The 143,459-nt window shown below is 40.9% G+C and overlaps 5 protein-coding genes and 1 long non-coding RNA gene across 7 annotated transcripts; 2 read left to right on the top strand and 4 right to left on the bottom strand.

Moving 5' to 3' along the window:
* Positions 1-20,341: 20,341 nt before the first annotated feature.
* On the bottom strand, positions 20,342-26,839 carry LOC117402160 (PDZ domain-containing protein GIPC1-like). Its single transcript, XM_059006937.1, has 6 exons — positions 26,492-26,839; positions 25,991-26,176; positions 25,251-25,431; positions 24,305-24,417; positions 23,589-23,670; positions 20,342-23,276 (listed from the first exon to the last, which is right to left on the bottom strand). Exons 1-6 carry the CDS (start codon positions 26,771-26,773, stop codon positions 23,125-23,127), a joined length of 996 nt encoding a protein of 331 aa, XP_058862920.1. The 5' UTR covers positions 26,774-26,839; the 3' UTR covers positions 20,342-23,124.
* Positions 26,840-26,930: 91 nt separating this feature from the next.
* Positions 26,931-27,205, top strand: LOC131705023 (uncharacterized). Its single transcript, XR_009310124.1, has 2 exons — positions 26,931-27,059; positions 27,092-27,205. It is a non-coding gene; the product is annotated as an uncharacterized LOC131705023 (long non-coding RNA).
* Positions 27,206-54,024: 26,819 nt separating this feature from the next.
* LOC117965618 (dnaJ homolog subfamily B member 1-like) lies at positions 54,025-64,084 on the bottom strand. The gene is made up of 4 exons (XM_059007140.1): positions 63,970-64,084; positions 63,459-63,697; positions 59,584-60,164; positions 54,025-58,555 (listed from the first exon to the last, which is right to left on the bottom strand). The coding sequence occupies exons 2-4, from the start codon at positions 63,667-63,669 to the stop codon at positions 58,325-58,327; spliced, it is 1,023 nt and encodes a 340-aa protein (XP_058863123.1). The 5' UTR covers positions 63,670-63,697; positions 63,970-64,084; the 3' UTR covers positions 54,025-58,324.
* Positions 64,085-64,528: 444 nt separating this feature from the next.
* On the top strand, positions 64,529-95,782 carry LOC117402162 (very-long-chain enoyl-CoA reductase). Of its 2 annotated transcripts, XM_034910484.2 has the most exons (12): positions 64,529-64,649; positions 74,281-74,331; positions 84,469-84,520; positions 85,752-85,796; positions 86,138-86,241; positions 86,734-86,849; positions 88,792-88,897; positions 89,390-89,462; positions 90,293-90,336; positions 90,719-90,776; positions 91,099-91,187; positions 92,887-95,782. In XM_034910484.2, exons 1-12 carry the CDS (start codon positions 64,635-64,637, stop codon positions 93,058-93,060), a joined length of 927 nt encoding a protein of 308 aa, XP_034766375.1. In that variant the 5' UTR covers positions 64,529-64,634; the 3' UTR covers positions 93,061-95,782. The 2 variants fall into 2 exon arrangements, with proteins under 2 accessions (XP_034766375.1, XP_034766374.1); XM_034910483.2 differs by lacking the exon at positions 64,529-64,649 and having other exon boundaries at positions 73,643-74,331.
* Positions 95,783-96,312: 530 nt separating this feature from the next.
* LOC131705052 (NADH dehydrogenase [ubiquinone] 1 beta subcomplex subunit 7-like) lies at positions 96,313-101,357 on the bottom strand. Its single transcript, XM_059007141.1, has 3 exons — positions 101,103-101,357; positions 98,149-98,317; positions 96,313-96,867 (listed from the first exon to the last, which is right to left on the bottom strand). The coding sequence occupies exons 1-3, from the start codon at positions 101,212-101,214 to the stop codon at positions 96,783-96,785; spliced, it is 366 nt and encodes a 121-aa protein (XP_058863124.1). The 5' UTR covers positions 101,215-101,357; the 3' UTR covers positions 96,313-96,782.
* Positions 101,358-102,908: 1,551 nt separating this feature from the next.
* Positions 102,909-130,377, bottom strand: LOC117965612 (transitional endoplasmic reticulum ATPase-like). Its single transcript, XM_059006938.1, has 18 exons — positions 129,783-130,377; positions 124,929-125,040; positions 124,282-124,454; positions 123,678-123,820; positions 123,103-123,233; positions 122,621-122,752; positions 122,406-122,508; positions 122,025-122,158; positions 120,985-121,120; positions 120,156-120,268; positions 118,165-118,329; positions 116,840-116,962; positions 115,293-115,505; positions 110,003-110,181; positions 108,376-108,505; positions 107,776-107,934; positions 106,022-106,173; positions 102,909-105,734 (listed from the first exon to the last, which is right to left on the bottom strand). The coding sequence occupies exons 1-18, from the start codon at positions 129,800-129,802 to the stop codon at positions 105,629-105,631; spliced, it is 2,424 nt and encodes an 807-aa protein (XP_058862921.1). The 5' UTR covers positions 129,803-130,377; the 3' UTR covers positions 102,909-105,628.
* Positions 130,378-143,459: the final 13,082 nt, after the last annotated feature.

Raw genomic sequence — 143,459 nt, 5'->3', positions numbered from 1 at the left:
CACGTGTTCAACTCTGCCACCATGGAGACAGATGCCACTCCTGTTTACTGGGTCCCTTCTGCAAAAACGTCCAGTCTACATGCCTCATAATAGAATCCCCCACTATGATTGTCTGCCTGACTACCCACTATTTTGATCAGCAGGCTTGCTAGTAGTACCAACACTATCCTCCACTGTATTACTGACCTGTTATGTATCCTGCTGCAACTCTCCACTTTCCAACTCCTGTTCTTGTGGCCCAAGAGCAAGAAACCTGTTTCCTCTACTCTAGTCCTGCATGCTGCTGAAATCTGTTCTACCCTATTCCCTCTACTGTCACCCACCTCACTCTGTATCTGGTGGGGCCATATGCAACTCACCAGGGATTTTACAAACTGCTCTAACTCCTTGAATGCCCTCTGCTAGTCTAGCTGCTCTGTCAGACTAGCTATCGCCCTTACAGAAATGAAATATATTACAATATATTAGAAAAATATGTGGGCATATCATTCAGTATAATGTAAATGTGACAGGATGGCACAAGTGATGAGGCCCAGAGACAGATTGCAGTTCAAACAAAATACTTTTATTAAACAGAAAACACAAAATAAACAGGCACGAGGGCCAAACAAAAAGATTCTTAAACACAAACAATAAACACAAAGTAAAAACTTACAGAAATAAGGTTTCCAGGCTGAGCTTTGCCTTCACTGGATTGCAAAATTAACACCAAAAAAAACCCAGCACACAAAGAAAAACCCACCCTTGCTTCCTCAGCTACCTCTCCTTACTGAGGAGCTGAGGCATCCTTTTATGTCAGGTGGCTGGGCACTAATTGATTGTTAATTACTCCCAACTGACACAATAAACCTGGGCAGGGAGGAGAATTTAACCCCATCCCTGCCAATAAGTACATTTTTCCTAAATGATGTCTGAAATATAATTAAGAATATATTTCCATTAATATATTTTACCAAATATATTTTCAATTTTTATAAGATATATTACATTTAATATTGCATTGTAGTGAAATGTCAGGGTGTCAAACTCCGTTCTTGAAGGGCTATATTGTCTTCCAGCTATTGTTCCACCATTCACTTATTTAGCCTAATTATGTGACTGGACAAAGTTAATACATTACCTCAAAATGTTTCATCATTTTAACTATCTTAAATCCTGTTTATTTTAAATTAACTGAATGCCTTAATGTTTAAATACATCCAATTAGGCCTTTAGAACAATGAACTGTGAGCTTTATTCAGAATGAAAACTATATAAACTATAAGCATGTTTGTTCAGTTAGTTTTTGTATTGTTTGCCAACTATTACTGTATCTAACTGTTATTGTCAGTGACAGTATGTAAACAAACACTGAATAGAATGCACTCAATCTTTGGGTTACATATGGAGTTTTAAACACTTACATAAATGTAACATAAACAAAACAATTGACAGTATAGTTTGTATTTTATTATATTCTGCAAATATACCAATACACTTACATACACTTTTCTGTTTATATTGTATAAATAGTTCATCTTCTTTGCACACATTTCTATATAACAGCTATGTGAAAAATGTCCTTTAGACTTCAAAGTCTGGAGAGTGCTGGAGAGTGCCCTTGCTGTGACTACATCCCTGCTTAGAATACAACCTGTTCAGAACATGCATCCACAGGTAGAACATCTGGTGTGTACACTCTTGATACATTTCCATTGTTTCATCATTACACAGTATGACTCGGTGTAGCTTTAGCTGATCCATTACATTTTTATAGCTGATATATATTCATCATTTTCTGTGTGCCTGTGTGGCAGAGTGTCCCGCCCCTATATATATTTGTGCACTGTTTTATTATTATTTGTATTATTGTTTGCGGCGCGGATAAAAACGCCGTGTATTTGTTATTGTTTTTGTATTTTTAAAAACCTCGTGAGGATGTGTGACTGATCAGCTAGTGATTTATTTAACTAGCTGACAGTCACGCATCCTTATTAAACTCAGACGGTGACCATCTCCCGAGTTAATTCATTGATTAATTGTTGCTAATCGGGAGATGGTCACTGTATATAAACCTGCAGCTCTCTACCCTCAGGGGAGAGCGTATTAGGCGTGAGAGCGAGCGGAAAAAGAGAACAATTGCTATATATAAAGTATACTTGTTTCGTTATTGTTTATTTGTTTGACCAACGTGCCCTTTTGTTTGTAGTGTTTCGTTTTGTTTAAATCTTTTGTTTGTTTTATCATTAAATAAATACGCTGAGCGCCAGAGCACTCAGTTTCACCACCATTATTCCTTGTTTTGGTTCCTGTTTCTGGTCCGTGACGTCACCACTCACATGCCACTCAACAGCACTCGGTCACAGCCTGTCAACAATGTTTTAAACCCCATTCAGGTGGAAAGTAGTTGCTGCCTGTTCTACACACTATTTTTAATTCATTCCTCAGCTTGAAAGTGTGATGGAGTGCCTATGTAAAGGCAGCTTTCAGAAGGCAAATCCATAACAACACATTTACCCTTTATCAGATTAACTTCTATTGCTACTTTTCGACCTTCAACATTTCTGTGAAAAGCTTGTATGTGTTTTCATTTAACTCCTGTAAGAGGATCTCGAGCTGACTGGGGAACATTTGCCTTTCTGTAAATTTTTGCCAAGGCATAGCAAGTAGTACTTCCATCAGGAAGCAGAAAATACTGTATACCTGCTACTTTTCCATTTTTCAGTAAGACAGTATAGCTGTTCCGCTTTGTTACTCTGCCATAGGCTACTGAACAGTATAGCTTTCCACCAGTAATCATTCTCACATATCTTTTCAACACTGCACCAGACACAGCATTGCATTTCTCTTTCAAACCCAACAAATCTCTTTCAACTTGCACTACTTTGTAACTACCAATACCTACATTTGATCCTATGTATTCCACAGTTTTTACTTTATTGATGCCAATCATTTGACCATAAAGTGTCTCGCAGAAAGGAGAAGGATTTGGCATGTACAATCTATTCAGTTTTGGCAATGCCCTCTGATATGTGAATGTCTTCATTATTTGAACTGGGACAGCCTGTGTACCATGAAACATTTTCAATATAAATCCATTGAAGGAATCAAATACAAAAGCAGAATGTGTCCACAATGGAACCCAGTTTTTTTACACTGGATACCAAATGTAAGCACAAGTGGACATTCATGGTTACATTCTCCTTGCCATAAAGCTATTCAAATTCGAAGTGCACAGGACCTTCCTCACAGTGCAGCAGATCGGCTACAGTAATTGATTCTTTCAAGTGAATGAATGGAAGCTCAACAAGCAGAAGCCAGTGCTGGTAAAAATGGTTTCCTCAGATGCCTTTAAGTACAACTGGACTGTAGAAGAGCACCCAGTTTTTCCATTCATTTGCTTTCCAAAACTTTCTGGCTGTGAGAGATCTTTGTAGCCTTGAAATTGTATCTGGAGGTGTAATTTTTAAAAGCCTGCTGTCCAGTTCATTAAATACGTAGCCCAACATACCATGGCCTATCAATTAACTCAAAATATGGTCCATTCATTAATGCACTTGGCCCATTCACACCAAACACAGGTTTCCCACATAGCATTCCTTCCTCTGCATGTTCAAATGTGGCATTACTGTTTCTCAATGGTGCATTCTCACATGGATAAATCCTAGCTGAGCCCCTGCCTTTCATAACTTGTTCACCTTCTTGCAAGCAGTACCCACTATCCATTAAATTGTGTAATGTTTTGTATGATTGGCCTGGCTTCACTATCACAAATGAACATGAGGGAAACTACAAGGGATTTCATTTGTGTGCCTGCATTTATCGACACAAAACCCTGCTCTGAAAGCACTATGCTCTCATTGACATATGGCTTAAGAAATACATTTGCCGAGGGTTTTTCTGCCCAAAACCATAAACCACATATCATCAAATTTTTAGTTCAACACTCAAATGGAAGTTCATTTACTAGTAGTTGTATGAGCCATATGCTGTAATTGGAAGATTTAAATACTGGTTTAGTGTCAAAGAAATAGCACTTCTACTACTTAAGAGGTCTCTCCTTCTTTAGATAATTGCTTGTACAATTCCCCATCACAAATATCCTTATATGTGGCAAAGTGGTGAGTGAATACAGGTGAGTGCAGTGCAGAGCGGAGCGGATACAAAACAGACAGACAATGATTTCCAGGTGCAAGGGTGTTTATTGACTTAATTAACAATGTCCAGAGCCTTATGGCGAACACCTGTAAATAATAATGATGGAGTGATACAGTGGCGTGTATCACTTGGTATTTGTAAATCCCCGGGTTTGCACCGTAACAAAAAGTCCAGTTTAACACACCAACACTAAACACAAAACATAGTTCTTAGTGATGGTGACTACGTGCAAGTGGTGTAATACAGTTCTCCATGAAATGCAGGGGTGAAAGTGATGTCCGGGTTTACGCTGGCTTTCACTACAGCTCCGGATCGTGCAACTGGTAGTCTATTAAAAACAGATGACAGTTAACAAACACTAACAAACACAAGACAAAACTCACAGTTCACGATACAGCACACAGACTCCTTGTAGGTTTTCAACACTAACCATTTACCAAGGAACAGATCACGTCAGCTAATACCCCTATTTATATCCTCGCTCATGACCCCTAGGTTAACGAGCGTTTCCGATCCTCCAATCCTCAGATGCCACACCGTTTACCGTCTGGGTCATTGAGTTTGGATACCGTAGCTGCGGCCCTTTCCTAAATGACCAACTTCCACCTACCCTACAGAATAAATTGTTGTGCCATTTAGTTAAGGGTACTCTGTTCCCGTTACACAGTGCCCTCACAGGTCGAGAGGGAGATCTAACACCAAGCACCATTCGATCTCTGTCACAGTGTCATATTTTCTCTCTTGTAAACCTGTAATTTAGTTTCTCACTCATATCTTCAGTTTCTAACATGTCTTTAAGCTGAGGGGCTATTGGTAAGTAAATGAAGTTCCCCTTCATTACATTTTCTTGTTCTGCCCACTCATGTCCACAAATTCCGCATTCACCTCCAGTATCTTTGCTATCTAAGTAATTATTGCAGGTTTCACAATAAAAATGAAACTCAATGCCTTCCTTCACAGTTTCTAATGCTCTCAGAAAAAGATACTTAGAGGATAGTACTGCTTGTACAGGGCAGTGTACATTAATTAGAGAAAGCAAATCAGATAAAGCAGCTCCAGTTAATTTATGTTTCAAAACATGTTATTTGGCTTCCATCAAACAATTCTTTATCACTATTAGGGATTTCTATTTCACTGGTAGATTCCACATTGCTATCATTCAGCCCATATTCCTCATTACAAGTGGTATTATCCACTATAATACATCCACCACATTCACTGCTGCTGTCCTGTAAAGTAACCTCTTTGTCACTATTATGACACAAAATATTAGAACAGTCCATGTCTTCTGCATTTCTGAAACCAACAGATTAACTTTTGTGAAAATAAAAAAACCTACCTGTGTGTTTTCCTGTCTCAGATTAGTCTCTATGCGTCTGAAAATATATATTTAAAATGAAGTAAAGATTAGTTTTAAACAGTCATGTGAAATTACAGCATGTGTATATGCATTTATTTCTATGAAGTAAAAATTAATAATAATAATAATAATAATAATAATAATAATAATAATAATAATAATAATAATAATATTTTGCTTGCAAGATTCTTTTTTCTTACTCAAAGGAATCATTATGCACTAGGTTAGTCATGTTAGCAAGCTTACTTGGCATGGTTTTTTGTTTTTTTTTCATTATTCATGATTTCTCTTTGGTGGGTAAACTACAACAGGTGTGAAAACAAAAAGAAGAAACTTACTTTTTTTTCACTCAATCTCTCTAAACCTTTTATATATTTTTTACATTTTTTAAATAAAATAAGATCATGCTTTCAATATAATAAACAAACCTCCATGATCTTCATGTTCTGGCTGGTATTTCTTTGGAAGCTCCAACGGAAACGTATGTCCTCCTTCTTTTTCTGCTATGAAAAGTTTCATAATACAACTTTAAACACATTGTTAAAAGTACGTAAATGTCAAGTTAAGATGCATATACGAATACACAAGCTGGATTCAAGATTTCGATCCGTCTAATTTTACGAAGGTGTATTTAACTGAATGGTGTGAACCTGGGAAAAAGAAACTGGACGAAGGATGGCCCCTGTATAAAGCTAAAATTCGACAGGCATCAGGTAAGAAGTGATTATTAATAATAATATTAATAATAATAATAATAATAATAATAATAATAATAATAAGCATTAGCGATTTATATTTTTATTTCTAAGTCAAAAATAAGAAATGCAGCTTTAAGTTGTTGCTAAAATGGCGTCCCTGAAAGCACTAGAAAAAAAGTTAATTAAAATGTGATTTTTTTGTATGCCATATTTTTTGGATGTAAAAGGTCACATCTGTCAAAAGTTAACAAATTTAACGTGAATATGTGGAAAAAGGAAAATAACTGCGAAGTCTAGAAATAAAAATGAGTAGGACAGAGTCACCACGTGCCACAAAAAAGAAGCTCAAACGGTGGAAGTGGCTTGAATCCAGTTCAGAGGACTCTAATGACAAACTCTGAGAAAAGGTAAAATTACTTTCACATTACATACTTTAAGTTAAAACGTTGTTGTATGATAATACATTTTTGAGTAATTTGGGCTATCTTTAGATGAATTATTAATGAAAGACTGTAGACTGGATAAAAATCTGCATTGTTCAATGATTTATCATTAGTTTCTTAAGATTTAATTACTGTTATTACAGAAAACCAAAGACAAATTTGTTGAAGAAACTAATAGAAAAGAGGCACAACAAATAATTTCAATAAAAAGGACGGTCCAAAACAAATCAGTGGAGAAGAGAGTCCAGTGTGAGGAAGAATCCAATGATGGCTTCTCTTTCAGTACTGAAATGGTGAACTATAATACATTGTTTTATTAAAGTTTAAATGTTGTAAGAATGATAATAGTGTATTCAAGTAATGTGGGTTATGTTTAGATGAAATGTAAATGACCAGACACAAACTGTAATTATATTTATGTAGTTGTGTACAATAACCTATCCTTTTTTCTGATATTTAAATATTTGTGTTACAGAAAACCAAATAAAAATTTGGAGAAGCTAAACACAAACTGACAAATAGCTCCAACAAAAAGGAAGGCCCAATACAAATTGGTACATAGACAGCAAAGTATTAATACATAATATTGATGTTATAAATATAATTATTAATAGTAAATATCAATGTTTGATTAATTTGTCATTTTAAATGAACAGTTAATAAAAGTGTTGACAACAAACAGCCATTAGTGTTAGACAGACTTGTACAACTTTTTTGTTAGTTCCAGTGATAGGATTTCTTAATTCATTTTTTTTTTTTTTTTATTGATGACGTTTGTTCTAGAAGTCCAAAGAAAAACAGCTGGAAGAAGATGAAAGAAATATTAGACAAAAAGCGTAAACTGTATTCAGTAATTTTAGTACATAATAAATCTACAGAAAAATAGCCTCGCCCTTATCTGCCTGCAAGCAGAGCGGTGCTAGGTATGGAATGTTATTTTTGGCAGTCAAAGCAAGATTTACTTGTCGTCCGCAGTTTTGAATCCAAGGCCTTTCTACAATAAGAAAACTTGGCAGTCGAAGCGAGCATTTAATAAAATAGATATGCTGCTCAGAGAGAATGTATTGTAGACCCAGGTTAATATAATCACACAGAAAGATGATGTTATATGTAAAACAACATCACTTTTACTACACATATAAACTTTTTAGAAAAAGGAGAAGTTGGAAAAAGAGAGCTATGAAATCATGTTCCAATATTTTTTGGCAAGAAGTCCAACCAGTTTTAAAATAGGAGTTTCCCGGATTCTTCTAGAACGGTGGTCCTCAATGTGGCAGCTGTTATTAAATTATGGGTCATGAACACATTTCTGGAGGGTCATAGCGTGGGAAAATAAATAAGCTTTCAACGCGTTTTCCAACAAAAGCATCACAGCAGTCTCTTGACAGTGCTGCTCACTTATGCTCTGCTTGTACGTACTCTACATTTTTTTTCCCAAAGGGCCTCTGCGATATGATCAACCAATTGAATATCTGCATTTTCTCTGCGGTAGCCCAATCATAAGTTAGCTGGGTGAGACATAAACTGTGTCTGTTTCAGATGCAGGTACTGACCATAAGTTTAACCAATAGGAAAGTGAAAGATCTGACAGCTGTCCAATCATTCGTGAGCAGAGGCGGGGTGTTAATATGCCGGGTAAGGATTGAATTTGGCTGACTGTTATTGAGGAAAATTATACATTTCAGTATTTAGAATTTAATTTTCTATATATATATTTTTTAATTTCACCAGACAAGGGAAACATCATAGTAGATTTAGTTACAAATCCACTTTCTCTGAATAATTGTACTGGAGATGAGCGATCTTTAAAACGGAGTAGTGTTGACAAATTTGGCAAATTGAAACAAAGCGAGATGCTATTTAAAAATATTTGAATTGCGTATTTTATATAAATTATTTAAAGAATAAGCGCAGCATGCACAATTACTGCCTGAGACTTGGCCTTATCAGAGTGAGCCAAGAATAACTCCCACTAAAACTATATATATATATAATTGTAACAGGGATCTTGCTTGTGGGTGCGTGCATTCGCTGCTTAGTGACATGCAGGAGACCAAGACAGGTTGAAGTTGACACGCCCCGCAAGCGTGCAGGATTTATTTACACACACACACACACACAGAACAGCTCATGTGACACTACCAACCATGGTAGCTCACCGAGTACATATGGCCAGCGTACGAAAAAACCCAAAATAAAACCCAATACAAAAAACTATAAAATAAAAGGTGCCGTAAAAACGGCGTGCGCTACTCCCTAATGCATGGAGATCCCGCTTGCTCACCTCGCTATACTTTAAGGGGATCTACCATCCCCGAACTAATCTTTATGTATCAACACAAACCCCGACTCCGGCCGTCGGCGGTTTTGGCAGCTTCTTTTGGCTCCGATCCTGGTTCACCATCACGGCGATCGGAGGGTTTCAGCAACTTATTTCTCTCACTATGCTCGGGTAGCGTGGACGATCTTCAGCCCGTTGTCCGTGGCTTTGCAGCAGCCCCGAGGTGAACAAACAGGACCTCTTTATACCTGACGCCGTGCTGGAACACACCTACCCGCTGATCATCCACAGCTGGCAATCACACACAGCAGGCAGGAGATCCCAGCAGTTTGTCACTAAATTAATGACAACAATTACACATATTTACACAATACTATTTACAATGTATACAGACAAACCCCCTCTTCATGTGCAGGGCTCCTGCCCTGCTACAATAATGTTATACTCTCTGTGATTTCAATTTGTATGTGTAACAGGGGAGGTCTGTGCTGACTGTCTGGCGCATGCAGGGTACTGCAGGAAGGGGGCAGCAGCCTCGTAGATCCACCTGTAGCCACAATAACCAAAAAACACAACAATGCCGCTGGTGTTAAAAATATCCCTTTTAAGTTTTACCTTTTTGCAGACACACTTTGCTGGTCCTTTTACAAACTGTATCCAACACTAAAGATAGACAAAGTTACTTTACAGAAATAATGATTTAAAAACCAAAAAAACTTCTATCCCTGAAGGATCACACTAAATACAGCCCTCTCTCTAACTCTAGCACATGCACAATGGTGCACAAGACAGTTGATTTAAGTACCAAGAAACAAAAGAAATTCAGTTTATTAAGAAAAAGAAAAATCTTATTTATATCACTATCAGTATTCATTCATATGTCTGACATTTGTATTTGCAGTACAAAGGAAATGTTTTTCTGGGAAAAGCTGCCTCAAATGCACAATGGGACAATATTGCTCCTGTAAGTAAGTAGTTCTCCTTTTGTCTCTTCCCACAGGCAGTGTGTTTAACAAAGAAGTAAAACTGCAATTGGGAAAAAAAAAAAAAGTTTGTTTTATCAACTGTGGTATTGTTGTTCCTGAAATCTGGTTCACTTTTGTGACTCATTGCTTGGGGTGTGGCAGCCTGTTTGGAAGGATTGATAAACAACCTATAGCTTAAAACCTTTTCAAATTTAAACCAAAAACAGAGCAAGAATCCATTTTCTAAATGTATTTTGAAAACCCAATTTCTTTTAAAGTATGTTGTAAAAAGAAAAGACACTAGACTCTTACCCAAAGAGACAGCTGCTGTATTTTTTTGTTTTCAGATACATTTTCACAGCATGTTTAATATTTATGATATTTTTATATTCAGTGGTTTATTTTATTACATAATACCACTATCTGTGACTGTTGAAATGATGCTGGATACAAATACAATATAAATATAATCGAGATTGTACTATTTATTTGTTCAGAAAAGGCTGTTGGCAAAAGATGCCTCTACATTTTTAATTTCATGAACTGTCCTGTCTGGCTACTGGCTTGCTGGCATGAGGGTGACTTTTGTGCCCACAGGGTCAGAATAGACTTTTTTTTTGGCAAAACAGATTCACTATTCAGAGGAATACAGCTGTCATCACAGAGTCCACACAGAGAGCAATTCAGTGCTTGGCAGACAGGGGGTAGCCATGTGCAGGGAGGCGCCGACCTCGCCACCGGCAATCTGGCCAATTTCTTTGCTTCTGGGTGGCCCGCCGGCCCGGCAACTAGCAGCCTAGATTGGAGTCTGCGAGGATGTAGCTCCATGCACTGAAGGCATTTTCTTTTAATGCTATGCCTTCGGACCATTTTGTTCAATTTTAATAGCATACATTCTACACAGTATAACATAAGCTGAACTCAGAAATATCATTCCCGTGTGTAACATACAAAATGCAGAGGCGCTGTGTTGCATTTATGGATGAACTGAAAAAACATGAACTTACCTTTATCATAATAGGGACAAATAATGATAATAAACACTGCAATACAATGTAGAAAAGTATTCCCTATCGTCTTGGTTTCATTGTGGTAAATAAAAGTAAATTAAAGTAAGGGGAGAATGGCAATTGAACCATATTGACTTACAGGAAATGTTTTTTTTGTTTTTTTTTAAACCGGAAAGAAACTTACTTACAAGTCATTATCATAAACCTTTGTAAACTACTGATCTGAAAAAAATAATTAATAAATAGGTTTTGCAGTGTACATTATTACGCATGGTAGAAATCCATGTGCTTGAAAGGGTAGTGTTAGTTGTTCGTTGTTTTTTTCCCGCCGATGTGACGTAACCACGCAAATCACCTAATCATGTTAATGTTTGGATCCAAACACTTCCTAATTTGGGATGTCTGTAGTTGCTGTAGCAAAAAGGGCACTGCGGCCATAATTGCCGTGAATAGACATACATTTTGATGGGCATTTGCGGCAATTGAGAAGGGCACCCACAGCAATTGCCACATGGCCAGCGTTAATTTTGAACCCTGGAGGTGGTATCAATTAAGCAAAGCGGTGGTTCTGGCAGGGAACTCACTTTAACTTTAGATCAAATCACATAAAAATCAAGAATATTTTAGGAGCTTCCAATACCAGATCAAATCGTCAATATATCCAATGATCGATCAGCAAAGGAAAATATTTATATGCTACCTCAATCCATTACGTCCCCGCTGTGTGCCAGAGTTCGTCTGTGCGTCAGAGTTCATCTGTGCGTCAGAGTTTGCTCTCGTTCAGCTGTTTCAGTGAGTCTATATCCACCATTATCATTACTCCTTCGAACCATCATGGATTTAGATATCGGCTCTAATCGCTTCAAAAAACACCTCCATCTACACCCTCACAGAACCAGCCATCTGCATCTCCTGATCCGTCATGGATGTCGCCCCGTCTACACCCTCACAACATCACTTCCTGCCCCTTCTACCGGGTTGTACTTCATCCCTCCTGCTGCTGCAGTTTTTACCTGTGTAAGGAGTCAAATCATTTCAGGAATTCCATTGCCTATGTCTGGATGCCAGCCCGGCGGGTCTAGCTTGCCCCAAGTTTAACACCTTGATCCTACACTAAACCCTACACTTTCTAAATCATTCAGCAAAATGATTTATGAGGCCTGCCTTGGACTCACTGAAGCAGCTGAACGAGAACAAACTCTACGCACAGAAGAACATTGCACTTGTTTCACGATAACTGTATTTGCACCACGAGCACTACAGCACTCACTGTGGACTTGTGATCGTGTTTGTGTTACGTGTGGGTGTTTAAAATATCGGGACTATTATTTCAAGACCAACCCGTGGATTAAACGGAGCAATACATAACGCTGTATTGTCTGTTATCATTATGGTTTACTGTTGTCATCAGACTTGGGATTACAAAATAAAACATCATTTCACCAGTACTTTGTTGTTTGTCATTGTCTTGAGCACTGCATCACCTCTACACCTGCGCACAGCAACCCACTTTGCCACAGTGAGTAACAACCGTACCATTGCCTCTCCTTCAATCCTCAGACCACTAAGGTGGCAGCCATGCTTTAGGATCATGCACAGTTTCCAGGGCCAGTGTTCACTCAGGGATCAACAATCGGCCTTGTTCTGCTCATTCGGTCCAGGGGGCAGCGCCGGCTGCTTGGGTGGATTGTATAAGCATGCAGTAAAATATAATCTTTTCTTTGGTATTGCATTTTTTAAAAATAGCTTAGTTATTTTGGGGAGTGGCATCTACCTGCCACTCAGTATGGCTACTAAAGGTGAGTTAATCTTATCTTATTGCAGTCAAGTGGTTTTGCGGTTAAAATGGCTTTGTCTTTCTGGGGAGGCCAGCTATCCTGTCCTCCTGGCTCCCTGCCCATGGCTTCTCTGCGGCCAGCCTCTCCACTTATCTGCAAGCTAATTTATGGGCAGGGATACTTTGAAAGATGAGGCCAAAGACCAAAGAATGTAATGTATAATGTAGTAGTGTTGTCTAGTCTGTGTTTTAATTTAATAAATAATCTATCGCAGGAGTTCCTGACTAAACTATTAGTACCTTGTTTACTGTAAGGTGTTTTATTATGTGCCCTTTTCTATGTGCTCCCTCTATATTGGGGGAGGTGTCACTTATTTTGCCAATTATTTTTATTATTTTCTCCCAATTTAGAATGACCAATTATTTTTTTTAAGCTCAGCTCACCGCTACCACCCCTGCGCTGACTCGGGAGGGCGAAGACAAACACACGCTGTCCTCCGAAGCATGTGCCGTCAGCCGACCGCTTTTTTTCACACTGCGGACTCACCATGCAGCCACCCAAGAGCTACAGCGTCGGAGGACAACGCAGCTCTCGGGCAGCTTACAGGCAAGCCCGCAGGCGCCCGGCCAGACTACAGGGGTCGCTGGTGCGTGGTGAGCCGAGGACACCCTGGCCGACCTAACCCTCTCTCCCCCCCCACCCCAGGCGATGCTCGGCCAATTGTGCGCCGCCTCCTGGGAGCTCCCATCCACGGTCGGCTGTGGATTAGCCTGGACTCGAACCGGCGACGTCAAGGCTATAGGGCGCATCCTGCACTCCACGTGGAGCGCCTTTACTGGATGCGCCACTTGGGAGCCCCTCACCTGGCAATTGTTTTAAATGTATTTTCTATAGGGACAGTTAAACACATTGGATAATGGTCAGATACATAAACAGTTTCAATGTTAGAGATGCACCTTACTGAAACAAGTAACCCTAAAGACACAAGTACTACTGTTATCAGGAAAGAGCTCCAAGCACAAATGCGGAGTCCTCAGAGGCTCACCTGCTAAAAAGCTGTTTGGCGAGTCATGCAAGTGTTATCCAATCCATCTGAGCCAAGTTGCTGCTGTTTAAACACTGTATAATTGTTCTGGGAAAACACCATATAAATGTGTTTTGTTATTGATAGATTCACCACAAAGCCATTATTGTTGAGAAGTAGTTCTGCTTTGCCTCTTAACAATATGGCAAAAAGGGTACTTGGCAGCACAAATAGATCAATTGTCCCTCCCAGGAAAACCCCATGTTAAAGTGTGTGTGGGTGAGGGGTGGGGGGGTATACATAGCCATGTGCTGCTACCTGTAATTTTCCTTTTCATTGTTAACATCCTGACAACTTTTTACACTTAAAACTTTAAAGTCTGTTTCAAAGCTCTTCAAAATAGCTGGGGTTTGAGATCGGTCCTCTAAATCACTGCAGGAAGAGCGATAAAAATAAAAAAGTGCTCTGGCTTTTCTGTTCCGAATCACATCATCGATTGTTATCGCTGTGTTACCTATTTGACAATGTGGGCTATAATCCTGACACTATCAGTGCACTAGAGCGGACATTTTGAGCAGACATTTTTAGAGCGAACAAGATAATTGCTTCTTTACACCCAGGAACTTGAGAGAGAGTGGATGTCAGCGAGCTACCGGCCTCTGGAGGACAAAGGCCAGCCCTGCACGTTTCTGCTTGAGCTCTCCAGACGCCTGGTCAGTAGAGCCTGCTGTAGCATGAAGATAAACAGACCCTGCTGGTTTTACCTCCTTAACCCGCGGGAGCTCCCTCTGCAACGGAGGCTGTGTGGTCCAGTGGTTAAAGAAAAGTCCTTGTAACCAGGAGGTCCCTGGTTCAAATCCCACGTCAGCCACTGACTCATTGTGTGTCCCTGAGCAAGTCACTTAACCTCCTTGTGCTCTGTCTTTTGGATGGGGCGTAATTGTAAGTGACTCTGCAGCTGATGCACACCCTAGTCTCTGTAAGTCGCCTTGGATAAAGGTGTCTGATAAATAAACAAATAAATAATAATTGCAGCAAATACCTGCGCACCCCTGACTCCATGACCCCCCCAGCACACCACAAGGACGTGCCTTTAACAGGTGAGCCACTTGGGACCCTAAGGAATGACATGTTTTCAACATACCTTCAAAATCTATTTTGACGACACAGGATATTATTTGTGGCAGCACCTGTTAACAGTAGAATCTGTGACTGACCTGGAAGAAATGAATGTGTGTTTTGAGTTATATTGGCAGTGAATTCTACCAAACTAGCCCTTGAATGCAGACTATTTGACCCTGCTGAAGTTTTTCATCAACCTGTTCAAACCTGGACAAAATCATTAACAAACTCACATCAAAATAGTGTCATCTTGACTACAGTGTCCAAAAGGCTTTGCAGTTTTTAAAAGAGAATTCCAGTCTGACAGGTGCACTGATGGAAAACTGGATGCACCTGTCTATAGATATATGTGGTCAGGCTGAACAACTGGGTAATTGACAGCCAATTAAATTTGGCCTGGCCGAATATACAGTGGCTCTCAAAAGTATTCACCCACCTTGGACTTTTCCACATTTTATTGTGTTACAACATGGAATCAAAATGGATTTAATTAGGAGTTTTTGCCACTGATCAACACAAAAAAGTCCATAATGTCAAAGTGAAAAATAAAATCTACAAATTGTTCTAAATTAATTACAAATATAAAACAGAAAATAATTGATTGCATAAGTATTCACCCCTACGACACACCTAAATAAGCTCTGGTGCAACCAATTGCCTTTAGAAGTCACATAATTAGTTGAATGGAGTCCACCTGTGTGCAATTAAGGTGTTTCAAATGATTTCAGGTTGAATACACCTGCCTGGGAGGTCCCACAGTTGGTTCGAACATTTCCTAACAATGAAGACGATGGAACATTCAAAGCAAATCCAGAATAAGGTTCTTCAAAAGCACCAATCAGGGGTAGGATATAAGAACATTTCCAATGCATTGAATATCCCTCGGAGCACAGTAAAGTCCATTATTAAGAAATGGAGAATAACTGTGAATCTGTTTAGAACAGGCCGTTCTCAAAAACTGAGTATCCGGGCGAGAAGGGCACTAGTCAGTGAGGCCACAAAGAGGCCTATGGCATCTCTAAATGAGTTACAGTCTTCCACGGCTGAGCTGGGAGACACTGTGCATACGGCAACTATAGCCCAGGTGCTTCACAAAACTGGCCTTTATGGGAGAGTGGCAAAAAAGAAAGCCATTGTTGAAAAAAACTCACATCAAATCTGAGCTAGAGTTTGCCAGAAGGCATGTGGGAGACTCTGAGACCAAGTGGAAGAAGATTCTATGGTCTGATGAGACCAAAATAGAGCTTTTTGGCCTCAACGCTAAGCGCTATGTTTGGCGCAAGCCTAACACCGCACATCATCCTGAGAACACCATCCCTACTGTGAAGCATGGTGGTGGCAGCATCATGCTATGGGGATGCTTCTCTGCATCAGGGCCTGGAAAGCTAGTGAAGATAGAGGGCAAAATGGATGCAGCAAAGTACAGAGAAATCCTGGAAGAAAACCTGCTGATGTCTGCAAGAGACCTGGGACTTGGGAGAAGATTCATCTTCCAGCAGGACATTGACCCCAAACATACAGCCAAAGCCACACTGGAGTGGCTTAAAAACAAAAAGGTCAATATCCTGGAGTGGCCCAGTCAAAGCCCGGACCTCAATCCAATTGAGAATATGTGGAAAGAGTTGAAAATTGCTGTTCACCAAAGGTCCCCATCCAACTTGTCAGAGCTTGAGCAATTTTGCAAAGAAGAATGGGCACAAATTGCAGTGTCCAGATGTGCAAAGCTGGTAGAGACTTATCCAAATAGACTCATGGCTGTAATTGCTGCCAAAGGTGCCTCTACCAAATATTGACTCAAGGGGGTGAATACTTATGAAATCAATTATTTTCTGTTTTGTATTTGTAATTAATTTAGAACATTTTGTAGATTTTATTTTTCACTTTGACATTATGGACTTTTTTGTGTTGATCAGTGGCAAAAACTCCTAATTAAATCCATTTTGATTCCATGTTGTAACACAATAAAATGTGGAAAAGTCCAAGGGGGGTGAATACTTTTGAGAGCCACTGTATAAACCCTGTCAGACACATTCAAATGCTCAGTGCCTAGCAGCACACTAATATGGGCTCCCTGCAAAGAATTATTGGGAAACAGGTAGTTAGGTATTATTATTATTAACCTGTCAAAACCCCAGCCCCTCACAGCCAATTTCCGCCTGGGGGGCTGTGCCCTTAAATAAATCACAATATCTTCCAAAGTATAGACAGCACAGGCATGGGCATCAAGACTAAAACCTCAGGTGTGATAAAAGTCTTACTCAGTACCACACTGGAAGGAGATATCCAGAAAAAATACAAAAAAAAACAAACGCTTTTCATTTTTTTATGTTCTATAGTCATTTTTTCAACTTGTAGCATATGAAAAGAGCCAGATTTTTTTCCAGTGCTTCACCAACATGTCTAATATACTGGGTAAAAATTTGGAACTGTTTGAACAAAGGGATCAAATTCTACAGGAGTTTTTACAAAGCTAAGCCCAAGGGTCCCCAAACCTCTCCAAAAATAAACATTGTGTAAATCTTTATGTCAGTTGATATACTAAGTTCTAAAAGGGATGTTATCTTCTGGCACCTCACAGGCTAGCCATTGCCACATGCATTTGCCTTTGAAAGGTTTTTTTTTTTTTTTTTCCCTTATCTCATTCAAGAGGTGGGCGTGTTTGTTTGCACATCGATTACTCTGTGATGGATTGGGTTACAAACAAAGTAAAGGTATGAATGGAAAGCTTGTGACCTCCCCTACAACGTGATCAGGGAGACTTTACTGTCATCAAGGTTGTAAGACCAGAGCAGCAAAACGCAAGCTAGTCGATTGCTTTTGTTTTGAATGCAAGGGGGTACTAGACACATTGTGAATGGGATATCTCAGCGGTGAAATGACGGATTCGAAAAATTCCTTCGCTGTTTGACGGTAGGAAAACAACGATTTTGATATCGAGTCAGCTTTTTTTCTCTTTTGCTTTTGTAATAATATTAAAAATGAGTTATGAAATATAATATTTACGTGCAGTTCCGTGTTCCGCCCGCGGGACTAGAGGGCATAAGAGGTTTTTAAACAACATTGCATAAGAAATAGTTTATGTGCCAGTTGCAGGACCCACATTAGGTGGGTAACACACTGGCCTTTACTTGCCACATTTTATTTATTTATTGCTTTTGCTTTTAATAAATACGCACTGCTTGAACCACACCTTTTGTTTTCTGTAATTTTACATTGCAGACCTGTTACATACAGCAATTGGGTATATACTGCAACATTTGTGCTAATTTACTGTGAGAAACTTGTTACATCTTTTAGTTTTACCTGTGTATTGTAGATTTGGACCTTATCAAGAAAAGGGAGATTTATTTACATGCAGCAGCTGGTTGGTTATTGACCAAGGAAGTGCAACACTATCACGGCTTGCAATCTATTCATTGCATCACAGCCTGATTTTATCAGACTCTAAAGTTTCTCTCTAAAGTTTCTACTGACGTCCAGAATCTAAGAATGAATCCTGACCCTGATAACTACAATATACTGCAAATGTACATTTCTACAATTGCTTTACAACTAGAAGTAGCCCTGGGAGTTCTGGTCCTTGTCGTTCAGTTTAATCTATTGCAATTCGCTTTAACTGAACGTTTACTGTATAGAGATTTAATTTCAGTTTTAAATAAAATAATTTCTACTTAGTAACTACCAATACATGAAACAAATGTGAACAGGTAGTAGTTTAAAAATCTTGTGCAGGAAAACCTTTTTAAAATTGATTTGGTATGTCTTAGATCCACTGGGGGGCAGTGTTACAGGGGGATGGGTTAATCTATATAATGATTATATTCAAAAGAACGATTGTGAGAGCAGCATCACACGTTTTAATACATGTTTAAAAAATAAACAGGGAAGCTGCAATCATTGTTCTTTCGGACTGAAAGAAAACTAATCACTTTCCCAAGCACGCTTTCTCGGTGCTGAAAGAATAACTCCCAAAACAGAATCAAAGAGTACAGTGCAGTATCACAGTACATACCGTCAGTGTGTAACATAGACCAAGCCGGCAGATACTAAACAACTACCTGTGTAATGCAGGAAAGCTTTACTTTAATAGACACATACAGCAGTATATCAACCCTAAATCGATCAAGCAACAGTTTGCACCTCCTTACCTTGCATTCACATAATTTCAATATCAAAGACACTGCTTATACAGTAGTAGGATAGGCTACGGAGTACTGTATTGGTGATTCTTGTCTGCGTTTTGAATGTAAAATGTGCTCCTTTCTTATTCCACTGCCTGTTCAGCCCGTTTTATGTAATTAATTGCCCCCCAGGTTTGTCAAGCTATAAAAAACAGGGAATATTAATATTATTAATTATTGTTGTTATAACAGATGCCCTTACCCAGTGCGACTTACAGTTCTTACAAAAAAACATTACAAAAATCAGATCAGTCCAGACACGGAGCAATAGCGGTTTGATAAACGGGATTACGGAATAGTGAGAAAAAAAAATGGATGGTACTGGAACAGAAAACAAGAAAGTCAAAAAATGTAAATGAATTAGAATAGGTAACATGTACTCATATTTGTGTGACACCTGTCCAAATTATGGAGACAGAAGTAGAGAAATCATAAACTCACTTTCCAGCAAACAGCACAGTATAGATACATGTTTGAATTCCATAGAATCCGTGATGGCCCTTTAAATATTTAGCTTATTAGCCATGCCAATGCCTGTGATAATGATAAACATTAGATTCAAATGTGAGCATGTGCGCAACTTTCATATGCTTAAGCACAAAAATATTTGAATTGCCCTGTAGGCCAAATTTGATTGAAAATGCCTAAGTTTTGCGATAAGCGTGACAGGCTTGCAATGCGCAGAAAGTTTCCATTACATTGTTGTGTAGTATTCCAATTCTGTGCGTTCACTCGTAGCTCTTGTGTATTTCCAAGCCACAAACACATTTGCGAATTGAGCAAAAAACTGCTATTTTCCAACTTCGCGCAACTCTTTTTTGCGAGGGGATTGCGCATCGCTTTGAATATCTGGGCACAGAAGTGTTAATATTCAGATGAGCCATTGCAGTGGCCTTGTGCAACCGTCTTCAAAACTCTGTTTAAGCCAATTTGCTAAGACATCTCACAAGAGCACAAGATCATAACAGGACCCACGTGTCCAGACGGCAGCAGCAGCAGCAGTGTGTAAAGAGACCACTCATTTCAAAATTTAAATCACCATTTCATTTCCAGTTCCTCAAGTCTCCATTTCTTTGCTTCTTGCTTTAAAGTTCTCAAAAGGCACATGCTATATTACTTTGTATGCATGTTTTCAGTCTTATTTGCAGTGAATACACATTTATTTTCTCAATGCATCGATTACTGCTGATTATTACCTGCCCGGTGTTTGAATAGGAAATTGGTTGCTGAAAGGTAATGCATTAATATTTTGGGTACTCCTCCAAAATAAACACCAAAAAAAGCCCTAAAACTTACCATAAAAGTAGTGCCACCAGTGACAAGTAAAAAACTGCAACAATACTGTTATTGAGCATTTATACTGTAAAAACAATCAAATGCAATGGGTTTACATTTACATTGGTAAAAACAACAGAAAAACCTACACATACAATACAAGAAAAACAAAGTTATCAATGGATAATAAATAAATACATTAGATTAGGGGGCGAGAGACTTAGTGTGTGACCAATAACCTGAACTAGCCAGACCTAGCAGTGCAGTAGTGATAGTGTTGAGTACACAGTATCAGAGTAGTGTTCCCCGACATGTAATAAAACAGGTAAGAAAAATATAACTATAATCTATTTAAAATTAGGAGTAAACTTTAAAAGGAGTCCCTTTTACCACAGTATTATCACAGCCCCCCCACACACACACACGAGAGAGAGTTCGAGCTATATAGAGATAGATAGATATTTAACACTTCATTCAAAACTTATGGAATGGTCACATAGCAGCTTACAAAGGCAACCTTACAAATCAAGCTGCAGTCACGACTTCTGATCCAGTACAGTAGACGTTGAGAGGGGTTTTAATACAGCTGATCAAATACATGAATTGCACAGGAGTTATAACGTGTGGGACAAGACAGCAAAGGTATTAGTCACAGAGAAAAGCAATTCAGTAGGCTGAGTTTACAATGAAAATGCATCACAATGCTGCACCTTGCACACACAGGACTGTGCTTCCCCAATTTACTTACAGTTGTATTAGCACCTGTGCTGTCTTAGTCCACAGGTTAGTCGTGTCGAGGACAGATCACATGCCGACAGATAAACCTTGCATACCTTTATTGTGCTGCAATCCAAGCCTTATCAATCATACAGTCTACTGTCAGACTTCTATTCTATGACAGTAAATGAAGCAGGAAAACCTTTGTGCCGACGAGGGCACTAGTTGTCTTATTGGCAAGAGAGACACGAGTTGTCTTACTGGTAATATTTTGGCATCAATAATTGTTTAATTGATATCCCTTTACCCAGTTCAGTGCCATGACTATAATAACAAATATGAAAATGACAAGAGATCAGTGTTATTCCAGAACTTCATAGCCATTGTTTTACACAGCTTTTCTTTTTATGTATTCAATATGTGTTTGTCCCGGAAACTGCCAATGGTGAATACACACACACACACACACACACAACAACTCCTATTGCATATCTGACTGGATATTAACAAGGAGCTTCAGTAAATGCACATCTGCATATCAATTAATTAATCATGTATTTCTACCATGCTAAATGTAGCATTACCATAAAGATTCACATGCCCAATGCCAATGAGAGAAGAAGAATAATTGAAGCAAATGGAAATCACATTGAACATGACGTGATGATGGGACACAGCTCCCCCTGTGGGCCATATGGCAGTTTTACTTGCCAAAGATTGAGTGGTAAGAATATCAGACGTGTGTGTTATTCATGGAGGAATAACCAATAGCAGCTCAAAGGTTTCCCATAGAATAGTAAAGCAATTTGTTTGCCATGTTTCAAGTACAATGCTTCTGAAGAATCTGAGTGAAACAAACAGCTTCAGTTGGTGCTGTTTTATTCCCAGAGTCCAGGTTTAAATCCATTTGAAATCCATTCTCACCGAGCCCCATTCTGCTTCCTCTACTCCAATGATGAGTTTATGTGGGTCTTTTAATCTTAGTTGTGACCCAGTAGCTTCATTCTAGAAGGGTTTGGATTAAAAAAAAAAAAACACACAACTGGAAACACCTGCCCAAGTGTTCTTTACAACAGCAACTCATTTGTTACACATGCATTCTGGAATACAGAGCAGCTGAACCTCCTTGTTGCCGTCACAATAGCACGACAGGGTTTAGAAGGTGCTTCCCAAATTCCTTACAATTTACAAGGAACAGTCTGAGAAGTTAGGAGTCTTTCTATAGCCATTCTGAATACCCCTCCCCCATTAAAACATCCCAGAAGGACTAAGAGGCTGGTAATCATGGAGGAATGGTCATGCATCCCTCCTGACCTTTTTAAACACCTGCAGCCATGGCCATGTTGAATCAGTGACACCCAGGCTGCCTGTGGGGACCCTACATCCTACTGTTTATTAAAGATTTTAAAATCTATATGTACATTATTAAGAATGGGGCTATTTTACGTGTTTTCTGTAATATTTATCATGATATGTTTAGACTCATTAGTTGCAAATGTAATTCTAGTTGCTTTATATATATATATATATATATATATATATATATATATATATATATATATATATATATATATATATATATAAAAATTTCCTTTTTGCAACCATGCAGTGATTCTGGATCATTTTTCTCCAGCTCTGCTTTGACCTGGCTTTGAGCTTGTCTGGAAAATCCATCGTGCCTGGACTGAACACCCTTCCTTATGCCATTCAAATCGTCTGACATTGAGACAACTCTGCCAGCCCTGCTCGCTGTCTAATGTGTGTGCTTTACGGGTATGTAAACAAACTGGACAACAAACAGGGTCTGGCTACTGACAATGCACGCAGGAGAGAACATTATAAAAGAATGTATTACCAGTCACTCGTAGAATGAAACGGAATACGATTGTGGGTTAGCTTAAAATACAGGGACTCAGTTCTGGCTGCCCACGGTGGTCCTATACTCTATTGACAGACATTTCTAATTTTACATCCAACTCCTGTAGGAAGTTATATATCACATGGATAGCAAACCTATTTGTGTCTTCTTTTGATTTTCACGGTCAGTATTCTTGTCCACAAGCCCTGCAAAGGGGGTACGGTACCATCCTCAATATGAAGCAGTGAGAAGGTCCGGTTCTCGAGCACTGTGAGCTACAGTCGCCCCGCCTTGGCATCGCCGATCGCCCCCCACACGTCAAATACAAACTCGTCGGGGAACGCGAAGTCTCCCAGCGTCTCGTCAAGAGCCTCTGCGAAGTCGTCCGGGTTCTTCTTGTCTTTCCCCAGCTCCACCATTGTGGCCGCTGTCAGGACACAGAAACATCACCAGAGCTAGAAATAACCAAACTAAAGAAACCAAGTCAATCAGATGTTTCGGCTAGTGTCTTCTTTACTGTACTTGGTGGTATTTTTATATCAGTTTGGATGACTAAGGCTGAGGGGATAGGACTGTCATTCCCAAACAACTTAGACAAACTTTTGCACCCTTTAATTAACACTAAAACGTTTATCTCTGCTTTACAAAAAATGGTGCCAACAGTACATTGGTGTAAAGTTCTTGATACCGCTACAGGACTGTGAATGTATTTCTTGAGAGAGACTGTGTGTGTTCTCACCCAGCTCACTGTCCCGGATGCCCATGTAGCTCTCCAGCAGGTCATCCACCTTCTCGATTGCTTTCTCTTCAAAGGCTGAGGGCTGAAACACAAATACAAACACTCATCACTAAACCAACAGGACCCCTGAAGACCTTTTTTGTGGCCAACAGCCGTCTTAAAGTACAATTTGCTTCCGGGCGTACAATTTACATATAAATAAATTACCTTTACCATTCTGTTAGCATTTTTCTATGATGGCGATACATATTAGGTAAGATTTACTGGAATAATTTGCTTCGCTCCGTGTGCTTTAAGCATTGGTGTCCTTGCAAAGTCATTACTTGCGAGATAACGCACTGCAGTGCCAATTCAGAGTCCTGAGCCCAAGGCACGGGCATTTAATGAAAGCCAAGGTCAATTATCTACTTCAGGGATAGAAATAAGACTCCTACTGTATTGCTGTTTCTCCCATTCCAGGTTTTATTACCTATCGGTGTATAGGTAACAAGCTCAGGTGTGTCTTATTAAACTCATAGTAAAACCAGGAATGGATCAAACTGCCATACAATGGCAACCTTATTCCCATCCCTGTACACGTAATGCTGCACTGGACATGACTGCTATTAGGAGTCAAATTAATTATACTTATACTTGCATGCGAAATATTACAGTTGGAAGTAAAGCAGCGTCTTGTTTATCCTGAGCCAGAACCCTGCGATTACAGTAACGCTCACCACTTCCTCCACTGTGGCCGGACCCTTAGCCCGGAGACGCAGTGTTCCTCGGCCAGTCCCCAGTGGTGTGGCCGAGCCGGACCTCGCCCCTCCAGACCGCTGACCAATCATGTCTGAAAAACAGGGGGCGCCGTTCATTCAAGACCAGTCTCGTTATATTTCCCTTTCACAATCCCCATTACTAATTAAAAACAAATAAATATCACATTCATTTTACAATATACGTTCCAAAAAAATGGTAGATACTTTATCAATTATTCGGCACTGCACCATAAAACATTCACCATTCAAAAGGTAGTCAAGATCCTGTTAAATGTTTAGGGTAAGCTTTGCATTTTTTTTCTTGCTGTCTCCTTATGTTAGTATGACAGTCATTGTGGATGGTTCTCGTTGCAATTTCTCAAACAATCAGCTGTGTTTAGGAGCTGTCACCAGGGTTCAGAAGCTGCTCTTCAGTCCTAGTTGCCTGCCATTATTTGTATGACAGATCAGCCAAAGTGCCTTTATACAAGCAAGCCCCAGCGCCCAGTGCCCTTTAGTGATCTGCCACTTTGAATTTCCTTTTGTTTTGCTGGCAGGACAGTGCTGTGCTGTAGTGCTGGGAATTACTAATGTCAACTTCGGCTGATCTAGCCTACTTTACATATTGTCAATGGCAGGCAACTGGAACTGAAGAGCAGCTCCTGAACTCAAAGCACCTCAACACAGAGTTATAGAAGGAAAAGATATTTATTTGAGAATCAACGATAAGCCCTCAGAATAATTGCAAGCATGATAAAAAGGTAAGGGGGCAGTGAATCAAACTAAGTAAGTAGAAACTACTTAATAATAAGGCTAAAGGCAGTGAAAATACTGTACTCTCAAATTGAGGTTGGCTATTATAGGTGGAAAGACTGTTAGGGTTAATGCACACTTCAATTACGTCTCCCCGCCTCAAGCCACTCACCGAAGGCTTTCATTGGCTCCACCAGTTTCAGACAGAAGTCCCGCCCCTTTGGTAGCTCCTTGAGCATCTTGGCGACCTCATAGTGTCGGCAGCCAATCAGGCCCTGGCCGTTAATGGATTCGATCATGTCGCCCACGTTGATCACCTGGATTCTGTCAATGATGCTCCCTTCTTTAATTCTCTGAAATAAATAAAGTGTACAGTTTAAATATCCTGGCATCAGGCACAACAGAACTCAGCCAGCGCAGCAGCAGCAAGGATTGTAACCTTTACTATTACATGCAAAGCTGTTTTGTGGGACTTCACGATTCACGATCAATTTGATGGAATATGAACTCTGTGCAAAATAAATCTTAAAATAATTTGCAAAAGTGAAACCTAGTCAATATTTTTGCGCAGCACAAAAAAAATAAAAATACAACGTTGTTTTCTTGTTTTGTAAGTTAGTACCTCAATGAAGGCACTAGCTGAAACATGCGTCTACTTTAGTTTCTTAATCTTTATTACTTCGAATAAGAATGCCCCTGCATCTTATTTTCAAGGGGCACAGAAGCACATATTCACGCCTGACCAGCGGGGTCTCTGAAATGGGGAGGGATCTCCTCCTTCCCTTCCCCAACCCAGCAGCAGTGAAAAGGCAGATCTCCCTGCGAGTCCCAGCTAGCATCGGAAGCTCTGTGTTAGACTCCCCTGCACTCCACAGGGCAGTGGGCTGGAAAACAGACTGAACAGTGCAGTACCTTGATGAAGGCATAGCCAGACCCGTTATCAGTGATGGTGAGCCCCAGGCCGTCCTCGTTCTTAAACACCTCCACTTCCTTGCGCTGGCCCTTGATGTGAGCAAAGATGAAATCCTCCAGACCTATCTGTCCCCCGAGCAGCTTCTCCATGTCAACCTTGTGAGTGTTGAGTGTGCAGAACATCACCTGAGCCAAGAGAGGAGGGAGGAAACTATCAATAAACACCATCTCATAGCTCACAGAACTGCATTGCGTAGATGCTCATATATTTCAACTTTCATCACAATTCGTCAAGCGGTTCTGTAGATTATGCTGCTAGGAGGTTTTGAAGCACTTGGACACACAGCTCTATAGATACTGTATATACAAAACTCTATAGCGTGATGTGCATTCTCCTTGCCCTGTAGATGATAATTCACATACTGCACAAGATGAAATCTCTACAAAAGGCGTATAATCGTATAAAAAGCCCTGTGTAACAGCCTGCTGAACAGCACTCACCTCTGCTGCTGGGATCTGAAAGGCCTCTCCTATTTTGCTGTAGAGCTCCCGGACGTTGCTGAACCCCTCAATCCGGCCTGTGGGGCTCCCGTGGGCCAGCTGGGTATGAAAGACAAGCCTGGGCCTCAAGCTGGAGGGAAATGGGGGGAGGCCTGGCTGGAGGCCTGGGCTTCCTTCAGCATTGCCCCCCAGGCCTGAGACACTCATCCCAGCTCGGACTGGCTCCCCTTCCTCATTCTCTACCAGAGGGGCTTTTTTCCTGCGCCCCAGACCAAGCGGCATCTCGACAGACGAGCCAAACGAACGACACGAGGTGGACGACTAAATTACACAAGGGGCGTCCAGGTTAAACTTGTCCACAGGTTAGTTTACTACTGTAAACGTTCAGCCATTTACCAAAGCGTTTGAAACTCAAGATATTAGACTATAAATTAACTTCGCACGTTACTCATTTGCTTTCTAGTAGCTTGGGTGTTTATTTTTGTGAAATTTTAGATTGTTTATTAAATACTGTTTCGCAATGAGCCCCTGTACTTTAACTTCTTTGTGAGTGTGTCACATACACCAAGTGTGTAAATATGAATGGTACGTTTTACTGAGGTGTTCAAATACTGAAGTGTGTCTGTCCTAGATATCACACAAACAAAAAGCCACTGGCGTTCATCCCAACCAGATACACTAGGGGGAGCCAAACTGTGCCCACTGGTGAATACCTGGAACGAAAACAAAACGATACATGCTATTAGTATCAAGGATATAATGATTAGTATATTACAGTAAACTCCAGAGTAGTGGGTTTGATTAACAGATGACTTTGGGGTTGTTTAAGTGTACGAGTAAGTAAGCCAGCTCCCAAGGGAGGGATCCAGTGGTTAGGACTTGAGGACAAGACTAAACTAGTAAGCCAGTTAGCACCAATTGCAACAAACCAAGAACTCCCAGACAGACAGTCTCCAAGTGCGGATTAAAAATGTTCCCAAATGCAACTAACTCCAGATGATGACTGCTGTCCCCTAGATGAACCTGATACACAGTACTAAATTAAACCATCAAACTCTAGACCAAGTAAAAGAGTTACCGTACTAACTCAAGTTAAAGCGAGAAACCTCATTCAAGGCACTTTTTCTGAAAAGAAACCATTAATAAAACCGATATCAAACACATAGACTACAGAACATTTTTTCTAAAACTTGGCAGAGTTTTCAATTTTTAATAAGGCATGAAATATATAATTAAATAAAACCTGATAATGATATGCTTGTATTAGTCACTCCAAGGTCGCTAAATTCAAATTATAGGAGGTGGATATTGTCTTTAGCCTACTGGATTGGATATTAAGCTGTCTCCTTTATAAGTGTGCGTCACTGTTCCCGTAATTTGAGAGGTGCAAAGATGTTAGGTGACTACGGTTAAGTTTTGTATGCTTTGATTTGGAAGCTTTCACCAGGGACATGATCCCTCAATCGCCTACAGTAAAGTGTAGAAAAATCTATAGAGAACTCAACCCAAATAATTTACTAAAAACATGACAGTATGTATTATTTACTGATGATTAGTGCACCGTACAAACGGTTGACGTTACCATTTGATCTGTTTAGAGGGTGCACGAAGCATCACTAAACAGTACTGCAAGGTCATTTGTATTATATTTGGGTTGTGCTCTTAATTATTATTTTGATAACCTGCCAGCATGCTCAATCTTCCACTATTGGACTGTTCTGTATTGAATAAATGTACAATCCTAATGAATGTAGATATGAGATGATTATGAAGATTTGGAATGATTCCATTGGAATTGTCACAGGGTATTTCCTCTTCACGTCGCGTGTCTCTCTGCACCTGTGAAGAATGGCCCAACAATGACCCAGGGAAGCAGTGTGGAGTAGTGGTGAGGGCGCTGGACTCTTGACCGGAGGGTCGTGGGTTCAATCCCAGGTGGGGGACACTGCTGCTGTACCCTTGAGCAAGGTACTTTACCTAGATTACTCTAGTAAAAACCCAACTGTATAAATGGGGAATTGTATGTAAAAATAATGTGATATCTTGTAACAATTGTAAGTCGCCCTGGATAAGGGCGTCTGCTAAGAAATAAATAATAATAATAATAATAATAATAATAATAATAATAATAATAATAATAATGCGACACTACTATTTGCATTTAATAATAGCCAATATGCTGACTAAACTGCAGTGAATCTTTACCTGGCGTTCCTGCGACAGATTCTTGTGTATCAACCTCAATGCTATCACTATCAAGCAAATTGGGCACAAACTATGTAATTAGGCTGTACATCATGGGGCAAACGATGGTCAGACGCTCCGCTCAATTGCTGCTGTTGGCATTGCTCGACAAAATAAAGTTTCTGCTCTGTCGCGTAATTCTGTGCACGACCGCCAGCCATGACTTCTTTGGTATGAATACAAATATTACACCTTTATATATAGTGCCTATAGAAAGTCTGCACCCCCTTTCAAAATTTTCACCTTTTGTTGCCTTATAGCCTGGAATTAAAATGCATTAAAATAGTTTTTTTTTCATTTATCTACACATCCTAACCCACAACCTCCAAGTAAAAAAACTATTCTAGAAATTTGTAGAAAATTAATTAAAAATAAAAACTGAAATAGCTTGGTTGGATAAGTGTCCACCCCCCTTGTAATAGCAATCCTAAATTAGCTCAGGTGTAACCAATCGCCTTCAAAATCACACACCAAGTTAAGCGGCCTCCACCTGTGTGAAATTGTAGTGATTCACAAGATTTCAGGATAAACTGAGCAGTTCCTGTAGTTTCCCTCTGCTGGGTAGTGAATTTCAAAGCAAAAACTCAACCATGAGCACCAAGGCGCTTGCAAAAGAACTCCAGGACAACGTTGTTGAAAGGCACAGATCAGGGGATGGGTATAAAAAAATAATATCAAAGGCCTTGGAGCACGGTCAAGACGATTATTAAGAAGTGGAAGGTGTATGACACCACCAAGACCCTGCCTAGCTCATGCCATCCCTCCAAACTGGATGACCGAACAAGAAGGAGACTCATCAGAGAGGCTACCAAGAGGCCAATGGCAACTTTGCAAGACCTACAGGCTTTTATGACCAAGACTGGTCAAAGTGTACTTGTGACAACAATGTCCCAAGCACTCCACAAATCTGGCCTCTATGGAAGGGTGGCAAGAAGGAAGCCATTGCTCAAGAAAGCCCACTTTGAAAAATGCAAAAAAACACTCAGGAGATTCTGTAGCCATGTGGCAAAAAAAGTTGGAAATTTTTGGCCTAAATGCAAAGCGTTATGTTTGGAGCAAACACAACAGAGCGCATCACCCAAAGAACACCATCCTTACTGTGAAGCATGGTGGTGGCGACATCATGTTATGGGTATATTTCTCATCGGCAGGGACTGGGGCACTGGTCAGGATAGAAGGGAAAATGAATGGAGCAAAGTACAGAGAAGTCCTTGAGGAAAACCTGCTGCCCTCTCCAAGAAAACTGAAACTGGGACGTAAGTTCACCTTTCAGCATGACAACGACCCAAAGCTACACTGGAGTGGCTAAGAAACAAAAAGGTAAATGTGCTTGAGTGGTCCAGTCAGAGCCCCGACCTAAAACCAATCGAAAATCTGTGGCATGACTTGAAGATTGCTGTCCATCAATGCTCCCCAAAGAACTTGAACAGTTTTGTAAAGAAGAATGGTCAAATATTGCCAAATCTAGGTGTGCAAAGTTGGTAGAGACCTATCCCAACAGACTCACAGCTGTAATTGCTGCCAAAGGTGCTTCCACCAAGTATTAACTCAGGGGGTGGAGACTTATCCAATTATGATCTTTCAGTTTTGAATTTTTAATATATAATTTCTCAATAAAACCTTTTTTCCCCTTAACAGTGTTAACTGTGTAGATAAGTGGAAAAAAGGCACTGTACTTGATGACTATTTCATATCTGATTACATTTACATCTTTGATAAATTCTTGCTGTTATTAATGGACTTTGTTTGTAAATGTGGATAAATACGTTTTGTATATACCACGCAAAACTATTAGGCTAAATAAAATTTATTATTAGCTTGTTTTACCAATATATGTTTTTATTATTATTTATTTTTTTGCAGAAAATGTGAATGCTTAATCACATTATAAATCCTTTGAACTATAACGAACTGGAATCAATTGGTTTTTGTGCGAGCTCCGCACTTGAGGTTTGGAGATAGTCTTGATCCTCTGCTGTGCACTAAACCAGCTGATCCCCAACTCGTTTGTTTGTTGCAATTGGAACTAACTTAATCCGCAGCTGGGGATGATCCTCAGGAAAGTACCGTACTAGCTAGTCCGCAACTTAGTACACTTGATGCGTACTAACTCTGAATGTTCGTTGCAATTGACCCAACCAGTCTTAAAGTGTTTTCACCATCATTTCAAAAAGTCTATTTTGTTCACATTGGTGAAATGAAAACAAAGTGTGCAATCTTTCCAATGTGTCTAGTAAATTGTTTCACTTAAAAATGTTGTCAGGATCTTTATTAAAAGCTACATTATATGTGGTAAAAATCGAAAACACGTCGTATTATTAATAACATGTTTTTCATATTATTATTTAATAACAGTTTAACTTCAGGCTACGTAGTTCACATTTAATCGCTGGCTACTTTATATTATAGGTTTTCTTCGTATATGTACTTGCAATATATTTGCAAATATTAGCGAAAGAGAAATCCATACAATGCATGCATTATTCTGTATATGGATTATGACATAAGCAGAAATAATGTATTTATTGTGCGATTTATTTTTATGTGCAATTATAATGTGTTTAAAATACAATAACAGTTTCTAATGACAGATTATCTATTATTTAATAATAGGTTTAATTCCCAGTTTACAAAGATGTGGCAAACTCTCACCAGAGAATTTCTCAGCTAGTTAAGCATGGAATTAAACCACACCTTCTGTAAATAGATCTTTCCCATACCCACCCTGATACCTGTTTTTATTGTATATATTGTTTTGTGTTGTATATTTTGAATTGTGTACATGTATTGTGTATATTGTTTTGTTTTCAATAAAAGTGTATTTTTTAAATAGCTTTGTTATTGAGAAATGTATATAGGACATGAGTATTACTATATGGTATGCAATGAATGCTGTATGATATCTTTATAGTATATTCATGACGTCTTTATATTTATCAGATCTGGTGTAAAACATAAGGAGCTAGGAGCAAGTTCTCACACGGAGCTTTACATAATAATCTACAAGTAAAAAAGTATAACCTGTGATAAGATGTTTTATCTTTCCTAAAATACAACGACTGGTGAGTGGGGACTTACTGTAGAAGTGAGGACCAGAGACTTGCACAGGGGACTGCATTAAACTGGAGCGCTGTCTGAATTATTAGTGCAGTATTTAGTGCTGTGTGAGTACATCCACCATGTCAACCAGGATTACAGATGTTCACATAAATAATTTAACTGCACTTTAGGACGGTATGTATAGGAAGCCAATCGTTTTGTGTGTTTCTCAAATTATATACACACCTTAAAAAACCATATTCCACTAAAAACATGTACGTTTTCTATATTAAAACAGGTTTAGCTATCCCACGTAGACTTCATTAAAACGTCAAACTGTATTCTCTACATGAAGAAAAGTGTTTGTACCCACTTTCCCACTCAATTTATTGAAAAGGTTCAAAGTCACTGAGCCATTTACAGTGAAAATAATATAACTTTGTTAAAGTGAGCCTACATAAACACGTATTTGCTTACCCCACAGAATATGACATGTCCACTAATGACATTTTTGAAAGGAAATACACATTTGGGAAGTAGTGATTTTAACTGGGGGCAGCAGTGTGGAGTAGTGGTTAGGGCTCTGGACTCTTGACCGGAGGGTCGTGGGTTCAAATCCCGGTGGGGACACTGCTGCTGTACCCTTGAGCAAGGTACTTTACCTAGATTGCTCCAGTAAAAATGGGTAATTGTATGTAAAAATAATGTGATATCTTGTAACAATTGTAAGTCGCCCTGGATAAGGGCGTCAGCTAAGAAATAAATAATAATAATAATAATAATAATAATAATAATAATAACAATAATAACTGTGCATAGACAAATTATACAGACAAAATAATGTTTAAAATATTTATGTTAAAAAAAACTAATACAGCAAGCAATTTCCTGAAGATAAAATGTATTTATAATAAAAATTAAAACGTAAATATACATTACGATGTCACCTTTTTATACAAAAGAAATACAATACACTGCAATACACTTCGATAAAGACGACAACATATTTAAACAAAAATTACTGTCTGCAGTGCAATACCTGTTTTCGTTTCTCAAAAAAATGCAAATGGCGTCCTGTAAATTCTCCACAGAGAACCTTGCCTTTAAGTTCTAATATTCGCGCCTACGTAGAAAGGCTCAAAAAGGCAAACGCTAACTTATTTCCCAGCTAACTTATTTCCTGTGACACCTGTCCAGCTTACAAACAGGATCAGTCTTTTTTATATTATTATTTTTATTTTGAAATGATAAAGACAGGGCAGGTCTGTGTCAGTTTCATGAAGACCCTCTGAAAGAACAGGCTGGTGCCAGTGTCACTCAGTGACTGCAGGCTGTGCTGAGGGTTAACAGGACACTGGGTTTATCACAGGGAAATCTGCATTGAGCTGGATATACCAGTTTGGACTCCCCATACACACATAGTACAGCTAGTAGGACATCAATTCCACTGTGAGATCCGCAGCTCATTATCTGAAGAGGGATGACTATCTACACCAAATTATTTAGTTTACAAGCTGGGTAAAACTGGCAACAAATATCCCAGCCCCAGCACCACAAACCAGGCAGGGGTGACTGAATACTTTTTTGGGTCAGTGTACAGAAAGAAAAACAGGAAAGGAGTTTTCAAGGGAGCTTGGCAGGGGTTCAAGCTGGCAGCCTCTGCCAGGAAGTTAGAGCCTGCATGTCATTGAGTAGCTCCCCGTGTGTCCTTGAGGCATTTAAACAGGGAGAGAACAGCGTGTTCTTTTCATTTTCAATCAGCAAACTCTTTTTCATTACTGGTGTCGTTTCTTTAAAAATCATTTTAAAAGCAAGACACTGTGAATAAGTGGATTTATGGAAATGGGCATGACATAGCTGCAACCACCACTTAATTATCTGGTTCAACATGTTTTGAAGGAACTTGAATGACACATTTGTCATCACGACCCTCTGCCTACCACTCAGCACGTGTGTGAAATATTAACACATGGCTGAACATCCCAAGAGACACCTTCCAGCCCCTTGTGGAGTCTGTGCTACACAGTATCAGGGTTGTGATCGGGGCAAATGGTGGTCTGAAGAACAGGTCCTACTGAAATAAAGTGGCCAAGTAAGCCTCTATGAATACACAGGCACCCCCCTGTATACATAGGGACAGTACCCCAGAACATTAGGTCAAGTGTGTGTTTCTCACAGCTTAACGGCTCTTGTACAATTCCTATTTTGTGAAGAAAGTTTGATTGTTTGGAAAATGTAACATTTTCCATTGCCCTGGGTGAAATGAAAGCATTCAGGAGAACTCAAACCTCTCCCTAAACCACAGAGCCATGCCTGGGCAGACCGGTTTCAAAGCTGTCTCACAATCATGGTCCATTTGAATTGCTCTGTGGCTGCTAATCTTCAGTTTACACCTGATGACTCAACAAAATAAATGCAAAACAATTTATGTAAATGTTTCAAAGAGCACTCTAGTAATACAGGAAAGAGAACTCCCCTCAACACTGCAGAGCGCTCTAGCAGTATAGGAAAGGGAACTCCCCTCAGCACTGCAGAGCGCTCTAGCAGTATAGGAAAGAGAACTCCCCTCAACACTGCAGAGTACTCTAGTAGTATAGGAAAGAGAACTCCACTCAACACTGCAGAGCGCTCTAGTAGTATAGGAAAGAGAACTCCACTCAACACTGCAGAGTGCTCTAGTAGTATAGGAAAGAGAACTCCCCTCAACACTGCAGAATGTTCTAGTAGTATAGGAATGAGAACTCCACTCTCAACACTGCAGAGCGCTCTAGTAGTATAGGAAAAAGAACTCCACTCAACACTGCAGAGCGCTCTAGCAGTATAGGAAAGAGAACTCCACTCAACACTGCAGAGCGCTCTAGCAGTATAGGAAAGAGAACTCCTCTCAACACTGCAGAGCGCTCTAGCAGTATAGGAAAGAGAACTCCTCTCTCAACACTGCAGAGCGCTCTAGCAGTATAGGAAAGAGAACTCCTCTCAACACTGCAGAGCGCTCTAGCAGTATAGGAAAGAGAACTCCTCTCAACACTGCAGAGCGCTCTAGCAGTATAGGAAAGAGAACTCCTCTCAACACTGCAGAGCGCTCTAGCAGTATAGGAAAGAGAACTCCTCTCAACACTGCAGAGCGCTCTAGCAGTATAGGAAAGAGAACTCCTCTCAACACTGCAGAGCGCTCTAGCAGTATAGGAAAGAGAACTCCTCTCAACACTGCAGAGCGCTCTAGCAGTATAGGAAAGAGAACTCCTCTCAACACTGCAGAGCGCTCTAGCAGTATAGGAAAGAGAACTCCTCTCAACACTGCAGAGCGCTCTAGCAGTATAGGAAAGAGAACTCCTCTCAACACTGCAGAGCGCTCTAGCAGTATAGGAAAGAGAACTCCTCTCAACACTGCAGAGCGCTCTAGCAGTATAGGAAAGAGAACTCCACTCAATACTGCAGAGCGCTCTAGTAGTATAGGAAAGAGAACTCCTCTCAACACTGCAGAGTGCTCAAGTAGTATAGGAAAGAGAACTCCTCTCAACACTGCAGAGTGCTCTAGTAGTATAGGAAAGAGAACTCCTCTCAACACTGCAGAGCGCTCTAGAAGTATAGGAAAGAGAACTCCACTCAACACTGCAGAGTGCTCTAGTAGTATAGGAAAGAGAACTCCACTCAACACTGCAGAGTGCTCTAGTAGTATAGGAAAGAGAACTCCACTCGCTCTAGTAGTGCAATCCGTCTATGTAACTATAAGACTTAATATCTCCAAGTTGTTTGAACACAATGAAATATAAATAATACCAGTCACACCCAGTCAAAGTACATTGGTAGCAAATGAATCAGCATTTCTGGGAAGGATAGCCTGCCAAGAAAATGTTCTGCATACGCTATGGAGACCATTACCTATTCAGGGATGGGGACTGAAGGAGTAAAACAGGCAACAGTTGCCCCAGCCAAAGTCACATTTGTTGGAGGAATTGAGGTCGCTGTAAATTAAAATGTCACAATATAAACGAAAACCTGTTCAGACAGATTTAAGGAGAAGCCAACTGGGGTGTTTTTTTTTTTTTTTTTTTTTTTTTTTTTAAAAAACTCCGGCAGCTGGTACTTCCAAATAAAGAGCTGTGTATCAAGTTCTAGGGCAGCGTTGTAAAGAAATTTTTACTGCACATTGTACACACAAAAACTGTATTCTCAAGCACTATTACTCAGGGTCGCAACTGAGTCAAGAAACCAGAAGCATCTCAATAGTCACCTCTGAATACAGTACAACAGCAGCGCAGTGTGTGACCTGACTGTTTTTGTGGCCAGTACAAATTCTTCTGCCAGTAAAAAACACAGACTGCTCCGATAGTTTAACATCACGACTGAGGAAAGACAAATATGTATATTTTATTAACATTAAGAAAGGTAAACGGGTATTTATACAATCTACCTTAGTGCCAGTAACAATCAAACATGTCGATAACGACGCGGTATACTGAAGTGGTGGTCTGTACACCGTAGACAGGAGTGGAGGTGCCCCAGGTAATTGTGTACAGTAGTGATAGTCAGGCAGTTTTTAGTTAGAGCTTCGACAGCACTAAGTCAATGGAAATGTACTGAAGTCGACGGACAAAGTGCTAAAACACTCACATATAAAACAGCTCGGATATCACAATTGCAGTTAGATCTGCTGCGGTTGTGCTTCTGTTTACACAGTATTAAACATGTCTGCAGCACACATTTGCAAATAGTGTCAAATATTTGCTCAAGACAAGCAGTAACACAGCACTGACTAAACACCACTTCCAGCCACACGGATATTCATTATATGCTCTATAAATCAGGCAAAATAATACCAGCTAAATGTAACCAAGAAGTGTTTTGCCGTTATAAAGTAACACAGCTAAACAAACCGATTCGGAATAGTAATTTTCTGTTTACACGTCACAAGATAAAGTAACCGTACTTTTTAAATTGATATTGTCTAGCTAAATGCTGTAACGTGTATTATTAGGCGCTGTTAAGAAGTCACTTTCTACAGTAAAACAATGCCACTCTCCTATTAATAAATTAACTTACCAAACAATCCAGCGATCACAACCAAGCACTGCAAACTATACTTCATTCAGCTCCCAGTGTAGCCCCCGGTCTTTCTGGTCGTGCTCTCCGGCTGAACTTCAATTTGTTACAAAACCTGAGACCCACCAGTTCGGGCCGTGACTCCTAATTCAACACGAAGCGGAGATGAAATAAATCGACAGCGCTCTCAAATGACAAACAACAGGATCCATCCGGCAGGTGGGACTACCACCCCTCTGAGCCAACCACAACATTCCGTTTGCAGCAAACAACCAATAGAAAACGAGGACGCGCAAATAGTTGCTGATTGAAAACTGTTGCGAACCAACCGCAATTATAAGATTTTCTGTCGGCGAATCACAAAGTGCAAATTCGGGTTAAAGGGTAACCAATTGTAGAAGCGTATCCAGGCAGACTTGTTGGCAATCCCTCCCGCGCTTCCATGAATGGAGCGCACAGGTTTGTGTATATTTTCTATCCCCGTTTGCAAAAACCTTATATAAATAAATGTATTGCACTTAACTATCAAATTATTAATTCCACGGTCTCAAATGCGTCGTTTTAAAATAAATCTACGTTTTAAACATAATATTAAAAGTGGTTGTAGCTGACAAACAGTTTCATAAATCTTACCTGTCGTGCATTTCCATTTTGCTGGATCGATCTCAGATGTGCAGTTTTGAGAGAAACACATTATTAACATGGTATCTGGTAGAACACATCTCTCTTTGCACATCTTGCTTTCCGATAGTCTTGCACTTCCTTGGTCATATCACCTGAGAGTGAAACTGCCCCACCCCTAAAGGGTTAGTAACCAACCAGCTGCTTCTCCTTATGATTGACATGCTTTACATGCATTAAGATGCTTAATCCAGAAGACACTGCTAAGGTGAAATGACCCAGGAATTGTGACAGACTTCCTGGAAAGCACCGGAAATAAACTTCTACTGAGTGCTGTAACAGATGTTTTAAAATGAAAATACAATGCATGTGTTTCTTTCGAAACTGCACATGTGAGACCTATTTAGAGAATGGACGCTCACGCCAGTTAAATCTGTTTTATTAGATTCAACCATTTTAAACATTAAGACCAAACCTGGCAATATATAAAAATACACCAAAGAGACTTTTTGCTGGAGACAGTCAAATGCCATTCTGTTATTAATTCAATCCTGCGGAATTTCAATCATTCTTTACATCAATTGAATAAACCCTATTATGCTCTATGTGTACCAGTATATTTGAAAATATCTTTTTTTTTTAGCTAGTTTCAGTGTTTTGTTACACTTTGAGGGCAGCCTATATTATGAGTAGAGCGACTACAATAGTTGAATACAGAGCACCCAGGTGACCCACGTTACGCAGGTCAGACCCGCAAATTGACATTAAAACCTGCAGACCCGTGACAGTCATTGTACAGCCTGCAAAATAAAACTGATATGTAAGATCACTGTTTGGGTGATGTAAAAAACTGCATACCATTGTATGTACACAGCATTGATTGATGGGTTCTTAATCGTCCAGAATGTTCTCGAGGAAGGGGGGTACCCCGATCCCCCCACCCTGAAATGTATTTCATAATGTAGTGCTTTGATTTAAAACATTTTTTTTTATTAATGTTCTAAAATGTATTTTACATGTTAACAGATTGCAACCGCAACTGCACTTCCGTCCGTGATTGGTCAGCTACCAGTTTCTGAGGTTGGCTATTTGGTGCTTCGCCTAGTCTACACAATATACAATAGAATATTTTTTGTATTTATTTTTTTATATAGCGCCTTTCATAACAGCTTATCACAAAGCACTGAATAAGACCAATAAAAAAGGAACGTTTTTAACATACTTTTAAAAATCGAAAGCGGGTCGGACAGGCGAATACTCACAGGAAGCGAATTCCAGAGCCTGGGAGGTTGATTAGAAAATGCTCTTCCACCCAGAAGGGACAGAGTAGAGCTCAATTAGAGGAACGAAGAGATGACCCGGAGTGAACAGCTTCATCAGCTCACAATGCAATCAGGGCCAAGTTCCTTACAAGTCAGAAGAACAACTAAACTCAATTCTCTGCTTATGTAGGAAATAAAGTATTGTTATGTTGAGATGTGGTTCAAAAGTTCATGCACTTTGGGTCAGACCATAATAGCCTAACCACGAAGCTAGCTGAAACCGGTTAAGATAAAAACAATAAAAGAGGAACAGTGAATAATGATCACAATGAGTACATAGCAACAGAATTACCTAATTATAAGAGAACACAGTTTGGGCTAGTATAGACAGACAATCAATTTAGAACACACACATTAGGTTTATGACTGTGGAGTTGTTTTCTGGGTCTAAAATAAGGTTCCATGGACAGCCAACTCGAGTCGACTCGACTGAGTGCCCTCGAATTGGCCTGCATTCTCCCAGAACTCGTGTTGGTGAAAAAGGTGACGTTTCCATGCTCTTCCGAGTTACCCACGTGAATTGGGCAGGAGGAAATACTACCACTTTTCCCAAGAAATACTTGCGAGTTAAAGGTCAATACGTGAATTCATTGCAGACGTTATTACAGTGAAATTGTCAACCTTTACAAAATAAATCCATCTCGATCGTCTTTCGTATTTGTTTCACGCAGTACATATGCCTCTGGCAGACTGTGCAGAACAGGGCGCGCGAGACATGGCAAATAATGAGTCACATGTCAAAGTGGATATGAGAATGGCAGTGATGAAGCCAATTAAAACATACAAATGAGACCAAACATTTCCATCAAAGGATTTACGAAAATCTGGAACTGATCTGTCACCCAAAGGCAATGTAAACTGCGCTTGTTACTGACAGGACTGTTCTGTTAAGCATTTTTTGTGTTACTTTATTTTACAAGGGTTTAATTAACAGCCAAAATAGTTGTTACAATGTCTGTCACAAAATGTTTGATTGTTACTGTCGATACGTTGTAGATACGATGACTGTTAGTTTATGTGAGAAGTTAAAAGGCTTAAAGGAAAGTGTTCATGCTTCGGGACGTCGAAAGCGCAGCGACTAGCCTGACAATGCAACGCTGTTGTATGAAACATTATCTTTTCTTTCTTGCCAAAAGCTGCAATGCTACTATGTTTTTAAATTGTTCTGTTATTGTGATCATTTTCATTTGTTGAAATTCAAAATTAATGATAACAGCTGTTGTGTATGTTCTGTTACAAAAGGCAAAAGAGAAAGGTACGTTTTACTGATAATCATGTTCAAGTGTTTAAGATGTGTTCTGGGAACTTGTTGGTAAAAGTGCTTACTTTATAAGATCTATCATGTCACAGCAAACTAAGCAAATAGCAAAATAACAGCCAGGGCCGGCGTCAGCACCATGGCAACCCGGGCAAGCGCCAGGGCCCCGACGCCAGAGTGGGGTCCACACACATACAGAAATAAAATTAGAAATACGAACGAGCCTACTCAAGCAGTCTTTACGACTAGAAACATTTTGTTTTGACTCAACTGAACTAAGCTGTATGCGTGCAGTGCAGTGAAACTTTGCCAATTAAAGACACCCTATAATTGGCACCTTTATACTTTCCACCAATCAAGACTTTAATTTGACAAGCATTTCTGTCGAGCCTCACTATCAACGCCTATTATAATTATACGGGTTTAAACCATCAACAATGAAACCTGCCGAACCTTCAAATAATTGGAGGTCCATGCCCAGGACCCATAAAAACCTGTCACCAGCTCTGATAATAGCCATTGCCATCTGAACTAATTAAAGAAGTTATTGAGTCGAAGAGGGGAATGAAAAGCTAAACTCGCACCACCGGTAGTTTTAATTCTCTTTTTGAGCTGGTACAACTGTAAAAGGATACTTGCTATTACTTATACTTATATATATATATATTACTAAAAATCATCAAGGTTGTCATCACTCTTCCAGTAACAACTGCAAGCATTGAGCGTCTGTTTTACTATTTTAAGTTTCGTTAAAACCAGTTTACGAACTTCCATGACCAATCCTCGTCTGAGTGATCTGCTTGTAATGGCAACTGAAAAATCACTGGCAGAAAAACTTGATTTTTATGTTATTATTATTATTATTTATTTCTTAGCAGACGCCCTTATCCAGGGCGACTTCAGTTGTTACAAGATATCACATTATTATTACATACAATTACCCATTTATACAGTTGGGTTCTTACTGGAGCAATCTAGGTAAAGTACCTTGCTCAAGGGTACAGCAGCAGTGTCCCCCACCTGGGATTGAACCCACGACCCTCCAGTCAAGAGTCCAGACCCCTAACCACTACTCCACACTGCTGCCCTTGATATCTTTGTGAAAATGAAGCCTAGACGATATCCACCGCTGCACTCGGTTTGTGCAGCAATGCCAGAAGTTTTTAATGTTTAAGTTTGTTGCAGAATTTTATTATTATGGAGAGGGGGCCACTAAATGCATTTTTTCTTGTTCACCACAATTACTACATAACTTATTCTCATGACTCCCAGCCCTTTATAAATGCTGATTTAATGCTGTGTGTCCTAACCTTAGTCTATTAATATTAGTTTCTTCCTCCCTGTTTTTCCCTTTCCCCATATATTTATAGTTCCCTACTTTTGAGTGATTTTTATAATATAATCTTGTTTCCACTGTTTTCCCATTGTTCTTGCCATACATCCATGATGTTTGATTAGCCACAGCATTCACCTCTGCAGGACTCAAAAGTATTGTTATATCAATTTGTTTATTTAGAGTTGTTTTTTTTGCTTCAAAATCCACAATTTAATTTCCTAAGATACTCAAGTGACTTGGAATCCTTGCCATTCTTACAGCCAGAATGTAATTTCTGGATAATTTTGTTTATAATATCTATCCAATTTCCTGTTCTTGATTCTAATGCCTGTATCGAGCTTAGAGAATCTGTAAAAATCACAATATACTTTTCTTTACATTCCTCTATTTTGCCTATGGCCACAAGAATTGCCACACACTCTGCAGTAAATCCCGATACATGATCTGATAATCTTCCTCTTTTACATATTTCAAATTTGTGTATATAGTAAGCACATTGCCCAGATTTAGGGTCTTTTGATCCATCTGTGTATATATGTAACATATCTTCCTTATTTTTAACATATTCCTGTCCTTTTATTTTAGTTTCTATTGTATTTCCTTTCTTGCTAATTATCATGGTTAACAGTTTACATATTTTTGGTTTCTTAAACATCCATTTTGGCATCAATATTTTATCTTGATTTTCCATTCTTTTGATTTCTTCAATCTTAATCTCCTTTGCCCAGTTTGTCATATGGAATGTGAATGTTCCACCAGCTTTTTCCCCCCTTTTTCCCATTTTTATATTCATGATACTAATTTGTCCCAATACTCCCCCTCACTGGATGTTCCTCACTAAAAGACTGAATCTTATTCCAATTCCTTATATTAAGTAATTTTCTCCTTAATCTTAGTGGCATCTCTCCTTTCATTACTTGCAAAGCCTCGATTGGGGTTGATCTCATTGTTCCTGTACATATTCTTAATGCCTGTGCCTGAATTGCTTCTAAACTCTTTAATTGACTCTTACTTGCTGCCTCTATAACTTGGCTTCCATAATCTATTACACTTACAAACATAAGAAAGTTTACAAATGAGAGGAGGCCATTCGGCCCATCTTGCTCGTTTGGTTGTTAGTAGCTTATTGAGGTGTTGTGGGCTAGTCGACGAAACACAGAGGATGGAAGGTGCCCACTTGAAGACCCCAGAGATGTACCCTATTTAGCTCAATCCAGACGGCTGTCATGCTGATGCGCTGGGGAGACTGCACTGTGGTTGATCCCCGGAGCCAGCATCGCAGACGTTGTGTGTGCTGATGCACTAGGGAGGCAAATAAGGTGATCCCTGGAGCCAGCATTACACTTCAGCCATCAACACCAGGCAGAAGGCTATCTACATCATCATATGGAAGGAAGCGCAAATGGATGGAGACACATATGGATCACATTAGTTTACTGTAAAGCTACGTCTTAGTTGGTGCTTATCTTGGCGAGAGCCGAGTTCAAATCAGCATGAAGTTTTAACATCTACTCTTGTGTAATGGAAATCATTAAGATCTGGATATGTCCAGTGACTGCTGTGAATAGTGCAGCTGGCAACAAGGGAAATACCTCGTGACAGCTTGGAGAGACAGCTGACAGGAGGAAAGAGACCCCATTGGGGCTGGCAAGGGTTAGCTACCCTTGTCGGTAGTATCCAGCTCTGTGTTTACAGGATGCTGGAGACACCCGCCCAAGGCTTCTAAGAAATTAAAGAGAAAAATACCCCTAGAGTCTGCCAGAGCGGGGGCGGAAGATGACTCAACGTTGGACAACACGGTTAACGACTTAGGAACGGAAACGGATATGAGTATGAAGAGTACTTCACAAAAGACTAGTTCAAGATCTGCAGTTAACAAAGACATGGAACTCCAGGTTTGTGTCTGCTGCTGGAGCAAGGCGACAACGGTCAGGGGTTTGAAGATTCATCAAGGGAGAATGAAATGCTTGAGGGAGAAAGGACAAGGGCCTCGCATTGATCAGTACTTCTTACGAGGTCAGTCAAGTCAGTCGAATGAAATCCAGCGACAGGAAGCAAACCACAGTTCGCAGGATATCAGCACCCCTGTCATAGACGTGAGGAGGACTTGCATGGACACAGTTAGTGATGAACCTAATGATCCTTGTGAACCCGGTCAGACAAATGAGCATAAGAGAGAAAAGAGCCTGGAGTTAAATGGCCAAGAGGTTGTAAGAAAACTGCGTGGGACACAGTAAACACAGATCTCTGCTTTGTGATGGAAAGGTAAAGTGGAACAGTTGAAAAGAAGCTGGATAAATTTGGGGATATCATCTCAGCATATGGAAGCGAGAGGTTTGGAGTTGAAAAAAGGAAGGAAGAAGTACAAACTATTCCTGGAAAGGCTAGACGGCAGCAGGAGATTGAACGCTTAGTTAGAGAAAGGAGACAGCTGAGGAAGCAATGGAGAAGAGCAGAACAAAGTCAGAAGGAGGGACTCAATCTTTTACAAAGGGTCTTAAAAGATAAGCTTGCAACATTGCACAGAGCTGAGTGCCTACGGAAACGCTACAAAAAGAAGGAGCGTGCGAGAACTAACTTTTATAAAGACCCATTCAAATTTGTAAAGAAGTTATTCACCAGTGAGAAGAATGGCACACTAAAAGCATCTAAGTTTGAGCTGGAGAGATATTTGGAGGAAACACATATAGATTTAAAAAGGCAGGAGCCTATGTCAATTCCTTCAGACATCCCACCTATCAATCCACCAGAATACCAAATGGAGGACTGTGCACCTAAGTGGAAAGAAGTAGAGCAAGCTGTGAAAAAAGCAAGGGCTTCATCATCTCCAGGGCCTAATGGAGTTCCGTACAGAGTGTACAAGAGTGCTTCAGGAGTTCTACGAATCCTGTGGAAATTGATGAAAGTGGCATGGGAAAACAAGTTGTACAAGAGCATGGTGCCGAGCAGGTGGAGTCTTTATACCTAAAGAAAAAGAGTCTACAAGCATCAGTCAGTTTCGCCCTATTTCTCTATTAAACGTAGAAGGCAAGATTTTCTTCAGCATTATTGCTCAGAGATTGTCAACTTACCTAATAAAGAACTGCTTCATTGACACTTCAGTACAAAAAGCAGGCATTCCAGGTTTCCCAGGATGCTTAGAACACATCAATGTGATCTGGCAACAAATTAAATCAGCTAAAAAGGAGAGGAAGGAGCTCCATGTGACATTCCTGGATTTGGCTAATGCATATGGTTCAGTGCCACATGAACTTCTTTGGGCAGAATTTGATTTTTTCAGTGTACCGATGACAATAACAAATTTAGTGAAAGCCTACTTTGGAGATTTGCAATTTAGTTTTTCAACTTCAGAATTCAGCACTACATGGCAATGCCTAGAAGTTGGAATAATGGCAGGATGCACCAATTCTCCACTGGCTTTTACCATGGCAATGGAAGTAATCATTAGGGCATCAAAATGGGTAGTAGGAGGAGAGCGCTTGGATTCTGGAATGCGACTACCACCATTTCGAGCATACATGGATGACATGACAACCATGACTACAACAGTAGCCTGCACTAATCGGTTATTGGGCAAATTAACCAATAACATTGAATGGGCATGAATGCAATTCAAGCCCACTAAATCACAGAGCATCTCTATAATTAAAGGTAAAGTAGTAGGTAAAATGTTCTACATTAATGGTAAGGAAATACCAACAGTGGCTGAGAAGCCAGTGAAAAGTCTTGGGAGATGTTTCGACAGGGATCTAAAAGACACAGTTCGGTAGAAGTTAGACAACAAGCAGTGGAAGGGTTGAAGAGCATAGACAGCAGTGCTTTACCAGGCAAACTAAAACTCTGGTGCTTTCAGTTTGGTCTACTGCCAAGGCTGCTGTGGCCACTGACTGTGTACGAGGTTTCTTTGAAGTATAGAAGCTGGAAGCTTTAATCAGTTCATACATCAGGAAATGGTTGGGAGTTCCACGCTGCCTCAGCAAAGTGGGACATTATGGTAAAGGAATACTGCAGCTACCAGTCTCTGCTCTAACCGAGGAGTTTAAGTGTGCCAAGGTCCGTCTGGAAATGACATTAGTAGAGTCACGCGACAAATGTGTAAGGGAGGCAGCACCTCTGTTGAAAACTGGAAGAAAGTGGGCGGCAAAGAAAGCTGTGGAAGATGCAAAGGCTGCCCTTCAAATTGGTGATATCATGGGGCAATTTCAGCATGGAAGAGGGGGTCTTTGTCTCAGTTCAGCTCCTCCTAAATGGCACAAGGTATCCCCAGCTCAACGGAGGAAGCTGGTAGTCAACGAGGTGCAAAAGCAGGAGGAGAGGATGAGGTGCGTAAAGGCCATTTCCCAGGCCAAGCAGGGAGAATGGATGAGATGGGAGAGTGTGGAACAACGCAAGATTGGCTGGCAAGACCTATGGTCAATGGAACAGAGCAGGATCAGTTTCCTCATCAGGTCAACATATGATGTTCTCCCATCACCACAGAACCTAAACCTCTGGGTAGGAGAGGATCCCTCATGTCCTTTGTGTTCATCACCTGCAACATTAAGGCACATTTTGACAAGATGTAAGGTGGCTCTTAGCCAAGGACGGTTTACTTGGCTCCATGACCAGGTGCTGTGATGTTTGGCCTTAGCATTGGAAGACAAGCGTAACATGACCAATAAGTTGCAACCAGTTCCATCAAAACATTACACACAAAAGACAACATTCCTCCGCCCAGGAAAGCAACCACCAAGAAAAGGTGTTAAAACCAAGCCTCGCCCAGGACAACTGGAAGCTGCTAGAGACTGGAAAATGCTGGCAGATGTTGGTCAACGGCTTATTTTTCCACCAGAGATTGCCACCACTAACCTTTGACCAGATATTATCTTGTGGTCTGGATCAGCACGCCTTGTTCACCTGGTAGAGTTAACAGTGCCATGGGAGGATGCTGTAGATGAGGCGTATGAGAGGAAGAAACTGCGGTATGCTCAACTAGCCTTTGAAGCAGAATAGCGAGGATAGAGAGTCCGGGTTTACCCAGTGGAGGTGGGTTGTCGAGGATTTGTGGCACACTCTACAACCCAGTTTCTCAGAGAAGTTGGATTCAGTGGCCAGGAGTTGCGTTGCACAGTGAAGAACTTATCTGAAGCAGCAGAGAGTAGCAGCAACTGGCTGTGGTTGAGACGGAAAGAGTCTGGTTGGGGAGCTCAAGCACAATAGAAAGAAAGCAATGCTGATGTACGGGTAAGTGAGCTGGGCTGAGTTGAGTGGGGGATGGAGTGGGGTGATGCTGGGACGCCAGAATCACCGTCGAGCCCTCTTGAGGTGTCGTGGGCTAGTCGACGAAAGGTTGGAAGGTGCCTACTTGAAGACCCCAGAGACTTACCCTACTTAGCTTAATCCAGACGGTTGACATGCTGATGCGCTGGGGAGACTGCACTGTGGTTGATCCCCGGAGCCAGCATCGCAGATGTTGTGTGTGCTGATGCACTAGGGAGGCAAATAAGCTGATCCCTGGAGCGAGCATTACACTTCAGCCATCAACACCAGGCAGAAGGATATCTACATCATCATATGGAAGGAAACGCAAATGGATGGAGACACAGATGGATCACATTTGTTTACTGTAAAGCTACGTCTTAGTTGGTGCTTATCTTGGCGAGAGCCGAGTTCAAATCAGCATGAAGTTTTAACATCTACTCTTGTGTAATGGAAATCATTCCAGAATCTCATCAAGCAGCTTCTTGAAGGATCCCAGGGTGTCAGCTTCAACAACATTACTGGGGAGTTGGTTCCAGACACCCACAATTCTCTGTGTAAAAAAGTGTCTCCTATTTTCTGTTCTGAATGCTCCTTTATCTAATCTCCACTTGTGACCGCTGGTCCTTGTTTCTTTTTTCAGGTCGAAAAAGTCCCTTAGTCAACTGAATAGATTCAATTCGTTTAGCCTGTCTGCATACGACATGCCTTTTAAACAAGGAATAATTCTGGTCACTCTTGTTTGCACTCTTTTTAGAGCAGCAATATCCTTTTTGTAGCGAGGTGACCAGAACTGAACACAGTATTCTAGAGGTCTTACTAATGCATTGTAAACTTTTAACATTACTTCCCTTGATTTAAATTCAACACTTTTCACTATATAACCGAGCATTTTATTAGCCTTTTTTATAGCTTCCCCACATGTCTAGATGAAGACATTTCTGAGTCAACATAAACTCCTTCTTCAATTTCAGTATCTCCCATATGGTATTTATAATGCACATTTCTATTGCCTGCGTGTAGTACCTTACACTTTTCTCTATTCAATGTCATTTGCCATGTGTCTGCCCAATTCTGAATGCTGTCTAGATCATTTTGAATGACCTTTGCTGCTAAATTTGTTAAATTTGTCGTTTGCAAATTTAACAAGTTTGCTTACTATACCAGAATCTAAATCATTAATGTAGATTAGAAATAGCAGAGGACCTAATACTGATCCCTGTTGTACACCACTGGTTACCTCGCTCCATTTCTAGGTTTCTCCTCTAATCAGTACTTTCTGTTTTCTACATGTTAACCACTCCCTAATCCATGTGCATGCATTTCCTTGAATCCCAACTGCATTCAGTTTGAGAATTAATCTTTTATGTGGGACTTTGTCAAAAGCTTTCTGGAAATCTAAATAAATGTGTTTATTTTAAGAGCTCCTAGTTCCGTTAACACCTCTGCCTCTGTTATGCTAAAGTTATTTAAAACTGGATAGGCACAGGACGACATGTGGGGCATGTTGTCCGTATCCTCCTTTGTAAAAACTTGCTATTTTTTTTCTTACTCTATGATTTTGCCATTTGTATCTCTTAGACATTTGACCTCCTCTTTGAATGTTGGAAAAACTTTTTGGAATTGGTTTTAGCCCCCTTAGCAATGTTCATTTCTCTCTCTCTCTCTTGGCCTTTTAACTTCCTTTTTGATTTGAGTTTGCAGTTCCAAGTACTCTTTCTGTACTTTGTTCTTGGTCCCTTTTAAATGCTCTGTAAAGTGTCTTTTTTCTCTGAATATTTTTTTTAAATTGATCTATTAAACCATTTTGGCAATTTTGTTTTAGATTTTGATTTTGTCTACTTTTCTACATTTAAAAAAAAAACAGCCATCCTTTTTCTGTGGATATTTCCTCTATTTTACTCCAATCTACTTCTGTTAGTACCTCAGTTGTTGCCCTTGTTCTGATGCAGTTTCCCATCTGTTTTTTTGTTGATTTCTCCCCCTTCCTTTCTAGTTTAAATGCTTCTGAACCTCCTCGAGGGTCCTTTCTCCGAGTAGATTGGTTCACTTTTTATTTAAGTGCAGTCCGTCCCGCCTATATAGATAGTCCTTGTTGTAGAATGTGGTCCAATGTTCAAGGAAGGTGAAGCCTTCCTGTGTGCACCACGATTTCAGCCATGCATTTAGATTATTTCCAGTTGTCCGTATGGTCCTTTGCAAAGTGCCGACTATCCCAGAAAATACCACAGTTTTGGTCTTGTCATGACCTCCCTTCTTTTTGCTGCCTGGCGGACTGTTTATAGGGTCCTGGATGTTGTTTCTTTTGTTTTCTTGATGTTGGTTTTGATCATCTAAGTTTTTAAGTGGCTCAGATATGTTTGATGTTTTGATTTCTGGTGGTTGTGTTTGACTAAGTTTCCTTTTTTTTCCCCTGTCTCTGCCTACCTGAACCCAGCTGTTTTCACCCAAGAATTGAGGGTGTGCCTGCTCCTCAAGCTCCTGTTGCTCTCTCATTTTGTGCAGCTCCATTTCTAGCATACTTACTAGTTTAAGCAAGTCCTGGATCGTGCAGCACTTTACACACACTTGGTTTAGCTCTGCTGGGTTTTGTCGGATTTCCCACATCATGCCGGTGTCACAGACTACTGGTTTGAAGGCCATGTTATTATTATTTTTTTTTTGTAAGTTTAAGTTTAGCTTCTGCAGCTGTCAACCTGCTTTCAAACTGCTTCTAACTGCTCTATACTTGTCCCACAGAGTACTTCTCACACGCTGTTGCTGTTAAAACTGCCTTGCTTTTTTCTGTGTTGGTTCTGCTGTTAGCTCCTCCCCTTGTCTCAGAACGGGTGCCAAATTTGAATCAGCTGCTCTGAGTTCAGCTTGTTATCAGATAAAGACAAGCAGCTGTTAGAATTTAAACTGCAGTAATTTCCCAATTAATGTATTTTTCTGATTAAAGCAATAAAGGTTTAATGTCTGGAACAACTCCCCAGTAAAGTTGTTGAAGCTGACACCCAACTTCAAGAAGCTGCTTGATGAGATTCTGGGATCGATAAGCTACTAACAACCAAACGAGCAAGATGGGCAGAATGGCCTCCTCTCGTTTGTAAACTTTCTTATGTTCTTTTGTTCTTATGTCTCCTTACTGCTTCTAACTGCTCTGTACTTGTCCCACTGAGTACTTCTGACACACTGTACCTTTATATATCATTAAAAGACTCTTTTGATCTTCTCACCATTTGGTACCTGCTATTGCTCTCTACAAATTTTATCTTCCTTTACCCTTATCTGATATCATTTTGATATGTTTATGCCACATATTTTTTTTTTAAATCTAAATAAACCCCCACATATCTGGCCTCATCCACTTCTTTAATTATATGTTGTCCATATTTTATATTTCATTTCTTTACTTTGATTTGTTTAGAAAAAAGCATGCTTTCAGTTTTCTCTAATGACATTTTAAATCCCCTCTTTTCAGCTTGTCCTATTATGTGCAGTTAAACAGGGTTGGGTAATAATAGAAGGTAGGTATGACAGCCAATCACAGACGAGTCACAAGCCAATCCCTGATATTACTCTTAAAGGTGTATTCACCAATTTCAAAACTTTTTATTATTATTGTATTATTTCTCCTTAGCAGAACATTAATTCCTTGTGCTGTTGATAATGTTGCTTGTAACATATATTTTATAGCAGATTCTGATATTGACGCGAGATAGCCACCTGAAATGTCTTTGTATCAGATTGAAATGACGTCATATTAAAATTAGCTATACTATTTAATTATTCTTATTTAACTATGTATTATCAAAACAAATATAGTGTGCTGTATGAGATTTCCACTAACTCAAGGTCAAAGCAGCCAGTAAACTCACTCCCAGGTAAGTGCTCTGACCTCTCATGGAAAGGATATTAGCTTGTATCACACAGCACTCTATACAATATCCTCTATGTATTATCTTTACAGAGTTCTACTTCTTTCCACACAATTCCAACACTGAAAACTGGACAAAACATTAGGTGTATTACATAATAATCCTGGAATAATTCTAATACCACATCCGATTTCCACTTTCACTGAAGTTCCAGTGCTATCCAGCAATGACAGCAGTACAGTTTCAATACACAGGCGTCACAAAGGCTCCCATTCACAGCACAGACAAGCCTACCAATGAGTTACTGATTCAGCTGGCACATAACTGACTTTAATTCAAATACAGTATTAGGTATAACTAGAGGACACATCAAGTAGAGGCATGCACTTATATTCAAGCATAGGCAGATGGTCAAATTGGATTTGAAATTATGATTAGAGTATAAAGTATGCATGCCCCCTTTATAACCAGGAGCTTGACAGCAGATATCAGCGACCTACAAGCTAATGGAGGACAAAGCAGGCAACCACTTGAGCTCAGTCATTGAGAACTGTGCCTCCCTTACCCACAGGAGCAGCAGAGCCAGAGTTCAAACCTGCGACCACCTGACTGTACAACCCACCCAGGACACCACACGCCCGTGCCTTTACCAGGCGAGTCATTCGGAGGCCCCAGTAATTGAAAATAATACCTAATGCACGACAATAATGTAAAACAAGGCAGGAACACACTCAAAAAAGTGACACTGGGAAAAGGAAATGGAGGTGCTGTCTTTACACATTTTACCAGGTTCTGTTATCCAAAATATGGAAATGGATAGACATGTGTTTCCTGGATACAAAACCTCCGTGGGGAGTAATGGATGGAAACAGAGAGTCTATAATAATTACCCAGCCCTCTTGGGTACTTACAGAATGTAAAGCAATGACATGATTTATTGACATGACAGTATTTATTTTAGGTGCCGAGTGGGCTATAAAATACTTTTTCCTGCTTGTTGCATGTAATTTGTGTCTCGTGAGAGCCAGTTTTGACATGCTTTACATACCTTTCAACTCTGGAGGCCTGGGGTCAAATCTGAACAGCTAATTGAGTTTGAGGTCAGTGGTCAACCTAGCTCCTTGTGGAGATTAGTGTTATACACGTCACTTAACAAACCACAAACTTCAGCAGAGATGTGATTGTCTGCTTGAGAGAGACCCAGGACTGAAGCTTCAGGTGTGCTCTGTAGTTTCCTGTTTATAGCCTGTCAGTCATCTTTTAGGAGTTTAAATTCAGCACTGAAAATTAAGAAAACAGAATGAATACATTGAAGTCTATTCAACTGATCTTAATGGGGGCAGAAAAACAACATCTCTGTCAGGGTGTGTGAGTCTCGGTACTTTTGAACTTTAAAAGTAAGTTAAATATCATGTGTGGTTCTATTTATATCGGTCATTGTGTAGATCAATTGAATACTCCATTGGAGTTATCGTGTTTGAACACTCCTACAATATTCAAATAGGCTGAAAAAAAAAAGTACATTTTGTACCATTTTACAGAAACAAAAAAAAAACACCTCTCAGGAGTAAAAGTCAGTGGCACTATGAAATGACCCATAGAAAGAAGAGGAATGCTCTTCTGTGCAGTAGTGTGTGTCATTTGTTTCTGTTACCATTTATGCATTGGCTTGCTTGCATGATATCTGTTTGATACAGTCACTTGTAGTCTGTTATGAGAGCGAGCAAGAAAATTGTCTTTTTTCAAAAATATTTCAAGACGTTTTCTGTATATTTGTGTTAGCATTAAATAAACTCCCTCTGTACCTATTCCAGGTGACTGTAGCCAACAAAACAGTTCACTGAATGGAATTATTTTGTTAGCTACAAGCACTTAAGGGCCATCTTTTCAAAGCATTTCCAACATTCTGTAATTCACTCCTATTTTTGGAAAGGAGAAAAAAATCACATTCATGGTACAAAATGAACCTGAAATATATAACATAGTTGTAGGTTTTAGTACAGTATAGTCTCTGCATATAGGAACACCTCCTAAGAGAACACTTTGGCTAAGAGAACACCCTTGTGGTGAAACAGATTTTTCCCATTGTAAATGCTCCGCCTAATGGAACAGGAACTTCGCTTAAAAGAACACCTTTTTGGCACTGTGACGGAAATATAATGAGTTCTGGTTGTAAATCTCCCTCTTGGCCTGTGAGGGTACGAAGTAGCGAAAGGGGAAGGCTTTGGACAGGTTGTCCTGACAGTTCATTCCCTGGGTCGGGAAGTCAGTCAGCCTGGAAAAAGACGAGACTCCAGTGCGGGAATGTATTGACCTGGAAGGTAAATGAGGTTGCAGCTGCAGGCAATAGAGTCAGCTGTAATTGTTTACCAAGGGGTCATGCATAATCGCATAAAAGGGGCTGGAGAATTGTAAATCTTTTCCTTCGCTTTTGGTTTGGAAATAGACCCGGAAGGACCCGTGCACTGTGTATTAAGAGTATCGTGAGTGTTTGTTTTGTTTGTCTTGTCTATAATTGTTACTTGTGTGTTTATAGACAGCTAACACGTTCCAGAGCTGTCGCCAAGAGCCAGCACTGAACCCGGAACAGCACTGCACTATTTGTCACTCTTTAAACTGTATCACCCACCACGAACACTACAGCACGCACCCAGGACTGGTGACCGTGGTTGTATATTGTGGGAGAGATACTGTGTTTATTGTTTAGGGCTGCAATCCCTGTTACTGTTCTCCGTGTTTTACGCATCGCTGTGTATAACCAGAGTTTATTATTTGGTCACCAGACCTGGATTATAACTAAAATAAAACTGATATTTTTCCCTACCGGATTACAAATCTCTGCCTGTTTATTCCTGCACTGCATCACCTCTGCACCTGTACATAATCAACAACCACTTTGCCACAGGCATTGATAGAAATTTGTTCACAACTGATACAGTACTGTTTTATAACAGGATAACTCATCATAAAACTTAAATTTAAATGGTTTATTCAATCTTTCCAGAACTGCCTCGTTTTGTATTCTGTTTTCCACGAGTGCACCTCATCGCTACAAAATGGCATGTAAACAAATGGCAAAACGCGCTGCTGTTTCTCTTGCTACAAAAAGTTGGAAATTGTTCAAGCTCTTGAAAAAAACCTGAATCACACACAAGTCGCAGAGCAGTTTGGTGTTTTCCGTTTCCATTTTGTGTGTCTTGAATATTTCTCCCGTAAAGGTATTCGTAATTAATCTAGAGTTGCTGCTGTATTTAACATGTGTAGGAGTGCTGTGTTAATTTAGTTTGACAGTTTAACATTCGTTTGTCTGCTACTTTATTATTATAGTTTATTACATACTTGCCTATTGCTTTTCTTTTACTCATTTGTTTATTTCATGTTGATGCATGTACATCACGACAAGTAATACATATTTGTTTACTGTATTGTAAAATTAAACAGGTGTTTTACCCTTCAACACACTGTTAAAGACTGGAGTAAAGACTTTGAAAATACAGTCCATAATGTTTTAACACAGTAAGTGTTACTTTCACGCTTTAGGTGTTTATGAAATACAGAAAACTAGAACACAGTGAGATAAACAAAAGTTTTATTTCAATACCCCTCTTTGAAAATAGCAAACAATAATACACCATAATACTTTCTTTCTTTTTTGGCACAGTTCAAAATAAATTTCAAAAATTCCAAGTGTTCTCTTGACATAGAATATCGAGACTCTAAAGTTCATTCCACATGTAACCAATTCAAAACAAGTGAGAAATTACATAGAAATTCAGTAAGATTTATTTATTTTTTTTATTGAGCATGTTCCAAGAGTTCCATATGAAAATGCTAATATACGACACATTTACAGTTCAAATATAGTTGGAATGTTTTTTTTTTTTTTGGTCCCATAAATGAAAAATACAATATATTGTGGAATATAAGTTTAAAGTTATTTTTACTAAAGCTGTTAATCTACACTTAATTACATTAGTCATTTAGCACAGCGTTTCCCAACCCTGTTCCTGGTGGAACACCGGGTCTGCTGGTTTTCAAACGCAGCGCTCAATTGCTTAATTGAACCATATCAACAATAACGTGAAAATGCCCAGTTAATCCCTTTTACTTCAATAAAGGGTTTAATTAAGCAATTGAGCGCCGCATTGGAACGAAAATCAGGAGACACAGTGTGCCGCCAGGAACAGGGTTGGGAAACACTGATTCAGCAGACGCTTTTAGACTAGGTGAACTACGCATCAACAACTGCTGGTGCAGAGTTAGAATAGGGTCTTGGCTTTACATCTCATCCGAAGGACAGAGCACAAGGAGGTTAAGTGACTTGCTCAGGGTCACACACAGTGAGCCAGGATTTAAACCTGGAACCTCCTGGTATTAAACCCTTTTCTTCAACCACGGTTGGTGTCCGATTTCAAAAGAACACAATTAGCACCAATCTTAAATTACTTTAGACTAGTGCTAATTGAGGTCTGTGAAACAAGTCATTTGACAATTTAAAAACAATGCTCACAATAGAATATATTTATTTTAAAATACAAGGGGTCAATTGCAGCATACCAAATTTAGTCCACTTGATGGATCAAGCAGGTTTAGTCCACTTGGTTGGACTAGTTAGGACACCTTCTAATCCCGATTGCAGCGTACCAGAAGTTAATCATCACAGGTAGATCCTCTGCTAAATCAGACTAAACAAGATCCCGATGGCAGCGTACCAAATCAGATTCATGATGGCCCTGTTCAAGTGAAGGATAAGACTGCCTTAGTGCGTTTGCTTGTCCTAAGCATTTACTGCTTACATTTTTTTTGCAGACAGCTGCATTTTTCCTCTAACATGCCAAGTACATCTGAAAACTTTATTCTGTACATTTCTTATGCTCGTCCCATTTGGGCAGTCAGATCCGTGAGAAGAAAGTCTTGCGCAATATATATAGGCCTTACATTTTAAATAAACTTTTTAATCATGTACCTTTGATACCGTTTTCAGTTTAACGCAATACAATTTCAGTTAATATGCTTTAACTATAAAACAACTAATGGTCCATTATCACACAATTAAAGTTTTCTCTGCCTATGCAGCAGTGTCGGCAGCTTAAATGCAATTACACTATGATCCACCAGTTTGAAAAGTGCCAGAAAAAGACAGGACATTTATTTTTACTTAAATATGCTTGATGTCATAAAAATGCATCTTTATACAGGGATCCCTTTATATTTATCCAACACTGAATTCTACATATCGGATTAGTAAAGAAGGATTTATACAGCTATAAATTTTAGGATTGAGAGGGGGGAAAAAAAAAAAAGCTATATGAACATAACTGATGTTATTTATCATATAGTGAAAGAAACTACAAAATGATATCGCAGAAGTCTACCGGAAGTCTGCAGTACAGTGTTTCATGTTAGATTTTGAAACGTCACATTTACCACTTTGTCAGTTTTTTTTTGTTAAGTATATGAAAAACTAAAGTGGTATGTAATTTAATATATTAACATAACATTATTTAAACAAGTTTCATTCTACTTTATGAAGCAAAATGTGTTAATTCTATAGGGGATGCAGAACTTTTGGCTACAGCTGTAGGTTAGTCCCCATTATCAGCCTAACTTGTTCCGATCAGTTAAACCAATTAGCGGGATCATGTGTTTGGTACGCTGCAATTAGGATGAAGTTAGTACAGCGATGCAGGATTTTCTGGTCCGCATTTTAGTCCACTTGATGCAGACTAAATAACTGGTACGCTGCAACTGACCCATTGGTATTGAAACTCAGGTTTAACAGTGTTTTGTTGGCACTGTTTTTCAGATATGTTTTCAACACAATGAATAGCCTTTCTTTTTCATATGGAAGCTCCCTAATTTTGGAATTAATATATTGTACACAGGCAGTAGGTATTTCTCTTTAAAAAGACAGTGAAAAGGTTTCAGATTCAAGTCTCAAAAGCTTAATCTAATACTGAACACAGTGGATTTAAAAAAAAAAAACACACACACACCACACACTAAAGTACTGAATTCCTATGTAAAACGCCAGTTATTTAACACTGCACATGTGAAAATATATATTTAAAAGTTACCAGATTTATATACACAACAGGCCTTATCACTCACTCAATCAGCCAGTCTCATTTAAGCCAACAACATTGTATGCCCAAATCACAAACAAACATTTTGAGGCCTCATACCATTTCGGATGGGCCTAATTTTTTAAGCCAAATAAAATACCAATCTTTAAAAACAATCTTTTGAATTTTTAGTGAAGTATTTTATGTTCATTAAACTAAACTTGCCTCACAAATCAGAAAGCAGAATTAAAAAAGAATTATAAATGAAAATAATAATAAAATAAAACGTTGAGGAGATGCCAACACAGAAGTATCCTTTTGTACTGAATTGATATCCCAGAACAAGTCTCTCTCATTATCAACTTCAGTATAGGATACACATAGAACCAGCCCAGGACTGAACAGCTCCCTATGCAACAGTAGAATTGCATAGAATTGAACAAAATATTAGAAGCCCTGGTCATCTTTAGAACATTAAGAGCAATGGGCTGAAACTCACCATACATTTGTTATGTACACAGATTCCCTAACGTGTTCTGGAAATATGGAAAAGTTGCATCTCCCTATCCAACTGTTGGAGGGCCGGAATCGAAAATCGGTTGGTGAGTGATTCCAAAACTAAGCCTGCCCAAATGACAGCTTTTGAAGGGACTCAAGCATGACTACACTGGGCTGAAGCTATCCAACCACTACAATATGAGAGGCTTTGTGAGGGATAATCCTGTATTCCTCCTGAACAATTCAAAGAACCTGAAGACTTGTCTTGCTGAATCAATGCTGTCTTGGTTGCCCATGGACCTCCTTTCCTCTCTGACAATGTTATGGCAGATGTTTCAAATTTTTTGTCCAGCAGATGCCTTACCTCATCACATGAATTCAATAAGCTTGTTTTTCATGTCAGTCTGTAAAAATGGGCTGTATTTAGGTTCCATACAGAACCAATATTCAAACTGGCTCTCAGGAGTACAAGAGCCAACTTGGTTAGCCCATTAAATTTTATTTATATTTTTATATTTATATATTTTAAACATACAATATATATATTTTAAACATACAATATATGTATTTACATTTTGTACTAAATGTTCATATTCTTCTTGTGCCATATGCAGTTCCAATAGTAATTGTGTACATGTGCCCCTTTTGAAACTGACAAATAGCTTCAACATGTGTTGATACCACTCTCTTCTTAATGATATGTGCGGTCATTCCGAGTGCTGTTGCTATTCAACCTTCTTGTTCCGCCATGTGGCTGTGGTTCCAATTCTATGATCTGAAAGTCTGAAAGTTCCAAGTGAGCAAGAATAATAATCTGGAGCAACTGAACCAGCGAGTATGAATGATCTTATTCAATACCAAGGGAAATATTTTTTTGCTCTTTACCCTTTTAAAAAGAAACTTCATATCATCTATTTTTGTTCTACTATTATTATTAATATCCTATTACACATGTTCTGTACAATTCAATATTATTTCTGCTTAGATCATTATTTGCCAGCAAAAATTGCTTCTGAAAAGACTTCTCGTGGTTGATTTGCTGGAATAGTTCGTAAGCATGGGGGGGGTTGACTGAGGTCTAAGCAAAAACAATAGAATGACAAAACATCAAATCTGACATTAAATTTATACTATGAAAGATAGATGATAAAAGCAGCACTTTCAATTACCTCCAATAAAAAAAATAAAAAAAAAAGACAAAAATAACACATCATTAAATCATCATTTACATGTTTCCTGTTCATTTTGGCCTTGTGTGCCTGCAAGTGTTTTGAAAGGAGTATCGATACAGTCTCTGAAGAACTCTGGTCTAAGCTGGCAGCACCTGTCCTAGTGTGTCCTTTGTGCTCTGCGGTAACCTGTCAGGAAATTTCACCTCAAAAACCAGCACCATGTCCCCCCGCTTGTCTGGGTTTTTGGGGTGGGGAAGCCCTTCGCCTGGGATTTTCCACTTCATCCCAGGCTTGATGACATCCTTAAAGGAGACTGGAATTACCCGGCTGTCCAGCATAGGTGCATTAACAGTGCATCCGCAGAGAGCCTGGGGAGAGGGTGGAGTGAAGTGTTAGCCATGGCTCATACTCCATACACTTGCACAGTGCAGGCTGTTAATGGGTTAAAGTTTAAATTCCAGCTAAGTGTAAAGAAGTTCTCTTAAACATTTAACCACTGTAAACAAATATGCAACTATAGAGGTTAGCCTTTGTGTTCCCATAGTGTACAGTATGGGTGTTACCCTTGGTGTCCCCAGTGTACAGTATGGGTGTTACCCTTAGGGTTCCCATAGTGTACAGTATGGGTGTTACCCTTGGTGTCCCCAGTGTACAGTATGGGTGTTACCCTTAGGGTTCCCATAGTGTACAGTATGGGTGTTACCCTTGGTGTCCCCAGTGTACAGTATGGGTGTTACCCTTAGGGTTCCCATAGTGTACAGTATGGGTGTTACCCTTGGTGTCCCCAGTGTACACTATGCACACCCCTAATAGTGCCCAAGACACAACTGTTTAAACAGGAAGTAGCTTTTACATTTGTTTCCTGTTCTCTTTTTATGATGTCTGCAATCATTGAGTCTAGTTTGACTAGGAGTTCAGGAGCTGCTCTTCAGCACTGTTTGCCAGCCATAAATATATGTAACACAGGCTAGATCAGCAAAAGTTTCTTAATAGCAGGAAGAGCCAGTAATAGCTACTGATCAACCACTTGGGATTTATTTTTGTGTTTCTGGCAGAACACTGCTGTGCACCAAGTTATGCGGATACTTACTAAAACAAAGACACCTTGACTGATCTAACCTACATTACATGTGTCTATGGCAGGCAACTTGAACTGAAGAGCAGCTCCTGAACTCAGGCTCTATTTAAATATACAGACTACTTAAAGCTGATCTAAGACTGCGGCCATAGACATAAGGAGCGAGAAGCACCCTAAAAAAAGAGACAGGTGCAAGGCCATCCATTTCCTTAAGCCATAATCAAAACCTGACCACTCTTTCTATGAAAACTGAGACTGCTTGGCAACTTTATTAGTACAGGTCTACCCGATTCAAGCACTTCCACCCTCCATCCCTACCTCTCGGAGCGTGACTTTAGCCGAGTACAGGAGATCAGAACCATCCCTTTTGAAAACTGGATGAGGCTTGTCCTTCACCACGAAGATTATATCAGCCGCGATATTACTGGGTGTCTCGTCTCCCTCTCTGGGGAAAGTGATTTTGGTCCCTTCCTTCCAGCCTCTCTTGATCTCGATAGTCAGAATCTTGTCTTCTGTCCTGGTGCTCCTGCCATCCGGGTTGAGTCTCTTGTGGGAGATCTTCATCTTTTTGGTGCATCCACTGTAGATCTCATCCAGGGATACCATGAGGTCATGAACCACTGCAGGGTCTTGCTTCTTCGCGAGTCCGTCGTGGTGCATCTGGCTTGAGTTTCTGGCAAACCCCCTTGGGAAGCCCCCCATGCCTCCCATGCCCCCCATCCCAAACCCTCCAAAGGGGTCTTCCATATCAACATCCTCCCCTCCATTGCTGCGTGAGAAGAAGGCATCAAACGGGTTTTGGCCCCCGAAGAATTCTGCAAACATGGCGTGAGGGTCTCCATGGAACGTGTAGCTGCTTGAGCCAGTGGGACCACCTCCTCCTGGGTTTCCTTTCAGACCTGCAAGAGACACACAATATCAGACCTTCACCCACAACTTCAAAACACAGAGACTCAGGTAGGAAATATTGTAATCTTCTTGTTGACTTTGTATCATTTTCTGGTTTGGTCATTACTGTACATCCTGGGGACTTTAAGCACCTGCCATCTTAGAAACGAAACTCTCAGGTACACCAGACTGTAGCCATTAACCTGCCCCTTGCAATATTCTGCCCCTAGTGGACATAAGAAATACCTTTGCTCTACAAGCTAGGTTTTACTCTTAGAGTAATTGTAAGACTTCTTACATCCCCTGGTGCAGTGTTGTTGGGGGAAAACGGTTGAGTTTAGATATGATTCTGAGAGCTCTGTTGAGGGTGCGTTCAGCTGCTGGGTTTCAAGTCACCAGGATATGCTGATTGAAACAAAGCGAATCTAAAAGACAATTGCTTTAGTTACCCACACCAAGTCGCTCTTTAATGTAAGACCAGAAACATACTAAACATTACAAATTTTATATAATACATAAGTCACTAGTATTTTCTAAATTGTTTGAATTTTGCTTTTTAAAAATATTTTTATGTCTGTAAACAAAGTACCAAAGAAATGCATTTAAGACTCAAGGCTTCTGCAGACTACACCACAGTATACTGTAGGACATGGACAAAATGGCACTTTTGAAAAGGTACAAGAAAACCATTGAGGACTTTTAATATCAAGTGTATAAAGCAGGAAAATAAACATTTCCCTCAGTGTGTAAACTGTTCCCTTTAACAGTCTGATACCCACAGGCTGGGCTTGTCAAGCTTGTTCTGGTGTCTCAGAGTGAAACTCACACTCTGTTGAGAACCCCTGTTGCATAATCCTGTTAGACTAACAATAAGCCTCTAACAACTATGCACAAGCCTGTTAGAAACGTCCAGCAAGCCGAGAGACTGCCCAGTCAGCTCCACCAATTAGCAGGCAAGACAGGCTCACAGATATATAAGGAGAAATAGATTGGAATGGAAACTAAATGTTTAACCCCAATACTGCTACCTTATTTACAGCTTGAATCTTTTATAACTCTGTGGCACAGAATACAAGGTTAACAGCTAAAAAGCCTGGTTTGTTTAGCTGAGGTGAGCAGTTACACAGAGTTCTAAGCCGCTATAATTCAAACTGCTGAGTTCTGTAACCATGGCTAGATATTGGATACTGAATGATCGTTCATGGTATACAGTTTTTATTCGTGGCGGAAGGATGAACCAGTAAATCACGAGCCTCGTGTCAATCTGCAGCCTCTCGTTTTCTACTGTTACTGGTGTTAACAAAGGGGCTAAAGGCTGTTTAGATAAATCAGATAGGTAACTAGCATTTCTTGACTATACTCGTTCAAGGAAATCGGAATCCAAATCCAAACAATAGAAATTTGAAATTATTTCAGAAATGTTAAAGTCGTTATAAAACACGTATCGTGGCAGTATTGTTTGAACTGCCGAAGCACACGTCCGTCCCGAATTTCAGCACCACACCACCCGATTAGAATGTAAACAAAGACACATTCAAAACGAGTCCTGGTAAGCATGCTATCCCCCTGAGATATACCCATGCTTGTGGTATAAACTCAATGAATCCAGCTGTACTAAGGTAGGTACACCCTCTCACCCAACGAGACTGCAGAATTTACAAGATCCTCCCTGGTATGCTGTTCATTTAATATTTGCAGAGCTTCCCCCCCTCCCTAATTTTTAAAGGGTCAAATTCCTTATTTCACTGTAGCTTTTTCATCCCTGGACTTCAGTTGCAGTTATCATGAGTTACCATGACTGTTCTAAAGCACAAGGAATTTCGGTATTCTGTCATTTGCATACGTGACTATGACCTCAGTACAAGGAAATACCTGTGGTGGTGTCTGTCACTTGTGCAATGCGGGTGCGTTAAGTGAGTGAGTCGCTCAGTGAAAGAACCCACTTAACGACATGCTCAGTTCCGCTCCATCTGAGCAGCTCAGAGCAGGTTTCATCAGTGATCTGAGCTGCTCAATTACTTAACTGTGTATTTTGTGGCTCCAGAGTTGCAGAATATTGATATCCTTCTAGTGCTTTATATTTTCCACAGTGTGTAGTTTGTTGTGGTAGTTTTTAAAATCTTAAAAGGGTGCTTTTGCTATAAGTTTTTTGGTGTGAAAGCTGATTAAGCCTTTGTCTGTACCCCTCCTAAGGGCGGCTGTAAATCCCAATGTGCACAGGCATGCTTTAACCTGCAAGTATTCTGGATTGAGTGAGTTTTTCAAGGCGTTTCAGGGCGTAGCACTGTTAAAAAACACACTTGTAATAGTACGGCTGTCCCATAATCATGATCAGTTTTATACTACAATTCCTGGCTGATGGCACAAAAGTATAAAATGTCCTTGACAGCCAGTCACTAATGCTACTTTTCTGCAACTAGTTCTAGTAGAAGTGCCGGTATGACCCACAGTAATTCATTAAGAATGTCAGAAAGAAACAAAGGAAAAAAAAAAAAAAAAAAGCCTACTGATAACATATCAAAGGCAAAGCTTACCAGACTAGTACTTTCGAGAACATGGGCCTATAAAAGGAACAACCATTAAGTTATAAAAAATAATTTATTATTTTTATACACATATATATATATATATATATATATATATATATATATATATATATATATATATATATATATATATTTTAAGCTCAAAGAGCCAGCTGCCCAACGTTTCGATATGTTGTACATATCTTTCTCAAGGGAGCCTGTGTTTGAATCCAAACATTGGAGGTATTTATAGGTTTTTGACGGCATGACAACTACTTGTTATTGATTACATTCAAATTCATGATTTATTCTTACATAATGTAATTGTGTTCTATATATTATATAACAAAGGTTGTTAACTTATTGTGTATTACTATTTAGGCATGGCAAGAGACTGGAAGTAATTAATATAAAACCATGCAACCCCAGTTTCACAAAATGAATTGATTTGAAATAAACATAAAACACTGAATTCCTACACTACAGTGAGCTATCATTTAGTTACAAATAACTTTCTATATTGATTTGAAAGCCTCCCCAAAATCGCTCTAATAAAAGATCAGTTCACCAAAGGTAGATGCGACCTTGAGAATTACATTTATCACATCAGCCAAACACCCATCAGATCGCAAATGACTGCACATGTACCAAAATCTGACAAAGTACCACTTTCTCACGAGTCATACTTGGGTACGCATACCACTTTCTAGTAACACTGCACCTGTGTACCCCGCGCTTGGGGGCGACAGCGACATTTAACAAACGTAATAAAGTATTTACCGTCCTCTCCGTATTTGTCGTACACCTCTCGTTTCTTGGGGTCGCTCAGGACGTCGTAGGCCTCGGCGATTTCTTTAAATTTATCCTCGGCATCTGCGGACTTGTTCTTATCCGGGTGGTATCGAAGAGCCTGCTTCCGATATGCTTTCTTAATCTCATCGTCCGAGGAACCTTTCGGTATCCCCAACACTTTATAATAATCCTTCCCCATTACAAAGCCAGGTCACTTCTCCCGGCCCCTTAAAATTGAAGTATAAACACGCCGACTGACTTTCCAATCAAATTCCAACAACAACAACAAAGCACAATTATTACTGACAACTGCTGACGCTGTTTTACTTTACGTTAGCCCTGTCCGCTATATGGATTTCTATACAGATATATATCTATATTATTAATATGTTCCGCTTGTATATTTTAAGACACAACAGCACATCAATAATCCCCACACGTACGCACTCCTCTGTTCCTCACAGTCTCCCTGAAGCACAAATCGCATCCTTTATCATACCAAACAGAAAGTTCCAGAATTTTCTACTGCCATCAAGATGCTTCCACACGCATCACTTCCGCACACGCCCACCGACGCAAAGCACGCGCATCGCGTTTTTATTGTTTTCACGCCCCATGACCGCCTTGTTATATTTAATTTAATTTAATTTAATTTAATTTAAATTCAACTGGTTTTCAAATGGGCTTTATCTCTTTCCATACCAAATGTAATTACATTAGCGGGGCTGTAGCTACGGCCACGGGGCACATACAGTACAAAATAAATAAATAAATAAATAAATAAATAAATAAATAAATAAACGCGACGTGACGTGACGCCATCTTACAATCTTACAATTTTCCAAAAAATGATGACTGTATTTTACAGTGGTTAAATATATCTGTCAACGATGTCATTAGCTTGAATAAAACGCATTTAATTGTTCCTGTTGTCCAATGAGATCAAGTCATACAAATCGAATGGGACTAGTTCGTGTTGATTGGTTGTCACGATGGTTCTATGTTTTCTCATTGGAACGTCACTACTTAACCCGATCGCCGATTGGCTTGAAAGTGATACCATTTCTGATCGCAGATTGGCTATTCCAGAGCCTCTTTCTTCTGATTGGCTTTCGGGGAGAGGTCAGGAAGACTGGTGTTTAAGTCCAAACTGTCACAGCAAGGATGAAGCACTACGAGGTGAGGGAAATAAAAACAGGTTTCATTTGAATATATTCGTGTTATATTTATCGTATTGTTACATTACATGGGTTCGTTAGCATTGCATGCGGTTGATTTAATTCATGCGGATGTAATAGCAGTTGGCTGCTATGTAAGTGTCAAGTGGTGAGAGGATTAAGATAAACCTCGCTAGGGCCGAACGGGGACAGTGCTAATATCAATTAAATAAATGCAAAAATTGTTAATACGTATTTTTATTGATGTGAAAATGTGGTCGAGAAGGCGAAAAATAAGATATGCATTCATGCATAGAAAAACAGACATAAATTGGTTCGTACCTACAGTACAGATACATACAGTACAGTAGTCTGCGGACTTTGTTTGATGTAGGCTGCAGTATAACTTTGTAAAGATTATACTGCTGCTGCTGGTCAGGCTTGTTAAGGTACCCGTTTTAAACTGCTGCAGAAACTTGGAAAATGACCCCTTTCTGACCCAGATTCATTTTGTACAGTAAAACCTGCCATCAAACTGGAGGGATTAATTGTGGGGTGGATATTGAGGGTCTGTTAACATGGGCAATGGATTTGGGATTGTGAACGTGTAGCCTTTGTACATAGGTGCCTTTTAGTTCAGTTTATTTGGCAGACGCCTTTATCCAAGGGTTTCACTTTAAATGGGATATCTACTCACGCACACACAGTGGCAGGGGTATAGTCTGTGCATCCGGGACAACTGCACAGAGGCCCACACACCAGACTATAAAGACCTACGCTTTAACACTGATATAAATATCTAACCCTCTGAAATCCACCTGTCAAACCCTGTCATCACAACAGTGTGTCGCTCGCTCTCAAAGAAATCCCTGTCTTAATAAGGAAACACGGCTTTGTTTGTAGTGGTGCGGGATTGAACAAAAAACAGAAACACCTGCCATAACAGCGTCGCTAGGCTGCCACAGATTCCACGTGGCTGCAAGGTGTTCAGTTTCTTCCCGCCTATAATAGCGATTAGGGATGTCAGGGGTAAAAATCTGCAGCACAATCTGTTTTATAGTCATTGTGAAATACCAGTAATTAGTGTTTGATACAGATGCATTTACCAAGACTATCAAAATCGATCAGATCTCCCATTTTGCCCTCAAACTATATATTACAGAATATATGTCTGGGATTTTCAATTTAATTTGCATTCTAAAAATAGCACCGTTAAAAAAACACATGTGCTGCATGTTAGAAGTGTTTCAAATAATTTCAAGTAAACAATAGTTTCGGCTCAGTGATGCAAACAACTGCTGTTATTAGTTTAACATGCAGCCTTTCATACAATAGCACTAATAAAGTAGGGGAACGGTCTTGCAATGCAGCCTGTCCCATGTAATGGTCTTGCACAATAAAGTGGAGTGATAGCCAAGGCTTTACAGTTCTCTTGGTTCTTGGAACACCCTGTGTTCTTTTCATTAATTTAATATCAGTGCATCAGTATGCATTCGTACAGTGCTGCAGATTCAAATGACTACCTGCAACATGTTTCAACATGTTTCTGCTCTAGCAGGGACCTTCTAGTTAAGTAGGGTAAAGCAGGTAGGTAATTAGGGACTGTGAATTGAGAAAAGGAACTCGAGAGCAGGTGGGGCTGGAAGAGTGAAAGGTTTCCTATTTAGGACATTGCCATTTATTGGTACTCACTTGTAAACGTGAGTGAAGGACAGCTTTTCTTGTTTTGAAATCAGCACGTTAATGAATGGATTTATTGAATACCTGCCAATACATTATAAGCAATTCTGAGTATGAGTAACAGCACACCCCTACTGTCAACTTGAATGGAGGTAGCCAGCGAACACTTACAAACATGCATAATAATAATATATATTTAAGGGGGGCTCCCGAGTGGCGCATCCAGTAAAGGCGCTCCACGTGCAGTGCAGGATGCGCTCTATAGTCTGGACGACGCAAGTTTGAGTCCAGGCTATTCCACAGCCGACCGTGGATGGGAGGTCGGCCAGGGTGTCCTCGGCTCACCGCACACCAGCGACCCCTGTAGTCTGGCCGGGCGCCTGCGGGCTTGCCTGTAAGCTGCCCGAGAGCTGCGTTGTCCTCCGACACTGTAGCTCTTGGTTGGCTGCATGGTGAGTCCGCAGTGTGATAAAAAGCGGTCGGCTGACGGCACACGCTTCGGAGGACAGTGTGTGTTCATCTTCGCCCTCCCGAGTCAACACGGGTGGTAGCGGTGAGCTGAGCTTCAAATAATAATTGGCCATTCCAAACTGGGAGAAAATAATAAAAATAATTGGCAAAGACTAAATTTATTAAAAAAAAAATAATGATAAATAAATAAATAAATAATATATATATATTTAAAGAACTTCTTATGCATCAACACTAGAGGGAGCTCCTTGCTTCTGTAATCTCTATTGCTGCACAGCTGGTTTTGTTTTTCAAATGTCCAAGGCTCTGTGACAGCACAGTAAGTAACAAGCTGGCTAAGGACATTCTTTAGCAGTTATTGAGAGTATCAGAATCTGGGTCTGTAAAATGGTGCTTCTTCGAGCTGTCTGTACAAACGCATGACACACTAACACTCCTACTAGAGAACCGCTTACACAATTGTGACGCCAGCAAAATGACAGAAACTTTTAAGAAAAGATCCAAAACCTACAATTTCCTTCATTCTAAGATATTAAAATGTTATAACAGCCATCTCCTCGTTTTGATGCCATGGAAATCAATGCAACAAAATAAATAAAACAACAAGTAACAACACACACCTCACCGTCGCTCTAAGTACAAAGTTAGAGCCTTCATCTGTGTAGTGCTAAAGTAAATCACATGACCTCAATCCACAACACAGAATACTGGAGCATGTCATGAGCAATGATTGAAACCGGTCACAAGATTCCCAAGAGTGAGACAATCGTTTTTTTTTTTTAAACGTTCACGTTCATCATATCCTTTTTGGTTGAAGTGCAATAGCATGGTTGAGTAAGCAAATAACGAGTTGGCAGCATTGGTTTTGTACTTTTTTTTTGTTTTGATAGATAAATAAGCAGGTTCTTCCAGTAACTTTAAACAGTAGTGCTCAATACAAGAATGACGGTCGTAGATATGAATGTGCTTAATCTGTACAGAACTCCCCCTGCTTATCAGGGCTGCTTCTCTTTCTGCACGAAACATTGACAGCTAGCACAAGGGTTTGATTACTTAAGGAAACATACATAGCAAAGCAGAAAAAAGACCTAAACTTGTTACAATTTTCTGAATCTTTTTGATTTTCTCATTTAAGAACATTACAGTGAATTGAGCCTGTTATGTTTTCACTGTAAGGGCGGAATGGGGAGAGGCTCCTGATCTGAGGGAGGATGCTGTGCTGGGGGAGGCTCCTGACCTGGGGGAGGGTACTGTCCTGAGGGAGGCTCTTGTCCTGGGGAGGATGCTGTCCTGAGGAAGGCTTCTGTCCTGGGGAGGGTGCTGTGCTGGGGGAGAGGCTCCTGACCTGGGGAGGGTGCTGTGCTGGGGGAGACTCCTGTCCTGGGGAGGTTGCTGTGCTGGGGGAGAGGCTCCTGACCTGGGGAGGGTGCTGTGTTGGGGGAGAGGCTCCTGACCTGGGGGAGGGTACTGTCCTGAGGGAGGCTCCTGTCCTGGGGAGGGTGCTATGCTGGCGGAGGATGCTGTCCTGAGGGAGGCTCCTGTCCTGGGGAGGGTGCTGTGCTGGGGGAGAGGCTCCTGACCTGGGGAGGCTCCTGTCCTGAGGGAGGCTCCTGTCCTGGGGGAGGGTCCTGTCCTGAGGGAGGCTCCTGTCCTGGGGAGGGTGCTGTGCTGGGGGAGAGGCTCCTGACCTGGGGGGAGGGTGCTGTGCTGGGGGAGGGGCTCCTGTCCTGGGGAGCGTGCTGTGCTGGCGGAGGATGCTGTCCTGATGGAGGCTCCTATCCTGGGGAGGGTGCTGTCCTGAGGGAGGCTCCTGTCCTGGGGAGGGTGCTGTCCTGAGGGAGGCTCCTGTCCTGGGGAGGGTGCTGTCCTGAGGGAGGCTCCTGTCCTGGGGAGGGTGCTGTGCTGGAGGGAGATGCTGTCCTGGGGAGGGGGAGGGGGAGGGGGGGGGGGGTGATTTGGTTACTGAGTTCCTGTCCTGGATTGTGTTTCACTCGCAGTCAGGTCCATCTGAACTGCCTGACACCCCTGACTGAAATAACAGAACAGCCGCTCAGCCCTGTAGAGTTCAGAACAAGCTCACTGCTTACTGCCTCCAGGGCCGAACCTTAGGGCTGGAACAATAATCGTGATATTATTGACGATTATTTATCGTACTGAAAAATGATTATCAATTGTCAATATCGGCAATAACCGAGACAACTGATTTGTCATTAAAGAGATGCTGGGTTGTGTTATGCGCCAGTTAAACTGGGCATCAGACATTACCTCAATTGTGGGAGAGGACAGTGGGACAGTTTTATTTTAAAAACAACAAGCAGAGAGAGAGACAAATCTACTTACTAGGGAGAAAACAGAAATGAATGGGAGATCAAACATGATCAAACATAATTGTGATTATCGTGCCAATTTGTAGCCGATTTATTTTCGATTATTGATTGTCATCAAACCCCACTGGACCTATCCCTGCATTATCTATCATCAGAAAAGCTTTGAGAAATGTCTGCTCAGCATGGTTATAAGGAGGCGCTGCCATTTGAATACACCTCAACAGAAGGACATGTTGAGTTCTTCCAGCCATATGTCTGTTGTGTTACGCACAGCAATCTGTTCAGTTTCGTTTCAATATTGATTATGGTACTTGGTGGAAATAATAACGATCACAGCAAACCGGGGGTGTTGACAGCATAAAGTAACGGCATTGCATTTTAAATTCTTGGGGAAATTCAGTGGTTTTGCAGCTGTCCAATTATTAGTAAGCAGAGGCGGGACATAACAATGCTAGGGTAAGGGTGTAAGAATAGCAGAATTTCACGCGATATTGCTTATTATAGAGTAGTGCTGGGACAAATATTCGAACGAATATTTTTGATGTGTAGTTGGATACAAAAATCAGATGTTTGTATTCTCTACAAATGACAAAAATACCTTGCACTTATTTACCGTCTCACCAGAATTTGCGCAAATGAAAAAGAGCTTTGTGTGATATGTGAGATTAATATATAATATATAAGCCTCTATTTAAAAGTACCAGATTATGCGTGTGCACACATAGTGATCTTTATGGAAAGCCATCTGGGACAAAAATGTGTTGTGCTGCTTTAGAGCAAGCCAGAATTTCATGGGACAGAAAAAAGGCAATTAAACAGTACCCAACTTCCTGAAAATGTTGTGTAGTGATTTTAGACTATATATTATATATATTTTTTTGAGGCTTTCTGTTATGTGGAATGTAACAAATGAGAACTAAAACTGTGAGTTTTTTTCCCCTTCACTTTACACCATTTCCACGTTTGTTTTGTTTTGAAGTGTTAAAAGTTAAATTTCAGTTTTCGTTTGCTTGTTCAGCTACAAAAAGGCACAAGTAAACCTCATGCTATTACTTTATGAAAACGTGTCTCTGGCCACTGTTTACTGTGAAGTAACGGCAATGGCAAGGAATGAAAGTTAAATAAAATGCGTTGTCAGCTTTATGTACTATTTATTTTGAGAATAAACAAAGCAACATTTAACTTGAACTGCTATTTGGCATCCTTTGCTTTATAGTTAATTCACTGGGGTAAAGTAAGTCCTACACAAGTTATTCTTTACTCCTGGGATATTTTCCTATTTTAATGTGTTACATATTGTAAGGTCTTGCTGTAAAATAAAGGCAAACACACAGGGACCACGTCCACACCCCCTGCCCCTGCAGTTATGCTGTCTTTGCCTGCGTTCGAGCAATATAATGGTTTGTATTGCTTTTTGAAAGACCAACGAATATCCGAACGAATAAAAAGGCTTTTAAAAAGACCAAATTCCTATTGGGCTTATTTTTCATTTTAGATTCTATTGATTTTTTTAATATTACTATGCAGGACAGCTGCTATAAGAGCGTTACCTTTATTAAAAATGTGCAGGGATGAACCTACCGATTAATCAACTAATGCCCATAAATTAACCGATCAAAAATTATAATCGATTGTCAGCCCTAGTAAAAACCCAATCCAATCACAGAAACCGGACTCTCGTCACATATACAGTGTAAAGTACGTCAGTGCTGACAGCCGTCAGGGGCAGAGCCCAGTTAGCATCTTTAAACAATTCCCTCGACCTTCTTCCTCTGAGCTATGACTTTTGACATGGCCTCCAGGCTGTACATTGTTTTATAGATTTGTTTTATTTAACAATACATTGAATAAGTAATGTTTGATTACTATATGCAGTTGGCTGTGTTAACCAGTGATTCTATTAATTGGTTATCACTGGAAGTCATTTATAAGGGAGTTCATCTTTAAAGGTAAAACTAAGAACACGTCTTTGGCTGCTGAATTTTTTCTACAGCATAAAAAATCAAGGCCCATTTTCAAGTAACAAGTTCTAGGCAACATTTTTCAACAAAATTGTTTTGTTGAAATTGCTTAAACGTTGCAATTAAAAAGTCGCTTCTACATTTGCCTGGAAGTTGCCTTGTGTTTAATTTTCTTTAAAGGAAACTTTTGGGCAACTGTTGAAATCGGATGCGATGTAAAACCGAGGTCCTATTGTAAGTGACTCTGCAGCAGTGGTGGCTGATGCATAGTTCACAGTCTCTGTAAGTCGCTTTGGATAAAAGCGTCTGCTAAATTACTAATTCAACTGTGATGTTATCAGGCAATTTCCACCAAAACTACTATAGACAAATGGGTTACCCTGTGCCTTCATCATTGTGATAAATAGCTTAGAAAATGGTCTGTGTGATGTATTGTAATATAGTGTTCATCGACAACTTTCAATACTCCAATCATAAATTAACTTTCAAACGTCAATTCCAATGAATTCAAACTATAAGAAACATGCATAATACTTTCAGTGTTATGTGAAGCCAATCTTGTAATCTCCTTGGCAATTCACAAAACTCAGTATTAAATTCATAGCCCAATCTAGAATCTCAAATACAGAAGACTTGTTATAGACATTTTGGCTAATATCTTCATTTAAGTTTTTCAAAGCTTCCAACACTCAATCATAAACACATATGTTAAATCTATAAGAACCAGAGGTAGCCAGGTTTTGGTTAAGTGCTTCGTTTGTGCTATTATATAGGATGAAAGAATTTGCCCAAAAGTTTGTACTTGAAGTTTCTTGTAGTTTTACCAGTTCAGAATGTCTGTAAGTTTATTGAGTTTCCTACCTCTCAATACGCTGTGTCAGTCTGTCTGTCCCCACACGCTGGTAAGCCTTCTTTCTCTCTCTCTGTCTCTCTCTCTCTCTCTCTCTCTCACACACTGTGTGCTGGGAGAGTTTAGTGGCTCTTCTGCTGTATATAGAAATAAAATGTTTCAGATCGGCCCAGCTGCTGCTTGTTGAATGTGTTCAGAGATGAAGGCAGTGAAAGAGTTGGGACCACAGCGATACCAGAATATCACCCTGCTGGAAGTGCTCCCACATTAAACTCACAAATCAAACAGACAAGCACTGCTCTCTATGGGGGAGGGTTGCTTCTTAAAGGAGAGATATTTATTACATCAGCTTGGCATTATCAACATGATCACTGGGGGAGTGCTAATCAGTGCTTTAAAAACATGCGTAGCATTATCACTGACTCCCTTTCAGGTTTTTCTTATTATATTATGAACAGTGGCCCATCTTTAATGAAGTGCTAACCATGGTGTTAAGATCAGTTTTTTTATATAGTTGATTGTAGGTCTAGCAGTAATACTTTCTCTTTCATTGTGAAGAAAATATTTAGCTTTATGGCATTAAGACAAGTGCAAATAAATTAAACAGCTTCTGTGTGGTACCTGTTTCTGATCACAATGGGACAGTAAGACAGCAGGTCCATAAGACTTTAATAGAGGCAGGATAGCTGGTGCTCAGTTGGCAGGAGCTTCCTTCCATATTACCCTTAAAGCTTACCGTGGCACATTTGCAGGTTTCCCATGCTTTTAAATTGTCCCATAGTTTACCCTCGTTTGATATGTTCTTCACATTATTTACCATACCTCTCTGCTTTACAGTGCTTGCCTATGCTTTACCATGCTTTCACTGTGCTTTAATACACGTTCCTATGCTTCCACTGTGGGAAACTTTTATAAGGGTACAGTTGGAACTGCATATCTCTGTAGATTTGCCCCAACTTCCCTAAAGGAACAATTGAAACACCTCTCAGACTCTCTGCCCGCCACGTTGAATCAGTGGCTGCCCTTTTGACAGTGTTATGGCCAGCGATGTTTTGTCCAACCCCTTTTATATTTCAGTGAAAATGATTTTTGGGACATATCCACTCAAATGATCTGTAGTAACCGGCATGTTTCCATTTCTGTAGAAGTTTAGCCTCTGTAATGTTTACAACAGTTAATAATAAAGTTTTAGATTGTTGCAGATACTTTTGCTACTTTGAAATTGATCTCAAGAAAACAAGTGACTCACGAAGAGACACACAGAGAGTCATGAAAGGGAAGCTGCATGAACAGCCACATGCAAAGCAAGTCCAGTCTAGTCCATACACATTAGTAATACCGTAGAATATCGAGCCAGCCTTGCTCTTTAACAGAAGTATAAAATGAAGTGATAATCCATGTTCACTGTATGCACAGGAACATCCTTACCCCTCAGATTCTGATACTCTCAATAACTTGTTCTAAACAGTGTCCTAATCAAGTTGTCTCACTGTTCCTTATATAAAGTCTGATGAAAGTAGGGGCACTACCAGTGGAGGTTAATAACAGGTTAAAAAAAAATGCATATTTTATCATTGATTTAAGAGAGTGAGGTTTATTAATATATTCAATACAGTGCTCCTTTATATATAGCAGAAAACCTTCCACGGCCTGAACGTTTCCCTTATACTGTCTCTACCAGCAGCTGTAGCAGCCTGTTTCCTTTTCTGAGAAGAGCAAAGGATACGACCAGCCCTTAAAATAAACCCTGCGCCACAGTGTTGAAGAAATGACAGCACAGAGCTTGGGCTAAGCCCTGAACATCTTCTGCTTTATCACTCAACAAGAAGGATATAAATTAAAAATATGTACATGTATTTTATCCGACTTTTAAGCGACTGAAAAACAAGTGGAAGAACTCCTTTACTTTTGGGAGGGGAGGGTGTTGGTGCGTAACTGCACATGCAGTTTATATATAGCTGAGTGTAACTGGTTCCCAGCACCGTCCTATCGAGTTACATCTTCAGTCAGCCCCCAAACTGCAAGGAATAGTTCTGTCTCTCTAGCCCTCCGTTCCTCCCTCTACTGCGCAGTGCAGTAACACAGCTCTGGGGGGGAAAGGTAGCCAGGATCTTCACTTTGGGGATTAAAATATCCACGACAACTTGCTGTTAAACTCGTGTGCTTGGATTAGGGGAAAAAGGAAGGAGGATTGCAAGCTTTGATTACAGGACTTTGCTCTTTCATTGTGTTGGGTTGATCATGGATATAAACTTGGTGGCTTTAGAGGCAAAACAGGCGCCGAAGAAAGCCAATGGGCCAAAACGCCCCGTGAAGCCGGCCAAACCTGCCAAAAAGACTAAAAAAGCTGTTGTTTTCTTTGAGGTGGAGATCTTGTGCGCCAAGACCAAGGACAAGCTATGCTTCCTGGACAAGGTAAGAGCACATTATTATTATTATTATTATTATTATTATTATTATTATTATTATTATTCAAGTTACTATTACATTGGTACCCTCAATTTTCTGTGTAATAATATGATGTAAATCAGGTCTCATTGAAGCCCTAGTTATGCATAGTGTTTATTTTCCTTCAAAACTGACTACAATTTCCCTATGGTATAATATAATTAAGGCAGTATATTTGTACAGACTTTTTCATTTCACAAAGTTTTTCATTTGAAGTTTTGCCCCAGAAAATGTATGACTTTACATGATCTGAAAGATATATTCTTGAGGCTGTGTGATTAATTAAAGACTGATACAGATTTATAGCTGTACACAGTCACCCTGATGCAGTGATGCTCAAACACTATTGATTAGTTCTACTTGTGTTTTAAATTTTTTTTTTTTTTTTAATTTTGGAATGACCACTCCAAGTTGACAGCAAATCCATTTCCGAAACTGATTTAAATAGGGTTCTGTAGCAAATTTCAGGTTGTTGTGTGAAAATGTAATGTATGCTATTGCGGTAACGAACTGGTGATTTATCACCCATTATGTATGAATGAAAATGTGACACAGACAATAGGGGATACAGCAAAGTATTGTGTTTCTTGTAAACACTGCAGAGGGTTTTATAACCTTTAAATTCCACACTGGTGTGGGGGGGGGTGACGTAAGGTGATGTAGTGTGATGTGATGCGTCATGTATGTGCAACTATTCAGCAACAATGATGTGATAGCAGAAGGATCTTGGTGACTTCACAAGGGGCATGTCAGTGGGAGCCCGTGCAGTCAGCTTGTCCCTTACATGGGCTGCATTGACCACTGTGCTCATAAGGACAGGCTCCCAGGTGTTACTGGAAGTGTAACGTTCACAGAAAACCCCACCAGGAAGCACAGCTCTGGTCACCCCGAGACGTGCGCAACTTGTTGGGACAAGCAAGAGACCCACAGAACCGTACCGTTGCCCTGACGTTGTAGCGGTCAGATGCAGCGTGTAAGTGAATATTCTGTAAACCTGACTGATGTGCTGCCACATTCGAGTTTCAAGTTTGTTTGTTTAACCAGGAACGGCACGTTGAAAGAGAATCTGATTATGCATAAGGGGCCCTGCAAGACACTAAAGCAGCCAGCAGAAACAACTGCTGTAACCTGGCTGCACACTCAGCCACACGCAACAGCACCGGGGCATGATATACAAAAATCCAGAGGGGTCAAAGCAAAGTTACACATTCAGGCAAGAGACGATATAACCCAGTCTTTAGAAGCTGAGAGCTTATTTTATTCTTTAGCAGTTGAAGGCATATAAACTGGATACTGGATATTTCCACTTCCCCTTATTAAGCTTTGTTGAAAACAGCCTTTCATTTACGTTATATAGTGCAGTGCAAAAGTCTTAGACATGTTGCATTTTTCTACTCTGGTGCATTATGAACAATTTACTCAAAGCCTCCACTAGTGTTTTCTACTATTATAACAACCTTGACTTGCATAAAGTAGGAAAAACAATAAGTGAAATAGCTCGCATCACTCGATTTTCAAGGTGTGGTATCCAAAATATTATAACAGCAAGAGAACATTCAAAGAGGAGGTTAAATGTCTAAGAGACACAAATGGCAAAATCATAGATCAAGAAAAAAAAATAGCAAATATATTAAATGATTACTTTTCACAGGTTTTTACAAAGGAGGACACGGACAACATGCCCCACATGTCGACCTGTTCCTATCCAGTTTTAAATAACTTTAGCATAACAGAGGCAGAAGTGTTAAAGGGACTAGGAGCTCTTAAAATAAACAAATCCCCTGGGCCGGATGAGATCCTCCCAATAGTACTCAAAGAAATGAAAGAAGTTATTTACAAGCCGCTAACCAAGATCATGCAACAGTCTCTTGACACAGGGGTTGTACCGACAGACTGGAAAATAGCAAACGTAATACCGATCCACAAAAAGGGAGACAAAACTGAACCAGGTAACTACAGACCAATAAGCCTGACTTCTATTATATGTAAACTTATGGAAACTATAATAAGATCCAAAATGGAAAATTACCTATATGGTAACATTATCCTGGGAGACAGCCAGCATGGTTTTAGGAAAGGGAGATCATGTCTAACTAACCTACTTGACTTTTTTGAGGATGCAACATTGAAAATGGACAACTGCAAAGCATACGACATGGTCTATTTAGATTTCCAGAAAGCTTTTGACAAAGTCCCGCATAAAAGATTAATTCTCAAACTGAACGCAGTAGGGATTCAAGGAAATGCATGCACATGGATTAGGGAGTGGTTAACATGTAGAAAACAGAAAGTACTGATTAGAGGAGAAACCTCGAAATGGAGTGAGGTAACCAGTGGTGTACCACAGGGATCAGTATTAGGTCCTCTGCTATTCCTAATCTACATTAATGATTTAGACTCTGATATAGTAAGCTCGTTAAATTTGCAGACGACACAAAAATAGGAGGAGTGGCAGACACTGTTGAAGCAGCAAAGGTCATTCAAAATGATCTAGACCGCATTCAAAATTGGGCAGACACATGGCAAATGAAATTTAATAGAGAAAAGTGTAAAGTATTGCTTGCGGGCAATAAAAATGTTCATTATAAATATCATATGGGAGATAGTGAAATTGAAGAAGGGAACTATGAAAAAGACCTAGGAGTTTATGTTGACTCAGAAATGTCTTCCTCCAGACAATGTGGGGAAGCTATAAAAAAGGCTAACAAGATGCTTGGATATATTGTGAGAAGTGTTGAATTTAAATCAAGGGAAGTAATGTTAAAACTCTACAATGCATTAGTAAGACCTCACCTAGAATATTGTGTTCAGTTCTGGTCACCTCGTTACAAAAAGGATATTGCTGCTCTAGAAAGAGTGCAAAGAAGAGCAACCAGAATTATCCTGGGTTTAAAAGGCATGTCGTATGCAGACAGGCTAAAAGAATTGAATCTATTCAGTCTTGAACAAAGAAGACTACGCGGCGATCTGATTCAAACATTCAAAATCCTAAAAGGTATAGACAATGTCAACCCGGGGGACTTCTTTGACTTGAAAAAAGAAAAAAGGACCAGGGGTCATAAATGGAGATTAGATAAAGGGGCATTCAGAACAGAAAATAGGAGGCACTTTTTTACACAGAGAATTGTGAGGGTCTGGAACCAACTCCCCAGTAATGTTGTTGAAGCTGACACCCTGGGATCCTTCAAGAAGCTGCTTGATGAGATTCTGGGATTAATAAGCTACTAACAACCAAACGAGCAAGATGGGCTGAATGGCCTCCTCTCGTTTGTAAACTTTCTTATGTTCTTATGTTCTTAAAGCATAATCAACAAGTACAGAAAAACATCATCTGTAATTGACAAACCCAGGACTGGAAGTCCCAAAAAGCTGTCTAACAAGGATGAGCAATACTTGAAGATAATATCCATAAGGAATAGAAAGAAGACAAGCGTTGAATTGACAACAGAACCTTTGACCATTGTTCCATATTCTAATTTCTGTGTTTTTGTGCATATTTTAGCCTTTTAGTCTTGTTCCCCTTTCTTAACAGAGGTATTCTTACTGCAACACATCCTTTAAGTGCTGATTTCAAGAGTGACCTTCGTACTGTTGATTTGACGGACAACGACACCTGTGCCTTCTGCAAGTTCTGTTGTCAATTCAACACTTGTCGTCTTTCTGGAATTGACAACAGAACTGGCAGAAGGCACAGGTGTCGTTGTCCGTCAGATCAACAGTACGAAGGTTGTAGCATCAGCTGCACCTGTGCAGCATAAGAAGCTTGCTGCCTGCTGCACTAAAGTGGGTGGCAGAACACCTGGCAGGTTATTATAAAGTCCAATTAAAAGCTTAATAAGCATTTAAATATTAAGGAAACAAATGTAACTTTCTTTCTGGGGTTTCTTGGTAAATTAAGAAAGTCTTCAGTCAATCCATTATTCCCACACAACACTTTTATAAGAAAGCTGTGCAGCAGTTCTCTTAGTTTTCTAGTTAATTATTTTAAGGGTCCTCCTTGCAAAGGCATTGTTCTATCTAATTGATAATTATAATCGGTAATTGCTGTCTCAGTAAGCCATTTGGCCATTCCTTTATTGTTTAGTGGGGGTGAGTTTTCCTGAAGATAGGAGATAGAAGGGGGGGAGGGGGGGGCAGGTTTATAGTGCTTGCTGGGTCAAAAAAGTCTCCATAAGGAGGGAAAGTCTGACAAAACCTACCTTATGAAGACACAGGCCAAGTCCTTGTAGTGTTTAAACAGTCATTATTGTTTTTTAAAACAAACTAAAAGTGCCCAAATATTGTGTTTGTTGTTGACTTTCATCCTGTGTGGAGTTTTGTTTGACTGGAGTTAGGAATAGTAAATAAAAATAAAGTGAGAGTCAATGCAGAGTCCTCATAAACACTGTAAACAAACATGTGTTTATTAGTGTTAGAAAAAGTATTTTCTAACCTACCGCTGTAAAAAACTCAGGAAAGAAATTTAATCAGTTCAGTTTTGCTAGAAACTTTATCTGAGTTTATATACACCATAGTGAATTATTCAAGTCCGTTATAGTCGGTCTTTGGATGCCTGGCTGCTGTCTCACCAATCGGTTCCTGTTCTTCCCTGGGATTTAAAAGAAAACCTACTTTCCAAGCTACATTACCATTGGGGAAATTGTCTGTTGGAAGTTTTCCATAGCCAGGGAGTTTCTGCCATACCGATTCCTGAACACTGGCTGAGATCAAGCCATTTTATTCATTTATTGTGCAGGATTCATTTTTGCTAACCTTGTACATCCATTTTTCGTCCTGCTTCATCAATTACTTGGATTTTTCAAATATCCTTTTTTGCCGGGACCAATAGGTATGGTTTATTTATTGGGGTTAAAGGAGCACCTCAGAACAGAAGGATCAGTTTGATTTTGGTTTTTTGTTATTGTTTATTTGTTGGTGTTAAACGAACGCCTAGGAACAGAAGGCTCGGTTTGATTTTGGTATTTGGTCAAACAAGGACTCAAAGTTGCCCGATAAGTTTATTTTGTGGAAACAACTGTCTCAGACATATTGTAAATATTGTGCATTATCTGTGTGTGAAGTCTTATAAGATAGGTCCTATTGTGACTTTAATTCTTTCTTTGTTCTAATTGTTTCTTATTCCCCCTTATCTTCCTTGTTGATTACTTTTACTCTTGTTCTCTGGTATTTCTATTCTGTCTTTGTGTTTTGTTTTTTTAAACTTACATAATACATTATAATTGAAATGAAGCCTGACTTACCCAGCGTTTATTTTCTTGGATCTGGCACTCCACTCATCTATCTCTAAAGCATGCTTTATTGCAGGTGGTTATCTTATTATTGTCAAATATTTAAAACTATTGACTTTCCCACTAGAGCTAAGCTTGTTACAAGGTCACTCTTGAAATCAGGACTTAAAAGGATGTGTTGCAGTAAGAATACGTCAGCTAAAAAAGGGGAACAAGACTAAAAGGCTAAAATATGCAAAAGAGCACAGAAATTGGACTATGGAACAATGGTCAAAGGTGCTTTGGACTGTTGATGGATGGACAACGACACCTGTGCCTTCTGCCAGTTCTGTTGTCAATTCAACGCTTGTCGTCTTTCTTTTCCTTAAGTATATTATCTTCAAGTATCGCTCATCCTTGTTAGTCAGATTTTTGGGTCTTCAAGTCTTGGGTTTGTCAATTACAGATGATATTTCTCTGTACTTGTTGATTATACTTTGGATACCACACCTTGAAAATCGAGTGATGCGAGCTATTTCACTCAATGTTTTTTCCTTCTTTATACAAGTCAAGGTTTTTATAATAGTAGAAAACTCTAGTGGAGGCTTTGAGTAAATTGCTGATGCTCATTAAGACTTTTTGCACAGCAGTGTATATCCTGGTTTAAGGGACGTAAAGAAAGTATAATTTTATAGCATCGTTTTGTGACCTAACTAAATGAATTTGGTCAGGTCTTACCATTGCTGCACATTGGAAAATGGGGCCTATTGTGACAACACTGAAACTGGAACAGTAAGATCAAACCCACCTGAAACAACTGGACAGGTGGACATGTAACCGAAGAAAACAAGCTGGAAATGAAATCCACGTTACCATTGCAGGGCTGTGCTTCAGTTTCATGTAATTACAACATTAATGTTGGTATTGTCATTATCAATGAGGATTAATAAAGTAAAATCAGGAGTCGAATTGAAACTTAACATGATTACCGTTACTTGATTCCAAAGCACACAGTTACAGGTTTTAAACTTCTGTTTGTAAGGCGGTCACTGCATCACACAGCAGATTTGTACAGTAATAGGAGGCTGTGTGGTCCAGTGGTTAAAGAAAGGGGCTTGTAACCAGGAGGTCCCCGGTTCAAATCCCGCCTCAGCCACTGACTCATTGTGTTACCCTGAGCAAGTCACTTAACCTCCTTGTGCTCCGTCTTTCGGGTGAAACGTAATTGTAAGTGACTCTGCAGCTGATGCATAGTTCACACACCCTAGTCTCTGTAAGTCGCCTTGGATAAAGGCGTCTGCTAAATAAACTAATAATAATAATAATAATAATGGCCAGGTGCCCCGTTTCTGAGGCGTGGGTATATGACTCCTTCATGGGGTGGATAGGAGATCTGGAGGTGTCTCATAACTACACTTGTATTTATACTGAAAACATGTCATTTAAAATAAAGTGGGGCCCCTTATTTTTGGGTGGGGGCACTTTTCCCTTTTTCTCTGTAAATCCTATTAAGACGTCTCTGCTAAATTGAATAAAACAAGCAAAACATTATTTATTTTTAATTAACACCCATGTACTGTATTACAATGCAAATGAGGATGGTTAGTGCAAAGCTCTCACTTTAAACTGCCTACAGCTGCATATCTGCAAGAAACAGATAAATGGGAGGCGCGTGTACCTTGCATTTATACACTCCCGAGGTGTGAGATGCCATGTAACCCCCAGGAGAGGTTTATTAATGCCACCCCACACCAAGGCTGTATTAAGTTATGCAAAGTGATACTGAAACAGTAACTTAATGATTGTACTCACTTGTGTGTTGCCTCATTCAGCTCAATGTCTTTTTAGCTTTCAGCTTTTGGTTCTTTTAAAATATGCATTTGCCAAGTTTAAAGCATTCCGTGAAAGGAAGTGTGATAAGTGTTTTTTTGTTTGTTTGTTTAATGAATTAGTAATTTCAATAATTTTAGTATTTCTCCATTTTTAGTAATCCTTCATTTTATAACTTGCATGATGTGCTGTGATATTAAGATTACCATGGTATTTTTTTGACCGTTATCATACCTTGAAAATGTTATACCACCCCACCCTTAATACGCACCACAATATGCTGGCTGCAATACAATCGATGTCGATTACATATCACAGTAAATGTGATGGTCTTGATGACTACTTTTATGATGCATAATAAGATCAAGAGATAATTTAATGAAGGACTGTTTTGTTAAAAGGCACATGTTAATGAAATAAAGTGTGTTTTCATACGAGCTATAAAACAGTTATTCATCATTCAACAACTCTGCAATGAGCTATGTTGTGTTTTTTGTGTCTTGTTTTACAACAAACGATTCACAGCTCTGTTTATCACACACATGATGCCTCTACTGTGTACAGTACTAAATCCTAGACTTCTAAATAGTTTCTTGTACAGCGGCACTATCCAGCTGGATGAATTATTTTGCACAGGCAGTCTGAATGATGCTGACAGACCAGTGTTTCCTGGGGGTCTTTGTAATGTTTCTGGTGTTACTGCAGCCCGCAGCGGAGTGCCATTGCCTAGCACAAAGCAGGTGCTAGGCTAACATTCAGCATTATTATTATTATTATTAGTTTATTTAGCAGACGCCTTTATCCAAGGCGACTTACAGAGACTAGTAAGCATGCAGCAGGCTAACAAAATACTGTTCAAAATACATTGCACCACCCCAGCAAGTGGGAGCCAAGTAAACTGGGAGAGGGATTAGTTTTCCTCACTAAATCTGGCTGTTTGTCACATCAGTCACTACTTTTGTAATGATGTATTTAACTTGGCCAGCATGATTCTTATTATCAGGAGAATGGTCCTTTAATACTCTGCCATCAATGTTGGAGCTGGGGAGAGATAGACAGCTAGTTATACTCTAGTTACAAAGGTGCTTTGTCAATACAAAATCGCACTAACAGACCACTCTCAATACAGATATTTAAGTAGGACATTAATATTGATCCTGCCCTGTATTAAGTCAAATATACTAAGGTGATACACCGTCTATATCTGTATATTTTTCCCCCTGTATATTACCCTGTGTTGCTCCAATTTTGAGTCCTCATTTTGTTTAAGTCTGCCTTTACCTGGTTTGAGCTTGTCTGGAGAAAGTCCTAGGACTAAACCGCATTCCTATTCCACTCATCCAACTCTGCCAGCGCCACCTACTCTACACACATACAGTATAGAGGAGTTAGTGAAAATCTTAACTCATTACTGGAGCAACAGAACCCAAAACCAATTATTGCAAAAAAACAATTAAGACATTAAGATACATAAACAGTTAAGACATTAAGATACTGATTATTTTAATATACATTTTTGTGTAATTATTATAAGTGCACTACAGAGCCTTTTGAAGGCAGACTGGAGAGAATGGGCAGATGCAGTAGATCTTGTTTGGACAGAATGCCAGGCTCTCAATCAAATCCCTTTGGATGATTTCCTGGGAATGCTACCTTCTGGCTCTGCTATTCCTTCTCGACACAGCCAGGGCCTATTAATACCCCAGAATCCCGTGCTAGCACAGTGATTGAAGCTGTCCTGTTGGATGAGCCCCGCACGTTTCTACAGCCTCCTATTGACAACCGCCGGTCCAACCTTCAGCCCAGCTATTGTGGCTTTGCTGTTAGTTTTCAAGTGAAATGTCACCAGCTTGTTTAGACCTCCACACTGATATTTTCAACATGGGCTTATAATGGTGCTTTAAGAGCAGGAAGCTGCCAGTTCCATTTTCGTAGATGTTTGCAATCATATGTGTGGGTGTTTGAATATCAGACTTTAAAAAGATACTTGGATATCCAGGGCTCTATAGTACGGTTTCATGTATTCAAATTGTATGGGAACTCATAGACCCTATTTCCTTGTTCATATATTCTCTAAGGACAGTATCTGCTTGTTCTGAAGTTGATGAACCTGTGTATGACCCATGGATGTAGAAAATAGTGAGCAAGTGTTTGCATGGTACTGGAGCCATCTATTGAAGACAATGGGTCACATGTATTAAGGTCTTTCTGTCTGTGTCCCATGCTGTGAATGTATGTTAGTGACCACATGCTGTGAATGTATGGTACAGTGACCTGCTTTTTCAGGTTCTACTGGCTCTTGGAATGTGTTATTTTAACCCTTGGGGTGTCTCTTACATACTGTAAACCCTTCAGTATCAGCTGCTTATTTGTTGTTCCTGATTCTCAAAGACCTCATTACCAGAAGCTGCATTCACAGCCCTGCCCAATATTACTGGTGCCCCTTTTGTTGTGCTGAGAACGGTTTGGTTCTTTACTTATGTGTATATGTACATATTTCAAATACAGTTCAATAGATAAACTGCTGGTACCTTTGCTGTAGGTTTACATGGTCTAAACCACTGGTGTGAGATATAGCAGACAAGGATGCAGAAGACTGCCGTTCAGAGCACTTTCATTTAATGAAAACAAAGTAAACTATTAAATAAACACAATGCACAAAACACAACAGCACCCAAGCTAAGGCTGTGTCGGTGCAGGAGAGTGAGCACAGCCTGCTGCTCTCGGTCCTTTCTCTAAACTAAACTAACCCCTGAACAAAGGGCCTGGCTCCTTGTGTATACCATGTAGCCAGGGCTGATTGATAATCAATCAACCAATCAGCACATGGCCACATTCTGCACATCCCAGCAAAACTTGCATTCAAAATAAAACAACTTTATTTTTAGCAAAAACACACACACACACACACACACAATATTTACAAGTGCAGGGGCTTAGCCCTGTCACACTTGGTTAAAGTAATAAAATAAAGCAAAGGAATGTCTGCATTACAAGAAAGTGGGGGTGTGGTATTACTAGTGCTAATAAGAGGGAACCCATTAATGGTGGTGTTTTGTGTTTGCAGGTGGATCCCAATTCTACTATCGGGGAGATAAAGGCAATGTTCCACAAGTCCCGTAAGTACAGAGGACAGTGGGAAACAAGTAACCAGAGTAAAGAGTAAAGGGGCGTGCACAGAAATCAGTGGCTGGTTTTCTCTTAAATGACCCACACAGCATGGAATTAAGAACACATTGCAAGACCAAGAACTACTCCAAGTGCCTAGCTTTGTCTGCTTTATTAGCACAATCCTGCCAGTTAGGAACCCAAATTAAGTTAACATGTTAAAAAAAAAAAGGGAAAATCCATATTTGATTGGGAGTATGTCAACCAAACCAAAACAATCTGACAATCTGGTTAATGGTATTCATAGTCGACTCTAATAACATGCAGGAATATAGAAATCACAGCACTAAGATCAGCCTCAGCAGAAGCAAATAAAAAAAAGTCACATCTTTCTTTAACTTCTAACTTTTTGCCCTCAGTTTTAATCTATTAAATTCATTTTCAGTGCCTGTCATTCTCATTATACAGTGAAAGTAGAAAGAGGAGATGGTCTTCCGCATTATAAGAAAGTAATTCCATTGGGTGATATTTAATTAAGAGAGAGAAGTATGAATAATAAAAACTCTACCTGATGTGGAGTGGTTGTTATCATACGTGAAACACCATCGGTGCTACTCGCTCTAGTGCCTGTTCTACATAAAACACGTTTTAGCTGCCATGTACTTCCTTTTTAAAACATGACATTTGGTACTAGGTGAAAGAAATCTCTGTTTGCAGAAACTTCCGACTGCCTTGCACTTGGGTCGTTTCACCTCCACTGATTAATTTCCTGTCGGTAACGATCCAGCTGCTTCCACTATTAAATGACATGAGTATTTGTCATGAGTATATTTAAACTGAGTATTTGTCTTAACCCTGTGTAGTACCAGATATCATGTTTTAAAATGAACATGCATGTTTGCAGTAACATGTGTTTCTTTAAAGACTGCACATCTGAGACCTGTGTAGCTCCTGCAAAATGAGTAAGATTCATGACATTATTTTATTAGCTACAGTTACTTTAACTAGACTGAATTTTTGATCATTAAAAGTTTACAACAATTTTTATACTTAACTGGGTAACCTTATGGTGCAGTTACTGAACATTTCTGCCAGCGTAAACGAGACGGCTCCACCTCTTGAAGTGCCAGTAGTTTGCAATGGTAAATCGGCACAGCCGTTTTGCAGTTTGCCGTGCTTCCCCCATGACGTCCCTTTACTGTACCAGTAAAATGAAGGCTCTAATCAGTCTCTTTGTTTCAGATCCACAGTGGTATCCAGCTCGGCAGTCCATCAGACTCGATGCCAGTAAGTGTTGCTCAGTCTCTGATCATCTGCTTCAAAATAATCAAATCCACCTGCTGGGGCTTATCCAGCCGATGTAGAGTGCTGAATTCCTGGGCTGGCAGAGAAGCAATAGGCTTCACTTTGACTCCATTTATCCTGCTACCACACTATGGGCTGGTTTCACAGACCCTGATTAGCACTAATCGTGGACTACCCAGTGTTATATAACCTAAGATTACTGCTGATCGGGGTATGTGAAACCAGCCCTATAAGTGTAGCAGGTATTAGGATGGAGTCCCATTGTAAGTGCCATGGCATTGCCATTATGGGCCCAGTTTGAAGTCTTCCAATTCCTCTTGCAGAGGGCAAGTCCCTGAAGGATGAAGATATCTTGCAGAACCTGCCTGTGGGCACCACTGCTACCCTGTACTTCAGGGACCTGGGGGCTCAGATCAGCTGGGTCACGGTGAGTACAGCTAGTGCGTGCCACAATCAGCAAGATGGCATTGTTAGCTTACCAGTTTTTATCTTTACCTGTATTAATATTGGGACACTAGAGCAGTCTATAGGTCCTTTATTGACCTATATTAATATTAGGACAGTAGAGCAATCTGTAGGTCAGTGTGTCACACTAGGATTTTTACATATATTGGGAGAACCGCTGTTGTGATGACATTGGTTACAGCATTGTTCATTACAAGTTATGTCTGGAGAACCACTAATGCAATGTGATGAAACCCAGATATGAGCATCTTTACGTCAAGCTTCAAAATCTGGGGATACGTGGAGAAACCTTGACTAATTCCTAAAGCCTGTACAATAGGAAGTGTAATTGACGTCCCTGCACTCTGAACTGAATAGTAATGTGCAGCGCGGCTCTACCTTTCTTATTCCACTGTGTGGTAAGCTCCCTTTCATTGGCCCCGTTTCAAGTCAAACTGCTGCGTGTGCGTTTCAGGTGTTCCTGACGGAGTATGGGGGTCCTCTCCTGCTCTACCTGATGTTCTACTTCAGAGTTCCCTTCATCTACAACACTAAGTACGACTTCACAACCAGCAAGCACTGGGTTGTACAGTAAGTAATGCTTTCCAGTTCTTTTCATTCAATCATATATTATTAACACACAAATGTAATTTCATGCAACGTTTACGTCACAAGCTCAGCTTTCTGCGTACTTTATCAGAAAAAAGACATCTTGTTGACAGTCCAGTTTGTTTACATTCCCGAAAGTGAGTTTTAGCTGTGAGGACACACATTTCCTCACTTCTTTAAAACATGGATGCCGCTAGCACCTGCTACTACTTGCAGCACAGCAGAAAGCAACATCGACATTAAAAGAGGCTTGCATTTCACGGGAAAGCCTACATCGGATGTTTTCAGTATTGGACTATGATTCTCAAACTTTTTATCAAAGGATCCTAGCCTTGAAATGTGGATATTATCCTTATAGACTGTTGGTTTAGCCCTTTGCAGTCAATTAATTTATTAAGCGCGCGTCAGGTCCAATTTATTTTCACACGCGCAGTTAATTTTAGACGTGCTGTTTAAAAGTATTTTTTTTCCCACAGTCAAACGGGTTTAAAAGGCCCTGCATAACAACAAAGCACTCACTGGGCATCTCCAGCCCCGCCCACCCTTTCGTTCGCTATAGCTTTCACATATGCTAAGAAATAAATAATAATAATAATAATAATAGTCGTACATACCGATCAATCATCTCCTGATCACTCGTTTTATCACCAAATGCCTCAATAATGTGATCCAAGTCATTATTTTATTACTATAACATCTCAAAAAAGCTCTGCAAATGTCCGTGATATTCTCTGAGCGCTGATGCACTCACAGACAGCTTGTTTCCTTATGGCCTCCATTATCAGATGCCAGGGGCAAGTATGACTATTCATGAGATACGCCCTTTTTTTCGGCTTGTCTCGGCTCCTGTCGCTCCCACTCGGCCATTGAATGGTTTTCTCGGCTTTTTCCGGAGAAAAAACGACTAAAAACCCGTTTTTTGCATCTTTTTGATGATGTCGGACAGGGTCCGACATTGGACCTGATAGGAATAATTGCAATGTCGGACCAGGTCCGACATAGGACCGCAAAAGGTTAATAACGTTCATCCCAACCCCGTATGGTGTCACTGTAGTCTGCAATAACAGTAAAATATTTTGAAGAACACAGAGGCTATAGATATCAGCGGGACTTTTAATGCATGCAAATAAGGGATGAAATGCATTTTATTTTTGACAAAGCAACATGTAAAAGAGCCTAAATAAATCATTATTAGTATGTTTTTAACTGAGACCCGTGCCTCGGGTGCCTCATAGCTGGCTACAGCCTTGTATCAGCTTCTCCAGGTCAGCGGTAGTAATGTGTGGATAGTGAACTTTGTCTGTGCCTCCTTTTCTGCATCTTCATTATCAACAGAAATACACGATTGGCATTTTTAAATGCTTGTTTACTAACAAAGCTAATATTGTGCGTTGTCAGCTTTGTTTACGAAGCGATTGAGACCGGCATGGAGGCTTCATTCATTAAATGCAAAGTTGAAAACCTCCAGTTTAATGTTTACAACAAATAGAACCTCGTTTAAGGGGCTTCGCTTTGTGCGTTCAACCCGACTACAGCAGTATGTTAATGCAACACAACACATGACCTGTCGTGCGTTATCCCTTACTTTACCAGCTGCTGTGTAGAGTGAGCCCAATACACGAAAACTCCCTAATAAAGAATACATTTTAGACACTCCAAAACTATATATGACGGAGAGTTTAGACCAGTTTTTAACTTGGAGATATTCTCCATGTATGCATTTTCTTCCTGCTTCTGTAGCTGAGTTTTTAAGGTCTTACATTTTGGGTTTGCTATGGTATCGATAAACTATGCTGCCGCTTCCTTTCTGTAATTATGTAACCTTTCTACGGACCCCTAGAAAGGAGCCGGTGGACCACCAGTGGTCCATGGACCACAGATTGAGAAACACTGTAATATTGTGTGATTGCTTCCTTGTCTCCAGCCTCGCCTGCATGTGTCACAGCTTCCACTATGTGAAGAGGCTGCTGGAGACGCTGTTTGTGCACAGATTCTCTCATGGCACCATGCCTCTGAGAAACATATTCAAGGTAAGGGCACATTAACTAGGCATTGCGGTTTTTGGGTTTCATATTTTTCTGTTTCCTATACTACTAGAGTGCTCTGCAGTGTTGAGTGGAGTTCTCTTTCCTATACTACTAGAGCGCTCTGCAGTGTGGAGAGTGGAGTTCTCTTTCCTATACTACTAGAGCGCTCTGCAGTGTTGAGAGTGGAGTTCTCTTTCCTATACTACTAGAGCACTCTGCAGTGTTGAGTGGAGCTCTCTTTCTTATACTACTAGAGCACTCTGCAGTGTTGCGAGTGGAGTTCTCTTTCCTATACTACTAGAGCGCTCCTGCAGTGTTGAGGGGAGTTCTCTTTCCTATACTACTAGAGCGCTATGCAGTGTTGAGAGTGGAGTTCTCTTTCCTATATTTATTCTGGGTGATGATTTCCAGTTCATTCTTGAGAAATCGAATTTAACCCTAATTTAAAAAATGAGTTTTGTGACAGGATTTGGCTAATAAGGGTTCCTCTTTCAGAACTGTACATACTACTGGGGGTTTTCAGCGTGGATGGCGTACTATATCAATCACCCACTCTACACACCACCAGGTAAGGGTCTTTATGGTCTGATCAGAATAATTAAACGAAGATTGGTTTGCTGTAACCTGCCCTAGTCATCCTGTTCATTTTTCAAGTATTTCTATTACACAGAAACAATAGAGTCTATTCAATTCATATAAACAGCGATAACAGTGGTGTGTTTAAATTAATTGAATAGGTCCCATTAGCTGTTCTTGCTGTCTGACTTACACGTAGAAAATATGGGGAGGCCAGTGAAATCATCACTGAAAAATATACTACATGTTCAATTTACTGGCAAACAGAAACACCCAATGCAGATGGCTAAAATGTAAATATTTATTTATTATTATATCTTACCTTCATTTATTAAATACTCTCTTGGTTACAAATGAACCGTGCTTTTAATATTTTATACTGTAACAGGAAATTGTTAAAGATCAACATAATTTTAAAGATGGAACAATTCCAGTTCCTGATTAGGGACAGGTACAGTAATGAGCAAATGATGAGTCGCTCTGCATGTTGTCTGTCTCGGTACGTTCTGGAGGGAGTGTGTAGTACAGAGGTCAGGGACATGCCAGTCTGTGTTGCTCAGTACGTTCTGGAGGGAGTGTGTAGTACAGAGGTCAGGGACATGCCAGTCTGTGTTGCTCAGTACGTTCTGGAGGGAGTGTGTAGTACAGAGGTCAGGGACATGCCAGTCTGTGTTGCTCAGTACGTTCTGGAGGGAGTGTGTAGTACAGAGGTCAGGGACATGCAGGTCTGTGTTGCTCAGTACGTTCTGGAGGGAGTGTGTAGTACAGAGGTCAGGGACATGCAGGTCTGTGTTGCTCAGTCTTGATACCCATGTCTTCCAGCTTACGGAGAGCAGCAAGTGCAGTTGGCGCTCATCATCTTCCTGGTAGGTAACTTACTTCAGTATGTGTTCATGATGCAACAAAATAATAGATTCTGGATGAGTTAAAGTTAAAAATCCACTGAGGGGCGTCATACAAACAGCAAAAATAGTGTCCACTGTCAAATAATGTTTCTGATACTGTATAGCAATTTAAATAACTCTTTTAAAGACAATGTCCAGATAAAGAGGTCCCAGAACAAGGGTCTTTACTGTTGCAATATCAAACAGCTTACTGCCTAGTTCAATCTGTACTTTACAATCTAATCTGCATGTGGACATAACACAAAGATGACCTGTATATCACATGTTTGTCTATTTCCCTAATTATAAACAGGCTGCATTCTGCCTTTTAACACACCTTTCCTTCTCTTTATGCTCCCTGTAGTTCTGCCAGATCGGAAACTTCTCGATTCACATCGCACTGAGAAACCTTCGGCCACCAGGTGAGTGCATTCACACAAGAAATTATGATTTTATATTTCCTTTAACAATACTCTTTTTAGCGGCTGCAGGAATTTCAGGTAAATCTTCCAATCTTCTTATATGTGAGTTGGTAGGTGTATGTGCCTGTGTGTGGTGCGTTTCCAAGCAGCCCAGCCGTCTGATAGCTGCTCCCCTGTTCATTCAGTCTGGATTGATTCTGGCATAGATTCTCTGCAATACTGAGCCAGCCTCAATGAGACATGTCATTTGCGCTTCAGGTAATGAACAGGTTTGGGAGCTGACTTTTCCAGAACTCACCCATCATTTCTCTTGTCTTTCCAGGCTCCAAGGCCAGAAAGATTCCTTACCCCACCAAGAATCCCTTCACATGGCTCTTCTTGCTGGTGTCCTGCCCTAATTATACCTATGAGGTGAGTTTGGGGAGAGCTCCCTTACACTTCTCCCGTACATACAGCAACTTACCCACTTCGGACACTGGGTGCTCCCTATCTTTGCTATATTTTAAAATGAAGATATGTTTCAAAAAAGGTCTTGGCAACGATAGTTAACATAAACAATTCAGAGGATATATAGTAATGCTCACTGAAATGGGAGCAATAATCAAACAATTCAAAAGAGTGCTCTGCTCCAAACAAGGAAGGGGTATTCTGAAATCTGGATTTGAAATGTTATATATCCCACAGTCCTCTAATAAAATAATGCATACCACCCCTCTAAAGTGTCAGATGATGGTAATAAGCAAATTTTACTAAAGAGATTCCCAATTGCCCACTTTCCATGCCAGCCCTATTTGTCCACCCTCCTCCATTCAGTGTCTACAGTATATGGGGTATGACACTCATACCAATACCTAGCATTGATTATTCATACTGGAAATGAGTACCTGTATACATGCGCCTAATATACTCTGAAAATCCATTCATTTGTAAATATTAATTAGTTCCAATAATATCTGAGAATCAAGAAACTTCTAAAAATTATTTTCAAACAATCCCCTTACCTTACTGCATATAAAACACAGTGCAACACTGTACTGCACAGGAGATGACTCGCTGGAACTTTCAACCCCGGTCCTCGGGGACCCCTGTGTCTTCTGCTTTTCATTCCAGCTGAGCTCTCTCTTATTTAACTAAACCCTTCATTGAACTAATAATTAGCTTAAATAGGCTTTGTTATCAGCTCCTAAACAGTTGGGAGATTTCAACATAACGATAAAATGTTATAAATAACATCATCTGCAAATTTGTAGGAGCTGAGAACATTTAAAAAGGCCTATTTAAGCTAATTATTAGTTCAATGAAGGGTTTAGTTAAGTCAGTGAGAGCTCGGTTGGAATGAAAACCCCGAAGACACGGGTCCCTGAGGACTGGGGTTGAGAACCACTGATCTAGTGTTTCAGGGCAGCACAAGATGGGATCCAGCACACTGCCAGTGTTTTAGTTTGAGGCTTTTCAGGGTTTAGCTTTACAGCAGGGCTATAAATCATCAAATCTTTAGTCATGTATCTTCCGTAAAGAGCTGTAGTGGCATTCAGATGTTTACGAAAGCTGAGAGGAATGGAGCTATCTCCTTTTCTGTTCTATCAACTGTACTCTACTGCTCTCTGCCAGTAATAGAAGCACTCACACCAGTGTGAGGTCACGAACCAGAATGCAAATGGAGTCACAGACTCATTTTCTGTAGTAAACAAACAAATACATACAAGCTGCGACTCCCTGTTGTAAGCCAGTAGATCTGACTGATTATGCGGTGCTCGGTGGGCAGGTGCTTCAGTATCCAACATTGCTATTAAACTTTCACAAGGAATAGATCGTCTCAATCTTGAACATTGCAACTTCTTAGAAGGAATTACAGAAAGTATCCGCTTGTTCTTGTTTGTTAACTTTAGAATTGTGTGGTAAGTTCTATGCACAGGATATCTGCACACTGACAAATTCTGACAAATCCTAAATGCCGATTGAATATAATCCACAACCAGATGCAGTCAACAAAGTCATGAAGTCCACTTGGAAGTCATGGCCAGACAGAGGCCAAGCTTGGTTTGACCAAGCCATTTTGTAAGGAGGACATGTTGCCGTGTTTGACCTGGCTGTGCATTGCCTCCTGCAGGTGGGCTCCTGGGTGGGCTTCACGCTGATGACGCAGTGCCTGCCCGTGGCGTTCTTCACCCTGGTGGGCTTCATTCAGATGATGATCTGGGCCAAGGGGAAGCACCGCAGCTACCTGAAGGAGTTCCGAGACTACCCTCGCCTCCGTTCCCCCATCCTGCCCTTCATGCTGTGAGCAGAGACTGCAGGAGTGTAATTCATTACTAAGAATCATGAGGATAACCATTATAATGCAACTCGGACGCTTTCAAAGGATTTTGTGGTGCCCCTGGTACACATGCTTACATACCTGTCGCACTCAATAGAACTCTGCTCCTCCCTTGCAGCCTTGATTGCAGCTCTACAGTTCAGTACGTTGAAAATACCCTGCTCCATAATTAATATAATCACAGATGTCTATGCTATAGCCTTACAAGCTCATTTTAATGTAAAACAGATAATTGGTGAGGTATTAGGAGATGGTACTGTGCAAATAACTAACTTTATACTAGTCATCCACCCTCCAGCCAGGACATCAATATGGCATGTGATCACCAGTAAGTGGGATTGATTACACATACTGCCGATGAGTGAGTGTGCTTTTCTACACATCCTTAATAGACACATCTCTGAATACCCATTCATTGGAGTTGTGTACATGGGTCTTTTCCCCCACATCTCTTAATAGTAGTATCTTCTGTACCATTTAAAAAGTGTATTATAGCCTGGAATCTCTTACACAATACATCAGGCTGTCATAAACTTTTTATAAAAAAAAAAAAAAAACTTACACTGTTGCAAACCCATGAAATCATGATTGATTACAAATACACACATTATATTGTAGTACCAATATTACTTCCTCTCGTCAGTGTCTTCTAAAGCAGAACCTTGCAGACTACTGCATATTGCTTTTAAACCTGCTGCTGGCTCACAGAATTACTGACACAATCCAATGAGATTCACTGGCTACTAGAGTACTTGACCAGATAATGTAGTTTTGTCCTGTGCTACTGCATTACATTACACACTGCTCCAGGCTAATGTATTGCAATTTGGCACACTGGGAAACAGTCAAATGGCACTGGAAAGGTTGAGGAGCTAAGAGGGGCACAGCACTGAATGTAATTCTGCTGTATGTGTATGTATTTGTTTGAAATAGACATTTTCGTTCATCAATCATAGCAACCTTTTTCAGTTTTCCATCTTATCAGGTCAAACCAGCATAGGTTATACCTAGTCCACACTTATGTATTCGTATATATTTTGTCTTCATTTTTTCCCCTCTGTCAGTAAACCAGATCATGTAACATAGCTGTCACTGGATGGCAATCTGGCTCCCTCTAGTGTTGGGGAATGGCACTATATGAGTTTGCCTTCATTAGATGGCAAATCAGCTGATGTAACCAGCAGTGAACAAGATACTGATCTGTAGATTGGCATTAGCCAAAACATTTATCTGCTATTTAAATTTAATGTTTCCCTCTTAGAATCAATATATGATGATAATAAGTAACCAGATGCTATTCAAAGTGCGTTTTCTGAGCCATTAATAGATTTACCTCAAATTAATCATCGGGGTGCAATTGTTCAACACCACGCTTTCAGAAATGTAGGCTGCAGTAAAAAATAAATAATTGAACAGGCCACCACTATCTGGAGGAGTTTAATCAATTTGATTGTATGAACCATTTTAAAGTGTAGTATTTTAAGACTAGTATAATCCTAATTAACCCAATCTCAAATTGTATTAAAGGTATGCTAGTTTAAAATGTCTTTTTAATTGCTTTACCATTCTACCATACCTGTTATGAGGTTCGCCAGCTGAATAGTTCTGTTGCTCCCAATATTGACATTCATTCATTCCTGTGTTCTCTGCAGCTGTCACTTGCTTAGAGATCAATACTGTTTTAACAGATATAACAGGACAGGTATTCCTAACAATTGGTAAACATGCCTAATCCAGGAGTGGCTGTAGAAAGTGATTGGAAGAATGGGAATGTGGCACGCTGGGAGTGCTTTCCGTCCCCCGAACGAGGAATGAAATGGTAATGGTACGGCTTTCAATACTGCAGCCTGGATAGAGGTCTAGGAAAGATGGGTATCCCAGACAAAACATTTTGTGTTTCTTTTTCAGTACAAGACACTGATGATATGTAGTTATCTTAGGGCACATCACAATGGGAAAATCTAAATTGATGCAGTAAACAGCAAATGTCAACCAATACATATTTCTTTTCTATTATATTTATTGCATGAATGTATATTTTTCCCAGTCTGGTGTGATTTTTTTAATGGAATTACCCACTTTTTTATTGAAATCATAATGTAAATGCTCTGAATATTTTAAAAAGCCATTCTTTTATTGTAGGAATGAAATCAGTTTTTTGTGAATCAGGGGTGATCTTGGCATATATTGACACATCACAACATTGTGATATTTCATATTTCATATTTCATCTGGATAAATCAATCATCTACTGAAATGTATCATAATATATATATTTGGTATATTTCAAATACTCTAAAATGTAAAAATCATGGAAAAATGGTCAGGAATATGTGGAGTATTCAATTGGCAGATCTAAATATAGTCACTGCTAAAAAGGCCTTTAGTGGGCCAATGCTATGAAAATCAAGTGCTAACAGCTTTTAAAAATGTCAAATGCAAGGGTGCACTCTTTTTAATGATTTAAATAAACACAAGGCTTAGATCTACCACTGTTTAGACCAACAGAAGAAACTTAACTATAATCAAACACGGTATATATGTAATTTCCATCAGGGTGAACAAAGTGTCATTTATAATACAGTGCAGTAAACTGTTGAATAACAGGTTAAGTCGTGGTGTTCTCTGCAATGCTTAACAAGCTCTTGGTCTTAAATTTGGAAATAAAATGTTAAAAAAAAAAAAAAAAGTGCACTACTGGAATTAACAGTCCTCTAAGAATCATGTCCTGCTGAAGATACAAATCATAGTGAATATTTCTTTAGCCTGTATTAGTGGACTAATCAATGTAGGTAACTAGTTCTGATTATTTTTTTTTTCTGTTAATCAGTAGTTTAGTTTTTCCTGGTTTACGAATAACATTGTTTACAGTGAGTACAAAGATTAAACTGATTAACAGTTGTTTTGTGTGTGTTTTCTTTTCATTACCTGAGAAAAGACCTCTGTGGAGTTAAATTTGTATATTTAAAACTTGAATAAAATGAATTTTAAGTCAGTAACATACATCTTCCTGCGAGACCGCAAGTTCAAAATCTGAGCTATCGGTACGTGGGCAAAGTTGACCATGACCTACAGTATATCAACAGCATGTACAGAAAAGGTTCCCGAAAAGTGATTCCCAAGCTGCGACACATCTTCATAGGTCCCCAGATGTTGTGACTCTCAATAACGTCTGGTAAAGAATGTGTACACCAAGATTAATCAAAATCAGGCACGTGGTTCTCATTTATAATTTATTTTTTAAAGTGTGACATACAGACAGACACCCATATAGAAGAGAATCTAATACTAAACTGTTAATATCAAGTTGCATCACAATTGGATAAATAGTTTTCCTGATACAAGAAAAAAAAAGTCCACCCTTTAGCCACCTGCAGGCTTTGACTGCGTAACAGAATGCAGCGTGATGGTGAAAACACAGAAAAAAAGTCACATTGCTGATTTTTTATTTCAATCACCCGATAAATACTAGGGTGGATTAACACCAGCACTGTGTTTTGTTGGGGCTTTAACATATTTAAAACATCAATCTGGCACGTGCTTGCCGCTCCCTTACAGTAAGAATGACACAAGTGCAGGTTTATGTTGGATCCATTTAGGTTTTATTTGTGTAAATAAGATTATGTACAGAAACAGATGCCTTTCTCCTGCCTGGACGTGCAGCTTGCTGGGGGTGATGGTCTCCAGTATCAGGCTGCCTGTGCTTCTTCTGTCCTCTTCTTTCTCATCAGAAGACGGCGCTCCCTCTCAAACTCCTTCATCCGCATCACATAGCTGCAGGGAAGAGGAAAAGGGATTGTACTCACAAATCGAGAACTGCTACAAGGTGATGCGTCAGGTACAGGGTATCTTATTGTTATGTCATCTTGTAGAGTTTGGACAAACGGACAGCAAAGCTCAAACTGCTAAACGGTTTCTGTTATAAGAGACACCCTACACAACACGTATTAACTTATCAAAAACCAAAAAAAAATAAAAATTACTCATGGACCACTATTAAACATAAAGAGTGTTGTTCCTTTAACTTTCAAATTGTGTTTTATGTTCTATAGGATGGCATCTGTACAAAACATGATGTACTGAAATCCTGGGAATTGACAAATAAAACAAAATGATGAATAAAAAGCATGTCTGTAATACACATCTGTGCTCTAGAAACCAATCGGAACCATCTGCATCATGAAATAGCAGTTCACCATGACTTGGCCAACATCAACAGAATGCACATGTCACAATAAAGTTCACAGACTCTGATCCTCTCAATGCACTGCAAAAATATGTAGCACGATTTTAGATAATCAGTTTTGTTAAATTTATATATATATATATATATATAAAACTGTCATCTTCAAACCCCTCCCAGTGGTTTGTAATGCAATTACTGAGTTCACAAGTCACACTTTCCCTCCATAGATACATGCAACATAAGTTAGATCAGCCAAATTGTCTTTACAGAAGTAACAGCCTGTGTAATTTAGTGATCTGCCAATGGCGTTTACTAACAAAGACACTTTAGCTGATCTAGCCTACGTTTCATATGTCTATGGCAGGCAACTAAAACAGAATAGCAGCTTCTGAACTCCTTGTCATTGCACCTTAAAGGATTAACAAAACAATAAAGAACGGTCTTCATTTTTGTGATTCACATGAACACATTAAGTACCAAATATTTTTTTCTTTGAAAAAAATCAGAACGCAACCTGTGTTTATGTAATTTGATAAATTACATTTAGACTTTTGCGGTTAATACAATTAGAGTAAGTTATCATAATACAGTTAGAGAAAATTAAAATGACAGGTCGCTGCCAGTTAAAAATGCTCAAACAAAAATGGAAGTAGCCGGTCCTCAAATGAGGACAACGGCACTTTAAGGGTTACGTTACAGCTTGTGTGTCAGGTGGGTGTCTAATAACAGAAATCATTTTGCACAGTCTGAGCTGCTCAGTTTCTCTTTGTGTTCCTCTCACCCCCAGATGCACAAAAAACACTGCATATTATCTTGTAATGTGAACCGTGGGCAGCCAGTCCCCCAGCCCGGTGTGCAGAGAGACTTACTCCTGGTGCTCGCAGTAATCCCAGTCATGGCGCTCATGCTTGCAGGCTAGGAAGTTGGGCCAGTTGTCTCTCTTGCACTTCATTAGTTTGAGGAGGTGGTGAGCGCAGTAATCTCGCTGCTCGACGGGCAACTGAGCCTCATTCATCTGCTCCTGTGTGGCTACCATCACTGCAACGAGACACACACACAGTGTTAACTGAGCCTCATTCATCTGCTCCTGCATGGGTACCATCACTGCAACGAGACACACACACACTCACAGTGTTAACTGAGCCTCATTCATCTGCTCCTGTGTGACTACCATCACTGCAACAAGACACACACACACACACAGTGTTAACTGAGCCTCATTCATCTGCTCCTGCATGGGTACCATCACTGCAACAAGACACACACACACACAGTGTTAACTGAGCCTCATTCATCTGCTTCTGCATGGGTACCATCACTGCAACGAGACACACACACACAGTGTTAACTGAGCCTCATTCATCTGCTCCTGCGTGGCTACCATCACTGCAACGAGACACACACACACAGTGTTAACTGAGCCTCATTCATCTGCTCCTGCGTGACTACCATCACTGCAACGAGACACACACACACAGTGTTAACTGAGCCTCATTCATCTGCTCCTGCGTGGCTACCATCACTGCAATGAGACACACACACACAGTGTTAACTGAGCCTCATTCATCTGCTTCTGCATGGGTACCATTACTGCAACGAGACACACACACACAGTGTTAACTGAGCCTCATTCATCTGCTCCTGCATGGGTACCATCACTGCAACGAGACACACACACACAGTGTTAACTGAGCCTCATTCATCTGCTCCTGTGTGGCTACCATCACTGCAACGAGACACACACACACAGTGTTAACTGAGCCTCATTCATCTGCTTCTGCATGGGTACCATCACTGCAACGAGACACACACACACAGTGTTAACTGAGCCTCATTCATCTGCTCCTGCGTGGCTACCATCACTGCAACGAGACACACACACACAGTGTTAACTGAGCCTCATTCATCTGCTTCTGCATGGGTACCATCACTGCAACGAGACACACACACACAGTGTTAACTGAGCCTCATTCATCTGCTCCTGCGTGGCTACCATCACTGCAACGAGACACACACACACAGTGTTAACTGAGCCTCATTCATCTGCTCCTGCGTGGCTACCATCACTGCAACGAGACACACACACAGTGTTAACTGAGCCTCATTCATCTGCTTCTGCATGGGTACCATCACTGCAACGAGACACACACACACAGTGTTAACTGAGCCTCATTCATCTGCTCCTGCGTGGCTACCATCACTGCAACGAGACACACACACACAGTGTTAACTGAGCCTCATTCATCTGCTTCTGCATGGGTACCATCACTGCAACGAGACACACACACACAGTGTTAACTGAGCCTCATTCATCTGCTCCTGCGTGGCTACCATCACTGCAACGAGACACACACACACAGTGTTAACTGAGCCTCATTCATCTGCTCCTGTGTGGCTACCATCACTGCAACGAGACACACACACAGTGTTAACTGAGCCTCATTCATCTGCTCCTGCATGGGTACCATCACTGCAACGAGACACACACACACTCACAGTGTTAACTGAGCCTCATTCATCTGCTCCTGTGTGGCTACCATCACTGCAACGAGACACACACACACAGTGTTAACTGAGCCTCATTCATCTGCTTCTGCATGGGTACCATCACTGCAACGAGACACACACACACAGTGTTAACTGAGCCTCATTCATCTGCTCCTGCGTGGCTACCATCACTGCAACGAGACACACACACACAGTGTTAACTGAGCCTCATTCATCTGCTTCTGCATGGGTACCATCACTGCAACGAGACACACACACACAGTGTTAACTGAGCCTCATTCATCTGCTCCTGCGTGGCTACCATCACTGCAACGAGACACACACACACAGTGTTAACTGAGCCTCATTCATCTGCTCCTGCGTGGCTACCATCACTGCAACGAGACACACACACACAGTGTTAACTGAGCCTCATTCATCTGCTCCTGCGTGACTACCATCACTGCAACGAGACACACACACACACAGTGTTAACTGAGCCTCATTCATCTGCTCCTGCGTGACTACCATCACTGCAACGAGACACACACACACAGTGTTAACTGAGCCTCATTCATCTGCTCCTGCGTGGCTACCATCACTGCAACGAGACACACACACACAGTGTTAACTGAGCCTCATTCATCTGCTCCTGCGTGACTACCATCACTGCAACGAGACACACACACACACAGTGTTAACTGAGCCTCATTCATCTGCTCCTGCGTGACTACCATCACTGCAACGAGACACACACACACACACACACACACACAGTGTTAACTGAGCCTCATTCATCTGCTTCTGCATGGGTACCATCACTGCAACGAGACACACACACACACACAGTGCTAACTGGGCATTTATTTTAACATTATTAACTAAATGTCCAAGACTTTATTATCAGCGCATCTTGCCACCACACTATAATTTCACTTCCGGTGCAGCACAATGACAGATTTTCCAGCTGGCCTACACATCTGTATCTTGAGTTCTGACAGATATCTTCATCATTGTTGTACCAAACATAATAGTTTAAAATCATTTTTCATTTAAAAAAAAAAAAAAAAAAAAAAAAACGTGTCTTCTAAATACGTTTAGTTTTACCGAATGCGGTACTATACAGTATTTTAATATCCACACAACAACAAACAAACAAACAACATTCAATAATAAGACAAATGACTCCAGAAAGGTGCACTACAACCATGCTACCAGCCAGTTCTGTCCTTTTATTGTTTTTTTGTGTATTTTAAAGAACCTGGCATGTCGCTGTTCGTGAACAACAACAACTTCACCCGGATCTTTAAAATAAAGCCACGATCGGTACACTTGCCTCGCTCTTTTCTCTCTGCAAATCCCAGATCGGGGGCAAACCCGGCCGGGTTCAAGGGGTCCGGTTCGGTGTCCGGATTGGTCACGTAGCTGCGGACGAGGTGCGCTCCCATGGCGACGTTATGGTCTGACCCGCTCCAGCTCGGTTTCGTTTTTTTCGGTGTGTCCTACAGACAGACGGGTCACCTCCACCGTCTCTCCGAAAACATAAACTTACTACTACCGGATCGGTCAAGTTCAGCCGGAAACAATTCAGTGCAGTACGCTGATCAATTCCTTCCTTCACCATATAGTAAACTAGTCTGTATGAAACAACGTTCTGGGGGCATTTATGGTCCTCCCTGCTGGACTGGTGCTGGCTTTACATGTAAGATTTTTAAAAGTTGGTAATTGTTGTTATGCGCATAACTAATCCGATATTTTACAAAAATACATACGGTATTCAACACTAAAGGTACACTTATATCCCCTTCAGACACCTAATTGTTCCATGTTACGTTTTCTATTTATGTTACAGTATGTTATTTTGAAGTTTTGGCATGGGCACATGAACTGTTTTAAAAAATCGTTGCTGAATGTGGTGAGTGCAAAAAGAACTTCATTGAGTGTTTGTGATATCGTGTTTCCCAGAGGGAATGTTTTGACAGTAGCGCAGTTGTACCCTCGACTCGAGAAGAAAGCGAGCGTCTTGTGGTGTGTTCTCGTTATGCAGCGAGCGCACAGTCAGTGGGTTCAGGTTGAATGCATGCTATGTTGGGCTCAGATTAAAATCATCTTGTTGAAGGCAATATCTGGAATGATCTCGACTTTCAAAACCCACATGAAGTCTCCGAAAAGTCTCTATATATAGTGCATGACAGGCATATTCAATCACATTTTTCCTCGTTTCCATTTGTGTTGGGTTCCCTGAACTCAAACAGAGCTTCTACGGCATTCATACTGCTGGAGGGTGGCTGTTTAATTCAGAGCTGTGGGGAAGCTTCAAGGAGGGAGGAAGCTTGTGTGCCTGCAGCTCAAACTGCCTTTGATAATGTAAACAAACTGGTGAGCCAACAATGTATGGTTTCTAATAAGTCAAAGTGCACAGGATGCTACTCTATAGAATAATGTAGCAAACACGGTAATTTAGCAGTTTGGCCCCCATGTGTTTTCCGTGATTAAGCTATGGATTTACCATAGCTTACCATTGTTTGCCATGTCGTTAAATGTTCTTAATTCAATGACAGTCTGTGACAATGTCTTCAATTGAAGTCACTGAATTGTTTCTTTCAGTATTTCTAAATTCAGTGCTTAATATATTAGATGATTTGTAATATGCTTTACTGTGCCTCTGTGCTTTACAGCTGTTTGCTGTACCTATGCTTTCGCTGTGCTTTTACTACAAGAACATTTTATTAGAGTAGCACACAAAAGAAATTGATTATGCACAGCGCCATAACTAGAGCTGACATTCTACCGAGGTCAAACTTAGGCTTCAAGCTCTAGCTGGCAGTATTTGTATGACTGCTTGGTATTTACTGTTCCACCTCCAAATCTATGTTACATGGCAAACCAACAGCGAAAATGAAGGAGTCTTTTGTACTTTACCAGAATTTTTACATCAGCATTTATGATGCAAAACAAACAACCAAGGACAAAACCTGGTGTCCTCATAGCTAGTTACAGCCAGGGTTATGCAGGACTGCATACTTGATAATAAGAAACATATGGCAATGTTGTGTGTAGTGAACCAAGCCAATAGGTTTGGTGGTTAATTAAGTGGTTAAAACTGTAGAGGCCCTTGAAAAGAAAGAAACAGCCAATGAGGGTAAGTAACCAAGGACTCTGATTTATTCTGTAAACGCACATCAAACACACTCACATTAATACACACACACAGACACTCCACGTGTAAAATATCTTGTCTGTCCAGAGTGAGGGGCAGAGACACAATGGGGACTGGGTTGCCACCAGTACTAAAGTAAAGCAAGACACCGTTAGGTTTATAGATGACACGAGGGGTAAGAAATCCAGGGAGGCAAACTTGTAGCAACTTGTAGACTCCCTCAGCTCAGTCTACCGAGGGAAGCTGTAGAGGCAACTCAAACCACGGGCAACTGGCTTCAAATGTTTCTTTATACAGTAATCCATCGTGTATCCGCCCATCGCATATCCGCCACGATCAAGCTGTTATTATAGAACAGAGAAGATTAGTTCAGAGATTGTAGATCCCACCAAAGTTTCCGTACATTGTGCTGTATGTGTTCCGTGTGCTGCCTTTGCTGGTAGTGTCATGTGAGCTGTTCAGTGTTGATTTGTAAATAAATCCTGTTCTCCTGCAGGGGGCGTATCAACTTCAACCTCCGTCTCGTTCTCCTGCCTGTCACTCAACAGCGAACGCACGCACCCACACGGCAGATGGATATTCTGTCACAAGCATTAATACCCTGTATCTTTCTAAACAAGGGATATAGGGGAGCTGCCTAATAAAAGCTGAATCTTAAAACAAAAATTGTGTGAATATAATAATTGTTACAGCTGTGTATAATGGTATTTAAAACAGGATTCATTCATCTGACTTTTTACATATCCGCCCCTTACTCTGCTCCCACTGCAGTCGTATAAGCGACGGATTACTGTATATTCCACCTTACCCTTGTCTTTGCACTACTAGAGGATATTGCTGCTCTAGGAAAAGTGCAAAGAAGAGCAACCAGAATTATCCCGGGTTTAAAAGGCATGTCGTATGCAGACAGGCTAAAAGAATTGAACAAAGAAGACTACGTGGTGATCTGATTCAAACATTCAAAATCCTAAAAGGTATTGACAATGTCGACCCAGGGGACTTTTTCGACCTGATAAAAGAAACAAGGACCAGGGGTCACAAATGGAGATTAGATAAAGAGGCATTCAGAACAGAAAATAGAAGGCACTTTTTTTACACAGAATTGTGAGGGTCTGGAACCAACTCCCCAGTAATGTTGTTGAAGCAGATACCTTGGGATCCTTCAAGAAGCTGCTTGATGAGATTCTGGGATCAATAAGCTACTAACAACCAAGAGAGCAAGATGGGCCGAATGGCCTCCTCTCGTCTGTAAACGTTCTTATTTTTCTTATGTTACTTGCTCTTTAACCCAAAAGAAATACAACTAAATGACAATCTTAATGAAATCAACCCTAGTATTTGTCAAGTTAATTATACTAAAAAAACGTATGTGTCTCTGTAACGAGAAAAAAGCGTCGTTACTTTGAAGGTGTTCAGTTCCAGTTGCCTTTGACAGGCAAGAAGTCAGAGCCAGCAGCATCTGGGCACAGCTTTGCTATTGTTGTTGTTTGCTTTGCCAGTAATAACTTCTAGCTAGATGGCGCTGGCTCTTACTTTTTCATAAAGACACTCTGGCTGATCTTGCCCTGGTTATACGTCTATGGCAGGTAACTAGCAGAGAAGAGCAGCTCTTGAACTCAGTGAAATCATCACAGAAATAATACAAAATAAAAATAAACAAGTGTGTTCCTGTTCTGATCTTGTTGGAAAGTCATAGCAAATCAAGTTCAATATTGATGAGGGCAAATATAAACTGACTGAGTAATTGTAGCTAGCAAATTCATTCAATCGATCTTACCTGTGTTGCACTTCCATTAACTACATACATCTCAGATGAGCAGTTTTAAAACAAACACGTTACAGCCCATGTGTATTTTAATATAAAATCACAATATCTGGTACTATTTTAGATTAAAGGAAGCTTTCGTTTTCTATGCCTTATTCTCATCTGTTTGCACTGAGTCAAAGCTTGTTATTGGCTGAAAGTATGTCAGTCAATAGGGGAAGGGGCTGATTGGTTGTTGACAGAAAAGAAGCCAGTGAAGGGGTGGGGATAATTTTACCTTCCAGGTGAAATGACTCAGGAAAGACAAGACAGTCTAAAAGCATGGCTTGGAAACAGTTTTCTTTAACCTAGTGTAGTACCAGCTATTAAAATACATGTTAAACATAAATAATGAATGGATGTGCATGGCAAACACATTTTCTGGAACTGTTTTATTAGCTACAATTACTTAAAAAAATTAATAAATAAAATCAGATTTGACAACATGGTTTCTGAAACTGAAGCTAACAATGCAGAAAAAGGTTCAAAACTGTTTCAGAAATCTCATGCCTTACTTTGGGGTAGTCAGTAAGTGTCGTCAGTGTCTTCTGAGGCCACATCACTGGCTACAAAGCAAAGCAAGTCACTCACCAGGAGAAGCACTCACCAGGTGAACTGACCTAGAAAGTGCAGGACTAGATGAAAGCATGGCTCGCAAACACATTTCTTTAACCTAATACTGTACCAGAGATCATTTTTTAAAGTCTTTCAGGCGAGACTTACAAAGCCAAGTGCATGACACAGGTGATTTATATTTATTTCCTAAACCCGGTTCAATATACTGGTGGCAAAGCGCCATGGGGACACTTTGTTGAGGGCCCAGGCTGTGTATCCAGTCATGCTACCAGGCAGTGTGCAGGCGAGCCCCAGGCTGTGTGCTGTCCTCGTGTTTACTGTTTCACTGGTACAGGTCCTCATCTCCCTCGTCTCTGTAGAGGTTTCCCCGGTCACTGTCTCCCTGTCCTGAACTCTCTCCACTGCCAGACTGGGTCCCAGAGGGGAATCTGGAACAAAACAGCACAGAAACACAGGCTGTAACAGCTGGGCATGTCAGCCTTTTCAATTGAATGTGAAGGCAAGGGCTCGTCGCAAACCGCTAACCTCTCGGTTCAAGACAAAAGCTCTCTGTATTCTAGAGGTAAGTACATGTTTGATGTTGATGTCAGTATTATGAACTCATCAGCCGCTAGACACCTTAGAAAGCAAGATTTACAGGCTAGGTGCTAATGGGGATAAATAACGAATAACCTTAGTATGAGTGGATTGCAGATCCTGGCTCTTCTGCTCTCACCTGAAGGTCCCGAAGCCCCTGCTCTGCTGCAGGGTCTGAGAGAACATCTCGTACTTGCGGATGTCATTGTCGCTGACGGAGCGGCGCGCAAATCTCATGGCCTCCTCAAAGTGATCCTTCCTGATCTCAGGGACTGGGTCCGAGTCCTCTTCCTGCAGAGAGACACACACAGTCACCAGGGCCCCACATCATCCTGCCTGCCCAATACAACTGCTCATGTATCAAACCCTCCATAAACTACATGTAAGAATACCATGTTTTAAACTCTTTTCAGATGCTGCCTCTCTTCCCAGTAGCTAGCTTTCGCTTTTTATTTACTGTACGAAATAATTGTTTTCGGTTACTTTCCAAAATTTTTGGCCGTTTTTGCACAGTACTTGCACGTTTGTACCTTCTTTCCTTTGCTGTCTTCCACAACAAAATCCTTATGGTCACAGGCACATTCTTCTGGGGTTTTTTGTGTGTTTAAGCATTTTTTAACATTTCGCCACAAATTGCAATTCTGTTTTAAATTCCACGAGCGTGTAAATCAACCCAATTGAACTGTAATATAGCTTTAAGTCTCGTGAGCAAGAACAATGCTCCGTAATAAATTGTAATCTCTTTTTAAATTTCTTGGAAGCGTGTACAATCCTCCTATAGAAATGTAGTTATTTGCTACCACTCAGTAGTTGGGGTGGGGTTAAAGTATTCAGAACAAATCAATGCAAATTATAAGTCAGGAAGGAGGGACATTGCCCAACTACATTGGGAAAGTATTTTTGATTATTTTTATAGGCAATTTTCTATTTATTTTTACGGGGAAAGGGGTCAAGTCAATGTGAATTGAGTAACCATTTCCAATGTTTTTTCGGTGTTTATTGTATATGTTTTTGTATCAGGGGTGTTGTATGGGTTTTTTTTTTATCAGTTAAAACCAACAGTTAGAAGCTCTAATTATAAGTTTAAAAGTACAGCCTTGCAATCTATACTACAGTATTGTGTGACTTCTTGAATGTATTGTGTTTCCATTGTTGAAGATGTTACTATTGCTTGTTTAACTCAATGGCATGGATGACACATATTTTATGTGTCTTCTAAATAAGATCCCCTTAGTAGGTGGGGAGGGATGAGCCTTGATCCAAATGTTTATATGAGCTGAGCGTGAGGTCCAAATCAGTCAGCCTCTCAATTCAGAAGGGTCTGAGATGTCTGCTTCACCATGGAGTGGGATTCTGTGAGCCTCTCAATTCAGAAGGGTCTGAGGTGTCTGCTTCACCGTGGAGTGGGATTCTGTGAGCCTCTCAATTCAGAAGGGTCTGAGGTGTCTGCTTCACCGTGGAGTGGGATTCTGTGAGCCTCTCAATTCAGAAGGGTCTGAGGTGTCTGCTTCACCATGGAGTGGGATTCTATGAGCCTCTCAATTCAGAAGGGTCTGAGGTGTCTGCTTCACCGTGGAGTGGGATTCTGTGAGCCTCTCAATTCAGAAGGGTCTGAGGTGTCTGCTTCACCGTGGAGTGGGATTCTGTGAGCCTCTCAATTCAGAAGGGAGTCTCAGGTGTCTGCTTCACCGTGGAGTGGGATTCTGTGAGCCTCTCAATTCAGAAGGGTCTGAGGTGTCTGCTTCACCGTGGAGTGGGATTCTGTGAGCCTCTCAATTCAGAAGGGAGTCTCAGGTGTCTGCTTCACCGTGGAGTGGGATTCTGTGAGCCTCTCAATTCAGAAGGGTCTGAGGTGTCTGCTTCACCGTGGAGTGGGATTCTGTCTGCACTCACCATGGCTGTCTCTGGATGGCTCTGTCTCTCCCTCTCCATTCTGATCTCCACCTCGATAGCTTCTCGGATGGCCAGCTTGCATGCTCGCTGACAGATCTCAGTGAGGTCCGCCCCGGAGAAGCCCTCTGTGATCTTAGCCAGGTAATTCTGATCAACGTCCTACAAACAAAAGCAATGCCCATCAATGTTTTGTAGTTCAAACTCACAGGGCATAAATTTAAGCTGAATAAAAGTTTAGAACATTAGGTAGGAAGCACTTTTTTTACAGTTGTAAATGTGTGGAATAGCCTATCAGATGGTATAGTAGGATCTAAAACACTGTAGAGTGTAAGAAATAGCTAGATCCTGTCCTTTTAAATCAGATCCTCCTATTCGAGGCCTTGATGCCTTTTCTCATCCCAAACTGTTCTTATGTTCTTCTAGGTTCTGGTTCTTTCTCAATCTCCAGTCCTATAAACAAAGCCTGTCTACAACAAGTGAAGAACCACTAGATTCTCAGCACAGCAGACGGGAGGTCAGTATTAATGTTAATAAAGCAATCCCAATGGTTATTGAAGCGCTGGGTGGCACTCGTTTAAAGGCTCTGCATGGCATGGGTACCCGGGCGATGGGCGACTTGCGCAGGTTAGCTCTCAGGATGGCCACTCTCGAGCGCTCGTCCGGCAGGGGGATGTAGATGAGCTGGTCCAGTCTGCCAGGCCGCAGGATTGCAGGGTCAATGATATCTGGCCTGGGGACAGGCAGTAGTACAAACAGGGAGTCAGCAGGTTTCAGTTCAGACCCTATGGGCCATTGCACCAAATTCAGTGAAAGACATTTTCTTAAATACTAATAATTTGATGATGTTTATAATAATGGTGTTAAAATGGTCTTGAGTTCAAAACTGCTCTTTTTAGTGCCTGCCATAGATATATGTAACATGGGCTGGATCAGCTATAGAGGGGAGAGCCGGCGCCATCTAGTGATCTGCCAAATTTCCTTTTGCTTTGCTGGCAGTGTTGTGTATGATTGTATTGGCACTTACTAATATGAAGACACTGACCTAGCATATGTTACAAACACTGCCTGGCCGGGCTACCGTTTGCCCTGATCACAGCCTTGACACAATGTGACTCAACAAGGTGCTGGAAGGTGTGCTAGCATCGAGGGATACTAGCACAGCATATTTAGTCATTAATATGATAGGCTTGACAAGCCATATTTTCTCTGTCCATCACTCCGCTGACTCCTGGAGCAGCCTAACCAGCTGGACTGCCCTCCCTACAGTGGCACCTGCTCTCACGCCTCTTTCCAATCCTGCTCAAGTGCACTCACGCCTTTCCAATCCTGCTCGAGTGCACTCACTCATGCCTCTTTCCAATCCTGCTCGAGTGCACTCACTCTCACGCCTCTTTCCAATCCTGCTCGAGTGCACTCACTCTCACCTTTCCAATCCTGCTCGAGTGCACTCACTCACGCCTCTTTCCAATCCTGCTCGAGTGCACTCACTCTCACCTTTCCAATCCTGCTCGAGTGCACTCACTCTCACCTTTCCAATCCTGCTCGAGTGCACTCACTCACACGCCTCTTTTCAATCCTGCTCGAGTGCACTCACTCACGCCTCTTTCCAATCCTGCTCGAGTGCACTAACTCTCACCTTTCCAATCCTGCTCGAGTGCACTCACTCACACCTCTTTCCAATCCTACTCGAGTGCACTCACTCTCACCTTTCCAATCCTACTCGAGTGCACTCACTCACGCCTCTTTCCATTCCTGCTCGAGTGCACTCACTCTCACGCCTCTTTCCAATGCTGTTGGGTATGTTTCTTCAGTATGTATCTATGCCAGGCAACTAGAACTCAAGAGCTGTTTCAGAACTCTGGTAAAAGCCCCTTACACAGACCATATCTGAACCTTTTAATGATGTTTCTTTAAAAAAAACTTAAGATATCTGGTTTTACTCTTGGTTAAAGAAACCTCTGTTTGATTTAAATAGTTGTCCCCACCCCTTCACTGGCTTCTTTCCTGTCAATAACCAATCAGCTGCTTCACCTGTTGACTGACATGCTTTCAGCCAGTAACATGACCCAGAAGCCACTGCTCATGTGAAATAACCCAGGGAGATAACATATTTCCTTTAGTTAGACTGTGAAACCGCTTGCTCTCGTGAGGTATTTAAAGAATGTTTTGATTTCCGTTTTGCTTATTAAAATACAGTTTGCTACATTCTTGATGAATGCGTCAGGACCTGTTTGTGGCTCCGATGATGAAGACGTTCTTCTTGTTGGTCATGCCGTCCATCTCCGTGAGGATCTGGTTGATGACACGGTCCGCAGCCCCTCCCCCGTCCCCCGCACTGCCCCCCCTTGACTTGGCAATAGAGTCCAACTCATCAAAGAATAGGATGCACGGGGCTGCCTGTCTGGCCTGCAGAGAGAGAGAGAGAAAGAGACAAGCAACCAGAAATCAACAGCTGCACACACCTACTTCTATCATTGTCAAATCATTGTCAAAGCTGTAAGTCTTTATTTACTGTTACCACAGTTTTGTAATAACATGTTAACAAATGTATTTCATTTTTAAAGACAACAGTATTTTAAAATAGGTTACTATTATAATAACAAGAAAACTTGTAAAGTAGCTGCAATGATAACAGGCTGCCATATGATGCTACAAAAAGGAAAGGTTGAAGGAACCGCTTTTGCCTAGATTACAAAGTACACAGCAATGTACTAGTATGAGGAATTTAAAAAGGGAAAAGGCATTATTGCTGTCTCTGCTTATTGTCAACAATCTCTTTGAAGTCAGATTAAATGGCAATTTAGTATGGGTAGAAAATATTAGTTATCTTAACTAACTTATTTTTGTTTAGATTAATTTTGTATCATTTTTCTGTACCAGTTAAGGCATCCACTGAGCTCTCAGAATCATGTCTAACCTCCAAGCACTTCTGGTACATCAGAATGTAGCTAATAACCTGTCCCCCTGCAACACCATTGTGGATGTAAGATGTCACAGACGGTAATGGCACGTCCCTTTTGTGCTATAAGTCATTAGATCCTTTTGCATGGAAGGCCTCAGTTGCAAGGGTGTGCAGTTCTTTGATGGACCCAGATTCAGTTAAAATGTGTTTGCCCACGGATGATGGGAATGAGAATGTAGAGATGGGAGCCCAGCTAAAAAGATTCAAGTTTTTGCAGGTATCAAGTAAAGACCCTTGGTCGCCCACACCTGTGATGTAAAACACTGGATGCACAGGCCTGTTGTGGTGTTCGCAGAACCACTTCGAGCTGAGCCAGGAGGAGAATTCGAATCTTGCTGTGAACAAGCTGACTTATTAGATATGGTTTGGATGCTATAGAATGAAATACACTGCTAATAGTAATGTTGTATGATCCTGTATTTTGTATCCTTTTGAATAAGTCTGTGTAAGGTCTGAAAAAGAGAGCTCCTGGTATCAAAAGGTCAGGCTGACCTGCTGAATGTTCCAAGCCTCCCTTATCAGACAAAAGCATCTTTTTTATAGACTCAGAGCCTCAAAACATTCTGATCCCGCAAGAGCAGAATGGCAAACTCTATGGAACAGAGTTAATATGCCAGAAGCAATCGAACTAAGTTCAATTTATAGTAAGAAAAAACAAAAGTATTTAAATAAATAAGAAACCTAATATAATAACATTAAGTAAATGTATGAAGAGTCCTAAGATTTAATATTCAAGGTTTCATTTGCTGCCAAGCAGGCGCCTAATTAAAAATTAACCTCTTGCCTTCTGTGTATATCAATGGAGTAAAATAGAATTGCAGTTTATAAGAGATTGCTATATGGAAGTATCTGAATTAGAACTACATGTTATAAAATCACTTAAAGTATAAACTGTATCTTTACATATACAGTGAACCGATTTGTAACCTCGTCCTTACCTGCTGGTAGTAAAAAGCAGTGTTGAAGATGACTCATTGGTTTTGGCCAATGTAGCTGGGATTTTTTGATGGTCAGCGATTTAACCCTTTGTGGTCTTATGTCGGACCAGGTCTAACATTACAATTTTTCCTTTCCGGTCCGATGTCGGACCCTGTCCGACATCATCAAAAAGACGTCAAGCACAGGTCTCTAGTCGTTTTTTCTCCGGAAAAAACAGAGAAAAGCTTTCAATGGCCGAGTGAGACTAATAGAAGCCAAAAAAAAGGAGGCAGATCTGTATAAGATTTTAGTAATAAAATAATGACTTGGATCGCATTATTGAGGAGTTTGGTGATAAAACGAGTGATCAGGAGATGATTTATCAGTATGCATAACTATGAAGAGATATGTGGTAAATACAGTGAACAAGGAGTGGGGTGGGGCTGGAGATGCAGTACTGAGTGTCCTGTTGATATGCAGTGCCTTTTAAAACCTGTTTTACTATGAATAAAATTACTTTTAAACAGCGCATGTGAAAATAAATTGGACCTGACGCGCCTGAGACGCTGAATAAATTAACTGCAAAGGGTTAAAAGCCAAGATCCTCTCTATAATGAGCAATCTCGTTAATGTTAATGAACAAAATACCTTTAGGATAACAGAAGATAGGAGTTTATATTAAAATAAACATTTTCTATATATCACAGAAATGAATTAGAACCTGGCAAGAAGAAATGGGAACAAAAAGCATAGGACTGGTTTACTGAGTAAAATTTAGTCTAAAATGATGAGTATTAGAAAATGCTAACAGTAGTGATTCATATTAATCAACACCAAAAATTGGCAAAAGGCTAGGATGTCTCAGATTTAGTTCAATCACTATAAAACTATTAAAATCTAACATGTTAACAATAGATGAAAATAACTGGACCTTCCATTGAAAGCTTAAATGACTTCATAACAGATCAATGGAGTAAAATAGAATTACTGAAGTATCTGAAATGGGAATATATGTTATAGAGTCATTTAAAGTTAAACTATTGAAATAACATATTAAAAGTTTATTATAACGGACACCTGACATTGACAATGCGGTAAACAAATTGTTAAGACACATTTGAGATGGTGTTCATTTAATTTGATCAATTTAAGAATTAGTTCAGTTTCTGTCTCCAACTAAACAAAAAGTCTTTTAATTATTAAAATATCAATTAAACTAACGAATATACATGTTTAGTTTATATAAAGGTTTTACTGCAACAAAAAACAGAGGAACTGTTCAGTTTGACTATAAGACAATACAGCGTAAACTGGAAGGGAAGCATATATTATAATTTATATCTTTATATATCTTATATTGGATGCATTGCTATAAGGTATAGAAATGATGTGTTAGTTTGAAGAGAGTGATCTATTGAATGTTATAGGACATAGCTGTGGGGGCTTTAGCTTTTTGCATTTTGTAGCTTGAAGGCTAAGCATATGATAACCATATAATATGCTGTTAAACCTGTAAAAGCACTGAATCGCCCAGATTGCTTATTACTTGGGATTTATGGTGGTCTGTGCAACCAACCAATCCAATTGTTAAAGCATTTAATAAACCGAAAGAGCAATACTACTGCTCTGATTCTTTATATATTATATATATATATATATATATATATATATATATATATATATATATATATATATATATATATATATAGTACTGTACAAAAGTTTTAGGCAGGTGTGAAAAAATGCTGTAAAGTAAGAATGCTTTCAAAAATAGACATGTTAATAGTTTATATTTATCAATTAACAAAATGCAAAGTGAGTGAACAGAAGAAAAATCTACATCAAATCAATATTTGGTGTGACCACCCTTTGCCTTCAAAACAGCATCAATTCTTCTAGGTACACTTGCACACAGTTTTTGAAGGAACTCCGCAGGTAGGTTAGCCCAAACATCTTGGAGAACTAACCACAGTTCTTCTGTGGATTTAGGCAGCCACAGTTGCTTCTCTCTCTTCATGTAATCCCAGACAGACTTGATGATGTTGAGATCAGGGCTCTGTGGGGGCCATACCATCACTTCCAGGACTCCTTGTTCTTCTTTACGCTGAAGATAGTTCTTAATGACTTTCGCTGTATGTTTGGGGTCGTTGTCATGCTGCAGAATAAATTTGGGGCCAATCAGATGCCTCCCTGATGGTATTGCATGATGGATAAGTATCTGCCTGTACTTCTCAGCATTGAGGAGACCATTATTTCTGACCAAATCCCCAACTCCATTTGCAGAAATGCAGCCCCAAATTTGCAAGGAACCTCCACCATGCTTCACTGTTGCCTGCAGACACTCATTCGTGTACTGCTCTCCAGCCCTTCGGCGAACAAACTGCCTTCTGCTACAGCCAAATATTTCAAATTTTGACTCATCAGTCCAGAGCACCTGCTGCCATTTTTCTGCACCCCAGTTCCTGTGTTTTCGTGCATAGTTGAGTCGCTTCGCCTTGTTTCCACTTCGGAGGTATGGCTTTTTGGCCGCAAGTCTTCCATGAAGGCCACTTCTGACCAGACTTCTCCGGACAGTAGATGGGTGTACCAGGGTCCCACTGTTTTCTGCCAATTCTGAGCTGATGGCACTGCTGGACATCTTCCGATTGCGAAGGGAAGTAAGCATGATGTGTCTTTCATCTGCTGCAGTAAGTTTCCTTGGCCGACCACTGCGTCTACGGTCCTCAACGTTGCCCGTTTCTTTGTGCTTCTTCAAAAGAGCTTGGACAGCACATCTGGAAACCCCTGTCTGCCTTGAAATTTCTGCCTGGGAGAGACCTTGCTGATGCAGTATAACTACCTTGTGTCTTGTTGCTGTGCTCAGTCTTGCCATGGTGTATGACTTTTGACAGTAAACTGTCTTCAGCAACCTCACCTTGTAAGCTGAGTTTGGTTGTTCCTCACCCAGTTTTATTCCTCCTACACAGCTGTTTCTGTTTCAGTTAATGATTGTGTTTCAACCTACATATTGAATTGATGATCATTAGCACCTGTTTGGTATAATTGTTTAATCATACACCTGACTATATGCCTACAAAATCCCTGACTTTGTGCAAGTGTACCTAGAAGAATTGATGCTGTTTTGAAGGCAAAGGGTGGTCACACCAAATATGGATTTGATTTAGATTTTTCTTCTGTTCACTCACTTTGCATTTAGTTAATTGATAAATATAATCTATTAACATGTCTATTTTTGAAAGCATTCTTACTTTACAGCATTTTTTCACACCTGCCTAAAACTTTTGCACAGTACTGTATATTATATATATATATATAAATTAAAAGAGTATGTGCAATTCTGACAAAGAAATGCCACATTTGTTATTTGTTGTATCCGTTAATGAGGTATTTTAGAGCCACTAAAGACAGTGTTGCAGGGGGGACAGGTTAGTGGTTACACTCCTGTTTAGTTTAAACACGACTGAGACAGCGAGATTAGGCCACAGGGGTGCTTCAAACATTTTAAAAGTCACTAGGACACGACGAGTAAAACAGAAAATGATATGACATGAATCTGAACAGGTGGAATGCATTAGTTAACTCTGATCTTTGTTTCTCACACCAGTACCGGTCTTCATTACCTGTCCTAGGTCCTCACCTTGTCAAAGACGTCACGCACGTTGGCCTCAGACTCCCCGAACCACATGGTTAGCAGCTCCGGCCCTTTGATGGACACGAAGTTGGCCTGGCACTCGTGGGCGATGGCTTTGGCCAGGAGGGTCTTCCCACAGCCTGGGGGTCCGTAGAACAACACCCCACGAGAGGGGGTCATCCCGAACTTCAGAAACTTGTCAGGGTACTCCACAGGGTACTGCAGGACAGGTTTAACACACAGGTTTAACACAAGCAGGAGCTGGCTGGTCGTGCTTATTAAAGTGACATGCACCTTTAAGAAGGGAGGGGAGCTACTGATCCTGGTTACTGCAGTTTCCAGTGCAGTCTGTACCTCGTGTTGGTGGTATGTGTGCCTAACCAAGTTGGTGGAATTAGGGAAGATATGCAGTATCGCAGTAGCCCTGAGAGCTGTAACCTGCTCATAATCTGTCTATCCAGGAAGTGCTTAAGTTCTTAATACATGTTGCTTACATAATAAAAAAAACAGGACATTCTTCCTTTTGAAATGGAAAGCAGTTTATGAGCAGCATGTATTGATATAGCGCTCAATTTTTTTTTTGCATTAAAAATAAGAACGATTATCAGTAGTCGTTTTGTATGGTACGATTACAGATTTTGCTTTCATCCAGTGAATAGCAGCAGGACTTGCTGGTATGTATTGTGCTTGTGCTGATCTTGATCCATAAGGAGCACTGCATTGACCTTTGAACTGTGAAGTTGGGGGAGAAAAAAAGCCCTAGTAGCGAACCTTACTGGTTTAAGCATCCCATAATAAAATACCAACAATGAACTAGCAGTGAGGTAACTTACAAAAAAGAAACAAAACCTTGGCGTGTCTCATTTCTTAACTTAGGATAGGGGAGGGAAACTTAGGACACACACTGATAATACTGTTAGCAGAAATATTTGTCAAGTTCTTACAAGTTAGAAATACTACAATAAACTTAAATTCAATGACAAACGTTTAGACTAGAAGCCTTTTTCTGTGTCTTCAAACGATGCAGTGGTTTGAGATGAATTATTTTGGAGTGTGGACTCCTAATTGATACAGTGTGAATGGTCTCTTAATGGTCACATGGAGAGGAGTGGGTGTGTGCTGATTATCCACGAGTAGGAGCTTCTCAGAGGTGACAGGGGCTAGTTAGTCATGTAGGCAAGAATAGAAGAGAGGAAAAGAAACTAAATAAATTACAAATAAACAGTAAATAAATATGTAAAAACTTTGTACAAGCGGGAAATCAAATTTAAATAAATAAATGAGGGGGAAGATCGAGAATCGTAGATAATATTTTCTGGCATACTGTAGTGGTGTGATTTTGTTAATATCTTAATAGTTGTGCTGTTGCTTTAATGGAGTGTTTTAGTTTTATATCAAACTGATCTGCATGCGTTTGAAATCGGGGTTGTGTTGATTGAGACTGGAGTGGGATCTTATTTATAATGTGTAAATGTGACGGCTACATACTTCTCTGAAGTGTAAGCTCATAGTTTAGGAGTGAGTGCATGGTGTTACTGACAAGAACAAGTTACCTGCACCAGTTCCTGTAGCTCTCTCTTCACCTCGTCCAGACCCCCGATATCCTCCCAGTTAACCTGCGGTACCTCCACCATCGTCTCCCGCAGAGCTGAAGGATTGCTCTGCCCCAGCGCCCACTAACAGACACACACACACACACAGACAATGAAACTTTCCCATCTGCTTCAGTTGGACCAGCAGAGTTCAAAGGTCAATGCATCACGCAATTTCATTGGAAGATACTTACTCAAGTTATTAAAACACTCAGGAAAGCTTATAATAAATAAAAGGTGTTAAAATTACATTTTTATGATTTATTCTTACTGTTCTGTTACATTTTAATGATGCTTAATGTAATAAGTGAAACACTGTTTTTTGTATTTTTATTTTGATAAGTCTGTGTTGCTTTGACCTCAGTTCAAAAGCTGCACTTCAGTTCCAGTTGCCAACCCATACAGGTGTTCTAGCTTCCCTGAGTAAATGCGTCACCTGGCTTCGGCTGCAGTCTGCCTGACGTCACCTGCAGCAGGGAGCAGAACGACTAGCTTGCTGCACCCCCTGTACTGGTCACATGTGTGCTACTGAAATAAACATCAACGAGTTGCTTTTGCACTCTCAGAAAATGCCTTTTATACCCCTTTTAGACATGCTGTTTTATGTTATATACTTTTTATCAGTAGATACTCTTAACCAATATTTATTTTAGTGTGAGCACTCGTTGGAGTGTGTGGATTGAACCTGTATGTCTTATTTCAGTGCTACTCCTTGTCTGGGATTTGACCTTATCCTACATTGTTTCTAGGAAATGTTTCAGTACTTCGGTGTCTCTACTCTATTGACTGGCTGTCTGGTAACTGTAAGGAAATAGTGATTCTCTACATGAGATGTGAAGATGAACCGCAAGCTGGCAGCCACTTTAATGAGGTAGCAGTGTGGAGCAGTGGTTAGGGCTCTGGACTCTTGACCAGAGGGTTGTGGGTTCAATCTCAGTTGGGGGAAACTGCTGCTGTACCCTTGAGTAAGGTACTTTACCAAGATTGCGCCAGTAAAAACCCAACTGTATAAATGGGTAATTGTATGTAAAAATAATGTGATATCTTGTAACAATTGTGAGCCACCCTGGATAAGGGCGTCAGCTAAGAAATAAATAATAATAATAATAATAATAATAATAATAATAATAATAATAATAATAATAATAATGAATTGGCATCAAAGATGAACGTCTTGCCATTCAACTAGCAGTGGAGAGGTCAGTACGTGTCTTCTGCTGCTGTCAGTGTTATTAGCTCATCAGCCGCTCGGAGCAGATTCCTTACCCCCCCCAGTCACAGTGTACCTGGAAGTCGTCCATGGTGACGGCCAGCGAGTTGAGCACGTCTGCGTCGATGGTCTCGTCCTCCAGGTCAATGACAATCAGCTTCTTCCGGATGGCCTGGAGAGCAGCCTCCGAGCACAGGGCAGCCAGGTCAGCTCCTACATGACCATGGGTCTCCATGGCAGCCTGCAGGGAGATGCAAATAAACCCACTTCATATCATCCATAGCAATTACTTAGAGAGTGCTAACTGCTCATTCAAACTCCGTTCCTTGCCTTCTTTATGATTGCTAGTCCGCTTTTATTGTGCAGGTTTATCAACTGTTTAAGTAGATATTGCAAGTACAGCACTGTGAATAAAGTGCTTCATTCAGGAGCCTTTGCTGTAGGTCACATGACTGCAGTCCTAGTCCATTGGAGTGAGTTCACAGTGCTACAGTATTACTAATTACATGACTGCAGTCCTAGTCCATTGGAGTGAGTTCACAGTGCTACAGTATTACTAATTACATGACTGCAGTCCTAGTCCATTGGGTGAGTTCACAGTGCTACAGTATAACTAATTACATGACTGCAGTCCTAGTCCATTGGAGTGAGTTCCCAGTGCTACAGTATAACTAATTACATGACTGCAGTCCTAGTCCATTGGAGTGAGCTCACAGTGCTACAGTATAACTAATTACATGACTGCAGTCCTAGTCCATTGGGTGAGTTCACAGTGCTACAGTATAACTAATTACATGACTGCAGTCCTAGTCCATTGGTTGAGTTCACAGTGCTACAGTATAACTAATTACATGACTGCAGTCCTAGTCCATTGGGTGAGTTCACAGTGCTACAGTATAACTAATTACATGACTGCAGTCCTAGTCCATTGGGTGAGTTCACAGTGCTACAATAATAATTACATGATTGAGTAGCAGGAAGCAGCAGCATACTATAACTGTACTGTTATACAATATTAGTCAAGAACCAAGACCTTAACATGAGAAACCAATCACCATAGTGCTAGTGCTAATAAGAGCAAAGGGACGCAGAATGAGAGACGCGTTGGCTGATCTAGCCTGGTGCACACACGTTATGGCAGGGATCTAGATCTGCCAATTGGTTTTTTTACCACATTTTCTCCCAAATTTGAAATGCCCAAATTTTTAAGCCTGGCTCACCGCTGCAACCCCCGCACTGACTCGGGAGTGTGTGTGTCGTCATCCATCTGCTTCTTTTCACTCTGCAGGCCTGCCATGCAGCTACCTCAGAGCTACAGGAGGACCACGCAGCTCTGGGCTGCTTGCAGGCAGGCCCAGAGGCACCCAGCCAGTCTACAGGGGTTGCTGGTGCGCGGTGAGCCGAGGATACCCTGGCTGACCTAAGCCCTCCCCACCCCTGGCAGCACTCAGCCAATTGTGCACCACCCCCTGGGAACTCCCATTCACGGACGGCAGTGGAATAGCCTGGACCCGAACCAGCAACCTCCAGGCTATAGGGCGCATCCTGCACTCCACGCGGAGTGCCTTTACTGGATGCACCACTCGGGAGCCTGCCTGCTTCCCCTACTGACTAACAGCTTTGAGCCAGTAACATGCTTCCACCCCGATGACACTGCTGGGGTGAAATAACCAAGGATGTGAAGAAGTAACACACTTCCTGGAAGGCAAAGCAAGAAAAACTGTGACCTTTCTTTAATCTGGTGCAGTACCAGATGTCTGTTTGAAAATGAAAATACATGTCTGCTAGTACGAATTTCTTTATAAACTGCACAGTTGGGAACTATGGAGCGAACAGAAGTGCAAAATGGGCAAGATTGATGCAATTATTTTGTCAGCTACAATTACTTACAGGAATATCGAAAAGTAAGAAAACTAATTCTGAGTAATTGCTGTGTAAGTTGCACTCAAGAAGACAGCATTAAACTTGGTGTTGCACACTTGTTACGGAAGTTCAGTGTAGTGAATACACTCCAGCCTCTTTGAGAACCAATGCAGTGGGTATTCACTCCCCTGAGCTCACCCTCACCCTCTCCAGGTCCACATCGTCGGACAGCTTCATGTTCTTGGTGTGTATCTGCAGGATCTCCAGCCTGCCAGTGGAATCTGGGATCCCAATGTCGATCTCCCGGTCAAACCGTCCTGCCCAGGACACAAGGAATCATTTAGAGGGTACACACATCTCCACCAGGTTTCAAAGAAGTCACCAGAATTGTCTTTGAGCAAGCCCAAAAAAATCATTCGAAAATGTGCCCATTGTAAAAATTAGGTTATTGTTTATTTCTTCCCCAAATAATGAGATTTCATGAATATCTAACATGTTCACAGTTTCAGGGGGGGGGGACTTATTGGAGCACATTGCTAGTGGTTATTTTTATCATGGCCTCGTTACAGAAATTCCACCTTGCTCAAGCTTGTTCAATGGTAAAATATGCTGGTGACTATTAATGTCAAATACACATAAATGATAGTTAAGAAGACAATACTGTGGGATAACAAAAATAGTATTTATCTAATAAACGTTCAATGAGTATATGTAAATACACAATGTAGAAATCCAAGCCAATGACACACACAGCATCTCAGATACAATATTCTCAGCTGGTAATCGTGTTTTCGCCTCCCTATACTCTACGTTTTGGCTTTGTTTTAGTTATTTCTTCATACTTGCAGTTTACATTGAGTTTTACTCTACATAACTCTACCTTGTTACTACTGTCAACTTCCATTTCCTGATAAACCAAACTCCTATCAATTATTCTACAGGCTCTTTTTCTGCACTTTGATTCCGAATGTTTGCTCTTTCATTCTGCCGGCCCAGAATGCCACACTGGGCTCCAGTATTCCTGTTGACCTACCGAACCTGCGCAGGGCTGGGTCCACACTGTTAGGCCTGTTGGTCGCTGCCATGACAACAACGTGAGTGCGCTGCTTGAGTCCGTCCATCAGTGTGAGCAGCTGGGACACGATTCTGCGTTCCACCTCTCCGTGAGTCTGCGGGGAACACAACAGGGTTTCCCTCACTCCCACAGTATGAGGAGAAAGTGTCTGACTGTGTGTGCTACAGCTTCCATGTTTACAAATATCTGTAAACATGTACACTGGCTGAAGTAAACTGTACTCAACTACTTGCATTTAGAAACTTAATGATGATGGAAAAAGATAAGACAATTAAAGAGCACAGTCTAGAGTTAACTAACGCAACGTAACATGTAAACTACAGTAACATTCAGCAATTTGTTTGAGCAGCCTGTATGTGTACAGGCACCAGTCTGTATAATGTGTGCAAACCCTAAACTTTGGCTTAAAAGCCAAATTTTTAATGCACAGGTATTTGCTTTATCCCAAATGCTGACGATTTTGCTGATCCATGCCCTTCTGGAGTTTAAAATCATATCAATACAGCCACGCTGTACATGTCTGTGTGAGTACCAACTTTTGTATGACAGGAGGACAATTTTTGTACAACATTGTGCCAACAGAATGAAGCCAAAATTATAGTCCTCACTTAGATTTCATTTTTCTTTACCCCTCAGAAAAAAAAACTAAAAGTTTAAAAGTGTTTTGTTTACCACCCTTTGTGGAGTATGTGAACTGGAGTTAAAAATCATAAGTTATAAAATAATATAAGTCAATGCAATGTCCTTATTAATATGCATGTGTGTATGTATGTGTCTACCTGTCTCTGTGTGTCTGCCTGTGTGTGTGTGTGTGTGGTTGTGTATCTGCCTGGCTCTGTGTGTGTGTCTGCCTGGCTCTGTGTGTGTGTGTCTTCCTGGCTCTGTGTCTGTCTGTATTTGTGTGTGTCTGCCTGTCTGTGTGTGTGTTTGTTTTCCTGTCTCTGTGTATGTGAGTGTGTGTGTCTGCATGTGGGTGTAGTGGCGGTGTGTGCGTATACCTTCTCCCTCTTCGGAGCGATGGCGTCTAACTCGTCGATGAAGATAATGGCCGGTGCGTTTTTCTCTGCTTCCTCAAATGCCTTTCTTAGATTGCTCTCCGACTCCCCTGCAAGTTTGCTCATGATTTCCGGCCCTGGAAAAAACATGCTAATGAATAAAGAAACAAACAAACAAACAAACAAACAAACTCACAGCTTTTCCAATGGTTGTATTCAATTGCACACTTTGTTTCCTCTATATCGCATGATTTAAAAGTGTAGGTATGTGTTTTAGAGCAAGTACGGAATAAACAAGTAGAAGAATTAGGATAACTCAAACCAAGTTGCTCTTAAAACAGGTTTGACTTTTTTAATCACAAGAAAAATGGTCAGACTTCTTACCGTTTATAAGGAAGAAGAATGCTCCCGTCTCATTGGCTACAGCTCGAGCCACAAGGGTTTTACCTGTCCCAGGTGGGCCGTACAGCAAGAGCCCTCGAGGGGGCTGAAGAAATCAAAAAAAGAAAGGATCCCATTTGTATCAGATGTTTTGGAGTCCCATTTTTAAAAAAAACAGGAGATGACTGAGACACAAAGTGCTGAAGACTTTAGCGCACCTTGACTCCAATGGCTTTGAAGAGCGCTGGGTGGCGGAGAGGAAGCTCCACCATCTCTTTAATCTGAGCCAGCTGCTTCCTGCAGCCCCCGATGTCATCGTAACCGATATCATTCAGGCTCTCCTCTTCATCCTTACAGAGACAGGGCAGCGTTAGGGCATGAGGAATGGAGAACAGGAGCAGCTTAGTATTTGATAGTGGCACGCAGGGAGAGTCATGTGGGCTGGAATGTGCTGGTTTGAATCCTGGCTGTGTAGAGTTGATGATCTTGGCTAGAGGCACTCCTATGGGTTAGGGAGGAAATAGTTTGTCCGTGGATAGTTCACCTTGTCGCTCATTAGAGACCCCTACTGGTCAGGTGGATATCGAGGATGGGCCCTCACCTCCAGTGCTCAGTAGTTTGTCATGAAAGGCAGGAACTGAACATTTCAGTGTGGGTAGAAAAACAGGGATATTGACAAATAAATAAATATATGGCCTACTTCTCGCTTGATTGGCTGTCCCTCGCAGTGGATGATGGTATCCGGGGCGACGATACAGTAAGGGGTGGGGTCAGTCTCTACCACTTTGAACTCCACCGCCCTCAGCCCCCCACGAATCAGGCAAATATCACCTTAGAGTGGCGGAGAATGGGAGACGAGAGACCTGGTAAAATTACACTTACCCATGCTTTTTGCCTCATTTGTTAATATATAGGGTTGCATTTTAATTTAAACAGTACAAGACCTTAATAGGACCTCCTGAACATTTACAAAATATAGACATTTCAGACTGTAAATAGGTGTAATTGACCAGGTTTACATGTAGTTTGCTACAAAGCTACATAGTATGAAGGAAATAAATAAAAAATATTAAAAATATTTTTGTGTTAGTTGCATTTCCTTACCAAAGACATCTTGTACTTGTACTTACAACCCAATTAACAGCCTCAAATGGCTCACTTCTCTTTTATAAATCCCAAGAGCCGTACGCAGGAGATCATATACGGCTCAAGAACCATCCGGTGGAATGTTATTATCAGAGATTCCCTCCCCGCTCTGAGTGTGGAGGATCCTACCTTTGTGTACGGGACGGTATGCCTCCAGGAAGTAGGGCTTCAGGAATGCTTCAAAAAGATTCCCAGACAGTCCCTCTATGGTATCGTCGATGGGCAACACGTGAATCCGCTTCCCATACTTCACATCAGGACAGGCCTGGACACTGGAGACACACACGCGTAATGTATGTTTATGAGAGTTCACTGGCTGCCTCTAATCAAGTTGATTGTATTTTTTGTAATGTATGTTTGAGTGTTCGGTGGCTGTCTCTACAAGTTGAGCGTGTATTTCTTCTGCACTCTTTGCTTTGTCAGGCCCGCTAGGTTGTAGATTGTAAGTTGTCTTAAGCACTCTCATTCTGTAACATTAACATGTGTTTCTCCTGTCAAAAAATAAGGCCAAATATCACTGGTCCCTTTTTAAAGGAGTGCTAACAGAATTAAAATGGTATTTCATACCTCTTGTTAGCACTAGCAACATTACCCCTGCCCCACCCCCTTAAAGGAGTGCTAACCAAGCCTTTAAAAACTATTTTCATTCCTCTTATTAACACTAGCAGCATTACCACCATCCCCTTACTAAGGCTTTCTAATCCTACTAGCGTCATGAGCTCCGCCCTCATACCTGATAATATCGCCAAGCCGCACACGCAGGTTGCTGCGGGTGACGCGGTTCATTCGCACCCTCTCGTCTGCGCAGGTCTCGTCGGTGAGGACGATACAAACAGTTTGGCGCCGCTTCTTTCCTTTCAGGAGCACCGTGTCCCCGCGGAACAGCTGCAAATCATCCATCTTATTCTGCAGGGGGAAACTCGGAGTTAAAGACAGGTAAGAAGTATTTAAGTGGGTCCCCAAGTCGCTCACCTGGTAAAGACACGGCCGTTTGATGTGCAGGGATACAGTCAGGGCGGCGCAGGTTTGCTTTAGTGTTTTCATTGGCTGTGGTGCTCCCGTGGGTTAGGGAGGCACAATTTGGCAGTGACTGTTTATCCTCACCGTGCAACAGTGACCCCTACTGGCCAAACGCTCAGTTAGCTCAGGGAGGACACCTGCAGGGGTCCAGTAGCTCGCTGACATCCACTGTGCAGCTCATGGATGTAAAGAGGCTACTGACTTGGTCGTGGGATTGGTGGACACATACTGTACTGACTCAGTTTTCTTCAGCTGTTGTGGGGATTGCTGTAGTGAGGAACATTTAAAATTGCGATTAAAATAATATGGGAATTGAAGTTTCTTAAGACGTGAATGACGATCTCTCTTCAACAGACTGACCTGGGACAGGCAGATGATGCTGTTGTCTTCATTCAGAGCCTCATCCACAACAAGACGGTTCGGGCGCTTCGTCTGTTTCAGGATGGCGGTGGAGTAATCCTCCCCCTTCGAGCTGGGAAAGCACAGAGCACAACATCCAGGGCATTAATAGAGGACAGGCGCGGACCTTAAAGAGTGACTAGTGGTGTTCCGAAAAAAATAGCGTTACACATCCCCACATGTTGCTACAACTGTTTAAATAACGTACTAGTCATTTTTCTTTTCGTTGTTAACATCCTGACAACTTTTTACACTTATAACTTTAAAGTCTGTTTCAAAGCTCTTTTCAAAATGTCCGCTGTAAAGCACTGATAGTGTGAGGATTATTGCCCACATTATCAAACACGTAACACAGCAATAACAATCCACGATATGGTACAGAACAGAAAAGCCAGAGCACTTGTATTTATGTTTTTTTTTTTTTTTAATCGCTCTTCCTGCAGTGATTTAGAGGGCAGATCTCAAACCCCAGTGTACTACAGCGGATATTTTGAAAAGAGCTTTGAAACAGACTTTAAAGTTTAAGTGTAAAAAGTTGAGAGGATGTTAACAATGAAAAGAAAATTTACAGGTACCTTACTTAAACAGTTGGAGCAACACATGGGGATGTATAACGCTATATTTTTCCGGAACCCCGCTACTTAATTGAATGAAGTGCTGTGTTTGATTAACAAGTGAGAGAAATAAACACAGCCCTCCATGTACGTTACTGGAGTATATAACAAGAACAATGTTATGGCAAAGACAGCATGTTTAAACCTAAATCAAACAACTGAATTTACAGCAAGCTGTTTGTCTGCTTAACAACACTGCTAATTTGGAACAATGCTATTCACCCAGTTGGAGTTGTGCGATTGCCAGCCGGTAAATAAAGTGATTCACTCTATATAGCACTGACTATGAACAAAGGTGGTCAATGCTAGATCTACCAACACTTGTTGCTGATTCATCTAAGAGGCATATTGTAAAGGACTAGCAACAACGGGATAATCCATTACAAATTGAAATAAATGCACCACACAGACCCCTAGATTGGAACACATGTCTCCAGAAAAAAGTGAAAGGCAAGAAGGAGATGCTAGTGAATTAGCTCACTGTGTGTCTAGCCACCTAGCACCCCAGAACCCAGGCCTCTAGAAATGAAAGGCAGGATTGAGGCTAGTAACTCGGCCTGCTGTTTGTCTGTGCGACATATCCCCCAGATTAGAAGCCAGCCCTCCAGAGATGAAAGGCAGGAGAGTGCAGCGATTCTGCTGTTTGTCTACACTACCCAGCCCTCCAGCAGCCCTTTCTTGTTAGCAAACTTGTTGTTTTCCAGTGGTGAGTCATTAATGAAACAGAAACTGACCTGGAGCGTTTAAGATCTTGCAAATAAAATTAACAGCAGCTGCAAAGTAACATACTCAACAAACCTTGCTTTAAAGAGTGTCAGCCAAGGTCTGAAACTCCAGTTTCATACCTGTTATTACCACTGGCAATATTCTCTCTGCTTGTCTTGTGTATTTAATCATTCAATTTGGAATATGCAGAGATTTTAATAGACTGCTACATGAGACAAGTTCTGATAAGAACCTCTGAGAGGTAAGCAAATAGACTGAAGCAACTCACAATAAAGGCTGCCTTATTACAGGCCCAATTTGGTCTAATATTGACAGGAATATAAAGCCACCTTCAACATTAAGGACCACCTCTGTATTCAGTATTAAGGCCACCATCGTTAGTCCCAAGTACATCAAGCAAGTTTGATGTGAAATTGGATATAAAACAATTTATTCAATACATTAAAAAAAAAAAACGTTATTTGCCCCATTAAAACACTGATAGAGGCACGACCGGTCCTAGTAGCTGATTGATCTCACAACTTCAAACACCAGAAATGGAAAGGAAAACTTTCGCCTCCCCTGTTCTAGGCTAAATACATTCAGTTCTTTCAACATATCTTCTTTCCTTTAAGCCCTGGGATTAGTCTGGTTGCTCTTTGGACTCTCTCCAGGGCCACAATGTCCTTTCGATGCTGTAGTGACCCGAATTGTACACAGTCCTCCAAGTGTGGTCTCACTAGTGCATTATACAACCTCATCTCTAATGCAATAAGAGAGACCCTACACACCGCATATTAACTTATAGTATGACCCAACAGTGGCCTGGCATCATTTGCATGAAGAAGCCCATGCCAGTTAAATAACAGTTTCCCACTGAACAGCTGTCTGTCTGTGTGCTGTCTGTCTGTGTGAGAAGCCAGTACTCTTTGCTCCCAGTAAACAGAGCCCTTGTGTCAGCTATATTCAGCTGCACACATCACATGGAGTAACAGGAGCTGACAGGCATGTATGTGTGGGCGAGAGTCCTCAGCTCCAAGGTCTAAGTGCTGTAATGAACACGAGAACCCAACAGTCTTCACCATTACAGTGCAGGCTGCACCGTCTGTCAATTCAATACAGGATTTTCTGGTTTAAAGAGTCATACTGATGACTGGGAGCTGGTAAAGAGCCATGCTATCCAACAGTATTCAGTCAGCTGTGCAGCTGTAGTAAACCGATACGATTTAAACTAGGTTTAGCTTACTAGACATAGCAGAAAATACTTTAAAAAAAGAGACGCTAGCCATATCCATTAAACACTCCATAGAAATGCTAAAAGAAAATCAATGTATTATTTTAGTGTTTCTAAAAATAAAAATAAAGGTACTGAACAGTTTAGCCAACCTGTAAAAGGCAAAAGCCTCAGTATGTGTTTAAAACATTATCATTTGCATTTTGACTGGACCTGATTCAACCCAACACTGGCCCTTGTGGTCTTTTTAAAACCCATTGAGGGGCTCTTCTAAATGGGGAGCTCAGTGATCCATGCAGGGCTCAAAGGTCATCCGTGGGACAGCCCCGCGATACAACATGCAATGCAGATTTCTAGTCCCAGTGAAAGTTCATGTGACACAGTTAGCCTGAATCAATACTTTACTGCAGCACAGAAACCAGGACTAGAGGACACACAGTCTGAAATGAAGTGGAGACAGAGTGAGGACAGAGGGAAGGAGACACTTCTTCACATAGAGAGTGATGAGGGTATGGAATGGGTTACCTAGCCATGTAGTTGAATCACTGGGGTCCTTTAAGACCCAACATGACAAACTTCTGAGATGAATTATAAGAACCGGACATGTTCCGATGGGTCGAATGGCCTCCTCTTGTTCGGAAATGTTCTTTGAAATAATAAATGATGACTATCAATTGAAGCTGAGTAAAAGTAAGTTGAGAACAGAAAGTAGGAAGCATTTCTTTACAGAGAGAGTTGGAATAGCCTAGCAACTGAAGAGTTACATCTAAAACACCAGGAACAGATTTCTGTCCTATTACACTGCAACACCTTAGTATGAGACCATACAGCCCTGAATGAAAATTAAACAACAAAAAAAAAAACAGACCGGTTCCTAAAAACAAAAAACAAATACACATAGAGTTATTAAACTGAAGTGTTAACCAGTTAAAAGAACTGGCTAAATGAATGACTTGTATATAAATTATATTGCATTAACCTGTTACAAGCACCTTCAGTATTAATGCCACATTGTGTTGGTACAGACAGGACTTAATACTGAGTTTTCAATGTACTTTTAATATATCAAACCTAAAGCATGACCTTCATCGTAATATTTGGGCCATATTCACTCAACTTTAATATTTTAAGGAATGTTTTGTTAAGAAAGTTCATTTTGATTTATCAAATCAAGTTTGCAGTGTATGAAAGCTGTTTAGAAGGGAGTTTCTTTTTTTAAAGCACTGTAACTTGAGAGAATGTTACTAACACTAAATAAAAATACAGTCCTTAAAATAAAACTGACCTTTAGATAGACCAGATTGTCTGAAGTAATACCCATCATACCTGGATTCTAGCTTGCTAAGGCAGTCAAACCAGCTTAATACCCTGCTAATATCACCTGTCTTTTATTATCACAATACTGAAATGTCCCGAACAAAATATATCGGGAGTCAATGGAGGCAACATTAACAATGATGTATAAAGTAGCACAGAATATCCTACATAACACTGCGGCATCTACACAGCTTTCCTGTGCTTTCAATTACAACACAGTGTTGATTAATGAGCACTGTTGTAATCAACGCAGTGCCCGACTAGTACGATGCTTTTGAGTTTCGCTGCTAAACAGGCCTTTATATTGACACCTCGGTTTTGTTTTGTTTTTAATGCTTATTTTGACAGCAAGAGAAAATAAATTAATTACAATTACACATTGTCTTTGTATTAATTTGTTACCCAACTTTTTTGTAATATATAAAAGCTGATCATATCTGACAGGACGGACGGTTGGTTGGCAGGTGCTTCCATCCTATACTAATAGCTGATGTTTCTCAGAAAACGGGTTCAAAACCGAAAGTTACAATTTAACAATGAAAATTATATTAGAATGTTAGTACAAAATAACATCTATGGGAGCTAACATAGACATACATTCGAATGGATAGCTGTTAATTGTTCAAAATATATTTAATTGCCATAGCTATGTAGAATAAACCAGCTAGAATAAAGGTAAAAATACGTATTTACATGCAGTACAGTGTTATGTTAAATAAATATGAATATATTTCGGTATACAGTAGATAACTACAGGTTATCTAATTACATACATGTTTAAAATATATAGCGCTATTGTGAAAAAAAGAGAGTCAGTTGTCATCAATAGCATATATAACATTATAATAATATTTAACATATAATTAAAATATTTCAGTTTTTATAGTTAATGTTTTGTCGGGGTACAAACGGAAACATAAAGTTGAGTACGGATTTGGTACTTACTCTCCCCCTGTAGCTGGCATGTCTGTCCGGTTAGTCTTGTTTAATGTTTAAAATCTGATTCTGAACAGCACAGTTTATGTGTCGCAGCTGGTTTGTTTTGCCCATCTGTTTGTGTGTCGCAGCTGGTTTGTTTCGCCTGTGTGTTTGTGTGTCGCAGCTGGTTTGTTTCGCCTGTGTGTTTGTGTGTCGCAGCTGGTTTGTTTCGCCTGTGTGTTTGTGTGTCGCAGCTGGTTTGTTTCGCCTGTGTGTTTGTGTGTCGCAGCTGGTTTGTTTAGCTGTGTGTTTGTGTGTCGCAGCTGGTTTGTTTAGCCGTGTGTTTGTGTGTCGCAGCTGGTTTGTTTAGCTGTGTGTTTGTGTGTCGCAGCTGGTTTGTTTAGCTGTGTGTTTGTGTGTTGCAGCTGGTTTGTTGCGGCCGTGTATTTGTCTTGCGTTGGCGCTGGCGCCTAGCCCTGTGTCGAGCCTATATTTTCCCCACATCAGCACTGAAATGCTGGACTTGGTCCCAGCACAGGGAATTTGTCTGACTGCGGAGAACCTTCCAGCTCTGATCGTAGTACTGTACCAGTAACATTACTTACTGTGCTGTTTTAACAAAACAAGTTCTGTTATTTCATTGGGAACGTACAACAACAGCTTTGCATAACATTCAAACGGTTTATTATTATTATTATTATTATTATTATTATTACAAAGCAGCGGTTGCATTATAATAAAATTTGTAAACATATTCCACTCCCAAATAGATTGTCTCAGTTCGGTCATGCCATAAGGGAAGACAAGAGAAGCGAATGGAACGCGCTCCCTTTCAATTCGAAGACGACCAACAACCATTACTTTTGGGATATGCCTGCCACAGGTCAGGTATGTACTGCGCGTTTTATGTCAGAGCTGCCGATTGGCCCCTACGAGGAGTGACGTCCTCGGTCCTGCCTACCGAGGGAATAAGTAGTCACTCCGCGGAGAATAAGTGGTCACTAACCTCTATGGAGCACCATTTGTGCCAAAACTATCCAGACATTAATTTGTCAATTTGTTTGTCAATTCGTGAATTGGTCAATTTGTCCAGCAATTCGTCAGTACACTGTTGACATCATTTGGTTATATCCCTTGCCATGTATGGCCAGCAGTAGCGAAGGTTGTTTGCACGCTGTAGTGTTGGATATGAGATGGACAGATACGGGATGGACGGATACAGGATGTCCATGAAGAGTCTTGAAAACCTTAGCTGTAAGGCTATCTGGAACCACAATTTGTAACGGTGCAATTATTTCATATCCCTCTCTACTTATACTTACATTCCTTTTTAGGGAGTTGGTTACTAGACATTGCTACCTTGAACTTATTTTGAACATAAGCACAATAATAGTAACTCATAACTTTTGACATAGTTACGGTTTGAACGAATGTCCTGTTTAAAGTCGATTTTACAACCAGCTCAAAAGGGGTTTAAAATCCCACCAATATGCATGACAATTCTTGAGTGGTCGGATTGGCAGGCTCAACAAATCCTGTGAACAGGATAGAATTTGGTTGAATACTTTTTGAGATACAGAGTGGCGTAAGCTGTTTTTCATTATTGTTTTTTAGAAATGACTCAGACACTTTTTATACAACTGTATCTCAAAAAGTATAGCAACTTAAGGAACCAAACTCGGCATACACATATTACCAGGGGTGTAGATGTGCAGCGGGGTATTTATATTTTAGGGGGATCCTAGTTTTACAGAAATTGAACCCTAAAGATAACGGCCTGAAGGGTCACATCTGTGTTTCTGTCTGGATTAAAACTGGTAATCAGTGATAATGTTTTTTTTTTGTGTGTGTTTGTGCCTTCAACAATGGGGAAACTAATAATAATTTGTTAATTTAGGAAATATGATTTTCATTTTCCCCCTCTCTCTTTTGTTGTTATGGTACGGCTGGGCGTTCAATGATACCGTTCCATTCAACAAGCAAATGATGTTCCCCTGCATCGATCTCAAGCAGTAGATACTATACAGTGCAGTTTATAATCTGTACGGACCTGATGAGAAGGCGCATCTGCACATACATACAGATTTCTTTCAGAGGTACGTACTGATGTCCACATTTAGCGAAGTTTAACAATAACAAAATGTTGGTTGACAACAAGACATAAATAACATGCTCCTGTTTACAGTTTTTAAAAGAATATTCCAAAATGAAAATAATTTTGTAGACATGAATGCAGTTTATACGTTTATTCCTAGCAAAAATTACTTGCTGAGTTAGAAAATAAGCATACTGCTCTGTATCACCAGATTTATATAGCGCCATTTTAAAATTCAAACACGGAATTAATTATCCCCCATATTGTTAATTAAAATTATATGATATTGCACTTCTAGACATCGTGCGCATGTGTTATTTGATATGCAATGCCCACAACGCATCAGACCGCCAAAAAACCTGCAGGATTCTTACATGACCTTTCTAGAGAGAGTAGACAGAGCCAAACTACATGAAGAATAACTGCCCTCAGCACCACTGTTCAAAGTTGTCCCCTCCTCTCCAGCCTCAGGGGCAGGGATTAACATTTTTCACATTTGATTTGGTTTCAATAAATCTGTCTTTTAAAAAAAAAAAAGCACATTACATACTTGATGTGTGTCTCTTTCTTCTGTGCTTTTTAGTGTCTCAATTTGTGTTTTCATCACTACATTATGTGGCTGATGTGGTTGTTTGATTTTCCAGGATGCCTGCTGCAAAACAATGGAAATTCAATGGCGATAACTTTGTTAAAGCAACTGAACGCAGTAGGGATTCAAGGAAATGCATGCACATGGATTAGGGAGTGGTTAACATGTAGAAAACAGAAAGTACTCATTAGAGGAGAATCAGTGCAGTACCACAGGGATCAGTATTAGGTCCTCTGCTCTTCCTAATCTGTGTGGTCCAGTGGTTAAATCCCACCTCAGCCACTGACTCATTGTGTGACCCTGAGCAAGTCACTTAACCTCCTTCTGCTCCGTCTTTCGGGTGAGACATAATTGTAAGTGACTCTGCAGCTGATGCATAGTTCACACACCCTAGTCTCTGTAAGTCACCTTGGATAAAGGCGTCTGCTAAATAAACTAATAATAATAATAATCTACATTAATGTCTTAGATTCTGGTATAGTAAGCAAACTTGTTAAATTTGCAGACGACACAAAAATGCAGCAGCACCGTTGCAGCAGCAAAGGTCATTCAAAATTTATGCAATGTGGGGAAGTGTGACAGGTAGCTGAGTGGGTATGTCAGGACAGGCGTAATGTGGTGTAAAACAAGAGACTCCAGTCCGTTATGCAATTAAGCACCTTGGTTTTATTTTGCCACACAAAGAAAACCAACAATAAGGACGCCAGGATACACAGCAATGTGTAACCTGCTAAACCAATAATTATAATATCGCCGGGATACACAGCGATGTGTAACCCGACTAAACAAAGGGAAAAAGGGATTGCAGTCCCAAAAATAAACAAACAACAAAAACCGATCCGTCTTCCTCTTGTGATCCAAAACACGGGGGGGGGGGGGGGGGTAATAAACCCAGCACTTCCGGGTTGTCGCTCCTGCGGCGTACTCCCGGAGCATCCCGTTAGTGCTCTAAAAATACAAAGTGCAGAAGGGTTAGCACACAAATCCAAAATAGCAAAGAACCTGCTATCCAAATCCCTTCCTCTGTTTCTCTGCTCGGTCTCTCTCTCTCTCTCTCTCTCTCTCTCTCTCTCTCTCTCTCTCTCTCTCTCTCTCACGCACTGTACCTTGCCAGAAGGAACAGAACCCCGGGCCACGCCCCCTTTTGTACGCTCCGTCCCGCTCCCAGTGGGCAGCGCGGGCAACCGCCGTTGACCAATGCGCGATTGCCACAGCGCTCCCCGTCTGGGTTGATGACGTTGCGCACCGTGGACCCGCCCCCCTTCCAAGATGGCCGGCTTCCACCTCTCCTGGGGATGTCTGCTCCTCCTCCCCAGCACCGTCACCGGTCGGAAGGGAGATCTAAAACAAGAATTCACTCTCTCTTTGTCACATATCCCACCACTCAGAGTGGAGCCGAAGGAACACTCGGCCAAACCTACCATTCCCATTACTCCCCCCTCCCGGGAAAAATAATCCGCATTTTGGTGATCTTTCCCTGCACGATGTACCATACGATACATATAAGGCTGCAATGCCAAATACCACCGAGTTATTCGAGCATTGCTATCCTTCATAGTGCTTAACCATCTGAGTGGGGCGTGGTCCGTGACCAGATTAAATGAATGTCCCAGCAAGTAATATCTGAGGGAGTGAGTTGCCCATTTAATGGCTAAACACTCCTTCTCCACAACCGAATAGTTGCGCTCCCGAGGAAGCATTTTTTTGCTGATATACAGAATGGGGTGCTCCACCCCGTTAACTCTCTGGGACAAGACCGCCCCCAAACCGACCTCTGACGCGTCAGTATGGAGGAGGAATCTCTTGCTAAAGTCTGGTTCTATTAGCGCAGGAGCCTGGCACAGTTTTTGTTTAATGGTCTCAAACGCCCCCTGACACTCTTCTGACCACTTGATTAAATTTGGCGCACATTTCTTAGTGAGGTCTACCAGGGGATTGACCACGGTGGCATACTCGGGGATAAAGCGGCGGTAATAACCAGCCAATCCCAATAGTGACCTCACCTGGGACTTGGTTTTGGGGATAGCCGCATCCACCAAAGCCTGGACTTTGGTGGCTACGGGTTTCACCCGTCCATTCCCCATGATAAATCCTAAATACTGTGTTTCTAATTTAGCAAACACACATTTCCTCAGGTTAGCTGTTAGCCTGGCAGCCCTTAGAGACTGAAGGACGGCTTCAAGTCGAATTACATGCTCTCTCCAGGTGGAGCTATATATAACCACATCGTCAATATACGCTGCTGCATACTAACGATGGGGATGTAACACCTCATCCATCAGTCTCTGAAAGGCGGCGGGCGCACCATGTAGCCCAAATGGCATGGTTTTAAAATGGAACAGACCATCCGGAGTTGAAAATGCAGTTTTCTCACATGAATCACGAGTCAAAGGGATCTGCCAATATCCCTTCGTCAGGTCCAGAGTTGAGATAAACCCTGCCGTCCCCAGTCGGTCGAGGAGTTCGTCGATCTGAGGCATGGGGTAGGCGTCGAACTTGGCGATAGCATTGACATTTCGAAAATCAACACAGAAGCGATTAGTGCCGTCCTTTTTGGCCACTATCACAATGGGACTACACCACTCGCTTCTGGAAGGTTCAATGACCCCAAGTTCAAGCATCGCCCTCACCTCATTCTGGACGCCACTCCGCCGGCTTTCTGGGATCCGGTAGGGCCTCTCCCGAACAGTGACACCTGGCGGAGTAATAACAGCATATTTTGTAAGGTTAGTCCTGCCGGGCACATCAGAAAACACATCCCCAAATTTCCCGATTAACTTACACAATTCGTCTTGCTGATCCGGAAGTAACTGTTCCCCCATTGAAATCTGGCTGGGGCTAGGGGCCTCTATACAGGGTCCAAAGTCATCCTCCATCTCACCTGGGGCTATGAATAAGACCTCCCTTGCCTTCCAGGGCTTTAATAAATTGACGTGATAAATTTCTGTTTTATTACGGCGATCGGGCTGTCTAATTTCATAATTCACTAATCCTACGGCCCGTATCACCTCATATGGCCCCTGCCATTTAGCGCACAGTTTTGACTCCAATGACGGAAGAAGCCGCATTACTTTATCTCCTGGCCGAAAAGTTCGAATTCGTGCATTGGTATTGTAATGCTGCTGTTGCCGACGTTGAGCCGATCTAAGATTGTCTTGAGCCAATCGACCAATTAAATCGAGGCGATCTCGCAGTAGGAGCACATGCTGCACTACATTTTTAGAGGAGCCCTTGTGTTCTTCCCAACCTTCTCTCAACAGGTCGAGGATGCCCCGTGGCTGCCGACCATACAGCAGCTCAAAGGGGGAAAATCCTGTCGAGCTCTGAGGCACCTCTCTCACAGCGAAGAGGAGATAAGGAAGAAGAGTAGCCCAATGTTTCTGCTCCTGACTCACAAACCGTCTCAACATTTGCTTCAAAGTTTGGTTAAAACGTTCCACCAGTCCATCCGTTTGGGGATGATAAACCGACGTCCTGATGGGACGTATTTTTAGAATTTTATACACTTGCTGTAGCGTTTTCGATAAAAAGTTTGTTCCATGATCAGTTAATATTTCTTTTGGGATCCCTACTCTAGCCATAATCTGACTCAACTCTTTCGCAATTGCAGTGGCACTAGTGGACCGCAGCGGAACTGCTTCCGGGTACCGCGTCGCATAATCCACCATTACTAATATGTGTGTGTACCCGGAATCAGAAGGCAGCACTGGCCCAACTATGTCCATTGCAACGCGTTCAAAGGGAGTGGAGACAATGGGCAGTGGGACCAAAGGGGCGGGGCGCACCCGACCCGGTGCTACTCTCTGACATTCCGGGCAGGTAGCTACATATTTCGCCACCTCGGTGTAGAGCCCTGCCCAATAAAATCGAGCCAGTATCCTGTCCCTCGTTTTGTCAACACCAAGATGTCCTGCAAAGGGGACGTCATGCGCCAGCCTCATGATCTCTGGTCGACAGGACGGGGGAACCATCAACTGTTTGACAGGCTGTCCTGTGCCCGGGGCTGGATTTACTCTATATAGCAAGTGCCCCTCTACAACGAAATGAGGATATACCAGCGTCCCAATGCCATCAACATCCTTACCCTCAGTAGACCGGACCTGTTCCCAAGCGTGCACCAGTGTGGGGTCATTGTTTTGCTCCCACACTAGGTCCGCGCTTGAGGCCCACACGTCCGGGATATCGACGGGGGCTGGAGCAGTCTCTGCCCTCGAGGGTCCAGTAACCTCGCCCGCCCGGTCACACTGTGTCCCCACCCCCTTCGATTGGCGTTTGGGACCATCAGAACCTTCCCCCGCCAGTCCCCAGCCGTGTCTCATCGATGCGCCCTCCCACTTTTCCTTCCGTCTCTCCTTACGTGTTTTCCTAGGACGGAAAAGGGGAGAAAACAATCCGGCGTGGAAAGGAAAAACGGTACCAATTACTTCCTTTCCTCGGGAATCTGCCTTGTTTACACGTGTGGTCGAGGCTGCCGATACTTTTAGTAAATCCTTATATTGCGGCCAGTCTCGACCCAGAATAACTGGGTGTGGTAACTTCTCGGCCACCCCCACTACTAGGTGGCGCTTTATCGGACCTACCGATAAGTATACTTTTAGAGTGGGGTATGTCGCCGTATCCCCATGGATACAGGAGATCGCCACCTGGCCTTGTGGCTGCCACGACATACCGCCAAGGAGAGCTGTTCGAATCAGAGTTTGCTCACACCCTGTGTCCACTAATGCGTGGGTACTCACATTCCCCAGCGCCACATCAACAATACACGGGCCCTCCCGACCATTTCCCCATTTCTTACCCGTCTCAGACGCCAGGTGACATGCAGCCACATCGCACTCCATAGCGGCCGGGCAGTATCTCGCGATGTGTCCCGACTGCTGGCACCTGAAACAGATTGGAGGGGCAGAGGGTGAGGATGGTACATATCTGTCCCGCTGTTGGTATGTCAGCGGGGCAGGGGGAGCCATTCTACCCCAGCTGGGGGCCAACCTCTGCCTCCATGGTAAGGGGGCTGGATGACCCGACGGGGCTGGTGATTTGATGGGTCGGGGTCCGGGAGCGAGGTTCTGTGGTGGTCCTTTGGTAGAGGAGGGAGGGGTGCAGTCCAGTAACGTGGTGCGGGCGGACACGAGGGAGTCCTCAAAATTCTCTGCCAGGGCCACGGCCTGTTCCAGAGTGGTGGGATTGTGCCGGCGTAGCCACGCTTGCGTCTCCGCCCCGACCACATGGCAAAATTGTTCCATTACAATGGCTTCCCCCATCTGGATCCCAGTTTTCTGGCTGGGGTTCAGCCATTGCGCCATGTGGTCGCACAACCGTTGGGCCACCACCCTGGGCCGGGTATTTGATGGTCGCCGGAACTCCCGGAAGCGGACTCGGTGAGTCTCCCCCGTGATATTAAGGTGGCGGAGGATAGCCTGCTTCACCAACTCGTACTGGCCAGCGTCTGCATCAGTCATGGCCCGGTACGCTGCTTGCGCTTCTCCTATCAAGCAAGGGCCAAGTTGGCTTGCCCAGTACTCCCGGGGCCATGCTGCGGTGGTAGCCAGCCGTTCGAAGGCTACGAGATAGGCTTCTGGGTCATCCTCCGCCGTCATCTTCTGAGCCCGGGCCTTCGGGGCCACCATCACAGGGCCGGTTGCCGCCGACGTCATCCCCATCCCGACCCTTTCGATGAGGGCTGTGTACCGCTCCTCCGTTCCTCAGCCTCCCTCCAGCTGTCCAACGCCTCCAGAATCGCCGATAAAGCAGCGGGGTCCATCCCACTTCTGACACCACGTGTGACAGGTAGCTGAGTGGGTATGTCAGGACAGGCGTAATGTGGTGTAAAACAAGAGACTCCAGTCCGTTATGCAATTAAGCGCCTTGGTTTTATTTTGCCACACAAAGAAAACCAACAATAAGGACGCCAGGATACACAGCAATGTGTAACCTGCTAAACCAATAATTATAATATCGCCGGGATACACAGCGATGTGTAACCCGACTAAACAAAGGGAAAAAGGGGTTGCAGTCCCAAAAATAAACAAACAACAAAAACCGATCCGTCTTCCTCTTGTGATCCAAAACACGGGGGGGGGGGGGGGGTAATAAACCCAGCACTTCCGGGTTGTCGCTCCTGCGGCGTACTCCCGGAGCGTCCCGTTAGTGCTCTAAAAATACAAAGTGCAGAAGGGTTAGCACACAAATCCAAAATAGCAAAGAACCTGCTATCCAAATCCCTTCCTCTGTTTCTCTGCTCGGTTTCTCTCTCTCTCTCTCTCTCTCTCTCTCTCTCTCTCTCTCTCTCTCTCTCTCTCTCTCTCTCTCTCTCTCACTCACTGTACCTTGCCAGAAGGAACAGAACCCCGGGCCACGCCCCCTTTTGTACGCTCCGTCCCGCTCCCATTGGGCAGCGCGGGCAACCGCCGTTGACCAATGCGCGATTGCCACAGCGCTCCCCGTCTGGGTTGATGACGTTGCGCACCGTGGACCCGCCCCCCTTCCAAGATGGCCGGCTTCCACCTCTCCTGGGGATGTCTGCTCCTCCTCCCCAGCACCGTCACCGGTCGGAAGGGAGATCTAAAACAAGAATTCACTCTCTCTTTGTCACAGGAAGTTATAAAAAGGCCAACAAAATGTTTGCATATATAGTGAGAAGTGTTGAATTTAAATCAAAGGGAAGTAATGTTAAAACTTTACAATGCATTAGTAAGACCTCATCTAGAATATTGTGTTCATTTCTGGTCACCTTACTACAATAAGGATATTGTTACTCTAGAAAGAGTGCAAAGAAGAGCAACCAGAATTATTCCTGATTTAAAAGGCATGTCATATTATTATTATTATTATTTATTTCTTAGCAGACGCCCTTATCCAGGGCGACTTACAGTCGTAAACAAATACATTTCAAGAATCACAGTACAAGTAATAATACAATTAAGAGCAAGATAAATACAATGACTTTGGTTCTAGCAAGATTTCCATTACATGAGAATAGATGTTAAAACTTCATGCTGATTTGAACTCTGCTCTCGCCAAGATAAGCACCAACTAAGATGTAGCTTTACAGTAAACTAGTGTGATCCATAGGTGTCTCCATCCATTTGCGCTTCCTTCCATATAATGATGTAGATATCTTTCTGTCAGGTGTTGATGGCTGAAGTGTAATGCTGGCTCCACGGATCAGCTTATTTTGCCTCCCTAGCACATCAGCACACACAACGGCTGCGATGCTGGCTCCGGGGATCAACCACAGTGCGGTCTCCCCAGCTCATCAGCATGACAACCGTCTGGATTCAGCTAAGTAGGGTACATCTCTGGGGTCTTCAAGTGTGTACAAGTATGACAAAATACGATTCAATAATGGAGCAGATAACAGTGTCAGTGATAGTTGCATCAGGATATAATTAAATACAAAATACTACAGATTAAATAACACTTGACAGATTACAGTAATCTAAAGTACAGGATTAAATGCAGTAAAATAGGGGGCAGATAAGAGCAAGTAAAGCGCATTTAAGGAAGAGTGATAAGTGTCCAGGGGGAAAAACAGAGGAGTTCTACAGGTGCTGGAAGGTGCTCAGGGACTGGGACCATCTGTAGGATGGTCATTCCACCACAGCGAGGCGAGGGTGGAGAAGGAACGGGCTCTGGAGGCAGGGGAGCGTAAAGGAGGTAGAGCCAGTCTTCTAGTGCAGGAGGAGCGGAGAGGTCGAGTTGGGGTGTAGGGAGAGACGAGGGTCTGGAGGTAGCTGGGTGCAGTCTGGTCAAGGCAGCTGTAGGCTAGTACAAGAGTAGAACTGGATGCGAGCGGTGATCGGGAGCCAGTGGAGTGAGCGGAGCAGTGGAGTTGCGTGGGAGAAGCGAGGCAGAGAGAACACCAGGCGAGCAGCGGAGTTCTGGATGAGCTGGAGCGGACGGGTGGCGGATGCAGGGAGGCCAGCCAGGAGGGAGTTGCAGTAGTTTAGGCAGGAGAGTACCAAGGCCTGGATCAGGAGCTGGGTGGCGTAGTTGGTGAGGAAGGGTCAGATTCTACGGATGTTGCTCAGGAAGAATCGGCAAGTGTGTGCCAGAGTGGAGATGTGCTGGGAAGGCTAAAAGAATTGAATCTATTCAGTCTTGAACAAAGAAGACTACGCAGCGATCTGATTCAGGAATTCAAAATTCTGAAAGGTATTGACAATGTCGACCCAGGGGACTTTTTCAACCTGAAAAAAGAAACAAGTACCAGGGGTCACAAATAGAGATTAGATAAAGGGGCATTCAGAACAGAAAATAGGAGGCACTTTTTTACACAGAGAATTGTGAGGTCTGAAACCAACTCCCCAGTAATGTTGTTGAAGCTGACACCCTGGGATCCTTCAAGAAGCTGCTTGATGAGATTCTGGGATCAATAAGCTACTAACAAACAAACAAGCAAGATGGGCCGAATGGCCTCCTCTCGTTTGCAACCTTTCTTATGTTCTTATGTTAAGGTTTTATTGCAAAAGTCCAAAAGGTTAGGAAATTGCAAGTTGCCACGTAGCCACGCAACCTAGGAATACAGTAGTGCTATAGACTTAATTAGGGACCTTCCATGTATTACTGGAATTAATGTTAAACAAGTCATATTTCTCCAAATGCTATCAGCAATATTCATACAAACAATATTTATCTTTATCTGGAATCTGCAACATCGGCTTTCTTGTATTAATTGCACTGTTTCACGTGGCAAAAGGAGTCAGTGAATTCTCTGCAGTATGTGTATGTTTGCAATGTGGTTAACCATTCTTCTTTCAAACTTTACAGTTGACTACGAATGTTTGCTAACATACTGTTATGTTGGAAGCCAATTATGACATTAAACTGTTTAGGTACAATTGCAGATTTCTGCAGTTCACCATTGTGAAAATGTAACGGTACACAATGAAGTTCATTAAAGCACACATTGACAGCAAACATTGTGGGAATGCTAATGCAGTTAATGAACATGTTACCAATCACAAGGACTATGAATTCCCAGTGTTATGTCCCTTATGGTCTTCCTGGAGAATTTGTCATGTGCTTAGTGATATCATTGCTGATGTCATTGATGATGGCTACTTTAACTTGCAATTTCCTGACCTTTTGGACTTTTGCAGTGAAACCTTAACATTAAGTTTTTGCCATTGAATATATATTGAATATACAATATATATATGGATGTATATTGAATATACATCCATATGTATGTATATATATATATATATATATATATATATATATATATATATATATATATATAGAATATACATCCCTATATATATATATATATATATGGATGAAGGCTATATTTGCATCCTGAACAATTCTAAAAAAAAGACATAATACCACAGTAGTGACGTTAAAAAGTGATAATTCCTCTAGAGGAAAATATACTTGAACTTTGACCCATTTGACTCCTCGAGACCATCACTTTCAATTCAAACACAAAACGTCTCGTTTTCAATCACTCGACAACACCCACAGTACAGAAATGTTCATTAATGATCAACAAAATGAGAATACGTTAAAAACATAAGATGTAAAGCTGGTACACTCATATCTCAGAGAAACTGGAGAAACGGATAACGACATAGAAAGTCTGCACAGCACTGAAACACTACGTTTAAAAAAAACAAACTGTACTGCTCGTCTTCTTTAATATCAGCATCACAAGGGCATTCATGTATTATAAAAAATAATAGATGGACAGAGGCTTCTGAATATGACCAAACAGCAGCCAGCTTTTCAGAGGACCAAACAGCTTGTGTTAGCAAGTTGAATGATACTTGACTGGAGTTTTTATAGAACTTTTCCTCCTCTTCGTGCGTCGGAAGACTTTATTAACTCTTATCTTTAAGTGAAGAATAAGTCCCGGCAACTCAAATTTAAAAGTAATTGGATATGATCTCCTGTCCTCTTCCTTCCTAATCTCTAAAATAGGTGAAGTAATCCTCAGACTGATAACATATTTTCCGGTACCACAGAGTTCTTTATTGTTTATTAAGTATATATAGAGAGATGTTTTTAATATATAACACCAGTTCTGTTTAATTTTTCCAGCCTTAGTCTAAAATATATTTCCTTGTTAACAGTAAAGACACACTTTTCAGTGTGTTCTCAATAGGCTGGTTCATTTTCATGTGTAAATGTGTTTTAACAAACTTGGCTTCTCTCTAGCTAAAATTCCCTGCTTCAACAGTCCTTGACAACTTATAGATAAGGACTCGAGGGGGCCCACTTTCAAACCAGAGTTTAGTTTTAATTAATAAGAAACTCTACTGTAAGCATTTTCCCCAAATTCATTGCTTGAAGTCATACCTTCGCTAGATTCAAAAGACTCCTCATAATGATATCTCCACTGATAAGAAGATTCCTACATCCTAATTCTCACTACCAAGCTCTCATTAATTGTATAGATAACATAATGAGGTCATGGTCATTTAGGCCATTAACTGTGTTTCCTTGTATCACAAGGTATCTTTCGTTAGTGAATATACAGGATTATACAGAGCAACAGCCTTGAATTGAAGACAGCGTCTGACCAGCAAATCCTGCTTTAAATGCCAAGACTCATTTCACCTTATCTCCAAATGTCTAATGCTGCCTCGCTCAGGCAGGCAAAAGCGAGGTTATTAAATTAAGTCATAGCTTGTATTAGATTCTATCACTTTTAAACTTAACAGTTTTCCTGTAATAATACTTCTGTTTTCTTATTACAGCAAAAACCTTGAACAAGTAAGACACTTATTTCAAATATGCTGTTTAAATTTAACCAAACATATGAATTCTCTCCAGAGACTGTTATTGTTTTTTTCAATACCTAAGAGGCTCTGTGTTTTGGCTTAAAAACAGTTTATTTTTCTTCTGATAAGAAATTTCACTTTGAACACATATTCAAGTTAATTAAAATGTAAGTAGCATGTAAAATACATTTGTTTTGTTGACAACATATAAATACAGTACGTTATAATACCTTTCTAAAAATGTATACATTGTTTATATTTTTTTGCTTAACTTCCAATAAAAATGGATTTGAAGT

The sequence above is a fragment of the Acipenser ruthenus genome, chromosome 34, assembly GCF_902713425.1.
Source record: "Acipenser ruthenus chromosome 34, fAciRut3.2 maternal haplotype, whole genome shotgun sequence".
In the NCBI taxonomy this organism is placed as follows: Eukaryota; Metazoa; Chordata; class Actinopteri; order Acipenseriformes; family Acipenseridae; genus Acipenser; species Acipenser ruthenus.
Note: the sequence above shows the minus strand (reverse complement) of the source record. Positions and strands in the feature narration are given on the sequence as shown.

What these genes read in the sequence shown, in the direction of transcription:
- LOC117402160 (XM_059006937.1), bottom strand. Translation starts at nt 26,773, where the DNA reads ATGCCGCTTGGTCTGGGGCGCAGGAAAAAAGCCCCTCTGGTAGAGAAT. An exon ending in TTCAGATCCCAGCAGCAGAG is followed by an intron (nt 26,177 to 26,491) that starts GTGAGTGCTGTT and finishes CTCTTGGCTCAG; the next exon opens with GTGATGTTCTGCACACTCAA. An exon ending in CGGCCACAGTGGAGGAAGTG is followed by an intron (nt 23,671 to 24,304) that starts GTGAGCGTTACT and finishes TTTGTGTTTCAG; the next exon opens with CCCTCAGCCTTTGAAGAGAA.
- LOC117965618 (XM_059007140.1), bottom strand. Translation starts at nt 63,669, where the DNA reads ATGGGGAAGGATTATTATAAAGTGTTGGGGATACCGAAAGGTTCCTCG. An exon ending in CGACAAATACGGAGAGGACG is followed by an intron (nt 60,165 to 63,458) that starts GTAAATACTTTA and finishes TGTCTCTTGCAG; the next exon opens with GTCTGAAAGGAAACCCAGGA. An exon ending in CTAAAGTCACGCTCCGAGAG is followed by an intron (nt 58,556 to 59,583) that starts GTAGGGATGGAG and finishes CCCTCTCCCCAG; the next exon opens with GCTCTCTGCGGATGCACTGT.
- LOC117402162 (XM_034910483.2), top strand. Translation starts at nt 74,158, where the DNA reads ATGGATATAAACTTGGTGGCTTTAGAGGCAAAACAGGCGCCGAAGAAA. An exon ending in GAGAAACCTTCGGCCACCAG is followed by an intron (nt 90,777 to 91,098) that starts GTGAGTGCATTC and finishes TTGTCTTTCCAG; the next exon opens with GCTCCAAGGCCAGAAAGATT. An exon ending in GCCCTAATTATACCTATGAG is followed by an intron (nt 91,188 to 92,886) that starts GTGAGTTTGGGG and finishes TGCCTCCTGCAG; the next exon opens with GTGGGCTCCTGGGTGGGCTT.
- LOC131705052 (XM_059007141.1), bottom strand. Translation starts at nt 101,214, where the DNA reads ATGGGAGCGCACCTCGTCCGCAGCTACGTGACCAATCCGGACACCGAA. An exon ending in TGCAGAGAGAAAAGAGCGAG is followed by an intron (nt 98,318 to 101,102) that starts GCAAGTGTACCG and finishes GTCTCGTTGCAG; the next exon opens with TGATGGTAGCCACACAGGAG. An exon ending in GATTACTGCGAGCACCAGGA is followed by an intron (nt 96,868 to 98,148) that starts GTAAGTCTCTCT and finishes TCTTCCCTGCAG; the next exon opens with CTATGTGATGCGGATGAAGG.
- LOC117965612 (XM_059006938.1), bottom strand. Translation starts at nt 129,802, where the DNA reads ATGCCAGCTACAGGGGGAGA. An exon ending in AGCTACAGGAACTGGTGCAG is followed by an intron (nt 115,506 to 116,839) that starts GTAACTTGTTCT and finishes CCTGTCCTGCAG; the next exon opens with TACCCTGTGGAGTACCCTGA. An exon ending in GCAAGTCGCCCATCGCCCGG is followed by an intron (nt 107,935 to 108,375) that starts GTACCCATGCCA and finishes TTTTGTTTGTAG; the next exon opens with GACGTTGATCAGAATTACCT.